The sequence below is a fragment of the Arachis ipaensis genome, chromosome B2 (genome assembly GCF_059453495.1).
Source record: "Arachis ipaensis isolate K30076 ecotype BB chromosome B2, ASM5945349v1, whole genome shotgun sequence".
Taxonomy (NCBI): domain Eukaryota; kingdom Viridiplantae; phylum Streptophyta; class Magnoliopsida; order Fabales; family Fabaceae; genus Arachis; species Arachis ipaensis.
The window spans coordinates 20,683,961-20,828,139 of record NC_142437.1 but is presented as its reverse complement, the minus strand read 5'-3'; the positions used below and the strand labels follow the sequence as shown (position 1 = coordinate 20,828,139).

The 144,179-nt window shown below is 33.7% G+C and overlaps 6 protein-coding genes, 2 non-coding genes and 1 pseudogene across 14 annotated transcripts; 5 read left to right on the top strand and 4 right to left on the bottom strand.

Moving 5' to 3' along the window:
- Positions 1-9,030: 9,030 nt before the first annotated feature.
- Positions 9,031-14,364, top strand: LOC107626923 (cellulose synthase A catalytic subunit 4 [UDP-forming]-like). The gene is made up of 10 exons (XM_088504983.1): positions 9,031-9,137; positions 9,768-9,834; positions 9,943-10,057; positions 10,336-10,948; positions 11,040-11,177; positions 11,507-11,632; positions 11,823-12,035; positions 12,300-12,704; positions 12,843-13,193; positions 13,457-14,364. The coding sequence occupies exons 1-10, from the start codon at positions 9,063-9,065 to the stop codon at positions 14,036-14,038; spliced, it is 2,685 nt and encodes an 894-aa protein (XP_088361109.1). The 5' UTR covers positions 9,031-9,062; the 3' UTR covers positions 14,039-14,364.
- Positions 14,365-14,994: 630 nt separating this feature from the next.
- LOC107625000 (uncharacterized) lies at positions 14,995-17,621 on the bottom strand. The gene is made up of 5 exons (XM_088503669.1): positions 17,319-17,621; positions 16,690-16,778; positions 15,470-16,592; positions 15,243-15,376; positions 14,995-15,114 (listed from the first exon to the last, which is right to left on the bottom strand). The coding sequence occupies exons 1-4, from the start codon at positions 17,385-17,387 to the stop codon at positions 15,290-15,292; spliced, it is 1,368 nt and encodes a 455-aa protein (XP_088359795.1). The 5' UTR covers positions 17,388-17,621; the 3' UTR covers positions 14,995-15,114; positions 15,243-15,289.
- A 162-nt stretch (positions 17,622-17,783) lies between these two features.
- Positions 17,784-17,868, bottom strand: TRNAM-CAU (transfer RNA methionine (anticodon CAU)). Its single transcript is given in 2 exon segments — positions 17,784-17,819; positions 17,831-17,868. It is a non-coding gene; the product is annotated as a tRNA-Met (tRNA).
- A 35,096-nt stretch (positions 17,869-52,964) lies between these two features.
- LOC148573222 (small nucleolar RNA R71) lies at positions 52,965-53,068 on the top strand. The gene has a single exon (XR_015906804.1). It is a non-coding gene; the product is annotated as a small nucleolar RNA R71 (small nucleolar RNA).
- Positions 53,069-60,840: 7,772 nt separating this feature from the next.
- Positions 60,841-82,760, top strand: LOC107625001 (U11/U12 small nuclear ribonucleoprotein 59 kDa protein-like). Of its 4 annotated transcripts, none has more exons than XM_016327509.3 (10): positions 71,659-71,873; positions 72,135-72,188; positions 79,364-79,571; positions 79,706-80,048; positions 80,169-80,252; positions 80,868-80,933; positions 81,366-81,438; positions 81,549-81,931; positions 82,182-82,222; positions 82,440-82,760. In XM_016327509.3, exons 3-10 carry the CDS (start codon positions 79,405-79,407, stop codon positions 82,516-82,518), a joined length of 1,236 nt encoding a protein of 411 aa, XP_016182995.1. In that variant the 5' UTR covers positions 71,659-71,873; positions 72,135-72,188; positions 79,364-79,404; the 3' UTR covers positions 82,519-82,760. The 4 variants fall into 4 exon arrangements, with proteins under 4 accessions (XP_088362538.1, XP_016182995.1, XP_020971290.1 ...); XM_021115631.2 differs by having other exon boundaries at positions 71,670-71,873; positions 79,426-79,571; XM_088506412.1 differs by lacking the exons at positions 71,659-71,873; positions 72,135-72,188 and adding an exon at positions 60,841-60,859 and having other exon boundaries at positions 79,389-79,571.
- An 11,697-nt stretch (positions 82,761-94,457) lies between these two features.
- Positions 94,458-101,785, top strand: LOC107625002 (uncharacterized). Of its 4 annotated transcripts, none has more exons than XM_088505115.1 (13): positions 94,458-94,713; positions 95,050-95,254; positions 95,816-95,911; positions 96,283-96,386; positions 97,084-97,262; positions 98,082-98,204; positions 98,293-98,381; positions 99,068-99,173; positions 99,545-99,642; positions 99,804-100,058; positions 100,149-100,232; positions 101,274-101,310; positions 101,435-101,785. In XM_088505115.1, the coding sequence occupies exons 2-12, from the start codon at positions 95,147-95,149 to the stop codon at positions 101,289-101,291; spliced, it is 1,260 nt and encodes a 419-aa protein (XP_088361241.1). In that variant the 5' UTR covers positions 94,458-94,713; positions 95,050-95,146; the 3' UTR covers positions 101,292-101,310; positions 101,435-101,785. The 4 variants fall into 4 exon arrangements, 2 of the variants coding, with proteins under 2 accessions (XP_088361241.1, XP_088361240.1); XR_015905227.1 differs by having other exon boundaries at positions 94,486-94,713; positions 101,274-101,362; positions 101,463-101,785; XR_015905228.1 differs by having other exon boundaries at positions 94,486-94,713; positions 101,274-101,362; positions 101,447-101,785.
- A 1,176-nt stretch (positions 101,786-102,961) lies between these two features.
- On the top strand, positions 102,962-103,499 carry LOC107626925 (uncharacterized; annotated as a pseudogene).
- A 2,391-nt stretch (positions 103,500-105,890) lies between these two features.
- LOC107626927 (CRIB domain-containing protein RIC6-like) lies at positions 105,891-109,071 on the bottom strand. The gene is made up of 4 exons (XM_016329815.3): positions 108,659-109,071; positions 108,110-108,216; positions 106,976-107,075; positions 105,891-106,314 (listed from the first exon to the last, which is right to left on the bottom strand). Exons 1-4 carry the CDS (start codon positions 108,726-108,728, stop codon positions 105,989-105,991), a joined length of 603 nt encoding a protein of 200 aa, XP_016185301.2. The 5' UTR covers positions 108,729-109,071; the 3' UTR covers positions 105,891-105,988.
- Positions 109,072-111,028: 1,957 nt separating this feature from the next.
- Positions 111,029-116,091, bottom strand: LOC107625004 (ATP citrate lyase (ACL) family protein). The gene is made up of 12 exons (XM_016327512.3): positions 115,742-116,091; positions 115,326-115,436; positions 114,513-114,624; positions 114,234-114,298; positions 113,588-113,665; positions 113,387-113,461; positions 113,137-113,289; positions 112,914-113,048; positions 112,502-112,666; positions 112,093-112,215; positions 111,574-111,645; positions 111,029-111,472 (listed from the first exon to the last, which is right to left on the bottom strand). The coding sequence occupies exons 1-12, from the start codon at positions 115,841-115,843 to the stop codon at positions 111,398-111,400; spliced, it is 1,266 nt and encodes a 421-aa protein (XP_016182998.1). The 5' UTR covers positions 115,844-116,091; the 3' UTR covers positions 111,029-111,397.
- Between the last annotated feature and the right edge of the window lie 28,088 nt (positions 116,092-144,179).

Below are 144,179 nucleotides of genomic sequence, written 5' to 3'. Positions count from 1 at the left end.
CTATTCACGTGGCCTTTGAGGAATGGTTTTGCTTTGACTAGTTTCAGTTGACAACTCTGCTCTGGATTCTCTGGCTTGTTCAGGAGACAAAACAGAAATGTCTCCTCCATTCTGAAGAGATGTTTCTGGACAGACAGATTTAGTAGTTGGGACGGATTTGGGATTTACTTGATTGGCTTGATGGTTCACATCAGTTTCACTACCTGCATCATCTTCTAAAAGAGCACTGGGAATGGAGTTAGAATCACAAAAAGACATATGTATGGATTCCTCAATAGTTCTATATTCTTTGAGGTAAATCCTAAATGCTTTGCTAGTGGTGGAGTATCCAACAAACATTCCTTTATAAGATTTTGGATCAAATTTTCCAAGATTTTCTTTATTATTAAGTACAAAATATTTGCATCCAAAAATATGAAAATACTTAAGATTATGTGGGGTTCCTTTCCAAAGCTCATATGGAGTTTTCTTTAAACGTTTTCTAATGATGGTTCTATTTAGAATATAACAAGCTGTGTTTACAGTTTCAACCCACAAAAACTTTGGAACATCATTTTCACAAAGCATTGCCCTAGTAATTTCTTGAAGACTTCTATTCCTTCTTTCAACAACCCCATTTTGTTGAGGTGTTCTTAGGCATGAAAAGTTATGTGCTATTCCAAATTCATCACAAAAATTTTCAAAATCTTGGTTTTCAAATTTCTTTCCATGATTACTTCTCAAGTGGGCAATTTTTAAATCTTTTTCATTTTGGATCTTTTTGCAAAGAGAGAAAAAATCATAGAACGCATCATTTTTGTGAGCTAAGAAAAGAACCCAACCAAATTTAGAGTAATCATCCACCACTACCAAACCATAATATTTTCTTCCCAAACTTTGTGTTCTAGTAGGACCAAAAAGATCAATATGTAACATTTTCAATGGCCTTTTAGTGGAAATTTCATCTTTGGGTTTAAAAGATGATCTTACTTGTTTGCCAAGTTAACAAGCATCACAAGTAATGTATTTATCAAATTTAATATTTGAAATTCCTCTAACTAAATTCTTTTTAACAAGCTTAGAAATTTGGTACATGCTTGCATGTCCCAATTTCTTATGCCAAAGCCATTTTTCAGATTCAAGAGAAGTAAAACAAGTTACTTTTTTATCCTTTAAATCCTCTAGAGTTAATCCATACACATTATTGCATCTTTTTGCTTCAAACAAAATATTACCGAATTTTTCATAAATAACCAAGCAATCCAATTTTCTAAAAATAACCAAATATGCAAGATCACACAATTGGCTAATGCTTAGTAGATTGTGCTTTAATCCGTCAACAAGCAAAACATCGTTAATGAAAGAAAAGAAGTTCTTACTCACTTTACCTATGGCCACTATATTTCCCTTTCCATTGTCACCGAAAGTAACAAAACCTCCATCATACTCATCAACCTTGATGAAGAATGTTGACTTTTTGGTTATATGTCTAGAGCACCCACTATCCATATACCACATGTTGTCTTTTCTTTTGGATGCTATGCAAACCTACAAAAATACTTAAGTGACCTTAGGTATCCAAATTTTTTTGGATCCTTTAATGTCAAACTATCTGCTCTGTCCCAAGCCATTATAATCATAAACAATATTGTAAACTTTATCTCCAATCATCCTTTCACTTATGAAGCACTGAATAGGAAAATGTCCATTCCAATTGCATAATCTACAAAATTTTTGTGTTGTTGTTTTTTAAAGCTTGTTGGGTTTTGAAATCTTATGTCATCCGAAGAGGATGCCATGTTGGTAAAAGAAGATTTTTCAATAAATTTTTTAGATTTGTGAAAATCCAAACCAGCTTTATCATAAAGAGGTTTTTGACTAGCCAAGAGTTGATTTAAATTTTCAGAACTTTGAGCAAAGCTGGCTAAGTATTCTTTAAGTCTTTTTACCTCTTTATGTAGTCACTCATTTTTCTCAAAATAATTTAGATTTGCAATCACAGAATGATGATATTCACAGCTCTTAAATTCAGCTTTTAACTGCTTATTTTCTTCAACAAGATCAACAGCAGTTTCGACTTCCTTTATTTTATCTTTAAGAAAACTATTTTCTACTTTTAGAATGGTAACTTGAGATTCAAGATCATAGTTTTCATCTAAGAAACATCTAATTTTTCCATTGAGATGATCTATCATAAGATGAAGGTCTTCAGCTGAGGGTTCAGGAAATATTACCTCATTTACTATGTCAGCCATGAGACAAGTTTGGGACTTGGTTTCAGTTTCCTCTTCTTCATCCGAATCATTCTCCAAGTCTTCCCATGATGCCATGAGTCCTTTCCTCTTTTCTTTTTTTGGTTTGTCCTCCTTCTTCAGTTTAGGATAATCAAACTTGAAGTGTCCAGTTTCTTTACAGTTGTAGCAAATCACCTTGCTTAGATCCCTCTTTGGTTTCCTTGAACTGCCTCCTTTGTTCCGTTCCTTCAGCTTCATCATCTTCCTGAATTTCTTAGCAAACAAAACAAAGTCATCGTCAGATAAATTATCACTGGATTCATCATCTAGAGATTCAGTGATTGATTGAGAGCAACTCCTTTCTTTTTTGTATCTCTCTTTAAATAAGTGTTTTCAAAAGAAAGTAAGTTTCCTCTCAGATTATCATAGGTCATTTCATCAATACCACTACTCTCAGCTATTATTATAGCTTTGGTTTTCCACTCTTTAGTGAGACATCTCAATATTCTCCTCACAAGCACAGATTCTGGATGTCTGATTCCCATAGCATCCAAGCCAGTGATGATAATGTTGAATCTTTCAAACATTTCATCGATTGTTTCTTATTCCTTCATTGAGAACATTTCGTAGTCTCTGTTCAGCAGGTCTATTCTGGATCTTTTGACAGCACAGTTGAGTAAGTTGACAGCTTTAGCATTGAGCTCTATTTTCCTTCTATCATCTTCATTCCAATCGGCCTCAGCCTTGGGAACAACCACTCCATCAGCTCCTGTGGTGGTTGGAAATTATGGACCTTCTAGGATTATCTTCCAAAGCATGTAATCCACAGACTGAACAAAAATCTTTATTCTTTCTTTCCAGTAGCTGTAGTTCTTCCCATTGAAGAATGGGGTCTATTGCTTGACGGCCCTTCTGTCAGAGTATAGGCCACCAGATTTGAGTCACTGTTGACTGTCATTAGGATCTTTTCTCCAAGTTACAAAGCTTGATCTCTTTGAGACCAAGCTCTGATACCAATTGACGGTAATCAGTGGCTAAGAGAAGAGGAGGTTGAATCTTAGCCTCCCTTTTTACTGAATATTACTTTTTGACTTTTAAAGGAACTTCAGGAGATATTTTCACTTTTTGTCTCATAACAAGTTAAGAGACATTTTTGTTTTGTCTCGTAACAAGTTGAGAGAAAATTTTCAATTTGTCTTCTGCGAACCAGAAACAGGGAAGAAGCAGAGAAGAGAGAATCACACCAAGAAGTATCCTGGTTCAGCTGCTAAGTGTAATGCAGCCTACATCCAGTCTCCATCACAATAATGATGGAATTTCACCATCTTTTACAAGATTACAAACACTAATTCTTTCCCTAGGATCTACCTAATCCAATCAGGGACAAACCCAAATTCTACACCCAATCTGAATTTGACTAGGACTCAAAACCTAGCTTTCAACCGCAAAGTGCTAACCCAACTTGCAAGGAATCCCAACAAGATCATGAAACACAACATACAGATGTACAAAGAAACTCTGAGACATCTATAACTTTTTCCCTAATATTGATCACTGCCTTTTTCCTCTCATTGTCTTTTTCTTACAAATCTCACCATGTTTGCCTTTTACCATGAGACTCAGACAGACAATACTAAGAAAAAGAAAACAAAATGAATATCTTTGAAGGAGAAGAACTCAGGAAGCTTGGATAGCTATGAGAACTCTGTGCTTTACACTTTCTCTCCTTAATCTCAACCCTTGGCCGTTCACCCTTATTATAGAAGGGGAAGCTTCCAAGGTTGAAACCGGTTCAACCAAGCAACTTCTTCTCCAACTAAAAACAGTTTCGGTTCGGACAAAGAGAAGAGAGATGGAAAACCAAAAACCAACATGCATGTACCTCTCTCAACCCTTTTCATCAAACTCCTTCAATCTGAACACTTGATCTTGTTTTTGGCTCCAAGAAAGGATTTGGACCATTGATGATCTTCTGACCCAGGGCAGCTCCTTGCTTTCCATTTTTGCTTCTTCCTACGTGTAGCTCGGCGGCTAGCTTCTTTCTTTGATTAAAAAAAATAGAAGTGAACTTTTGCAACTGAGATCTTCCTCTCTGACAGAGGCGGATCCTTTCTTTTCTTGATATGGAAAATCTTGAAGCTCTTCTTCAAATCTTGCCTTCAATGGCAAAAATATTGCCATGCCTTACTTCAGATCTTCCTTCCTCATAGCCTTTCTTCCATGGGCTTTTCTTGTAACTTTTTTTTCTTCTGATGACTTTTATCTTCTTCTCTATTTGATTGATATGACCGAAAGACAAGAGAGAGGAGAGAGAAATTTGGGCATGCTTTTCTTTGGTTATTTATGCATGCAATCAATTGAATTGAAATTTGTATTCCATTAACCAATGGAATGGGTAATGGAAGAGTGCATAAAGACTTGGATCACATGCTTCTTTCTTTGATTTATGGTGGGTCTGGATGAATTTGGACTTCTTAGCACTCAGCCACTTAATTTTTGCACAAGACTTATTTTAAATAACAAGTTAGGCTTGTGTTGCTTCTGACCCAATATGAAATCTGCACACTAATAAACACATTAAACAAATAATTGGAGACAAATAATAATTTAATAATTTTTTTAATCAATGTTTAATAATGTTTGATCATTAAATATGATCTAAGTTTTTCAAACTCAACCATATTAATTCAACTAAATAAATGTTTGGGTAAAATAAATATATCCATAAAAGTATAGATGAAAAAAGTGAAATAGTGTACTCAAGATTTAAATAGTTGAGAAACAAATCTAAAATATTTTAGTAATTAGATAAAAATAATAAAAAAAACTAAGATGGATATATTTAGATATCTAAAATTTAAATTATATCAATCAATTTTTTAATAATGTAATTAACACATAAAAAGCATATCAACTTAAAAAAAAAATATTATTTTAATGTTTTGGCAATATTCCTGAACAAAGGTCGAGCCTCATATAAAGTAAGGGAGACAATGGTCTCTCCATCTATTAAGTTTTTCTTATAAATTATATATGAAATTTAATTTAACCTCCTTAAATATTTTATTTTATTCTTTTTTAATTGTAAAATTATTTTTTTCCCTACCTCACATTAAGGCTAACTCCGTCCCTCCTGTGATCTACAATATATTTATTATTAATACTGGAATCTTGTCAAACATTTTATAACTGTCAAATCATATTTTTATTAATTATCATTATCATGTATATAATACAAAATATTATAGCTCAATAGTTAAAGAGAGAAAATAATTTAATATAGATAATTTTAGGATTAAAAAATTTAAAATTTTTAATATATTCACCAATCATTTAAATTTTAAGCACACGCACCACTTCACTTTTTTTTATCTATACTTTATTAATAAATTCTTTTTACCCAAATTATCATTTAATTTAATTAATATAAAAAACTAAAATTTAAAATATTGTTATTAGTTTTATAAAAAAAATTAAATTATTTTTTATGATTGATTCTCACAACATATTCAACAACAACAAAAAATATGAGTCATAAAAAACTAACTTGTTAGGTGACCCAATGATATAGTAAAGTAAAAATAATTGACTTCTTCAATAACGAAGATGTCATTATAAACGGTTAAATAATTTAATATATTTAACTAAATTATCTAATGATTTATAATATCTTTACATGAAGATATCATCGTTAAAATAACAAAATAAAATTCAGTTATTAACAATAAACTATAACAATTAATGCTATTGAGAGGAGCTAAATTATGCCACTTTTTATATTGACACTGCTTCACCTAAATTGTCCAGACGTCTGCTAGATTACTTAGTGTTATTAAGCTAAGTTAGACATATAGAATCTACACCTACAAATACATTTTTAGATCTACATAAGGGATCTTTAATTTATTAAATTTTAAGGTTAATAAAAATAATTATTTTTGAAAAATATTAGTTGAAGAGATATATTTTAAATATTTAATTTGGTTCTTTCTCAAATTAAATGAATATATTTATCATTTATTTTTTAAATAACAATACTGCATAATCAACAAATAATCGTTTTGGGTCAATATTTAATCAACAAACGTATTTTTATGCTTAGTACTTAATATTCAAAGAATACAGTGTTAGTTAAATTTTAAATTTTAAATTATAAATTATAAAATACTAAATTTTTAAACTATAAATCTTAATAGTATAAAAGTAAAATACTAGTTCAAAGTATTAGTTAATATTAATAAAAAAATATTAATCTCCTAATATTTTTATTTTTAAAAGGATAAATTAGTCTTTTGATATTCAAAAAATTTATTTCTAACAAATAATCCATAAAAAATAGAAAGATAGGCATAACTTTTTTTTAACAGGACAAATTTTACTAATTTTTCATGTGCATCGTCTTTCTCTATTTTAAGGATCATTTTATTTAAAATAATTTTTTCAAATGTCAAAATCATAATTTACCCTTTTAAAAAATAAATGAGATAAAGATACAAATATAATCCACTAATATTAATTTAATTTGAAAAGGATAAAAAAATAAATACTTAAAATATGTCTCTTGAACTAATATTTTTTAAAAATGAAAGATTTCACGTAAAAAAAAAAGAAAATTACAAATAAGTAAACGTCAATTTTATAGTATCTATAAATTCGTGTCTAAATTTTACCTAATTTATTTTTTATAATAAATTTTAATTTTTTTTAAAATTATTTATTTTTATATTTTTTAAATTAAATATTAATTTTTATTTTTTTTTAATAAGTCGGCGCCACTTTTCAAGTACTATATCATTTATCTAAAGTGAATGGATTCTCATCTGAAAAGTAAGGGAAGTTATGAAAAGAAGCACAAAAGTGACACATAGATTTGTTCATTTTTACTTAGTTGTCTTAACAAACCATAGAGAAAGATGTTAACAATAAAAAGATGCCAAAAATATAATGTACCAACAAAAAATTGACATTTATAAGGCAGCCATTTCACACAAAAAGGTCCAATACATAGAATTGTTAGAAAAACATTCTTTTCTTTTACATTTCAAATCTTTTGCATAAAATAGTGGACATGCAATAATGTTTCCATCAACAGAAATAACTCAAATAAGCCAATACTAAAATTTAGCAATAAATATATCAATATATGGCCATATATCGGTGTGTATGATTTACATTTATACTTTTTATTTTTAATTTTCAAAATTTTGTAAAAGGAAAATAGAAATAAAAGGTAAAAATAGGAAATTAAACAATATTTTATTTTTTTTCCATAAAATTCTAAAAATAAAAATTATTTAAAATTAAACCAGAAAATTACAACCAAAGATATACTAAACATTCTATATTTAATTTTATATAAAATCAAGTTAAAGTACTATCACATCAACATAAAGCGTACGTCACTGGCTGGTGGCTGCAATATAGAAAACCAATTTATGAGTAGCAACTAGCCTAAAGCCCTAAACTCAATCTATAATTGTATATCCCCAAAACCAAAATTTTATTAACAATAATTAAGATATTCGGTTTGTGGTTCTTTTTCATATTATAAACTAATAATTTTGTCGAACCATGTAACTCCAAACTTCTTGTGTGTTTTCATTCTGTTTATGTATTTATAACTAGATGAAAATTTTCACAAAATGGAGAATATCCTATTTTTGTAAGCGTTTATCGTCTGTTAATAATTTTTCTTAAGAGACCTACTAAGCTACTATAGTTAATAATAAGTAAAAAGAAAAATTAAATAATAGCTTATTTTTTTAATAAAGAGACCTACTAAAGAGACCTACTCTGTTAATAACAATTTATTTTATTTAATATTTATTAATTGTTGATAAAATTAATAAAATTAAATAAAATAAATTTAAACTGTTTTTTTTTTGTCTTTTTAATATTACTGATAATTAAAAAAATGTGTCTACTCAACTTACAGGTTTCAACTTTTTTGGGCAGTAATAATGTTTATTTCTTTTAAGCTGTATAAATTAAATCTATCAACAATCCAGCATGATTACATTATTACATATATTCTATAGCCAATTTTCCTTTTCTCGGAAAAAGAGTTCTATAGTTAAAAAAAGGTGGGCACAAGAAATCAATACAATCATTTAATATGAAATTATGATGTTATGATATATCAATCATTGATTTATTAAGATTTAATTACTCTTTTTGATCCTTATAATTTGACCAATTTATTCTTAATAATTAAATTCTTATATAGTTCAAAAATTTATTATTACACCTTTTTTATTAGATAAAAAAAATTTAACTAATTCCACATATATAATAGTTAATCTTTTAAAAAAATATAATAATCTTATAATATTTTCTTTTAGAATATTTTATTATATATATATATATGCTACAATCTACATTAAACAGAAAAACTATTAGTAAATATATTTAACTAAACTTTTTTAACTAATACAAAGATTCAATTAAAAAATTTTTAAACGTTAAAAATCTAATTGAAGATTTGGTGAATTTATAAATAGAGTAATTAAATCCATTAATTAATTTATCTAACAGCTTGTTTAGTCTGCATTAAAAATTTTAGTAGCTAGCAATTGGTGTACACAACATGCACATGAACATGAACATGAACATGCAGAGGAAACAAATGAAGTACTTCTCCCAACTCAAATCCATGACTTGCTAACTCTTAGTGTTGGATTTGATAGCTACTTTATCATCACATTCAAGTACTTATTGATAGATTACCCTTCCTTTTCTCATCATCACACTCTCAAACCCCATTAATTCTCATTTCTTATATATTAACACCTTCTTTCCTCTTTCTCTCTTCACAACTCTCATTTCTTATATCTGAACTCATCAACCTCCATGGCTGCAGGTTCCACTGCTGGTTCTCACTCCCGGAAAGGGCTCGGATTCATGCGCTATGATGACTCAGATGAGGTAGAGTCATCTTATAATTCTTATAGAGTTCAACTTCTATACACTATACACTGTAAAATACTTTTATACTGATTAATATATTTAAGCAAGGGCTGTCATATAAATAAAAAAAATATCATAGATTCTTGGTGTGTATCCGAGAATTTGAATTTAGAGTGAGATTGCATAGAATTTCAACTCTTTGTTATGAAATTATTTTTAAACTTTCGGGACAAATAGTATCATTATATACTATCAGAATTTTTATGACTAAAAAGTGTAAAGTTTGATCGATGTTGATCTGTGTTGATCCGAAAAAAGAAAAAATTCAAACATAAGACAAATAAAAAGAGAAAGAAGGTGTAAAATTCAGACAAACCATTTATGTGCCTACTTCTGTCAGTTTAAATGTTTAAAAAAATGAGTTTTTGGTATGATTTCGTGACGTACTAGTTATCAAATAGAATTAATTTTCAAGATTTTAGTCTAATATTGAATGAATATGAATGATTTAGAATTCACTATAAGTCTATAACCATGTCTTGAACCAAAGTTTGATTAAAAAAAAAATCAAAAGGTTAAGCAGCTTGATTATGAATAGTATTTATATTTAGCATTCAAAATGAGGCCAAGGCTTTTGTGTCTTTGTAGGAAAATACAGACTACAATCAGCAACAGTGGCAGCACAATGTTGAAGCTTTCTCTTTAGCTGGAAGTGGTAAGCAATAAGCATGTTTTTCTATTGATTTTACTCTTTTCCCTTCTGGGATGCTTTCTGATCTTCAATTTTTTGCAAACTTTTCTGAGTTATTTTATTGTTCTGCAGTTGCTAGTAAGGATTCTGAAGTAGAAATTGGTTTCTTAAGAAATACAGAGAAACACATAGAAAGAAAAGAAAAGAAAGGACTAATAAGCAATGATCAAGAAGATGAAGATTACATGTAAGTATTCTCTCAAATTCTCCATCAATGAATTGAATCACTCATAAACATATATGAGAATGCTTTTTCCTTCTTTAGATTCCAAACATAATAGCAAAAGAAACTAAAGAGCCATCTAATTGGTTTCAGCTTTTAGGATTTCGCGCTTTTTACTTCATAAAATCATATGACAATAGATAACAGGAATAACTAGAATAAGAACAAGAAATGAAAATAGAAATCAATTAAGACTTAAACATCTCATCACAATTGAAACTTGCCATTTTGGTACCCTGCAGTTTGGCTGAAGCCAGGCAACCATTGTGGCGAAAAGTGCCGGTACCTTCAAGCCTAATCAATCCATACCGGATAGTCATTGTCATGCGCCTCGTCGTGCTGGCATTCTTTTTTCGCTTCCGGATCCTAAATCCAGTCCATGATGCATTTCCACTCTGGTTGGTCTCAGTAATTTGTGAAATATGGCTAGCATTGTCCTGGCTAGTTGATCAGCTACCAAAATGGTTCCCCATCACACGCGAAACCAGCCTCGAGCGCTTGTCCTTGCGCTTCGAGCAAGAAGGCAGGCAAAACAAACTATCCCCTGTTGATGTTTTTGTGACAACTGCAGACCCTTTTAAAGAACCACCAATCATAACAGCAAACACTGTCTTATCAGTACTTTCTGTTGATTATCCAGTAGAAAAGGTTAACTGCTATGTCTCGGATGACAGTGCTTCAATGCTTCTCTATGATACTTTGTATGAAACTTCAGAGTTTGCAAGAATTTGGATCCCTTTTGTGAATAAGTACAGCATTGAGCCAAGAGCACCTGAATTCTATTTCTCTCAGAAGGTTGATTACTTGAAAGACAAGGTTCATCCTACATTTGTAAGGGACCGCAGGGCGATGAAGGTGAAAGAACAATATAGAAAGCCATGAATGTTTCTTTTTGTTCTAATTTGGTTTAGAACTCATGTTGGACTAATGGATTCTTTGATTGCAGAGAGAGTATGAAGAGTTTAAGGTGAGAATCAATGTGTTGATTTCAAAGGCTCAGAAGAAACCAGAAGAGGGTTGGGTGATGAAAGATGGAACACCTTGGCCTGGGAACAACACTGAAGATCATCCAGGGATGATTCAGGTTTGGAAGAAAATCTCATTCTCTTTGTTGTTTCTTGTTTGATATTTATTCATTTCCACTTTTCTTCATTGGTGATTGTAAAAATCTATCAATATTTAAGTGTGTTTGGTTCGGTTTTTTGTAAAATTAATTCTACATAGAACTAAACTTTAGAATTGTTTTTGAAGTAAAGTGGTTTGTGTTTGATGATTCCTCTAAAAGTGTTCCTCATAGAAAGTAAAAATGTTTCAATTCTCCTGCAATAAGTAGTCTTAAATTATAAACTTTATTCAAAACTCAATAATTTCAACGAATCAAGAACTAGAAGTTACATGGACTTGCCTTTGCAGGTGTGTTTGGGAAGTGCTGGTACACTGGACATGGATGGCAAACAACTGCCACGGCTTGTGTATGTTTCGAGGGAGAAGCGCCCCGGCTATCGACACCACGAGAAAGCTGGTGCTATGAATGCTTTGGTAATTAAGTAGCTACAACTTTATGAATACAGTGCGAGTAAACCACCAATTTTTGGCTTAATTGGCAGCATTTTAATCTTTTAAGGACTAAATTTATAGTTTACTCTATACTTTGCAATTCAGAGTTCCTGTTTATACTATCATATTGAAACTTGTTTGTAACTCTTGCATTGTTGTGTTTCCTCTAAAGGTTCGAGTTTCTGCTGTTCTTAGCAATGCTCCTTTTGTGTTGAACTTGGATTGTGACCAGTATATCAATAATAGCAAGACTATAAGGGAGGCTATGTGCTTCTTAATGGATCCTCAGCTTGGAAAGAGGATTTGTTTTGTCCAATTTCCAAGAAGGTTCGATGGCATCGATAACAATGATCGATATGCTAATCGCAATACCGTGTTCTATGATGTAAGGAAATTCTTCTAAAGTCCTCCCTCTTTCAGTTTCAAAGTAACAACCAAAAAAGAAAAAGAACACATTAATAATCTTTGCATGGTAAACTAAGGGTGTTATTAGGGGAAAAAAACTAATGGATTTTATCTTGATATTAGAAATAGTTATTAAAAAATTTCACTCTTTTTTATGCTTGACAGATATAATAGAGTACTATAACAGATTATAACAAATTGCAACTACAATAACATTTTTCCTTGAATATTGTATTGATCATAGATCGTGATGAAAGGACTTGATGGGATTCAAGGCCCAGTGTATGTTGGCACTGGTTGTGTTTTCAATAGGCAGGCAATATATGGCAATAAACCGCCATCTGATAAAAAGCCGAAGACAAGCCAGTCTTCATGCTGCTGCTGCTGCTGTTCTGGTGATGATTCTGGGTCCACGTTTGATCTTGAAGAGATTGATGAAGGACTTGAAGGGTTTGAAGAGAAAGAGGAAACATCTTTCATTTCAATGAAAAACTTTGAGAAGCAATATGGAATGTCACCAGTTTTGATTGCTTCTGTTTTGATGGAAGATGGTGGACTTCCAAAAGTGACCAATACACAGTTGCTGATTAAGGAAGCAATTCATGTTATTAGCTGTGGTTATGAAGAGAAAACTGAATGGGGCAAAGAGGTAATAATATAAGTTAATTAGAAAGACTTAGCATTTATTTCTTGCGTTGAGCAGATGAAAATACTTAAAATAGAAATTCTCCCTATGATTGATAAGAAATGAAGTAATCTTTTCACTTTTTCATTTATTGCATTGCAGATTGGGTGGCTTTATGGCTCAGTGACAGAAGATATCTTAACAGGATTTAACATGCATTGTAGAGGGTGGAAATCAGTGTACTGCATGCCAAAGAGAGATGCTTTTAAAGGATCTGCTCCTATAAATCTATCTGATAGATTACACCAAGTTCTGAAATGGGCTCTTGGTTCAACTGAGATTTTCTTTAGTGGCTATTGCCCATTGTGGTATGGTTATACTGGTAAACTAAAATTGCTACAGAGGTTGGCTTACACTAATACTATTGTTTATCCTTTCACTTCCATCCCTCTCTTGGTGTACTGCACGATTCCAGCCGTCTGTCTTCTGACTGGAAAATTCATTGTTCCAGCGGTTAGTTCATTGTTATTAGCTTACTACATTTAAATAACTTGCATAGTGTTCTTTGTTATATATATTAGAATGTGGCAACTCTTTTAGGCTCTAATTCTCTATTACTTTCAAAGGATGTAAAATAGAGAAACCAATGCTAGGTGAATGTTGATAAATGATAACTAATAGTGCAAAAGAGTTTTATTAATTACATACAAACAAATTAAATTCAGCTATATTGCTATAAGAATCCTGTCTTCTAACCTAAGCTTTGTTTAATGCAGTTAACAAATGTTGCTAGCATTTGGCTAATGGCTCTGTTCACCTCCATGATCTTAACGTGCGTGCTAGAGCTCCGGTGGAGTGGGGTAAACATTCAGGACTGGTGGCGCAACGAGCAATTCTGGGTGATCGGCAGCGTCTCCTCGCACCTCTTTGCCGTGTTCCAAGGTCTCCTCAAAGTTGGTGGAGTACACTCTAACTTCACAATCAGAGCAAAATCCACAGATAACAACAGTGTATCCAATCAACTCTATCTCTTCAAATGGACAACTCTTATGATACCACCAACAAGTCTTGTTATCTTGAACATGGTTGGGATTGTGGCCGGAATATCTGATGCCATTAACAATGGATATAACTCATGGGGACCTTTGTTTGGGAAGCTTTTCTTTTCTTTTTGGGTCATTATTCATCTATATCCTTTCCTTAAAGGTCTAATGGGAAGGCAGAACAGAACACCTACCATTGTTGTCCTCTGGTCAATACTTTTAGCATTGGTTTTCTCAATGATTTGGGTGAGAATTGATGTGTTCTTGCCCAAGAAAACAGGTCCAGTTCTAGTACAATGTGGGTTAGAATGCTAAGGTAATGGTGGAGATAAAATCAGGGCTATGTTCTATTTCTTCCCATTTCCTTGTTCTTTTTTTGCTGGAGAATACTGCTTTCGGGCGTCTTTGTGAGTCTGGTTTTGAAGGAAACGGAAGGGAATGGAAAGGCTTGAGAGTTTCACTTTACTAAACAATTCATTCACTTCCCATCCTTTCTCTTCAAAATCTCAACTCATAAACACACTTACACACCCTTCTTAAGAGAACACCTATAGTTATGTGGTCTCAAAAGATAAAAAGAATATTAGTTCTGTACTTGTGGTATCTGTGCAATATATTTTGCTGTATATGATTATCACTTATCTTCTATTATTATTTTATCTTTTTAATTTTATTTTGTTACCATCTATTTAATTTTACACATTGATTACATACTTGAACCTTAATGATATCTTGAGTTAAAAAACTTCACAATTATTGATAAGATTTCTTGTTATCACTGAAAATAACCACAGAAAATATCTTCAATATGACATCTATTTCAACAATATCAAGCTATCTTTCTATGCAACTTGATCCAATAAGCAAGATCATGCTGACGAGAAGATATCATCGATTGAAAATAGAAAGAAGATTTGCTATCACTTATCAGCTACACTTGTATTAATGGATGCATAATAGTTCTAAGGAACCATTGGCTCAAGAAATGTTGTGCCCCATGAGTCAATTATAAGTTTGTAATTAATTAAAATGTGTCATTTCCACGTAAATTTTTTTCTCTCATCTGGTTTTCTACACCACCTCTTTGTCTTGAATAATGTTAGGATATGTGAGGTGTAATGACAAAATAACTAAGTGTTACCATGGAGATTGGAGGAGAGAGAAACTTATATCTGATTTCTAATTCAGTAATAATTAGATTCTTTTTATAATAAAGTATTTAGCATTAAATAATTCCCATGAAAGGATGAAAAATAACTGAAGACACAATGTAGATATAAGATATATGATTGTATTAATTATTTACCCAAACTGCAAATTGAAGAAGTAAACATCACACACTGAATCATTTCATAAGAATAAAAAAATTGAATTCCTAGACAATTCACACCCTGTAACACCCTAACTTTTACCACCTCATGATCGTACTAAAAGTCTGAGTGCTACTTACCTCTAAACCTCTAAGTAGCACTCAGACTTTTAGTACGATCATGAGGTGCTAAAAGTTAGGGTGTTACACACCCCAAAAACCACACAAACCAGTGCATGCATTTCTCTTAGAACACCCTACGCTTCACCAGCAGCAGCACCTCTGTTCAAAGCTTTCTCTAACCTTGTCTCAAATGGAGTTGAGTGCCAATTCACTTTCTTATCCTGCACACCCAGCCAGTGAAATCCAACATCAGAATTCAAGCTCACAAAGTTCCTACTTTGTTGCGAAAAATTCACATTTCAATTCATCGTTACCTCTCTATACTTGCTTGTTGTGTTGGGAATCCCTTTGAAGGATGATGCTGTGCTGGCTTCTTCGGCAAAATTCCAGTAGGTCCCAACAGTGCCTATGATAGGCATCTCATCAGGACTCCTACTAGGTGACTTCCTTGGTGACGAAGTAGCTGAAAATTGCTTGATTTCTTCCAACGTCAATGCACCTAAAATAGGCCTATCATCATGGCTAATTACAGAATTTGAACCTTGTGAGACTGTGCTTCTTTCAGGAGTTGTAACTGAATTCAAGGACACTGAGCTACCCTTGTTCATAGGTGTGCTCGTTTCTGACGAAGTAGCCAACCAATTTGAGAGGCTAGCATCAACTGAAATTTCCTGGCTCAGCTTCTTTGGTGAGTCAGTTTTCGGATTCAACTGGAAAGAAACTTCCTTAACACTTTCATCAACTGAAATTTCCTGGCTCAGCTTCTTTGGTGAGTCAGTTTTCGAATTCAAGTGGAAAGAAACTTCCTTAACACTTTGTTCCGCAGCTGCAATAGCAATCCTTGGAGATTCATGATTGGGAGAAACATAATTCTCTTTCTGAGGCTTCAATGGTGATGATACTGTTCTCTTGGCCTTGACTGATTTCCACTGAGTGAGATTCTCGACAGGGTTTAACACAGGATGAACATAAGCATTTCTATCTCTAGCATTGGGATTAACCCCAAATGGCTTCAAATCACTTTCACAATTTTGGATTGTACTCTCCATAACCCCTTCAGTAACCACATGATCAACATCGATTTTCACCCTATCTTCTTCAAACTCTTCAACCATTTCATCACATTCTTCATCTTCATCACTGAGATCACTAACTCCATAATCCAATTCTTCTTCGTCTTCATCATCACTTTCCCTACAATTCTGGTACCTGTGATTTGGAGGGAAAGACCCTTTTGAGGTAACTGAACAGTCTCCAGAGGAAGAGAGCTTCGATTGGCTTGGTTTCTCCAATGCTTCCTCCTTTCCAGCATGCTCTTCTTCACCACTCTTGAAATCACTAACTTCATCAGGAGAAACAGGATCATAGGTTCTAATATTGGAATCAAAAGTTACTTTCTTTCTTGAACTAACACTTAGTTGCTCCTCATTTTTACCCCTACATGAACAGAAAGATTCATTCAGATAAGTAATAAAAAAGCAAATGATAGAAAACAATGAACTTGAAAAAGCTTTGAATGGAGACTATTGCTTACTGAAGTTCTGATTCAGTGTTAAGAGAGGTTTCGGAATGATCCTGAACCAGAGAGACTCTAGGTTGCTCAGGCTTGCTTGTAGCATTTCGCTGCAACGAGATCGGAAACTCAATAAAGTCACACAAAGAAAAGAAAAGAAAATTACTTAACAATGTTTCTGCCAGGAAAAAATAAAGATAAAGTTTTTATCAGAGAAAGAAAATTTAGAAAAGGGAAAGAAAAGAAGAAACACTGTTGCCGATTTTGGGGGTTTTTTTTCCGGATCCAATTTTGAATTTATGAACCAAATGGGTATAATCAATTATGGGGAAGAAGGATGCAGGGCTTAAGCTCTGTTTTGCTGAAAAATCAAACTTTCTATCTGAAAATAGAAAGAAAAGGAAACAAAAGAAACTGCGTTGTTTTTTGTAACGTGATTCAATTGTTCAAAAGGGTATCCTCAACAATGGAGAACAAAATATGATTACACTTTAGCTATTTTCGGCTGCTATATTAAAATAAAATATTTTACATTCAAAAAAGAAAGAAAAGAAACTGTCTTAGCAAGCAAAACAATAATGGAATTCAAAGTGTCATTTCGTCAAACACGTAGAAAACGAAAAGCTGAATGAGTTTAGGGCTAGGCTTACTTGAACACTGTGCGTGTGTTTTCTGCGTTTGGATTTGGAGGAACCAAAACAAGCAAGGAAGCAACCCATTAATTAATTAAGGGCGTGTTTGGCAGCACCAAGAATGGCTTAACTTGAGAGGAATAAGAAGGTTGTTTTGAAAAAGGGGTTCTTCATGGTGAAATATACGAAGCCAGAGAGAAAGAGAACGAAGAAGAAGAAGAAGAAGAAGAGCGTTTAAGGTTTGGTGTGTAGGGACAAAAACGGTCAACAAGCATCAAAGTTTCTTTTTTTCTTTTTTATTGTTTGTTTCTTTGAAATTGTTTATAGTAGTTTATTGATTATTGATAATTAATGGATTATTTTAATTGAGAAAGGAGGACAAGTGACCGTTATCTGAGCATGATTGTTGAGGATTATTTTACTTCTCCCGCTTCGAGAGAGGAACAAACGAAATAATGAATAAACACAATAAAATTAAAACAATGGGGTGAGAGAGGCTTGAACTCTCGACCTCAGGATAACTCAGGAGCTATGAGACCTACGCGCTAGCCAACTGCGCCACCACCCCATTTTGTGATACAATTTTCACCATTTTTTACTTACCTTTTACTCAAAGAAAACTATTACGCGCCCGTTTGAGTAGTCTTGTCCGGGACCTCATCTTCAATTATACTTGTATAAGTTATAAAAGAGAGCATGCTCAAGGGACCTGATGATATAAGTGCGCTTTTTAGCAATTCATATATGAAAGTTATGGTGGCAATATTATGTATTTTCACACCCTCATTATGGCCACTTTACATTCTATCTTTTTTTATAAATTGGTTTAGATGGCTTTACACTTCACTCAAATAATTTAACTACTCTTAATACTATTTACACTGTTCAAAATCTTTCTTATAACTGAACATCCATTTTCTATCGGTTATTCAATGGCTTCTTCTTATCGTTTGCTCAAAGATTTTGATATTGGAGTAGAACACCAATCATAGCACATCAAGCTCAGGATCATTAAATCTTGATCCATTCTCATTACTAAAGATAGATATAAAAAGTCAATGTTTGAGATGATTGTCATGGATCAACAGGTAACAACCAATAGTTTACATTTATATTTTAGATTTCTAATTTTTATTTTATTTTGAATCCAATGCTCTATTAAGAATCCTTATAGGAGAATTTTTGAACATGAAATCATTGACGGAAAGTTATACAGCATTTTGAACTTTTTCTAGCTAAAAATGTAAAAAAAAAAAAAAAAAAAAAATTATAAGCCTATTATACATGAACTTCGCATTTATTTTAAGCACTCAACTAAGATTAATCGATGATATTAATTTTTCTTCAAATGTTTTTCATTTTGTTTCGATCGAGTTGATTCTCACTCATGTCAATTCTCAGTCTCATTGATATTTTTTGAAATTTATTTGTTTCTTTATCTTAAAATATAATTTCTTGACAGTTTACTAACAACTTTTTACTAATTAGAGTAGATTTAATATGTTTTGATTTTGTATTTTTAAATTATAATTATTTGACATTATTGATATTAATTATTTAATTATTTGGAGTAAATTTTTGTCATTTACTAATTGGAGATAAAGAACAAGTTATTAGACCAGCAATTAAGTGGTGATTATTATGCAATATAAAATTTACCAAATACATGGAGCAGCTGAACTTATTGCATGTTGTATGATTGTCCTTATGTCATAATAGCACCGTATGACTTCTCTTTGGATCTTTTAAATAAATATTTTAAATATTTTATTTATTGGTATAGATAATATGAACACAATTTATATTTTTATATTTTATTATTTATTTTATTTACTATATAAACAAATTAATTATGAGTATATTTTGTTGACATTGTTAATGAAATAAAATACAAATTTTAAGTAAACAAAACAAATATACCTGTAATACGTAAAAATTAACGTATTCAACATATATAAGTATAAATGAGATACGTATATACTGTACTATAAATGATATATGAGTATTTGTAAGTATAAAAATATAATTTTTATAGATATAAAAATATGATTTTTTAAAATAATAAAAAATGTGTTGATAATTTAATTTGATCGATTTAAAAAGTAAAATTTGATATATTTTGTTACTATTTAGATTGAATTTGATTAATTTATACCTCATCTAAAATTTAAATTTTAAATTAATAACTTTTTCACTACTATTAACGTTTGTTTGTGTAAATTTCGAGTAATTAATAAGAGTAATTCTCCACATACAAGTGATTTTCCATACAAGTCATACAAGTCATTTATAAACACGCCGTTTTACGTTTTTTTTTTGTACCTCTTCTTCTTCTTCTTCTTCTTCTTCTTCTTCTTCTTCTTCTTCTTTCTCTGTGTCTCTTTTTCTTCTCTTCCTCCCTCTTTTTTTATTGAAATTTCTTCTCCTCTTTTCGTTTTCTCTTTCTCCTTCATCAAAATCACCAGAAAAAACGAAGAAACATTATTCAAGGTACGTTTCTTGCCTTCTCTTTCTCCTTCTTCTTCTTCTTGCTACACGTTCTTCTTCCTCTTCCTGTTCTTCTTCTTCATTTACGTGCTTTTCTCTTTGTTTTCTTTCTTCGTTATTCTCGGTTTCCATTGTTTTTTGACATCAAGCTCTGAAATCGTTTTTGAAGAAGAAGAAACAGCAGTAGAAGATGAGGAGGAAAAAGAGAAAGAGTTCTAAATTATGCATAAGGTGTACTTCAACGAATTTTGGGTGTATTTTTGTAATCCTTTGAGTGTATTTCTATAATTCGTTGGGTGTATTGATTTCAAGAAGAAATATAATGTCTCTCCCTATATTGGGTGTATTTCTTAAATCCTTTAGGTGTATTTCTTAAATCCTTTGAGTGTATTTCTGTAATCCTTTGGGTGTATTTCTATAATCGTTTGGTTTATTTCTGTAACTGTTTGGGTGTATTTCTGTAATCCTTTGGATGTATTTCTATAATCGTTTGGGTGTATTTTTGTAATCGTTCGGGTGTATTTTTGAAGTTTCATCATCTTCAAAACAATTTCAAAGCTTGATTTCAGAAACCATGAAAATCGAAAAAAACAGAAGGAGATCGAAGGCAAAGAGAGAACGCTTTTCCATACAAATCATACAAGTCATTTATCTTCTTCTGCTTCTTCTTCTGTAACGCGCGTGTTAGGCCCAACTTCTGTAACGCGCGTGTTAGGCCCAACTTGTAAGACTTGTAAACAAAAATGACTTGTATGTGTAGCACTCCTCAATTAATAAATAATTAACTAATAAATTAATTATTATTTAAAAAAATAAAAAAATTAAATTTTATAGTTTCATAAAGTAGAAATAATTAAAATATTAATTTCAACACAAATTTTAAAGATTTTAGTTCAAAATTGGATCAACGGATTGAACCGGTTGAATCAAACCCAATTATATAAAACCCTTCCCTATTGTTTACAATTCAGAATTTCATAGAGAGGAAGAGGGAGAACGTTGATTTGGGAAACGGAAATGCCATTTCTCGTTAAACTTCTGTCATCCATAGCTTTCAATTTGGAGCTCTGATTGACGAGCCATCAGCGACCACGCGTTCGTCTCAAAATTTTCTACAAAATTCACTAAACATTGTGGTAAGAAAAATCTCTGTACACACTCGGTATCTCCCCTCTTCAGTTTTGAATGTATATAGGGTTTGGAATTAAGGATTTTGTGATTTTGATGTTTTAGAATTAAATTAGCTAGCAGAAATTATTGGGTCTTGTTCATTTGAGCCGTGGGTAAGGTAAGAAACTCATAGTTTTTGGTGAATTTCTAATTTAGTGAACTCTATGTTGATTATAGTGATATTGTATGAATTCGATTGTGTTCTTGTTGATTTGGAGTTCAATTGGGCGGTTTAGAACGAAATTTGGGTGATTAAGCTTGAGAAATTGACGTTTGGAAGCTTGGAGCTTGTGAAAGGAGAGGTTTTTAAGGAGTTTCGAGCTTAGGGAGGAATTGACCACGATATAGTTTTGGTTTCTCGTAGATAAAATATAATGTAACGTGAAAACTTAGGCTAGAAAACCATAAGATAAGAATGAACTGAATGAATTATTGATAGATTAAGTATATGGTATACGATGTGTGTATAAAGGATAAATGAATTTGTATGTGTTGGATTGTGATTCTGATGAGTATAAAATAAACATGATTGTTGATGTGTTGAGAATTGATGATGAGTTTGTGAAATTGAATTGAATGGATTGATTGAGAGATGTATGATTCGATCTTATAAACGGTTTGCTATTGGAGTTGGTTGGTTTTTGGAAAAAGATTTAATATTAGAATTGGTTTGATTTTGAAATAATTTGATACTGATACTAGAAATGATTTGAATGATCGAGATGTATTTGATTTCGTGGTTAGGACCCTTGAAGGGTGGCAAAAGTCTGAGTTTTAGAGGAGATGCTGTCGAAATATTTATGAAAATTGAAATTTTAGTTTGAAGTGGTTATTTAGAAAGATTTGCATTTTTAAAGGTTTTATAATTTGATTTTGAGTTATTAAGAAAAGGATTACGTTTTGAGTTTGCTTTATTTGGAAAAGAATGAGTTGTGTTTTGAGTTTGAATTATTGATGAATCGAATGGGAGGAATAATGATGATTGAATGAGAATGAAGAATGATGAGATTATGATTTTAAAGTATGATTTTTGAATGAAATTGAATGATATTTAGAAATGAACTTGAAAATGAAATTGAATTTGATTAAGAGTTGAGACTCCGAGTAAGGGGCAGTGGCATTGTCCACTTGCTCCGGGAAAGAGATGAGGAAGAAGAATGATGAAAACGGATTTTGATTATGAAATTGAATGATTATGATAAATGAGACATGATTGAGGATGATTGATAACAAGTATGTCTGTGTTTTCTCTCTGGTTGTAAGGGTGACAGGGCTCTTATTCTCTCTAATGGTGATAGGGCACATATTCCTTCTAATGGTAACAGGGCACATAATCCCTCTAATGGTGACATAGCATGTATTCCCTCTAATGGTATTATTGCGCAACAGAGAGACAGTGTCCGGATTAACTACCGGACATGTCAGGTTTGGCTATATAACCGACAAATGAGCTCATTAGCCATAGGACAGACATGCATCATATGCATTTGTATGACTTGTTTATGTATGTATTTGTTTTGGATTGCCTAAGTGCTTGCCGTGACTAACCGCTATTACTTGCTGTAACTGCATTCCATCTGTGTTTTCCTTGTCTGTATTGTATATTTATGCAACTGAGAGATCCCTCATGCTGGCTGAGGTGACGCTGAGGGTTGTTCTACTGGTAATTCGGAGAACTGGAGGAGAGTGAGATTGAAGTGTTAAGTTATATTTGGATTAGAAACTGAGTACCTTAGATAGTTTACCTAATTTCTTATTTAAAGTATAACTCTAAGTTTTGAATATGGGCATCGAAGTTTTAGGATTGCCTTTAGCTCTCCCGAGACCTTATATATTATCTATGTGGGCACCTTTACCATATTGAGAACCTTCGGTTCTATTCCATACATATGTTGTTGTTTTCAGAGGCAGGACGCGAGGCACTGCACTGAGCATTCTGGTAACTCTTGGAAGCGAAGAACTATCTTGGAACTTGGTGTTTGTATTTGGTTTATGTTTATATATGTGTATAGATTCTACATCTTGTATATATTATTTTTTGTCCCTCTTAGAGGTTGACTTAGAGAAACAGGATTTATATTTATCTGTTGGTTTATTTCTGGGGTTGTATATATATATATTCTAGCCAACCTTTGCTTCGCAGGTCGAGTCTAGATCTTGATTATATAACTATCATTTGGAACTCTACTTTTATATATATGTCTTTTGATTTTCTGTATAAGCTTTTTATCTTTCCGTTTCTCGTGAGCGTTGTACCTTCGATTTTGTTTTTGTCGTACCTCTTTTCTTTCAAGGCTCCTAGGTACAACTTTCTTCAATTATATTACATTAGTATTTTTATTTTAAAAGTCGTAGCACCTCACCACCTTTGATTTACGTTCTAGGTGTAAAGCTCTGTGTAGTAGGGTGTTATAGTTTGTACTAAATTTATTATATTAGACTAATAACTTCTTCACTACTATTAATTTTCTCGTTAGTAGTGAATAGTTCTAAATCACTAGTTTCAAATGAGTGGGGGCGAGACAATTTACGTAAAAAAATAACTAATTTCCAGAAAAATGGTAGCAATTAAATTTTATTTGCCATAGGTATCAAATACATGATGACAAAGACATATATCTAATCAGGAGTTGGCACAATCATTTTTCAAATGTTCATCTGTTGGAGTTATTTGTATTTTTGGTTAATTTATATAGGGAGATTGTTTCAGAAGTTGGTGAAGAAACCTCCTCAATTGGCAGTTAGAACAAATATCAGATTGATTTGAACATGCCACATAAAGGGATTTAAGCAGGGTCAAATCCTCAGGATAATAATGATGGGATGTTGGAAGCGGATTTTGAAAGCCATAATAGTTCTACGATCAGAGACTCAATGATGGATCCTTACAAACTAAAATTATAATATCTTATAATTTAATTTAGACAAGTAATAAAAAAATTATAAATTTTTCAAAGATGTTAAAAAGATAAAAATTTCTTTCTCTTTGGAAATGTGCATATCAAAGATTACGCCACAGTCGACAAGACTGTCACCAAAGTTTCATTTCTTTATTTAATTTAGAGAAAGACATTTTTTTGTACTAATATTTATATTTCACTTTCATTAATCTTTAGATAAGCTTTTTATTTATATGAAATATATTTTTCTAGACTTTTATTTTATAACTTATTTGTTTATATGGATATAAGTAAAATTTAAAAGTTATCTATTTTTATTTTTGCCATTTACATATTATATTACCTGTGTTAGATAAAATATTGACGTAACAAAAGTAAATACTAACATGGCAAAACAAATTACATCAACAATTAACTTATTACTTTAATTTAGATGAGTAATAAAAAAATTATAAAATTTTTAAGGATGTTGTTCGAAAGGACACGAATCTCTTTCTCTATGGGAATGTGCACATCAAAGATTACACCACAGTTGGCAAGGTTATCACTAAAGCTTTATTTTTTTTCATTTTTTATTTAATTTACGGCTATGACCCTATCAACCGCAAAGACAGCATATTCGAGAACAACGCATTTTCAGCGAGTCCATTTCATTCAGGTAGCGGGTTGATTTGGGACGAACTTTTGACATTTGCCTCCGGGTAGGATTAGCGACCATCATCGGACCCGGGTAAGCATGCCATGCTGCTGGATTGCCTAATGTGAATCTCTAACATTTTATGCACGTCATTGATATACACCTGCTAATCGAGGCACGGGTTAGTGTAGCATAGCAAGATCAACTGCTAACACTTTTTCGCTAGGCATTTCGCGCACCTCAAATACTGTATTTCTTCTATCAAATCGATGCACAACTATAATTCCTACATGTTGCATATTTGCTTCTATCCGCTGAGTGGCAAATTCAGAGTAAGTAAATTCAACATGCTTGTGCTAGTCAGGCTCAACACTCCTTCGCGTAAAAAGGCTCGTTCAACCGAAAATTTTGGGCACCCTTCAACACTTAATTTATGCTGCACTCGAGTAGGTTCGTCGTCATGTGATCCATCGATGTCCCTCATCAAATGCCAATACCCACTGGGGACGTTTGATGTTGTCACACTACCGACCATATGTCTCACCTCACTCTTGCAACCTCTTGTAATTGATGATGTACTCATCCATTGTCCTTGAATAACCTATGTTGACAACAGGCTTATGCAAGTACGGGACCTTGAATGCCCTTAAAAAAGTGCTACCGATGTGCCTAATGCAGTACATCCACCATGCTCTTGGAGGGTACCAATCACTGTTGTACAATTTACTACTGCCCGGATTAACTCATGTCGATCAGAGATTATCCCCACACTGTCTCATCTAACAATTGCCTTCATAAATTACTGAGAAAAAAGTACCACGCATTAGCAGTCTCTCTCTCTACGATGGCAAAAGCAATCGGCATAATGTTTTAGTTCCTATCTTGTGCAACTGCAACCAAAAGACAACCTTTGTATTTTTTTATAAACGTGTGTACTATCAACCTGAACCAGTGGCTTGAAATGCTAGAAAGCTCTAATGCATGAATTGAAACTCCAGAATATCCGGTGAAGTATTTTGACACCGTCCACCTCTTCACTCCCGTTATACAAGGATTTATTTCTATTTGTATCATTGAACCAGGCATCTTCTGAACCATTACCGAGAACCACAATGGCAAAGCTTGGTAAGATTCTTCTCAACCACCAAAAATTTTGGCTATCGATTTCTGCTTTGCCAACTAACCTTTCAGTAACTAATAGTGTAGTTGAACTTTGACTGTACTTCCGCAATTATAGATTTCACTTTTATGGATGTGTCAAATTCAACTAATGGCCTCATAGCCTTAGCAACCGAGTCCGAGTCCAACTTGGAGTGATTCTGTGAAATCATTCCCATGGAGCACGTGTGCCTCCCATTGTATCTCTTTATCTCCCAACAACCTTTCTTCCGTATCAAGTTGGCTCGGATAAGCCAATCGCACCTATGGCCATACTTCTTGCATTTTGCATATAACGCCTGTGGCTCGGATTGATAAACAACACAATCGACTCCTTTTGAGATAGTATAACTTCAAATTGCTGCAACGATCGACTTTCTAGAACTGTATTCCAATTCGAACCTGAACTTCCTGTCCTCAAGATCAACATCCCCTATAGAAAAAACAAATTGTCACTCATCGATCCATCTAAAATATAATATTAAGGAAATTATATTACTCACTTCTCACGTACCTATGTTCGCATATTCGAATAATTTCGGTGCATTCATGGTGTCAAGATCCAAGCTACACATAAAATGTAGAACGTCCATAGGTTGACTGATTGCAAGTGAAACCACTACGTTTTTTATGACTGCCTCACCTCCTCCATCACCGTCGTTGTCCTCATCATCGGCATTGTAGGTAGCTTCAAAGTCCTCTTCGATATCATAGTTCATTCCTTCGTACACTTCAACTCTATCATCTTCCACATGTGGGTCATGTTGAATCCCATCCGTAGCTATATGTTCAAATTCAACATACAACTCAATCTTTAAGTGTTGCACCAGAGTTTGCTGGTGAATATAAAACATACGCTAAATACTTGTTTAGGCAAAAATAGACATAATATCTAACTATATAAGCTGCCAAATACGATAACCGAATTCCTATAGAGAATATTGTCAACTCTCTTTAAAACATCACTATGCTTTGATAGAGATTGTACTATAGTTTAGTGAACATCACAGTGCATAGAACCACAAACAAAAACATATTCCTACATGCGAAGCTTTCTTTCTCATGTGTATTTCGTATAATCTCACCATTGTGGTACACCAATATATTTGCAGTACCCTCCATCACACCAACAATACACTAAAACACTTCTCTCGTAATAAAGTAAAATAGTAACAAGTTTCGATTTTTATAGGCAGAGCACCCACTATGCATGTCACATGTTAGAATCACATCGAATCAATAGCTGACACGTGTCCAGCATGTGCTTTGCGTGCTAACTCAGCACATGCCCTGCGTGTTGGGTCTGCTCTACCTACAGCGTGCATCGACATGCAATTATACCAAAAAGGCCAATTTCCAACCAAAACACCCAAATTATCTCCATATAGAAAAAATAGCCGTTTTCTACACTAATATTTATGTTCACTTCCATTAATTTTTAAATAAGCTTTTTATTTTAATTTTATAATTTATTTCTTTATATTGATCTAAGTAAAATTTAAAAATTGTCTATTTTTATTTTTATCATTTATATATTATATTACCTAACATTGTGTTAAATTAAATATTGGCGTAACAAATGTAAATACTAGCAACGGAAACGACTTACATCAACATTTAACATATTACTTTAATTTAGATGACTAATCAATAATTATAGAATTCAAGAATGTTGTTAGAGAGGATAAGAATCTCTTTCTCTGTAGAAATGTGTCCATAAAAGATTACGCCACAGTCGGCAAGAGTGTCACCAAAACTTCATGTTTTCATTTAATTTAGAGAAATGCGCTTTTCTATACTAATGTTTATATTCACTTCCATCAATCTTTAAATAAGTTTTTTATTTATATGAAATATTTTTTTAGATTTTTATTTTTGTAATTTATTTCTTTATATTGGTCTAAGTAAAATTTAAAAATTATCTATTTTTATATTTGTCATTTATATATTATATTACCTAACGTTGTGTTAGATTAAATATTAACGTAACAAAAATAAATACTAACATGGCAAAACAAACTACGTCAACATTAATCTATTACTTTTATTTAGACAAGTAATAAACAAATTTTAGAATTTTCAAGGATGTTGCTAAAAAGGATACAAATTTCTTTCTCTATGAGAATGTGTACGAAAGATTATGCCAAAATCGACAAAGCCGTAAAAATCTTCATTTCTTCATTTAATTTATAGAAAATTGCTTTTTTATGCTAACATTTATATTCATTTCCGTCAATCTTTGAAGAAGTTTATTATTTATATGAAATATGTTCTTTTAAATTTTTATTTTATAATTTAATTTTTTATATTATTCTAGGTAAAATTTAAAAATGATCTATTTTTGTTTTTATCGTTTATATATTATCACTACTACATTTTACACATTTAGTAACATTTATCTTGTGACATTTATTAAAATGTTAGTAATTATAATAAAATTAAATATTAAGTAACATTTTTAATAAAATGTTAGTAAATGGGTTTAATTTTTATAAAAAGTTTACAAAAACTGTTACCTATTCCTAATTTCATAAATAAAAAAATTCTTACTGCTCTGAAATCGAATCCACCATCATTCTCAGTCTCACTTTCAGTGCTCTGAATTTTTCAATCTAGCTCTGCCTCCTCAATCTCTCAGTTCTCTGAATTTCTCGATCTTGTTCTGCCTCCTCAATTTTTGGTTTTGCCTCTTCTCGATCTCTCGCTCTGCCTCGTCGATCTCATGTATGATTCAATCGCAGACTCAATCTCATTCCAGTAAGGTAAGATTTGAAATCATAGGTGATTCTCTTCAAATTCCTAGGGTTTGATTTTCATAGTTGTTGCTGATTCTTCAAATCTTTTCAAATTGGAAGAGTCTGAGTTTAGTAAAAATGAACTAATTCTCTCTTTAAATCTATAGAAGTTTTAATCCAATTAGCTCCGTGAGAATTGAATAGCTAATTGATCTTAATGAATTTGTTGACTCGTGATCTAGCAGGTCAAATCAAAGGAGATGTTTAATTTGAGGAGGTAGGAACCCTAAAATTGATTGCGATGGGGCAAGGAAAGATTGCGATTCGAAGGATCGACAATTCAACGAGCCGGCAAGTAACAATTTCGAAGAGAAGGAATGGATTGCTGAAGAAAGCTAAAGAATTATCCGGCAAGGAAAGAAGCTCTCTCTTGTTGCCTCCGCCGCTGCCGGTGGCACTGTGGCAGCGTTCATTGCCACCTTTGACAACCCCGCAATAGCTCTCAGGCTCTGCGCCACCGTTCCCCACCGCCTCCTCCACGACGCCGTCACTGCGGCCAACATTGCGTTCGGTAAATAAACTGTAGATCTAACAGAAACTTCGTGGTTCCCGAAGTTTCTACAAATTCAAAAATTCTTATCAGTTTATCGATTATTTATTTATTTGTTCTTGGCTTCAAAGCTCAATCCTACTTCTTTTACCTTATTGAATTCTGTAAATTTGGATGCTAGTTTTGAGTTTGGGTTTCTATTACTAAAAGTTTGTTTGGGGTTAAAGTGATTGACAATGTTGCACATCAATTTGTATTGTCTTTACCTTATTTGAATTAATAGTTCAAATTTGAATTAAGGTTTTGAGTTGTGAATTATGAATTTATGATGTTTCTACGCGTGTTTTCACATTGGTTTATTCATAGACATTATTTTTTGAGTGAGAATGAAGCTTGGAATAATGAAATGTGGTTTGCTGTGTCGTTGTTTTGTTAGATTATGAATATTCACTGCGTGGATTGCGGGAGGGAAGCATTGAGAGGGAGATGGTCAAGCATGAAGTTCACCTCCGGTCAACAGAGAAACTTCGAGACTTGTGTTTTAAGAAATGTGGGGTTTATATAAAGCTTGGGCAGCATCTTGGGTAGTTGGTATACTTCCTTTGCCTCTCCTTTTTGTTTGAATAGAAAAAAATATATGGTGATAACTGACTTTACCAATTACAATCGTCCTCAGTGATGCAAAGGGAATACTTTGTTTGTTCTTTTATATGTTTATTTATGAACAGGAGTACTTGGTTCCTCAAGAGTATGTTATAACATTGAGGGAATCTATGCTAAATAGATGTCCAGTTTCTTCATATGAGCAAATATGTGAAGTATTCAAGAGGGATCTTGGAGACACACCGAAAAATGTATAAATATTTTTGTTTGATTCATTTGTCCTTTATGTGTGTTATTTTTCTCCAGTCATGGTTGCGACTTTTCTCTTGAAATATTACTATTGTGGTGGATGAGTTTTGCTTTTTTAATTGTGTAGATATTTGCTGAGTTTGACCCAATTCTAATAGCAAGTGCTTCCCTTGCACAAGTCCATGTAGCCCGCACACATGATGGCCAAAAAGTTGCTGTGAAGGTTAAAAATAATGCTAATATTTCTTGATCATCTATTATTGAATATTTTGAATCATCTTTCTTCTGCATGAACATGTGTGTTAGTGTTTTTGCTGGGAATATTTCTTCATTTAAAATTTATCTGTTGTTGTTCAGGTTCAGCATGCTCACATGCTAAATTTACTTTAAGATGATCAAGACAAAAACTGTTGATGGAGTTCATAAAATAGAGTATTAACTTTCTGTGCTTTTTTATTTGTCTATTGCTGGTTCAGTGATTGTAACTAATTGTAATTAATTGTTTCAGGAGAGGTTCTTTACAGAGAATGACAATCAATTAGGATGATTTCAGATGGCATTGACAATCAATTAGGGTGATTCCTTACAGAGAAGGACAATCATTGTAATTAATTCTTGCAACATTGAGGAATGTTTATAAAGTTTAAGTGCTATAAGTATTTTTTCTTTTTCCATTTTATTTGCATCACGAAGCAAATTTGTACAATGATTATTGATTAATGAAAGTGGCTATAAAAATTTCATTTTGTGAATTTGTGAATTTAATGAAATATTTCATGTTGTAGTAATTAATTTTAGTATATTTATATTATGTATAATATAAAATAAAAAATAAAAAAGTATAATATAACTAAAAAAATGTTACTAAAGATCTTTTGTAACATTTTTTAAGTGTTACAAAAAATATCTATGGTAATATTTTTTGAAGTGTTACAAAAAATATCTATTGTAACATTTTTTAAGTGTTACAAAAAATATCTATGGTAACATTTTTCTAAGTGTTACAAAATATATCTATTGTAACATTTCTCATGATATTACTATAGAAGATCTATTGTAACATTTTTATTAAATGTTATTAAATCTTTAGAAAAATGTTAGTAAAACTCTTTAGTAACATAGGGTATATTTAACATTTGTTAAAATGTTACTAATATATATAGCTAACATTTTAATATGATTTGGTAACATTTTTTAAATATTAGTAAAAGTCAATTATGTAGTAGTGTATATTACCTAAAGTTGTGTTAGATTAAATATTGACATAAAAAAAGTAAATACTTACTTGGCAAAACAAATTACATCAATATTTAACCTACTACTTTAGTTGCTGATAGAGTAAGATAGGCAAGTTTAAAAATTTATATAACCAAATTATTTTTGTAGAAATTATTAAAAAAGTATTTTATAATAAATTAAATTTTATTTAAACTTACTTTTGGTTATTAACTTAGACATTTTTATTTGTTTAGACTGTGATTAAAAGCCCAAAGCGTTCATCTTATTACAGTGCGTAGACCCAAATAGAAAAGTCGTTAAAATGAAAATAAGTCCAATTCGTCTAAAAATACCCCACTATTGCGCAAAAGGCGATCAGCAAACCAGAGAGCTGCCTTAGAACAGCGTCGAGGTTAGTTTCCTACTTTGTTCTGCCATTTTTCATTTACAAAAATAGTTCTTCAATATTTATTAGTGGTATCCATGCCACGTAGATTTACTCAGGTGATTTTAGAATGAACTGATTAGTGTTACACCTATGATTTCATTGTTTTACATGCTTGATGCTGAACCTCTTTGTGTGTAACCTGTGAGAAGGAATTTACACTGTTATGAATCTTTGTATTTTGGTAATTTTATGTTTCTATCACTTTGGAATGAACTTGTTTCAATATTTTCTAATTTGATTATGAATATCACAGTTTTTTTTTTTGTTTTATTTGTTGATTTTGTTTCTTCTTTTGGTTATTTATTTATTTAGAGTTAGTCTCTGAATTACGAAGTACTGTATACTTAAAAAAAATGAATCCATTTCATTTTCAGTTTGTACCATCACCTCATCCTCTTGGATCTCCTCAGTTTCCGATGTTACCTCCTAAACCACCAAATTCAATTCATTTTGTCAAAATTGAAATGTTTGTAAACACCTCAGAGAATTGCAGGATACTCTTAATCTTGCAAGGGCAATATATCTTTTTTTTGCTTTATATATTATTTCACTTTTTTAAACTTAATGTTTCTACAAAATTAATAGCTTTTATGTTGTAAGCTAGTCAATTACATTCTTATCAAAATAATAAACTTGTTGTTTTTCTTAGGCAGAAGGAGCTAGAGATGTTAATGATGATCAAAGATGGTAAAGTGTCGTTAGAAGATGTGAAACATGGATCTAACGAAACTTATCTGCCTAGTTTCTAGAATATTTACAAGACATAAGGGTTAATATAGAATCCCAAGAATCGTTGGCAGTTGAAGCAGAAATTATTTGATGTCAAAGTTAAGATTTGCGTTGGAGCCATTCAGATATGTTGCGCATGAAGCAAGTCCATAGGAGGAGAAATCTGTGACTACAAGGTTTGCGAATAAAGTGTACAAGTCCAAAATAAATAAGCACTGGCGGAAGAAGAAAAGGAAGCGTATTGCAGAAATTCTAGCAAAGGTTACTTTCCCTTTGTTTTTGTGAGATGTTTTCATTGCCCTTTATTATAGCCGTTTCTTGAAACTCGTTCTATGTTTGGTTCCATAATCCTTTTTCTGTCAAAAAATAAAACATATAGGAGCGAGAGGAATTTCATTGTATTGACCGAGAAGCTGATGAATGGAGAGCAATGGAGATTTCTAAGGATGCTGCAAACTACAAGGTATTGATGTTTTTGCTTGCTTACTGTTTACTTTGACTGAATTTGCTAGTAAGCTTTTGTTGTTGACAGGTTAAAGAGGAAAAGCATGTTTGTTGTCTACATGATTAATTTATATCCAAAATATGAAGTACATGATTCTCAAAATCAGATATACGATTGCAGTCTTTGGTAAAATTCAAGGATTAATCGGTGGCTTGGTGGCTATATATGAATGACTAAAAATTTAACTTCTCAATTTTTTACTTTTTTATTTTTTTTCATGTTTTTTTCAAATCTCATTACACATAATTATAGTCAACATGTTGCCACAATATTGTTTATATGCTATATGTTTCTGGATTAAGAGAGCAGCTAAGTTGTAAAGCTTTCAGTTCATAATATTTCCAATAACGTTTCTGTGTATTGCTTAAAATTGTTTACATGCTATATGTTATTGCTACTATTTTTTCTTTAATAGTTTCTTAGTGAGATGTGAGAACTGGTGAAATTGAGTAATTGTGTAATCTATTTACACATTTGATTAGTATAGATATATTATCAGTTGCTTCAGTTTGAGCTACAATTTATATATGTCTTAGGGATGTCTAAAATATATCTTTTGCAGGTGAAAAAGATGAAGGAAAATGCTAAGCTTAAAGCCAAAGAAGAGAAGAAGAAATTAGAGGCCGAGGTAAAATTTCGTTCTATACAAATGACTAGTAAATAATTGTTAAATTGTGGTTTATGTCAACTTTCGAAAAGTAGTCAAATGTTATATAGAATTTACCAATGTTATGTAATGACTTTTATATCTCGTGTCTACTAATTATCTAAGTTATGTGAATCCTTTCCATCATGCTATGCTCCTAAGCAATTTACCATAATGTTTTGTTCTTCTGTTCTGTAGTTCCTTTTCATGTTGTCTTTCTTTACCACAAGCCCATTTTTTTACGATCAAAAATCATTTGCAGAATTTTCTTCATCTAGCTGTATGTTTATTCTATCAACATAAATAATTTTATTTTTATCCCACACTATTTAATCCATATTTTTGGGTGTTGATTTTGTTACATTACATCCTTTCACATCATAGCTTGAAATGCTCTTGGTTGTGGAGAAGCTTCAAGAATTATGCTCCATAAGGATTCAAAAGTTGAAAAAACAAAGTATGCTCTTAGTTATTTATTTATTTAGAGTTAGTCTTTGAATAACGAAGTAATGTATGCTGGAAAGAAATGAATCTATTTCATTTTCAGTTTGTACCACTACCTAATCCTCTTGGACCTCCTAAGAACCTGCAACATTGGAACCCTGATTGTCTCTTTTTTTTATTTAGATCATTCATAAAAGTCTTGACCCAAAAGGGAGAATTACAAAAGAGTTCTTTATGAACCTAACAATCCTGGACAATACCATCAAGAAAAATTAGATTACACAGACACTAAATCCAACTCAACACATTCAACATATCTCCCATTCTATCAGTAACACCTATCCACCTAATTTTACAAAACAACACAATTTCATGACTCACCAACCATATACATGCATATATTACAAAGCACCTTTATCCTTTAATTGTGAATGAACATATCATTTGATTCATGAATGGTGCACGAAATTGTGATCTCTAAAACGGCGCCAAAAACTTAGTACGCACGAATGTAATCTCAATTCTACTTCACAACTCCGCACAACTAACCAGCAAGTGCACTGGGTCGTCCAAGTAATAAACCTTATGTGAGTAAGGGTCGATCCCACGGAGATTGTCGGCTTGAAGCAAGCTATGGTCATCTTGTAAATCTCAGTCAGGCAGATTCAAATGGTTATGAGGTTTTGATAATTAAAATATAAATAAAATATAAAATAAGATAGAAATACTTATGTAATCCATTGGTGAGAAATTCAGATAAGAGTATGGAGATGCTTTGCTCCTTCTGAATCTCTGCTTTCCTACTGCCTTCATTCAATCATTCATACTCCTTTCCATGGCAAGCTGTATGTTGGGGGATCACCGTTGTCAATGGCTACCGTCCGTCCTCTCAGTGAAAATGGTCCAAGTGCGCTATCACCGCACGGCTAATCATCTGTCGGTTCTCGATCATGTTGGAATAGGATCCATTGATCCTTTTGCGTCTGTCACTACGCCCAACACTCGCGAGTTTGAAGCTCGTCACAGTCATCCCATCCCAGATCCTACTCGGAATACCACAGACAAGGTTTAGACTTTCCGGATCTCAAGAATGCTACCAATTGATTCTAGCTTATACCACGAAGACTCTGATATTTCGGAATGGAGGCTAAGAGATACACGCTCAAGCTATTGCAGATAGAACGGAAGTGGTTGTCAGGCACGCGTTCATAGGTGAGAATGATGATGAGTGTCACGGATCATCACATTCATCATGTTGAAGTGCGAGTGAATATCTTGGAATAAGAATAAGCTCGAATTGAATAAAAAAACAATAGTACTTTACATTAATTCATGAGGAACAGCAGATCTCCACACCTTAATCTATGGGGTGTATAAACTCCACCGTTAAAAATACATAAGAACAAGGTCCAGGCATGGCCGAATGGCCAGCCCCCTAAACGTGATCAATGATCAAAAGTGATACAAAAATAGTCTCAAAAATGATCAAAAGATGTGAAATAAATCACTAAAAGTAGTTTTTATACTAAACTAGTAGCTAGGGTTACAGAAATAAGTAAATGATGCAGAAATCCACTTCCGGGGTCCACTTGGTGTGTGCTTGGACTGAGCATTGAGCTTTGCACGTGTAGAGGCTTCTCTTGGAGTTAAACACCAGGTTGCAGCCTGTTTGTGGCGTTTAACTCTAGTTTGTAACCTGTTTCTGGCGTTTGACTTCATAATAGGGTAGGAAGTTGATGTTTGAACGCCAATTTGCGTCGTCAAAACTCGAGCAAAGTATGGACTATTATATATTGCTGGAAATCCCTAGATGTCTACTTTCCAACGCAATTGAGATCGTGCCATTTAGGTTTCTGTAGCTCCAGAAAATCCATTTCGAGTGCAGGGAAGTCAGAATCCAACAGCATCTACAGTCTTTTTTCAGCCTCTGAATCAGATTTTTGCTCAGGTCCCTCAATTTCAGCCAGAAAATACCTAAAATCACAGAAAAATACACAAACTCATCGTAAAGTCCAGAAATGTGAATTTTTCTTGAAAACTAATAAAAACATAGTAAAAACTAACTAAATTATACTAAAAACTACCTAAAAATAATGCCAAAAAGCGTATAAATTATCCGTTCATCACAACACCAAACTTAAATTGTTGCTTATCCCGAAGCAACTGAAAATCAAATAGGATAAAAAGAAGAGAATATACTATAAATTCCAAAATATCAATGAAACTTAGCTCCAATTAGATGAGCGAGACTAGTAGCTTTTTGCCTCTAAATAGTTTTGACATCTCACTTTATCCTTTGAAGTTCAGAATGATTGGCATCTATAGGAACTCAAAATTTAGATAGTGTTATTGATTCTCCTAGTTCAGTATGTTGATTCTTGAACACAGCTACTTTATGAGTCTTGGCCGTGGCCCTAAGCACTTTGTTTTCCAGTATTATCACCGGATACATAAATGCCACAGACATATAAATGGGTGAACCTTTTCAGATTGTGACTCGTCTTTGCTAGAGTCCCCAATTAGAGGTGTCCAGGGTTCTTAAGCACACTCTTTTTTTGCTTTGGATCACGACTTTAACCACTCAGTCTCAAGCTTTTCACTTGACACCTTCACGCCACAAGCACATAGTTAGGGACAGCTTGGTTTAGCCGCTTAGGCCAGGGTTTTATTCCTTTGGGCCCTCCTATCCATTAATGCTCAAAGCCTTAGATCCTTTTTACCCTTGCCTTTTAGTTTAAAGGGTTACTGGATTTTTGCTCTTGCCTTTCGGTTTAAAGAGCTCTTGGCTTTTTCTGCTTGCTTTTTTTTCTTTCTTTTTTTCTTTTATTTTTGCCATTTTTTTCGTAAGCCTTGTTATTCACTGCTTTTTCTTTCTTCAAGAATCATTTTTTTGATTTTTCAGATTATCAAATAACATTTCTCCTTTTTCATCATTCTTTCAAGAGTCAACAATTTTAACATTCATAAACAATAAATTCAAAAGACATATGCACTGTTCAAGCATTCATTCAGAAAACAAAAAGTATTGTCACCACATCAAAATAATTAAACTAATTTCAAAGATGAATTCGAAATCATGTACTTCTTGTTCTTTTGTGATTAAAAACATTTTTCATTTAAGAAAGATGATGGATTCATAGGACATTCATAGATTTAAGACATAGACACTTAGACACGAGTGATCATGTAATAAAGACACAAACATAAATAAACATAAAGCATAGTAAACGAAAAACAGAAAAATAAAGAACAAGGAAATTAAAGAAAGGGTCCACCTTAGTGATGGCGGCTAGTTCTTCCTCTTGAAGATCTTATGGAGTGCTTTAGCTCCTCAATGTCTCTTCCTTGCCTTTGTTGCTCCTCCCTCATAGCTCTTTGATCTTCTCTAATTTCATGGAGGAGGATAGAATGCTCTTGGTGCTTGATGAGCGGATATTTTATACGCTTTTTGGGATTAATTTCATGTAGTTTTTAGTATGTTTTAGTTAGTTTTTAATATATTTTTATTAATTTCTAAGCAAAATTCATATTTCTGGACTTTACTATGAGTTTGTGTATTTTTCTATAATTTTAGATATTTTCTGGCTGAAATTGAGGGAGCTAAGCAAAAATCTGATTTAGGCTGAAAAAGGACTGCTGATACTGTTGGATTCTGACCTCCCTGCACTCGGAATGGATTTTTTGGAGCTACAGAAGTCCAATTGGTGCGCTCTCAATTGCGTTAGAAAGTAGACATCTAGGGATTTCCAGAAATATATAATAGTCCATACTTTGTTCAAGAATAGATGACGTAAACTGGTGTTCAACGCCAGTTCCATGTTGCATTCTGGCGTTAAATGCCAGAAATAGGTTACAAGTTGGAGTTAAACGCCAAAAATAGGTTACAACCTGGCGTTTGACTCTAGAAACAGCCTAGGCATGTATAAAGCTCAAGTCTCAGCCCCAGCACACACCAAGTGGGCCCCAGAAGTGGATTTCTGCACTATCTATCTTAGTTTACTCATTTTCTGTAAACCTAGGTTACTAGTTTAGTATTTAAACAACTTTTAGAGAATTATTTTGTATCTCATAACATTTTAGATCTGAACTTTGTATCTTTGACGGCATGAGTCTCTAAACTCCATTGTTGGGGGTGAGGAGCTCTGCTGTGTCTCGATGAATTAATGCAATTACTTCTGTTTTCCATTCAAACACGCTTGTTTCTATCTAAGATATTTATTCGCACTTCAATATGATGAATGTGATGATCCGTGACACTCATCACCATTCTCAACCTATGAACGCGTGCCTGACAACCACCTCCGTTCTACATTAGATTGAATGAGTATCTCTTGGATTCCTTAATCAGAGTCTTCGTGGTATAAGCTAGAATCCATTGGCAGCATCCTTGAGAATTCGGAAAGTCTAAACCTTGTCTGTGGTATTCTGAGTATGATTCTATGATTGGATGACTGTGACGAGCTTCAAACTCACAAGGATTGGGCGTAGTGATAGACGAAAAAGGATCAATAGATCCTATTCCAGCATGAGTAAGAACTGACAGATGATTAGCTGTGCGGTGACAGCACACCTGGACCATTTTCACTGAGAGGACAGATGGTAGCCATTGACAACGGTGATCCACCAACACACAGCTTGCCATAGGAGAAAATTTGCGTGCGTGAAGAAGACGACAGTAGGAAAGCAGAGATTCAGAAGACAAAGCATCTCCAAAACTCCAACATATTCTCCATTACTGCATCACAAGTATTTATTTCATGCTCTTTTATTCTTCGCAATTCAAACTGATAATTATAATTGACATCCATACTAAGAGTTACAAGATAACCATAGATTGCTTCAATCCAACAATCTCTGTGGGATTCGACCCTTACTCACGTAAGGTATTACTTGGACGACCCAGTGCACTTGCTGGTTAGTGGTACAAGTTGTGAAAAGTGTGATTTATAATTCGTGCACCAAGTTTTTGGCGCCGTTGCCGGGGATTGTTTGAGTTTGGACAACTGACGGTGAATCTTGTTGCTTAGATTAGGAAATTTTTGTCTTTTGGGTCAGAGTCTTTTATTTTCTTTTCAAAAATTTTTCAAAAATATTATTTTTCTTTATTGATTTTTAGTTTTTCTGTGAGTTTAGTGTCATGTTTTAAGTTTGGTGTCAATTGCATGCTTTTCTTTGTCTTTCAATTTTCGAATTGCATGTTCTTGTTCTTCCTTGATCTTCAAGTTGTTCTTGTCAATTTTTATTGTTTGATCTTTGGTTTTCTTGTTCTGTGTCTTTTCTTATTTTTCTTGTGCTTTTTTTTTTTCAAAATATCAGTTTTCAAAAAAAAATTTATTTATTAAATACCTTATTAAAACACGTTAAATTTATAGCTCAATTGGCTAGAGCGTTGTGCTTATGTTCTTGGTAATTGGCTATCTCCCTTTTAAAATCTCTTTTTCAAAAATAATTTTTCTTTGATTAAATCCTGTGCCAAACTTTAAGTTTGGTGTTTTCTTATTAATTTTTCTTTAGTTTTCGAAAATTTTATTTTGGTTTTCTAAAAATTTTAAGTTTGGTGTTCTATCTTCATGTTCTTGTTGTTCTTGTGAGTCTTCAAAGTGTTCTTGAGTCTTCCTTGTGTTTTGATCTTAAAATTTTTAAGTTTGGTGTTCCTTGGTGTTTTCCCTCCAAAAGTTTCGAAAATAAGGAACATTAGATCTAAAAATTTTAAGTTGTGTGTCTTTTGTGTGTTTTTCTCTTTCATCATAAAATTCAAAAATAAAAAAAATATCTTTTCTAACTATTTTTAAGCAAATATTTCAAAATTTTTTTTTTAAAATTCAGATCTCAATTTCAAAATTCTATCTTATCATATCTTTTTCAAAACCTCCTAATCATTTTCTCTCTCCTCACTTTTCAAAAATCCTCATAAAATATTTTCAATCCTTTTTTTTATTTATTGCAGTCTTTATTTTATTTTATTTTATTATTTCAAAATTTTTTTATAATAAAATAAATAAAATAAATCCTCATCATCTCCCTTCCTCCATCATGGATCTAAGTGGAAATGAACAGTCCAGAAGGACTCTGGGGTCATATGCTAACCCCACTACTGCTACATATGGGAGTAGTATCTGTATACCCTCCATCAAAGCAGGCAGTTTTGAGCTGAATCCTCAGCTCATTGTCATGGTGCAGCAAAATTGCCAGTATTCCGATCTTTCACAGGAAGAACCTACTGAGTTTCTAGCACAATTCTTGCAAATTGCTGATACAGTACGTGACAAGGAGGTAGATCAGGAAGTATACAGGCTGTTACTGTTTCCGTTTGCTGTAAAAGATCAAGCTAAAAGGTGGTTAAATAACCAACCCACAGCAAGCATAAGAACATGGAAATAGTTATCAGACAAATTTCTGAATCAATATTTCCCTCCAAAAAGGATGACACAGCTAAGGCTGAACATCCAAGGCTTTAAACAAGAGGATGATGAATCCCTTTATAATGCCTGGGAGAGATACAGAGGGATGCTAAGGAAATGCCCTTCTGAAATGTTTTCAGAGTTGGTGCAATTAGACATCTTCTACTATGGGCTTACAGAAAGAGCTCAGGTATCTCTAGACCACTCAGCTGGTGGATCTATACACATGAGAAAAACTATTCAAGAGGCTCAAGAGCTTATTGATATAGTTGCTAGAAATCAGCATCTGTACATAAGTAGTAGGTCCTCCATGAAAGAAGAAGCCAAAACAGTATCTACTAAGCTTGGTCCTCCAGAACAAGTTGCTGAACTCAATCAACAATTGTGTTTTCTAATAAAACAGCTAGCAGAATTCAAGGAGATGCTACAAGACACTAAAAATGCTAATAAAAATATGGAAGCACAATTGAATCAGATAAGACAGCAGTTATCAAAGCAGATAACAGAAGAGTGCCAGGCAGTTCAATTAAGAAGTGGAAAAACATTAAATACCTCACTTCAGAGCAGCAAAAAGCCAAGAAAAGAACAACTGACAGAGGATGAACAAAATATTATCCAAAATCCCTCTGAGGACAGTAAGAGCCCAGAGAGGAACAACTCTGGCTTTCAAACGCCAGAAAAGGATGCAAAGCTGGCGTCAAACGCCCAACCCATGCTCAGTTCTGGTGTCCAAACGCCAGAAACAGGCAAGGAGTTGGCATCAAACGCCCAATGGAGGCTCAGTTCTGGCGTTCAAATGCCAGAAACAGGTAAGAAGCTGGTGTCCAACGCTAATCGAGCTTCTAACCCTGGTATTCAAATGCCAGTGAGGGATCAGACACACATAAGTGCTGATGACAACCCCTCTAAAAAGGCTTCTCCAACCACCTCTGTAGGACATAAACCTGCAGCAACCAAGGTTGAAGAATACAAAGCCAAAATGCCTTATCCTCAAAAACTCCGCCAAGAGGAGCAGGATAAGCAATTTGCTCGCTTTGCAGACTATCTCAGGACTCTTGAAATAAAGATTCCGTTTGCAGAGGCACTTGAGCAAATACCTTCTTATGCCAAGTTCATGAAAGAGATCTTGAGTCATAGGAAGGATTGGAGAGAAACTGAAAGAGTTCTCCTCACTGAGGAATGCAGTGCAGTCATTCTGAAAAGCTTCCCAGAAAAGCTTAAGGATCCCGGGAGCTTTATGATACCATGCATATTAGAGGGTGATTGCACCAAGATAGCTTTATGTGATCTTGGAGCAAGCATCAACCTAATACCTGCATCCACTATCAGAAAGCTTGGTTTAACTAAAGAAGTCAAACCAACCAGGATATGTCTCCAACTTGCTGATGGCTCCATTAAATACCCATCAGGCGTGATTGAAGACATGATTGTCAGGGTTGGGCCATTCGCCTTTCCCACTGACTTTGTAGTGCTGGAAATGGAGGAGCACAAGAGTGCTACTCTCATTCTAGGAAGACCTTTCCTAGCAACTGGATGAACTCTCATTGATGTCCAAAAGGGGGAAGTAACCCTGAGGGTCAATGAGGATGAGTTCAAGTTGAATGCTATCAAAGCCATGCAGCATCCAGACACACCAAAAGACTGCATGAAAGTTGATCTTATTGACTCTTTGGTAGAGGAGATCAACATGGCTGAGAGTCTCAAATCAGAGCTAGAAGACATCTTTAAAGATGCTCAGCCTGATTTGGAGGATTTAGAGGAAATAAAAGAGCCTCTGGAAATTCCTCAGGAAGAGGAAAAATCTCCAAAACTCGAGCTCAAACCATTACCACCATCCCTGAAATATGCATTTCTAAGAGAAGGTGACACCTTTCCGGTGATCATAAGCTCTGTTTAAATCCACAGGAACAGGTAGCACTAATTCAAGTGCTAAGGACACACAAGACAGCTCTTGGGTGGTCCATAACTGATCTTAAGGGCATCAGCCCAGCAAGATGCATGCACAAGATCTTATTGGAGAATGATGCTAAGCCAGTGGTTCAACCACAGAGGCGGCTAAATCCAACCATGAAGGAAGTGGTGCAGAAAGAGGTCACCAAGTTACTGGAGGCTGGGATTATTTATCCTATTTCTGATAGCCCCTGGGTGAGCCCTGTCCAAGTTGTCCCCAAAAAGGGAGGCATGACAGTGGTTCATAATGAAAAAAATGAACTGGTTCCTACAAGAACAGTTACAGGGTGGCGCATGTGTATTGACTACAGAAGGCTCAATACAGCCACCAGAAAGGATCATTTTCCTTTACCATTCATAGACCAGATGCTAGAAAGACTAGCAGGTCATGATTATTACTACTTTTTGGATGGATATTCAGGCTACAACCAAATTTCAGTAAATCTCCAGGATCAAGAGAAAACAGCATTCACATGTCCATCTGGAGTATTTGCCTACAGAAGGATGCCATTTGGGCTGTGTAATGCACCTGCAACCTTTCAGAGATGCATGCTCTCTATTTTCTTTGATATGGTGAAAAAATTTCTGGAAGTCTTCATGGATGACTTCTCAGTATATGGAGACTCATTCAGCTCCTGTCTTGATCACCTGACACTGGTTCTGAAAAGATGCCAATAGACTAACCTGGTTTTAAACTGGGAAAAATGTCACTTTATGGTGACTGAAGGGATTTTCCTTGGGCACAAGATTTCAAACAAAGAAATAGAGGTGGATCAAGCTAAGGTAGAGGTAATTGAAAAATTACCACCACCTGCCAATGTTAAGGCAATCAGAAGCTTTCTGGGGCATGTAGGATTCTATAGGAGGTTTATAAAGGATTTTTCAAAAATTGCAAAACCTCTAAGCAACCTGCTAGCTGCTGACACGCCATTTGTGTTTGACACAGAGTGTCTGCAGGCGTTTGAAACTCTGAAAACTAAGCTGGTCACAGCACCAGTCATTTATGCACCAGACTGGACATTACCATTCGAACTAATGTGTGATGCCAGTGACCATGCCATTGGTGCAGTATTGGGGCAGAGGCACGATAAGCTTCTGCATGTCATTTATTATGCTAGTCGTGTTTTAAATGATGCCCTGAAAAATTACACAACCACAGAAAAAGAATTGCTTGCAGTGGTTTATGCCATTGACAAGTTTAGATCATACTTAGTAGGATCAAAAGTGATTGTGTACACTGACCATGCTGCTCTTAAATATCTACTTACAAATCAGGATTCAAAACCCAGGCTCATAAGATGGGTGTTGCTTCTGCAAGAGTTTGATATAGAAATAAGAGACAGGAAAGGGATAGAAAACTAAGTGGCTGATCATCTTCCCGGATAGAGCTAGTAGAAGGGGCATCCTCTCCCTCTATTGAGATCTCTGAAACCTTTCCTAATGAGCACTTGTTCGCCATTCAGGAAACACCATGGTTTGCAGACATTACAAACTATAAAGCTGCAAGGTTCATACCCAAGGAGTACAGCAGGCAACAAAAGAAAAAATTAATTACGGATGTAAAGTACTACTTGTGGGATGAACCTTATCTCTTTAAGAGATGTGCAGACGGAATAATCCGTAGGTGTGTGCCTAGAGAAGAAGCACAAAAGATCTTATGGCATTGCCATGGGTCACAATATGGAGGCCATTTCGGAGGTGAGCTAACAGCCACCAAGGTCCTCCAATGTGGCTTCTACTGGCCTACACTCTATAGAGATTCCCGAGAGTTTGTACGTAACTGTGACAGTTGCTAAAGAGCTAGTAATCTGCCTCATGGTTACGCCATGCCTCAACAAGAAATCTTGGAGATTGAGTTGTTTGATGTATGGGGTATTGACTTTATGGGGCCTTTCCCACCATCATACTCAAACACTTATATTCTGGTGGCAATCGACTATGTATCCAAATGGGTAGAGGCCATTGCCACACCCACTAATGATACTAAGATAGTGCTGAAGTTCCTCTAGAAACATATCTTCAGCAGGTTTGGTGTCCCTAGAGCACTAATTAGTGATGGGGGCACTCACTTCTGCAACAAACAGCTTTACTCTGCTATGGTCCGGTATGGAATTAGCCACAAGGTGGCAACCCCATATCATCCACAGACAAATGGGCAAGCTGAAATCTCTAATAGAGAACTAAAAAGAATCCTGGAATGGACTGTAAGTACCCGTAGAAAGGATTGGGCGAGAAGCTTGGATGATGCTCTATGGGCTTACAGAACAGCATTCAAAACTCCTATAGGGACCTCTCCATACCAGCTTGTGTTTGGTAAGGCCTGTCATCTGCCCATGGAGCTGGAGCATAAGGTCTACTGGGCAACCAGATTCCTAAACTTCGATGCCAATTTAGCCGGAGAAAAAAGATTGCTCCAGCTAAATGAGCTAGAGGAATTCAGACTCACTGCTTTTGAAAATGCCAAGCTTTACAAAGAGAAAGCAAAAAGGTGGCATGACAGAAAGCTATCATCTAGAGTCTTTGAACCAGGACAGAAGGTTCTGCTGTTTAACTCTAGGCTCAGGCTATTCCCCGGGAAACTAAAATCCCGGTGGAGGGGACCATATGTGATTACAAGTGTGTCACCATATGGTTATGTGGAGCTTCAAGACATTGATTCTAATAAGAAGTTCATTGTTAATGGATAGAGAATCAAGCATTATCTTGAAGGCAATGTTGAGCAAGAGTGCTCAAGGCTGAGGCTAGATTAAAAGCTCAACAAGGTCCAGCTAAAGACAATAAAGAAGCGCTTGCTGGAAGGCAACCCAACCATTAGCAAAACTTTTTCTTATTTATTTCTTTTTATCATACAGGTTTAAAATAAATAATCTTCAAGGTAAAGAATCAATTGCATAAGTTCATAGGGTTGCAGAAGGATTCAGAATACAAAACAGCAAAAAGAAGCTCACTGGTGCGAAAATTCCAGTAGAGATAGCCATCTGGGCGTTAAACGCCAGATTTACAGCATCCTGGGCGTTCAGAAAAACGCCCAGTGACAAAGGAGTTTCTGGCGTTTAACGCCAGCTAGAAGCAACAGCTGGGCGTTAAACGCCCAGACCAAGCATCAACTGGGCGTTAAGCGCCCAAAACATGCAGCAGTTGGGCATTTAACGCCAGGATTGTGGGGAGTAGGTAATTTCGTTTTCACTTCAATTTTTTTTCGCTTTTCATGTTTCAATTCATGATTTCTTGCATAAACATATTACAAATCCTAATTTTTCAAATCCTTTTTCAAAGATATCAAATGTATCTTAATTCTAAACATAAACCTTTTTCTTAAAAATCCTCTTCAACTTCTTTTCAAATCTTTTTCAAAACAAATCTATCTCCTTTCCTATCTTTTTCAACTCATCAATATCTTTTTCAAATCTTCACAATATCTTTTTCAAATATCCTTTCCAAAATTTTTTTCATATCTTTAAAATTTTAAAGTGCATCCTTTTCCTATCAGACTTATCTTTTACAAATCATATCTTCTATCATATCTTCTTCAAAAATTTTGAAACCCACCCCCCCTCTTCCTTTTAAATCCTAGTTCGGCCTCCCCTCCACCTTCACAATTCGGACTTGGCTCTCCTCATCTCCCTCTTCTTTCCTTTCTTTTGCTTGAGGACATGCAAACCTCTAAGTTTGGTTTGTCTATCCGTGATCACTAAGCCAATACCCACTAAGATCATGGCTCATAAGGGAAAACAAACCAACTCAAGAGGCAAGAAAGAGAATATTCCAAAACCACTTTGGAATCAAGAGAAGTTCTTAACCAAAGAACATTCAGACCATTACTACAAAATAATGGGTCTAAGGTCAGTGATCCCGGAAGTTAAATTCGATCTAAAAGAAGACGAATATCCGGAGATCCAAGAGCAAATTCGAAACAGGAGCTGGGAAGTCCTAGCTAATCCTGAAATAAAGGTGGGAAGAAACATGGTTCAGGAGTTCTACGCTAATCTGTGGCAAACAGACAGGTAGAGAATAGCTGGAACCGCATTCTATGACTATAGAACTCTGGTCAGAAGGAAGATTGTTCACACCCACCTTGACAAAATAAGGGAGATCTTCAAGCTGCCTCAACTGCAAGATGACCCAGACTCCTTTAATAGGAGAATGATGAGATCAAACCTGAGCTTGGATAAAATCCTAAAGCAGTGATGATTCATTGCATTATGCTGGAAAAAGAAGTGGAAGTTCATCAGCTGATTGCTTGTGAGCTTTACAAAATTGCAAACAAGAACTCCAAAGATGCCAGATTGGCTTACCCAAGCTTGGTCTCTCTGTTATGTAAAGATGCTGGAGTAAAAATGGGAGTGGATGAGTATATCTCAGTTGAGCAACCAATCACTAAAAAGTCTATGGAAGGACAACAAGTGCAGGACGACCCCATCAAGAGGAAAGCACAGGAGTTTCTCCCGGAAATCCCTCAAATTGAATACTGGGAGCGCCTAGAAGCATCTGTCACCAAGTTGCAAGAAGCTGTGGATCAACTGAAGGAAGAACAGCAAAATCAAAACAGCATGCTCTGCAAACTGCTTAGAGAACAAGAAGAGCAAGGGCGTGAACTGAAGGAACTGAAGCGCCAGAATCTATCTCTTGAAGGACCAAGCACCCCACAGACTAAAGAGGCATCTACCTCCCAAAGCAAAGGTTGTTGAGTCCTAATCTTAGCCTTAACTCTGTGATAACTGTTCTTATTAGAAATTTACCTTAGAAGTTATATATGAGTAGTAGTAATTAGTATCTCTATTTTAATTTTATCTCCAATTAAGCTATAATTTATTTTTTTCATCATCATTAAATATGAATAAAATAGCAGATTTTTTTAAAAAATAAGGAAGCAATATTTTTTCGAGTTTTTAATAAGGAAAATTCTAATTATTCACATGTGGTGGCAATGCTTTTTGTCTTCTGAATGAATGCCTGAACAGTGCATTTTTTTATATTGAATTTTATGAATGTTAAAATTGTTGGCTCCTGAAAGAATGATGAACAAGAGAAATGTTATTGCTAATCTGAAAAATCATAAAATTGATTCTTAAAGCAAGAAAAAGCAGTGAATACAAAAGCTTGCGAAAAAAAAAAGAGAGAGAGAAAAAGCAAGCAGAAAAAGTCAATAGCCCTTAAAACCAAAAGGCAAGGGTAATAAAAAGGATCTAAGGCTTTGAGCATCAGTGGATAGGAGGGCCTAAAGGAATAAAATCCTGGCCTAAGCGGCTAAACCAAGCTGTCCCTAACCATGTGCTTGTGGCGTGAAGGTGTCAAGTGAAAACTTGAGACTGAGCTGTTAAAGTCAAGATCCAAAGTAAAAATAGAGTGTGCTTAAGAACCCTGGACACCTCTAATTGGGGACTTTAGCAAAGCTGAGTCACAATTTGAAAAGGTTCACCCAACTATGTGTCTGTGGCATTTATGTATCCTGTGGTAATATTGGAAAACAAAGTGCTTAGGGCCACGGCCAAGACTCATAAAATAGCTGTGTTCAAGAATCAACATACTAAACTAGGAGAATCAATAATACTATCTGAATTCTGAGTTCCTATGGATGCCAATCATTCTGAATTTCAAAGGATAAAGTGAGATGCCAAAACTGTTCGGAAGCAAAAAGCTACTAGTCCCGCTCATCTAATTAGAATCTGAGCTTCACTCAAAACTCTGAGATATTATTGCTTCTCAATTTCTTTTTATCCTATTTTATTTGTCTGGTTGCTTGGGGACAAGCAACAGTTTAAGTTTAGTGTTGTGATGAGAGGATATTTTATACGCTTTTTGGGGTTAATTTCATGTAGTTTTTAGTATGTTTTAGTTAGTTTTTAATATATTTTTATTAATTTCTAAGCAAAATTCATATTTCTGGACTTTACTATGAGTTTGTGTGTTTTTCTATAATTTCAGGTATTTTCTGGCTGAAATTGAGGGAGCTAAGCAAAAATATGATTTATGCTGAAAAAGGACTGCTGATGCTGTTGGATTCTGACCACCCTGCACTCGAAATAGATTTTTTGGAGCTACAAGAGTCCAATTGGCGCGCTCTTAATTGCGTTGGAAAGTAGACATCCAGGGATTTCCAGCAATATATAATAGTCCATACTTTGTCCAAGAATAAACGACGTAAATTGGCGTTCAACGCCAGTTCCATGTTGCATTCTGGAGTTTAACGCCAAAAATAGGTTACAAGTTGGAGTTAAATGCCAGAAACAGGTTACAACCTGGCGTTTAACTCTAGAAACAGCTTAGGCATGTATAAAGCTCAAGTCTCAGCCCCAGCACACACCAAGCGGGCCCCAGAAGTAGATTTCTGCACTATCTATCTTAGTTTACTCATTTTCTGTAAACCTAGGTTACTAGTTTAGTATTTAAACAACTTTTAGAGAATTATTTTGTATCTCATGACATTTAAAATCTGAACTTTGTATCTTTGACGGCATGAGTCTCTAAACTCCATTGTTGGGGGTGAGGAGCTCTGCTGTGTCTCGATGAATTAATGCAATTACTTCTGTTTTCCATTCAAACACGCTTGTTTCTATCTAAGATATTTATTCACACTTCAATATGATGAATGTGATGATCCGTGACACTCATAACCATTTTCAACCTATGAACGCGTGCCTGACAACCACCTTTGTTCTACATTAGATTGAATGAGTATCTCTTGGATTCCTTAATCAGAGTCTTCGTGGTATAAGCTAGAATCCATTGGTAGCATCCTTGAGAATCCGGAAAGTCTAAACCTTGTTTGTGGTATTCTGAGTAGGATTCTATGATTGGATGACTGTGACGAGCTTCAAACTCACAAGGGTTGGGTGTAGTGACAGACGAAAAAGGATCAATGGATCCTATTCCAGCATGAGTGAGAACCGACAGATGATTAGCCGTGCGGTGACAACGCACTTGCACCATTTTCACTGAGAGAACGGATGGTAGCCATTGACAACGGTGATCCACCAACACACAGCTTGCCATAGGAGGAAATTTGCGTGCGTGAAGAAGACGACAGTAGGAAAGCAGAGATTCAGAAGACAAAGCATCTCCAAAATTCCAACATATTCTCCATTACTGCATCACAAGTATTTATTTCATGCTCTTTTATTCTTCGCAATTCAAACTGATAATTATAATTGACATCCTGACTAAGAGTTACAAGATAACCATACATTGCTTCAATCCAACAATCTCTGTGGGATTCGACTCTTACTCACGTAAGGTATTACTTGGACGACCCAGTGCACTTGCTGGTTAGTGGTACGAGTTGTGAAAAGTGTGATTTACAATTTGTGCACCAGTGCTCCACCCTTAGTTATCCCATGTTGGAACTTAATTCTCCTAGGGAGGTGTTAATTCGTTCCCAATAGTTTTGTGGAGGAAAGTGCATCCCTTGAGGCATCTCAGGGATTTCATGATGAGGAATTTCTTCATGCTCTTGTTGAGGTCCATGAGTGGACTCTCTTGTTTGCTCCATCCTCTTTTTAGTGATGGGCTTGTCCTCTTCAATGAGGATGTCTCCCTCTATGACAATCCCAGCCGAATTGCAGAGGTGACAAATGAGGTGAGGAAAGGCTAACCTTGCCAAAGTGGAGGACTTGTCAGCCACCTTGTAGAGTTCTTGAGGTTTAATCTCATGAACTTCCACTTCCTCCCCAATCATGATACTGTGGATCATGATGGCCCGGTCTATAGTAACTTCAGACCGGTTGCTAGTGGGAATGATTGAGCGTTGGATGAACTCCAACCATCTCCTAGCCACAGGCTTAAGGTCATGCCTTCTCAATTGAACCGGCTTGCCTCTTGAGTCAATTTTTCATTGAGCTCCTTCCTCACATATGTCCATGAGGACTTGGTCCAACCTTTGATCAAAGTTGACCCTTCTAGTGTAGGGGCACGTGTTTTCTTGCATCATTGGCAAGTTGAATGCCAACCTTACATTTTCCGGACTGAAATCTAAGTATTTCCCCCGAACCATTGTAAGCCAATACTTTGGATTCGGGTTCATACTTTGATCATGGTTCTTAGTGATCCATGCGTTTGCATAGAACTCTTGAACCATTAAGATTCCGACTTGTTGAATAGGATTGGAGAGAACTTCCCATCCTCTTCTTCTAATCTCATGTCGGATCTCCGGATACTCACTCCTTTTGAGTTTGAAAGGGACCTCAGGGATCACCTTCTTCTTGGCCACAACTTCATAGAAGTGGTCTTGATGGACCTTTGAGATGAATCTCTCCATCTCCTATGACTCAGAGGTGGAAGCAATTGCCTTCCCTTTCCTCTTTCTTGAGGTTTCTCTGGCCTTAGGTGCCATAAATGGTTATGGAAAAATAAAAAGTAATGCTTTTACCACACCAAACTTAAAAAGTTTGCTCGTCCTCGAGCAAAAGAAGAAAGAAAGTAGTAGAAGAAGAAAATGGAGGAGATGGAGGGAGATATGTGGTTCGGCCAAGGGGTAGAAGTAGTGGTTGTAATGTGTGAAAATGAAGGAGTGGTGATAGGTTTATATAGGGGTGGGGGGAGGGTTAGGTTTCGTGTATTAGGGTTGGGTGTGGGAGGGAAAGGATTTTGAATTTGGAGGTAGGTGGGGATCCTGTGGGGTCCACAGATCCTGAGGGGTCAAGGACTTATCATCCCTGCTCCATTTAGGCGTGTAAATGCCCTTAGAGTGCAATCCTGGTATTTAACGCCAGACTGCTGCTTGTTTCTGGCGTTAAACACCAGCTTTTCTCCCTTTATTGGCGTTTAACGCCAAGTTGGTGCTTGTTTCTGGCGTTAAACGCCAGACTGTAGCTTGTTTCTGGCGTTTAACACCAAGCTGTAGCCTGTTTCTGGCATTAAACACCAGACTGTAGCCTGTTTCTAGCGTTTAACGCCAGCTTAATTGATACTTCTTTCTGGTGTTAAATGCCAGTCTGATGCTTCTTACTGGCATTTAAACGCCAGTAAGCTCTTCCTCCAGGGTGAGCTGCTTTTAATGCTGTTTTTCATTCTGTTTTTTTTTTCAGTTATTTTTGTGACTTCACATGATCATCAACCTAAAGAAAACATAAAATAACAATGGAAAATAAATAGATATAATTAAATAACATTGGGTTGCCTCCCAATAAGCGCTTCTTTAATGTCAATAGCTTGACAGTGAGCTCTCATGGAGCCTCACAGATAATCAGAGCAGGGTTGGGGCCTCTCAACACCAAACTTAGAGTTTGGTTGTGGCCTCCCAACACCAAACTTAGAGTTTGAATGTGTGGGTTTTGTTTGACTCTGTATTGAGAGAAGCTCTTCATGCTTCCTCTCCATGGTTGCAGAAGGAGAACCTTGAGTCTTGAATACAAGGTAGTCCTCATTCAACTGAAGGATCAACTCTCCTCTGTCAACATCAATCACAGCTTTTGCTGTGGCTAGGAAGGGTCTGCCAAGGATGATGGATTCATCCTCATCCTTCCTAGTGTCTAGGATTATAAAATCAGCAGGGATGTAAAGGCCTTCAACCTTTACTAGCACGTCCTCTACTAGTCCATAAGCCTGTTTCATTGATTTGTCTGCCATCTCTAGTGAGATTCTTGCAGCTTGTACCTCAAAGATTCCCAGTTTCTCCATTACAGAGAGTGGCATGAGGTTTATCCCTTACCCCAGGTCACAGAGAGCCTTCTCAAAGGTTATGGTGCCTATGGTACAAGGTATGAAGAATTTTCCGAAATCCAGTTTCTTCTGAGGTAATGTCTGCCTCATTAATGCATTCAGTTCATTGGTGAACAAGGGGGGTTCATCCTCCCAAGTCTCATTACCAAACAACTTGGCATTCAACTTCATGATTACTCCTAGATATTTAGCAACTTGCTCTTCAGTGATGTCTTCATCCTCTTCAGAGGAAGAATATTCATCAGAGCTCATGAATGGCAGAACGAAGTTCAATGGAATCTCTATGGTCTCTGTCTGAGCCTCAGATTCCTTTGGTTCCTCAAAGAGAAACTCCTTTCTGTCCAGAGGACGTCCCATGAGGCTTTTCTCACTGGAACTCACATCCTCTTCACTCTCTCCAGGTTCGGCCATGTTGGTCATGGTTATGGCCTTGCACTCTCTCTTGGGATTTTCTTCTGTATTACTTGGGAGAGTACTGGGAGGAGTTTCAGTAATATTCTTACTCAGCTGACCTACCTGTGCCTCCAAATTTTTAATAGAGGACCTTGTTTTATTCATGAAACTTAGTGTGGTCTTGGATAGATCAGAGACAATGATTGCCAGGCCAGAATGGCTCTGTTCAGAATTCTCTGTCTGTTGCTAAGAAGATGATGGAAAAGGCTTGCTATTGCTAAACCTATTTCTTCCACCATTATTATTGAAGCCTTGTTGAGGCTTCTGTCGGTCCTTCCATGAGAAATTTGGATGATTTCTCCATGAAGGATTATAGGTATTTCCATAGGGTTCTCCCATGTAATTCACCTCTGCCATTGTAGGGTTCTCAGGATCATAAGCTTCTTCTCCAGAAGATGCTTCTTTAGTACTGTTGGATGCAGCTTGCAATCCATTCAGACTCTGAGAAATCATATTGACTTGCTGAGTCAATATTTTATTCTGAGCCAATATGGCATTCAGAGTATCAATTTCAAGAGCTCCCTTCTTCTGAGGCGTCCCATTGTTCACAGGATTCCTCTCAGAGGTGTACATGAACTGATTATTTGCAACAATTTCAATGAGTTCCTGAGCTTCTGCAGGGGTTTTTAGATAAAGAGATCCTCCTACATAATGGTCCAATGACATTTTTGACAACTCAGACAGACCATCATAGAATATACATATGATGCTCCATTCTGGAAGCATGTCAGTATGACACCTTTTGATCAATTGCTTATATCTTTCCCAAGCTTCATAGAGGGACTCACCTTCCTTCTGTATGAAGGTTTAGATTTCCACTCTAAGCTTGCTCATCTTTTAAGGTGGAAAGAATTTGACCAGGAAAGCATTGACCAGCTTTTTCCAAGAGTTCAGGCTTTCCTTAGGTTGTGAATCCAACCATGTTCTAGCTCTGTCTCTTACAGCAAAAGAGAAAAGCATAAGCCTGTAGACCTCGAGATCAACTCCATTGGTCTTGATAGTGTCACATATTTGCAAGAATTCAGCTAAGAACTGATGAGGATCTTCCAATGGAAGTCCATGAAACTTGCAATTCTGTTGCATTAGAGAAACTAATTGAGGCTTAAGCTCAAAGTTGTTTGCTCCAATGGCAGGAATTGAGATGCTTCTTCCATAGAAATTGGAAGTTGGTGTAGTGAAATCACCAAGCACCTTCCTTGCATTGTTGTTGTTGGGTTCAGCCATCTCTTCTTTTTCGAAAAATTCTGTCAGGTCCTCTCCAGAGTGTTGTGTCTTAGCTTCCTCTTTAGAGTCCTTTCAGGTTCCGGATCAGCTTCAACAAGAATGTTCTTATTCTTGCTCCTGCTCATGTGAAAAAGAAGAGAATAGAAAAGAATAGGAATCCTCTATGTCACAGTATAGAGATTCCTTTATGTGAGTGGAAGAATAGAAGAGTAGAGTGAAGAAGAGAGAAGATGAAGAATTCGAACACAGAGAGGGGGAGAGGGTTCGAATTATAAGAAGAAGAGAAGTGTTAGTAAATAAATAAATAAATAGAAAGAGATGAGAGGGGGAAGAATTCAAAAATTAAATAAAATAAAATAAAAATATTTTTGTTTTTATTTTAAATATTAGTTATAATTTGAAAATTAAAAAGAGAAATAAAATTAAATTAAAATTTAAAACAATAAGTTAATTAAAAGGAATTTTGAAAAAGTGGGGAGGAGTTTTCGAAAATTAGAGAGAGAAAATTAGTTAGGTGGTTTTAAAAAAGATATGATAGAAAACTTTTAAAATCAAACAAAAAGTCAGGTAGTTAATTGAAAAAGATTTGAAAATCAATTTTGAAAAGATAAGAAGTTAGAAAAGATTTTGAAATTGATTTTTGAAAAGAATATGATTGAAATTTATTTTGAAAAATATTTGAAAAAGAAATTTAAAAAGATTTGATTTTTGAAATTAAAGTTGATTACTTGCCTAACAAGAAACTGAAAGATATGATTTTAGAATTTAAAGATTGAACATTTTTTAATAGGCAAGTAACAATTTGAGATTTTTGAATCAATCATATCAAATGTTAGCATTAATTTCAAAAATATGAAATAAAAATGAGAAAAGATTTTGAAAATCAATTTTTAAAATTTTCGAAAAAAATTGAAAGAAAAATAAAAAAAAGATTTGATTTTTGGAGAGGTTTTGAAAAGATATGATTTTTAAATTGAAAATTTGATTTGACTCATAAGGAACAACTAGATTTTTAAAAACTTTTGACTAAGTCAATCCAAATTTTCGAAATTTATGAGAAGAATAAGGGAAAGATATTTTTTTATTTTTGAATTTTTAATGATGAGAGAGAAAAATATAAAAATGATGCAAAACATGAAAATTCAAGATCAAAACACATGATGCATGCAAGAACACTTTGAATGTCAAGATGAACACCAAGAATACTTTGAATGTCAAGATGAACACCAAGAACTTATTTTTTTGAAAATTTTTAAGAAAAGACACACATGCAAGACACCAAACTTAGAAATTTTCAATGTTTAGACACTAACAAATTGAAAATGCATATGAAAAATAAGAAAAGACACAAAACATGAGAATGCAAAGATCAAACAAAGAAGATCATCAAGAACAACTTGAAGATCGTGAAGAACAATTTGAAGATCAAGAAAGAACAATTCCATGCATGTGTTCTTCGAAAATTTAAAGAAAAATTAAAAAGATGCAATTGACACCAAACTTACAATTTGACACTAGATTCAAACAAGAAACACAAAATATTTTTAGTTTTTATGATTTTGTAAAAATTTTTTTTGGTATTTTTCGAAAATTAATTGGAAAAAGAGAAAATAAGGATTTCAAAATTTTTAATAAGAATTCCAGGAATCATGCAATGTTAGTCTAGAGCTTCGGTCCAAAATTTTAGACATGGCTTAATAGCCAGCCAAGCTTTAGCAGAACATTACATACAACAGCAAGATTGATAGAAATCAACAAGCTTTTGTGATGATGAGTTGAAACCTCGGTCCAAAAGATTAGACATGGCTTCATAGCCAGCCAGACTTCAACAAATCATCATGAAACTCTAGAATTTATTCTTAAAAACTCTGAAGTCATAGAATAATTTATTTTTTTTGAAAATTTTTCGAAAATAAAAATAATAAAAACAAAAAGCTTAAAATTAAAATAAAATTACCTAATTTGAGCAACAAGATGAACCGTCAGTTGTCCAAACTCGAACAATCCCCGGCAACGGCGCCAAAAACTTGGTGCACGAAATTGTGATCTCTAAAACGGCGCCAAAAACTTGGTACGCACGAATGTAATCTCAATTCTTCTTCACAACTCCGCACAACTAACCAGCAAGTGCACTGGGTCGTCCAAGTAATAAACCTTACGTGAGTAAGGGTCGATCCCACGGAGATTGTCGGCTTGAAGCACGCTATAGTCATCTTGTAAATCTCAGTCAGGCAGATTCAAATGGTTATAAGGTTTTGATAATTAAAATATAAATAAAATATAAAATAAGATAGAAATACTTATGTAATCCATTGGTGAGAATTTCAGATAAGCGTATGGAGATGCTTTGCTCCTTCTGAATCTCTGCTTTCCTACTGCCTTCATTCAATCATTCATACTCCTTTCCATGGCAAGCTGTATGTTGGGGGATCACCGTTGTCAATGGCTACCGTCCGTCCTCTCAGTGAAAATGGTCCAAGTGCGCTGTCACCGCACGGCTAATTATCTGTCGGTTCTCGATCATGTTGGAATAGGATCCATTGATCCTTTTGCGTCTGTCACTACGCCCAACACTCGCGAGTTTGAAGCTCGTCACAGTCATCCCATCCCAGATCCTACTCGAAATACCACAAACAAGGTTTAGACTTTCGGATCTCAAGAATGCTGCCAATTGATTCTAGCTTATATCACGAAGACTCCGATCTTTCAGAATGGAGGCTAAGAGATACACGCTCAAGCTATTGCAGATAGAACGGAAGTGGTTGTCAGGCACGCGTTCATAGGTGAGAATGATGATGAGTGTCACGGATCATCACATTCATCATGTTGAAGTGCGAGTGAATATCTTGGAATAAGAATAAGCTCGAATTGAATAGAAAAATAATAGTACTTTGCATTAATTCATGAGGAACAGCAGAGCTCCACACCTTAATCTATGGGGTGTAGAAACTCCACCGTTGAAAATACATAAGAACAAGGTCCAGGCATGGCCGAATGGCCAGCCTCCTAAACGTGATCAATGATCAAAAGTGATACAAAGATAGTCTCAAAAATGATCAAAAGATGTGAAATAAATCACTAAAAGTAGTTTTTATACTAAACTAGTAGCTAGGGTTACAGAAATAAGTAAATGATGCAGAAATCCAATTCCGGGGCCTACTTGGTGTGTGCTTGGGCTGAGCATTGAGCTTTTCACGTGTAGAGGCTTCTCTTGGAGTTAAACGCCAGGTTGCAGCCTATTTGTGGCATTTAACTCTAGTTTGTAACATGTTTTTGGCGTTTAACTTCAGAATAGGGTAGGAAGTTGATGTTTGAATGCCAGTTTGCGTCGTCAAAACTCGGACAAAGTATGGACTATTATATATTACTGGAAAGCCCTGGATGTCTACTTTCCAACGCAATTAAGATCGTGCCATTTGGGTTTCTGTAGCTCCAGAAAATCTATTTTGAGTGCAGGGAGGTCAGAATCCAACAGCATCTGCAGTCCTTTTTCAGCCTCTGAATCAGATTTTTGCTCAGGTCCCTCAATTTTAGCCAGAAAATACCTGAAATCACAGAAAAATACACAAACTCATAGTAAAGTCTAAAAATGTGAATTTTGCTTGAAAACTAATAAAAACATAGTAAAAACTAACTAAATTATACTAACAACTACCTAAAAACAATGCCAAAAGGCGTATAAATTATCCGCTCATCAATGAACTCCATAGTTGGATCCATTCTGTCCACCTACTAGCTATGTTGAAAGCAATTTGCTTCCATTGATCATTGGCCTGAAACTATTTGTCGTCCTTATATACCACTTTCATATGTTGAAATATGTGAATTTTATTCTTTGTTTTGTTTCTCAAGAACCATAACTCCCAACTAATGTCCTCCATTCCTTCAATCTAGTCAACAATATCTTTGTAATTAACTATCATAGTAACCTCTTTAGCTATGACACCAACTTTTTCTAACAAGAACTTAGTTGCATCTTTCAATCCTTAGAGTATAACATCTATAGCCATGCTTGCGAAGGCCTAGATAGTAAAGTCGTCAAAAAGAAAAGAAGCCCAATTAGCCCAAACATAGTGCACAAACGATTTTACACCATCAGTGACAGTGACTGTGAGCTACCCCAATCAGAACGTACTACCGCGCAGAACGCAGTCGGCGAGCTAGAGAGCCACCTCAGATCGGCGTCGAGGTTAGTATCCTACTTCGTTCTACCATTTTTCATTTACAAAAATAGTTCTTCAATATTTATTAGTAGTATCCATGCAATATAGATTTACGGAGGTGATTTTGGAAACCAACTGATTAGCGTTACTCTTATGGTTTCGTTGTTTTACATGCTTAACGCTGAATCACTTTATAGGTAACGTGAGAAAAGGAATTTACAATGTTATAAATCTCAGTTTTTGGTAATTTTATGATTCTATTTGTTTAGAATGAAGTTATTTCAATATTTCCTAGTTTGATTATAAATATCATGGTTTGTTTTGGTTTTATTTGTTGATTTTGTTTCTTCTTTTGGTTAGTTATTTATTTAGAGTTAGTGTCTGAATCACAGAGTAGTGTAGTCTTGAAAGAAATGAATCCAATTCATTTTCAATCTGTTCTACCAATTTATCCTCGTGGACCTCCTAAGAAGCTGCAACATTAGAGCCCTGGTTGTCTCTTTTTTTTAGATCATTCCTAAAAGTCTTGACGCAAGAGGGAGAATTACAAATGTGTTTTTTTATGAATTTAATAATCCTGGACAATATTATCAAGAAAAATCAGATTACACAGACATTGAATCCAATTCAGCACATTCAACATATTGATAAACCCCAATTTTGTGGTTTATCTTGTGCTTAATTTAGGGGATTTTATCACCTTTTCTCACATTTATTCAATGAAATAGCATGGTTTTGTTATTCTCCCTTAATTTGTGCTTAAGTGTAAAAATATACTTTTTAGGCCCTTAAATTGGTGATTTTAATTTACTTTAATTCCATGCGATGCCTTGATGTGTGTGTTAAGTGATTTCAGGTTCATAAGGTAAGTATTGGATGGAAGGAGTGAAGAGAAAAGCATGCAAAGTGGAGAATTCATGGAGAAACAAGGATTTGGAGTGCATACATCGACGCACACGCGTGACAGACGTGCACGCGTGAAAATGAGGTCGTCCAGGTGACGCGTACGCGTGACATGACGCGTATGCATGAGAAGGAAAATGTCAAACGACGCGTACGCGTGACCCATGCGTACGCGTCACAACTCGCATGTGACCTCATTAAAGTGAAAACGTTGGGGGCAATTTCTGAGCTGCTCAGGCCCAAATCCAACTCATTCCTAATGCTATTTCATGCAGAATTCAAGCTTGGGCAAAGGGGGGGAGCAATTAGTTATAGCTTAGCATCATGTAGTTTAGTTTCTAGAGAAAAAAGCTCCCTCTTCTCTCTAGAATTAGGTTAGGATTAGGTCAATTTCTCCTAGATCTAGGTTTAATTCCTTGTTTTCATCTTGTCTTCTTTACAATTCCTTGTTGTTACATCTATGTTCTCTTAGTTTTCTTGTCAATTTTCCCTTTGATGTATCTTTTATGTTGATGTACTATTGTTGGACCTTTATTTTCCTTTAATGCAATTTATGTTTTATATTCCCTTGTTGTTTAATTGAGTTGTTGTTAATTCTTTGCAATTGGGTAGTTGTAGATTTTACACTTGTTGTCATTTTAGCTTGCTTTCCTTTTATGCCTTCCAAGTGTTTGACAAAATGCTTGGTAGGATTCAAGAGTAGATTTTGAGCATTCTTGACTTGAAAAGAGTAATTAGGCAATCTTAAGTCATTAAGACCCAACCTATGTTGGTGATCTAGAGTTGTTAGCTAGTATTGTTTCCATTGACTCTAATCTCTTGCTAATTCAATTAGTGAGTTGATTAGGACTTTTGAATTGAGATTAGCTAGTCTTATTTGACTTTCTCCCTATGTGAAGATAACATTATACCTTCTTCCATAGTTGGAGATAACGAAATAAGATAAATTCTTGTTAATTATTGTTATTAGTGACTAGGATGGAAAGCTTATATTCTCAATCCTTACCATGAATGTCTCCCTTATTACTTGTTTTCTTTAGTTGTTTTCTTTATTTTCTTGCCATTTATTTTCTTGCCCTTTTTCCAAATCAAACCACCCCCCATATTCCTTCATAGCCAATAATCATTCACTTCATTGCAATTCCTTGTGAGACGACCCGAGGTTTAAATACTTCAGTTAATTCTTATTGGAGTTTGTACTTGTGACAACCAACATATTTAAATTTGATTTGAGGATTGACTATCGATTCGGGCTATGCTCACAATGAAATTATTTTGCTAATTTCCGAACCGATACAAATTCTTCCTATCACATATCTCTCATTATATTAGTAACACCTACCCACCTAACATTACAAACCAACACAATTTCATGACTCACCAACCACACACAAATGCATATATTACATGAAGACACCTTATATTACTAAGCACCTTTATCCTTTAATTGTGAATGCACATATAATTTGATTTATGAACTCCACGGTTGGATCCATTGTGTTTACCTACTAGCTATGTTCAAAGCAATCTGCTCCCATTGATCCTTGGCCTGAAACCATTGGTTGTCCTTGTATACCACTTTCATATATTGAAATATATGGATTTTATTCTTTGTTACATTTCTCAAGAATCGTAACTCCCACCTAGTATCTTCCATTACTTTAATCTAGTCAACAATATCTTTGTAATTAACTATCATAGTAACCACTTTGGCTATGACACCAACTTCTTCTAACAAGAACTGAGTTGCATCTTCCAAACCTTAGAGTATAACCTCTCTAGCCATGCTTGCGTAGGCTCAAATAGAAAAGTTGTCAAAATGAAAAGAAGCCTAATTGGATCAAATACAGATCACAAACGAGTTTATAACATCAGTGACCGTGATTGTGAGCTGCCCAATCGGAATGCACTACCGCACAGAATGCGATCGTCGAACTAGAGAGCCGCCTTAGAACAGTGCAATGTTAGTTTCCTACTTCATTTTGCCATTTTTCATTTACAAAAATAGTTCTTCATTATTTATTAGTAATATCCATGCAACATAGATTTAAGGAGGTGATTTTGGAACGAATTAATTAGCGTTACTCTTATGGTTTCATTGTTTTACATGTTTGATGTGAACCTCTTTATAGGTAACTTGAGAGAAGGAATTTAAAATGTTATAAATCTCAGTGTTTTGGTAATTTTATGATTCTATTTGTTTGGAATGAAGTTATTTCAATATTTCCTAGTTTGATTACGAATATCATGGTTTGTTTTGGTTTGTTGATTTTGTTTCTTCTTTTGGTTATTTATTTATTTAGAGTTAGTCTCTGAATCACAAAGTAGTGTATGTTTGAAAGAAATGAATCCAATTCATTTTCAATTTATTCCTCCACCTCATCCTCTTGGACCTCCTAAGAAGTTGCAACATTGGAACCTGGTTGTCTCTTTTTTTTTAGATCGTTCGTAAAAGTCTTGACCCAAGATGGAGAATTACAAAAGAGTTCTTTTTTAATATAATAATCCTGGACAATATTATCAAGAAAAATTATATTACATGAACATTGAATCTAACTCAGCACATTCAATATATCTCTCAGTCTACAAGTAACACCTCCCAACCTAACAATACAAACTAGCACAATTTCATGACTCACCAACCCAAACATGCATATATTACACGAAGACACCTTATATTACTAAGCATCTTTATCCTTTAATTGTGAATGTGCATATCATTTGATTCATGAACTTCACAGTTGGATCCATTGTGTCCACCTACTGGCTATGTTCAAAGCAATATGCTCCCATTGATCCTTGGCCTGAAACCATTTGTCGTCCTTGTATACCATTTTCACATGTTGAAAATGTGGATTTTATTTTTTGTTTTGTTTCCCAAGAATGGTAACTCCCAGCTAGTGTACTCTATTCCTTCAATCTAGTCAATAATATCTTTATAATTAATTATCATAGTAACCTCTTTGGCTATGACACTAACTTCTTCTAACAAAAACTGAGTTGCATCTTCCAATCCTTAGAGTATAATCTCTCTAGCCATGCTTGCGTAGGTCCAAATAAAAATTTTGTCAAAAAGAAAAGAAGCCCAATCGGCCCAAACACAGCCCAAAAATGAGTATACAACATCAGTGATAATGACTTTGAGCTACCCAATCGGAACGCACTACCGCACCGAACGCGGTCGTCGAACTAGAAAGCCACCTTAGAACGGCGTTGAGGTTAGTTTCCTACTTCGTTCTACCATTTTTCATTTACAAAAAGAGTTCTTCAATATTTATCAGTAGTATCTATGCGACATAGATTTATAGAGGTGATTTTGGAACTAAATCCTTAGCATTACTCTTATGGTTTCATTGTTTGACATGCTTGACGTTGAACTTCTTTTTGGGTAACTTGAGAGAAGGAATTTATAGTGTTATGAAACTCTCAGCGTTTTGGTAATTTTAAGATTCTATTTGTGTTTGGAATGAAGTTATTTCAATTTTTTCTAGTTTGATTATGAAAATCATGGTTTGTTTTAGTTTTATTTGTTGATTTTGATTCTTCTTTTTTTATATATTTATTTAGAGTTAGTCTTTGAATCACAGAGTCGTGTATGCCTAAAGGAAATGAATCCATTTTATTTTCAATCTATTCCACCACCTCATCCTCATGGACCTCCTAAGAAGCTGCAACATTGGAGTCCTGGTTGTCTCTTTTTTTTTTAGATCATTCGTAAAAGTCTTGACCCAAGAGGAAGAATTACAAAAGAATTCTTCATGAATATAATGATCCCAGACAATACTATCAAGGAAAATTAAATTACACGGACATTGAATCCAACTTAGCACATTCAACATATCTCAGCACATTCAACATATCTCCAATTCTATTAGTAAGACCTACCCACCTAACATTACAAACTAGCCACAATTTCATGACTCACCAACCACATACATGCATATATTACATGAAGACACTTTATATAACTAATCACCTTTATCCTTTAATTGTGAATGCACATATCATTTGATTTATGAACTCCACGGTTGGATCCATTGTGTTTACCTACTAGCTATGTTCAAAGCAATCTGCTCCCATTGATCATTGGTCTGAAACCATTGGTCGTCCTTGTATACCACTTTCATATGTTGAAATATGTGGATTTTATTCTTTGTTTCGTTTCTCAAGAACCGTAACTCCCAGCTAGTATCCTCCATTACTTTAATCTAGTCAACAATATCTTTGTAATTAACTATCACAGTAACATCCTTGGCTATGACACCAACTTCTTCTAACAAGAACTGAGTTGCATCTTCCAATCCTTAGAGTATAACCTCTCTAGCCATGCTTGCGTAGGCCCAAATAGAAAAGTTGTCAAAAAGAAAAGAAGCTCAATCGGATCAAATACATCCCCCAAACGAGTTTACAACATCAATGATAGTGACTGTGAGCTGCCCAATTAGAATGCACTACCGCACAGAACGCGATCGTCGAACTAGAGAGCCGCCTTAGAACGGTGTCAAGGTTAGTTTCCTACTTCGTTCTGCCATTTTTCATTAACAAAAATAGTTCTTGAGTATTTATTAGTAGTATCCATGCAACATAGATTTACGGAGGTGATTTTGGAACTAAATCGTTAGTGTTACTCTTATGGTTTCATTGTTTTACATGCTTGACATTGAACCTCTTTATAGGTTACTTGAGAGATGCAATTTACAGTGTTATGAATCTCAAAATTTTGGTAATTTTATGATTCTATTTGTTTGGAATGAAGTTATTTCAATATTTCCTAGTTTGATTATGAATATCATGGTTTGTTTTGGTTTTATTTGTTGATTTTGTTTCTTCTTTTGGTTGTTTATTTATTTAGAGTTAGTGTCCGAATAACGAAGTAGTGTATGCTTGAAAAAAATGAATCTGATTCATTTTTAGTATGTATCACCACCTTATCCTCTTGGACCTCGTAAGAAGCTACAACGTTAGAACCATAGTTGTCTCTTTTTTCTTTTATATCAATAGTAAAAGTCTTGACCCAAGAGAGAGAATTACAAAAGAGTTTTTTATGAATCTAATAATTTTGAACAATACCATCAAGAAGAATTAGATTACACAGGCATTGAATCTAACTTAACACATTCAACATATCTCATATTCTATTAGTAACACTTACCCACCTAACATTACAAACCAGCACAATTTCATGACTCACTAACCACATACATGCATATATTAAATGAAGACACCTTATATTACTAAGCACCTTGCTTTATCCTTTATTTGTGAATGCACATATCACCTGACTTATGAACAACAAGTTGGATCCATTGTGTCTACCTACTAGCTATGTTCAAAGCAATCTGCTCCCATTGATCCTTGGCATGAGACCATTTGTCCTCCCTGTATACCACTTTCATATGTTGAAAAATGTGCATTTTATTCTTTGTTTTCTTTCTCAAGAACCGCTAGTGTTCTCTTTTTTTTTTTAATCTAATCAACAATATCTTTGTAATTAACTATCACAATAACCTTTTTAGCTATGACACCAACTTCTTCTAATAACAACAGACTTGCATCTTCCAAGCTTTAGAGTATAATCTCTCTAGCTATGGTTGCCTTTTTAACATCACCATTAAAGCACTTTATCTCTCCATGGTTACTAGTCAAGTAACCTCCAACTACAAAACAATTTAAGCCTTAGTTATCTTTTTTTGTAGTCTTAGTTGCTTTAAGCTTATTGAGACTTATGAAATTCATAGGGTTGTCCTATAGTTTTTGTGGGGTCAAAGGAGAATGGAAAGGCTTTTTCCCTGTTCAAATCCGGGTGTCGTCTGATCGACAAGAGAATTGAACTTTGACCTTTTAATTAAAAAAATAAGAGAAAAAAAGAATTTATCTATAATGTTTTTCGACTCAACTAGAAATCTGATCAAAACTTGTTTGATGTTCTAATAAAATTTACAATGGGTTAGTTGAGAGATAGTCAGCAGATCGAAAGCTCAAGACGGATTGAACTTTAAGAATTTAAAAGTGTCTAATTTAACACTTTTGGAAAAACAGGACTGGAGATTGCGAACTAAATAGCACTCTCTATCCTTTGAAGTATACCAAAGTAAGTATTTTAGGTATTCTACCTTTCTAAAAGGTGACATTGGAATAAATCCCTTACGAGATTGGAGGAGTTTGCTAGAAGATAAGAAAGTACTTGACAAAAGTATTTTGTGGAGAATAGGGAGAGATAATCAAGTTAGAATATATGAAGGCTTTTGGCTCAAACAATTTAGCCCCATTAAAAATCCTTTTTTTCAAGCCCAAATCAACAACTTATCTAGGTTTCAGACTTAATTATATCAGACAGACAGTGAAAATACCAAACAATTCAGCAAGTTTTAGTTCACAATTTGACACAACATATTCTTCAGACTCCTATCTCAGATGAAGAAGACATACTTACCTGGTCAAGAGAGAAGAACTCGCAATACTCAGTCTTTTCGGCATATCCATTGGCTTATCAGCTCTTCCATCCCTTATTAGAGCAATTACTAGAGCAATGTAGACAAAAGTCTCGGTAGTCTTCAATTTGGTAACTAAGATACTAACTAAAGAACAAAACTTTTCTATGGAAAATCATGTACAATAGGATTCCACAAAAGCTCAATCAAAGGATTCACAGTGTTAACCTGATGTGCATCCAAATATAATCAATTGGAAGAATCAGTTAGGGGCAAACAAAACTGATCAATCGAACAAAAAAAATACAAAAATTGAACACATTAAAAATTGAAAAAACTGTAAAAAAATTTTTTTGCAGTTTTTTGTTCGGTTCGGTTCGATTTTCGGTTGTCACAAAAAAATCTGAACTAAACTAAACCTAACCAGCATATATAACTGCATATAATATAACTTGACAAAATATCCCCATTTAACCTAAATCCTAATACACTCCCTCCCTCTTACTCATGTCGCAGCGCACACTAGGGGTGTTCAAAACCGATCCAAACCGAACAAAACTAACCAACCATACCAAAAAATAATTAAAAAAAGTCACATTTTGTTGTTTTTTATGGTTTGGTTCGATTTTCAATTTTGTTGTTTTTTATGGCCTTAGAGGCTTGATTTGATAGATAAGTTGTATAAGCTGTGTTAAACTTCAAAATTCTGTTGTATTCAGTTTGACTAGACGGCTTAAACTTTGCAGGCTGTGACTAGTCTTCTTTTTGGTATATATATATATATATATATATATATATATATATATATATATATATATATATATAATGTCTTGTTCTGTCCGTACCTATACGTTTAGTTATCATGTGTGAACGTTTCGCGTTTCGTAATTCCGCTTTACGCGACTTTGAGCTTTATTCCTTCATCGGGCTTCTAGTTATATATATATATTAAGCTTTAGAACTGTCGTGGCACTTTGTTATTCTTTGCTTTACGGCTAGAGGTAAGGCTTAGGGTAACGGGGTGTTACATTAAGTGGTAATAGAGTGGTTCGTCCTCGTGAGCTTAAGGGATGGACCGATTGTGCTTCGTTGCATACTCTGGGTCATTTTTCTTTCGTGCTATTTAGGATATCTGTTTGATATGCATAGCATGCTTGTTTGTGAGTGCCTTTGGGGATAATTGAAGCACTGAGCTTGAGATATTGAGACTGATCACCTTGATATAGATTGTTTGGTGTGGAAAGGAAACCTGAATGGCAACTCACGGACGAGGTCGATCACGTTAACGGAGAGGTAGTGAAGATGACTAACCTAGCCTATGCGTTACGAGCTCAGCATGTTCCAAAAAATCTGTTCGTGGAGTTTGCGGCATATCGGTTGATGGGTGCAGTCCAGCACTAGTGGCAAGGGAAGTACCGACTGATGCTTTTGCGATTTTTAATTATGATTTTCAATTTCTAACCGGTATGGCTTGAATCTTGTTGAAAAAGTTTTAAAGTTTAGAATGATTTTCAAATTTGGTTTTAAACTTTTGGTTTAAAAGATTTGGTTTTGAAACTAGGTGGGAACTCTTGGTTTAAATGATATGGTTTGAAAGAAAAGTGAGTTCTATGATTTCATTAATTTGTGGATTTGGTTTGAAACTTAACTTATCAAAAGGGATTCAAATTGAAAGGTTCTGATTTAAGGATTTTAATGAATTTAAGAAAACTCATGATTTAAAGTAATTGATTTAAGAATAAATTATTTTTGAGTCTTTTGTAAAAACTTTAGTATTGAACTGGTTTAGATTGAACTTGTTTTGGAGGTTTTGAAAAATGTTACAAAATCAGTATTTGGTTTAAGGAAAAATTTTGGATTCTTAATGACGATAATCAGAGTGACGCAGCGGAAGGCGAGAGGGAGCATCGACATGGTAGGACGACGGTGGATGAGGTGCTTTGACGACTTGTTTGGGTCGACAACGTTGATAGTAGAACGCTTTGCGAAGGATATATCACGCGATTCGAATTTTGGGGACAAAATTCTTAATTAGGAGGGGAGGATGTAAGAACCAGAGTTTTCACGTAAAATTACTTTAATAAAATAATAATTTAACTTCTCGGAATAGGTTCAAAAATATAGAAATGTTATTTTGAAAATAAAAAGGTGAAATTTGAATTCAATGAATTTTTCTGAGTTGGAAAATGTATCTTTTACGAAAAATCTTTGTAAAAATGTGTACCGGTGCTTAAGCCGATAGTACCGGCTCTAGTCTGTCTGGTACCGCGTATTTTGGAAAAAAAATAAGATTTTAAAAATTAATTTATTGTTTTGAAAGGACAAGAATAATTTAGAATTGAAAATCGGATGCTAATTTTAAAGGTTTTGACCCAAAGTGGGTCAAACAGACCAAAAACGCTAACGGGTTGGACCGGGTCCAAGGCGCAACATATGTATGCTCATTAAATGAGCTTTCAGCTCATTTTCACCACCAAAGAGAGAGAGAAACGTGGATTGAGAGAGAAAGGAGAAGAAAAGGGGTGTCACTATTCATTGTCACCTTCTGGGAGCCATAACTTGAGCTACAGTACTCCGATTGACGAGCTGTTTGCGGTCACACAAAGCTCTTGTCGATCTCTTCATTTCTAGCTAAGCTTTGTTGGTAGAAATTGAAACTCAAGTTCCAGTTTTCCAGCCCTAATAATTCTGCATTTTTGGGTGTGGTTTTTGAGTAAATTTTGTGATTTTGTTTGTTTAGGGGTGATCTAGCATTGGAATATTGTTGGGTGTTGCCCCTAATATCTTTGGGTAAGGTAAGTCACTTCAAACTCTTATGGTTTGATGTTTTGGATACCTATAGTGTTGATTCTTGGTATGTTATATGTATATAGCTTGATAGTTGGTGAGTTTTGGAATTGGTGTTGGTACTTGAAGCTTGTTGATCTTGTTGGAATCCATGTTTTGGTGTGTTGTGCATATTGGGGATCGACCAATGTATGGTTTCAGTTTTCTTTATGTAATATGTAATGTTTTTGGACACTTAGACTAGTAGACCATAAGATATGATTGAATGATGTTGGTGTATGCTTAATTATATATGAAATTATGTCGTATGATGAAGAGGAGTATATGGAATATTAGAATGTGCAATATATGATTATGATGATAATGAGTGTTGATGATTATTATATGTGATGATGGATGTTGATGAGCATAATGATGTAATGTTGTGAAGATAGTGTTTGTGATGTTAGAAATGGAGTGGTGAGAATTGTGAATAATGATTATGAGTGTTGATTAATGATTGAATTGGAAATTATGGATTTGTAGTGATTTATGGTGTAATGGTTGAGTGGATTAGGTGTGGAATTGATGGAAATGATATGAAGTGGTAAGTTGTTGTGTGTGGTGGTGTTTTATGATGATTAAGTAGGCTTTGATTTGGTTTTAAATTGAGAGTTTGGTAAAATTGAGTTTTTAGAATTTTTGGTAAAAATGGGTTTTAAGGCCAACTTTGGCGGATCATATCTTGAGCTACAGTTTTTGAAATTGATTAAATTTTCAATCAAATTAAAGATGATTTAAAGAACTTTAAAACGGTATAGATTTTGTGGAAATTGAAATTTTGTAGAAAAAGATATGATTGTTGAAAGTTGGTGTCAAAAATCTAATTTCGTTGATGTTGCAGAAATTGAGTTCTAGTTTGTATGCGCACACACATTGCTGTGCGCGTGCTCTAAACAGGGGCCATGTTTTGGCTTGTGCGCACGCACACCCTGTGATTTTTAGAAAATGTGCGTACGTACACTCTGATGCGCACGCACACACAGGGATATGCCTACTATTAAGAGTGTTCGCACACTCTGGTGCGCACACACTCTGTGAAATTTGCAAGTTGTGCATACGCACAACATCATGCATACGTACAAGCTGGGCAAACTCTTCTGGGCGTGTGTACGCACAACCCTATGCGTACGTACACTACCCTATTTTTCGATGAAAACCTTGTTTTTAACCGTTTTACCTTCCCAGCAAGCTTGCAAACTTCCGTAATACTTGTTTAAAATCTTCTTGCCAGTTTAGGGTCTTGAATCAAGGAGAAAACAATAAAGGATTAAAAAAGGTATTTTTAGTTATGAGTTTAAAGCCGGTGACATAGGTTTTTGGAAGGTCCATGTAAATCCTAGCTTGAATGGGTGAAGGTTGAGTTGTGAAATATAGGGTTGAAGAGATTTTTGAGAAATAGGAGTGCTTATGATGAATTTGAGAAGTTGGAAACCAATGATGGTTATGATGAGTTGAGAACTTGGAAGGGAATGATGAATTTATTGGATTATATGAGTGTGCGGAGCCTATATCTCTGGCGTGGCAGTTTTTCTGCTGTAAGAGTGTGCCCAACACTATATCTTTGGAATGATTTATGATAAGACAGTTGTTGTTGTTTCCTTCCTTGTTGCATGAGTGTGCAGAGCCTATATCTCTGGCGTAGCAGACTCCCTGCTGCATGAGTGTGCGGAGCTTATATCTCCGTCGTGGCATATTTCTCTACTGCATGAGTGTGCCGAGCCTATATCTCTGGGCGTGGCAGGAAGGCTACATCCAGGATGATGTGTTGGGTTGACATTTATGGACCGACAAGTGATATCATGAGCCAATAGGAAAGGCATTCATCATTTGTATCTTCTACCTGTTTGTGTGCTTTGCTTAAATTCTGTTATACCTAAATGAATCACATGTTTACTTGCTAATTGTTATATTTACTGTACATGTACTTTACTTGTGCTTTCCTTGTCTGCATTACTTGTGTTTTCTTCTGGGATTGAGGAGGCTCGGTAGGCGGTGGCGATGTGATCGCATGGAGGTTAGGCTGGCGAAGGCCGTGGGACAGCGGTGCTATGTTAGTAAGAAATCCCTTAAGATAGAATACCCTGTTTATGGTTTAAGTTATTTATTTATTCTAAGCTTGAATATCTGTATCGGTGTGATGTTCTAGGATTGCCTTTGGCGTCCCGGAACCTTACATCTTATATATCGGGCACTGTTACCATACTGAGAACTTCCGGTTCTCATACCATATGTTGTTATTGTTTTTCAGATGCAGGTCGTAACCCACCTCAGTGAGTTGCGAGATGGTGACGGAGCGGAGGATCTTATGATCTATTATGGTATTTTGATTATTTTGTTGTAGTACTTTGTCTCACCTTTTTATCTTAGACTTTATGGCCTTAGAGGCTTGATTTGAGAGATAAGTTGTATAAGCTGTGTTAAACTTCAACACTTTGTTGTATTCAATTTGACTAGCCAGCTTAAACTCCGCAGGCTGTGACTAGTCCTCTTTTTGGTATTTCACACTTATATATATATATATATATATATATATATATATATATTGTCTTGTTCTATCCGTACCTACGCGTTTAGTTATCGTGTGTGAACGCTTTGCGTTTCGTAATTCCGCTTTATGTGACTTTGAGCTTTATTCCTTCATCGGGCTTCTAGTTATATATATATTATAAGCTTTAGAACTGTCGTGGCACTTTGTTATTCTTTACTTTACGGCTAGAGGTAAGACTAAGGTTAACGGGGTGTTACAAAACCGAACCGCAATTTAATTAAACGATTGGATCGGATGACTTTTTCCTAAAAAACTGAACCAAACCGAACTGTGAACACCCCCTAGTGCACACGACCTCTCTCACTTCTCCCTCATGCCCAAATGACAAAAACTGCTCTGTGCTCTCTCACTCACAGTCACAGTCTCACAGCTGCACCCTCCTATTTCAGTCACAGACTTGTAGTCCTCTACTTTTTTCTATCATCGCCGTCTAGCCGTCCAGTAACCCTGTTTTCGTCTGCGTCTGTCGATGCATCTTTTCGAAGCGTTATCGTCTTCCGAGTTTTATTTGTTGTCATCTTCTCAGTTTGTATCACTGCCACAGCGTTGTTGTCTTCCGAGTTTAATTTGTCATCGTCTTCTCAGTTTGTATCACTGTCGCCTTCTCAAATTGCAACGCCTTCTTCTTCTCACTTTGCAGTTCACAGTGTCGTTGTCTTCATAGTTCGCAGTGCCTCGTCTTCATATCTCTGTGATTTGAAGTTCTAAATTATTTTTTGGATTTGATTCTTCTTTGTTCACTCTTCTCACTTTGCAGTTCACAATGTCGTTGTCTTGATAGTTTGCAGCGCCTCGGCTTCATATTTCTGTGATATGAAGTTCTAAATTATTTTTTGGATTTGGTTATTTGTTGTTAGTTTTGTTTTTTGGTTCTAATATGATATTTGTTTATGTTCTGATTTGTTGTTTTGATTTTTGGTTATGATTATTTGTTTTTGGTCACGATTTTTGTTTAGCATTTTGGATCTTATTATTTCTTCTTGATTCTAATTGTATCTTCTATTCTGATTTTTTATTATAATTATTTTTATGATTATTTGTTTTGTGTTTTTATTTTTTATTTAGGGTTTTTATTTTGTTTTTATTTTTTTTGTTCTAATTTGTGATTTTAGCATGGTTCTAAAAATTGAACCGAATTGACTGGTTCAATCGAAAATTGGTCACTTGACCGATTCAGTTCAAATAAAAAATTATTGACAAAAAATCGGTGAAAGAATCGGTTAAATTGACGGTTAATTAGTGAACCAATTGAACCGTTCGATTTTTTTAAAGATTTCCGATTTTTAAAATTGTATATAAAAGAAAAAATAAAACCCCCCTTCTCTGACTTCCCAAACTGCACTGTACCCCTTGCTAAACCCTATCAGAGACAACGACTCCAGCCACCACCACCAGTAGCTGCCACTCGCCCTCTTCTCGCTGTGGAATTTCTGTTCAGACACATCGCACGTCGCTCGCGTCGCCCACCTCACCTTCGCACGTCGCTCATCTTGTCGCTCGCCTCTTTGGTCACCTCGCCGTTGCTCACCTCATCGGTAAGCACTCCTCGGCTCCTCCCTCACTAGCGACTGCTTGCTGCTTGCTTTCTTCAGTGCTTCGTCAGTTTTATTTTTAAAAATTTTATTGATTTATTCTTCAATCTTCAATGCTTCTTCAGTGCTTCTTCTCTCGGTTGTTTGTCACGCAACCAGCGTAGGTCACCTCACCCGCGTCCCTCTCCTTGATACTTCACGGTTCGTCTACTTTGTCTCTGTCACTGGTTCGCCGCCCAAATCGCCTCTCTGCTCGCCTCTCAGTTCTCCGCCACGAGTGATAATGTGTTGCCGTTTGCTTCTTCGAGGTCGTCGACGGTAAGCTCCTCGCCTCCAACCTTTCGTTCTTCCCTGACTCCCTATATCATCGCCGTGGGTTCTTCAGTTACTGTTAAATTAATTTTGGGTTCATCTTTTTTTTCCATTAATTTTAAGATTGTGAGCTGAGTTTGTGTTCTGAGCTTGGAATTGGATTATTTATTTAATTTGTTGAATGCTGGTGTGATTTTGAATTCAATTTAATTTGAATGGAATTGGATTCAATTTAGTTTTTGTTGCTGATATGTTTTCAGTTTAATTTGGAGTCAAAAGTCAGAAAATGTTGTTGATTAATGGATTAGAATCCCCAAAACTAAATATGGATATATGCTTTGGCTCTCTTATATTCAGCAGATTTAGAAATTTGTAATTGAATTAAACTTTGTTTTGTGTTACAATTGTATGATGTTTGGTTTGAGGATTTTTACTATTCAGTAAATAGAAATGATGCTCTTATTAAAAGTTGGAAAAATAGACAAAAGTATACTCGGATTTTCACACGATAGATGTACCCTCAAATTTTTTAATGAGTCATTTGTACACACCAATATAAAATTCCGTTGTCAATTCTACCCTTATGTGGCCCGAGTAATTTTTTCGGCGGTGGTGGAGGCCAAGTGGTACGGTATTGTGTGATGTGGCCATTTTAAGTGACATAGTGGAAAATAAAATTATTACATTGTTAAATTTGGTAGAAATAAATATAAGAGAAGGACATAATGGAACCATTGTTCATTCTCTTTCTTCTCCAATTCCTTCGAACCCTAAGAACCCTAAACAGAGAGTGGAAAAAATTGGGGCTTCATTCTCTTTATTTTCCTCTATAGATCTTATCCCTAAGCAAACATACTTATTAACCCTTGATTAATCCTATCAATTGTCTGCAACATCTTCATTTCTTCTACCTTTCAGTTGCTTTCTTCTGCAGACCTCCATTTTCTTTCTTCACTTTGCTCTTGAATCCCACAATCTTTTTCAGTATCAACAACTTCATCAGCCCAAATAAAATAATCACACCTCAATTCAACCTTCTTGCATCAAGAATCCGACGACAATTTCAACCATTTCACATAAGATTCACAGCATTTGTCATCATAAACAAAATCAGAATTTACATACCTCCCATAACGGACAACGAAGAAACAATCTTCTAGGGTTCCACTCTGTAGCAGACTCAAGCACCATTGCGTCAAATCCATGTAGACACTTGCTATTGTTGTAGTCGAACTTTTTTTTCTTCCTATTCTTTGGCGCAGAAGACGAGCCACCACAACCACTGGCACAAGCATGAGGTATATTCTTCCTTCGATGAGAGTGTGACATTTTGATACATTAGAGTTTACAAACCCCTAATACTAGACAGGAAAATGATCTACAGAGGAACATGAAGAAAATGAAGCCCCAATTTTTTCACCCTCTGTTAGGGTTCTTAGGGTTTGAAGGAATTGGAGAAGGAAGAGGATGAATAGTGGTTCCATTATGCCCTTTTCATATATTTATTTTAACAAAATTTAATAATGTAAAAATTCTATTTTTCATTGTGTCACCTAAAATGGCCACATCACACAATACCGTGCCACCTGGCCTCCACCATCGCCTGAAAAATTACTCAGGTCACGAAAGAGTAGAATTGACAACAGAGTTTTATATAGGTGTGTACAAATGACTCATTAAAAAATTGGGGATACATCTGTCCACCGTGTGAAGATCCGGGTGTACTTTTGTCTATTTTTCCTTAAAAGTTTTTGAATACTTGATTATTAGAAGTTATTGTTAAACTTTTTGTTCCGAATTTTTGTCGCTGATGTGGTGACTATTATTGCTAACTACTTGATTTGAACTTAGAAATCAATTAAAAAAATTTTTATTTTGTAAATTTTTAGTGATAAATTATGAACATTATGAAATTTTGAAATAAAAGATTATTGAATTTGAATATCTGAAATTATATATTGAATTTTTAATAATTTTATTGTATATTTAATTAAACCGGATCAATCATTATTCGACCCCGGTTAGATCATTGAACCATTGAACTTGTCACTTGACGGTTCAATGATCGGTTCGGTTCTTGTAACCTTGGATTTTAGCACACTTAGATACGATTAGATGATTAAAACAAGATAATTTTTTGAATTAATTGAAAAACTGAAAAAACCGAATTGGTTTGGTTTGGTTTGGTTTGACTCGGTAAAAAAATTGAACCAAACTGAACCGAAGAATTAATATGAAATTGTATCGGATGAAAATCGGACCGGACCGGCCAGTCAAACCGGTTCAACTGAGAACCGGCAAAGAAAACGGTCCGGTCCAGTGTGTAAACCTACAAAATCAAAAACCGCTTAAAAATCGTTGAACCGGCCAGTTACCGGCAGGTCGGACCGGACCGGAACCCGGCCAGTTTACAGAAAACGACGTCGTTTCCTTCCTTGAAAGGCAGAAAGCACGCGTTATCCCCAATGTTCTGAAAACCGGACCGGACCGGCCGGTCGGACCGATTTAACCGTGAACCGACTGTATTAACGGTCCGGTCAGGCATATAAAACCGACAATAAAAAAACCAACTAAAAACCGTTGAACCGGATGAGAACCGGCCGGTCAGACTGAACCGGAACCCGGCCGGTTTACACAAAAAGGGAAGCTCCTTCGTTTCTTTTCTCCCGTTCTCCCTTTCTTTCTTTCAATCAGAGAAATCACAAACCTAACCACAAAACCCTAGCACTGTAAGCCTACACCACCGCCACAAGGAGGGGCATACTGCTGCCGTCCGTCGCACTCAAAGCTCGCCATCCGTCATCTAGCTTCCCTCGTGCTCGAAGTCTTCAACCCCTGTTCGCTGTCACCGATCGCGGTTGCTTCCTCGAGCTCGGCGTCCGTCGTCTTTGTCTGCTCAGCCACGCTTCTGTCGCCGTTTGTTTGCCGTTCACGTTCGCGTCTTCGTTCGCGTTCTTCGCCGTTCGCGTTCGCTCGTCGTTCACCGTTCGCGTTCGTCTGGAAGCCACGTTGCTCTGCTTCAAACTCTGCAACCAACCCGCGTGCTCCACTCGTCGAACTGCTCTCTGTTGTCCCCGCCGTGAGTTCCCTAAACCAGCCACCAGACAATACACTCACACAACAGACAACACCAATACTCTTCTTCAAACTCTGCAACTTCTGATTTCTACTACAATAAGTAATTATTTGATTTGGTAGTGGTTTGGATTTTTTCATAGATTAAATTAAAGTTACAATAGTTTTGTTCTCTTCTCTATCACATTGAAATTAAGCTTTGGATTCTCTTATTTCATTTTAATTTTACCGCACTCAACATGTTTGATGAAATGCTTTAACCATATTTCTGATTGGTTTTATAATTTCTAGCTTTTATAATTTCTCAGTCAAGGTTAGTGGTCTGAACTCTGAAATTTCAAATTACTCAAATATGCAATTTCTGAAATTAGGGATTTGTGAATCTGAACTCTGAAGTTAGTGATTGATTTCTGATATGTTACTGATTCTGTTCTAATATGTGCTTTTGTTACTGATTTGTTACTGATTCTGAAATTGAGTAATGGATTTGTTTCTGAAATTGAGTAATGGATTTGTTACTGATTCTGTTCTATGGTCTTATGGATGATTATTGGATTTCTAGCCGTTCTGTTGCTGTTTTTAATTTGGATTATGGTTTATTGAATTTAGTTATGGATGAAAGTATTAATCAAGAAGCAGTTGCTTATAATGCCTGTTTGAGTAATAATTCGTTTGCCAATCCTCCTAATTCAAATGATTCTGCTAATCCTAATCCACCTAGTTCGAATAATAGTCAGTCACAAGGTTCTAATTTATGGATTTTGATGATTGATAAATCTTCATGTTGGTTTTTAATATTTATGTATTTCTTTTTACTATTTAACTTTTGAGATTGTATTTTGATAAGATCACACTTTGTTGTTGAATGCTAATTTTTGTTGTTGAATGCCCTGTTTGTTGCTGAATGATAATTTTTGTTGCTGAATGCTGAATGCTGTTGGTACTGGTGTTTTTGCTGCTGAATGTCCTGCTGTTTTTATTTCTTTGTTTGTTGCTGAATGTTGGTGGCAGAATTTAGATATGCTCATCTTGATAATTTTTTGATTTTTCAATGTGCTATGGCTAGTCTTTAATTTTGTATCTGGTTATGGATACTTCTTTGTTTTGTAGTTACTGGTTTTGCTTTGATTTGTAGTTGCTGGCTCCTAATTATTGCTGGTTTTGCTGGCTTTGTTTGTTGCTGAATGTTGGTGGCAGAATTTAGATATGGTCATGTTGATAATTTTTTGATTTTTCATTGTGCTGTGGCTGGTCTTTAATTTTGTTTTAACTAATAAAACTTTTTATTAATTTCAGTTTTGGATAATAGTATTAATCAAATAGAGATTAATAAAACTTTTATTAATTTCGAATGATGCTGCTAATCCTAATCCTAATCCACCGAAGCAAATTTGCAACAAGTTCTTGTGGATTTTGATGATTGATAAATCATGATGTTGGAATTTAATATTTAGATATGTTTTTTTACTATTTAATTTTTGAGTTTGTATTTTGATAAGATCATGTAGATTAGGTTGATGATATTTTATGTAGTGTTTTAAATTTCGAAGATATTTTAAGATTTATATTATACTGTAATTATATTTTAGGATGTTTATTTATAATTTATTTATTATTTTATTCTAGAACGGTTTTTCCGGTTGAACCACTGGTTGGACCGGTTAGACCAATAAACCAGTGAACCAGTGACTAGAACGGTTCGATGACCGGTCCGGTTTTCAAAACCTTGGTTATCCCCCATTCCCCCTTCTCCAACTCCTTCCTTCAGCAAAGAGCAAATTGCGCTAGCCTCCACCAAAGAAAGCAAACCCTAGCCTCCACCAATAGTTGTCGCCGTCTGTCGGAGTGAGAGACTGCTGCCGCCGTCCATCGCATTCAAGAACTTCTGTCTTCGTGCTCTCGGGCCTCTCGCCGGATCCTCCACGTTGGGTGCTCGCATCTCGCCGTTCTCCTCTGTGCTCGGCTGCTCGCGCCTCCCTCCGCCAGTGAGTGCTCGAGCTGTGCGTGTTGGTTGCTGCTCGTCGTCCGTGGTTGTCTCTGCTCGATTCTGCCTCCCAGTCTCACTCGAGTCTTGTCTCAGTCACTGGCATCTCGTGGTTCGTCTGTCTCGTTGCCGGCGGCAGAAGCAACTCGTGGGGTTGTCTCTTGCTTCGTCGCCTTCCGTGGGGTGGTCGCCGACTCGCCGTCGACCGTTGGTGAGTCCCTGCACCATCCTTCCCTGTTCTCTCTTTTTCAGATTTCCCTTCTCCCTGTATTTTTGCATGTTGCTGAATTGCTAATCAAATTTGCCTTGTTGCTAATCTAAATGTTACTGTAAATTGGGACTTTACTTGGATTTGTTAAATTTGTTGCTGTAACTTTTGTGGCTGAATTTGTTGCTTCTTAGTCACAGAATCAGAACAGAATACTTAGTTAGTGCTTGGTTGATTGGCTTTGCTCACTGATTGTATTTGATGATAAATTTTAAATTGATAACTTTTAAATTTTAAATTTGCACTGCCTGTTACTGATTCACTGTTCCTTCATTACTTTTTGTTGTTGTTAATCATTGTGATGAGCTTTATTAAAATTGGGTTGAAAACTGTTGAATCTTTTTTCATTTTTCATTGTTCTTAACTTCTGTTCTTATTAAAAAACTTGCTATTGGTGATCTTTTGATTTATTATATGCTTCATGTTTTTAATTTCACTCTGCTTCTAGGCTTTGAAATCAATTTATGATAACTGTGATGCAATTATTTAGTTGGATATCGGATGTAATTATTGAGTTCAAGAGATTGAGTTTTTGATTTGCAAGGTGATTTTTGGTTAATTTTTTATTTAATTTGGTAATGGTGTTTATGATTGGGGTTATTTCAATGCATATTTGTATCTGTGTTATTAGTCAAAGTCATGTCAAGGCCATGCAAATTTATTCAATGTAGTTAAGCATTACTTGCCTAGTCCAGTATCTATGCTCTCTGGTTCCCTAGAGTAAACATTTTGTGAATTCATGAATATTATAATGTTTCTTGGAGACAAATTCACAGGGGGAGCATTGTATAATCTCATGTTAACAAAGAGACAAAAATTCACCTCACTACACTACATAATCATGCATCTAAGCTCATATCTATTTCCAGTTAGTTTGTAGTTTTGTACATATCATCGTAAAAGAAAAAATAACATTGGTTACAATTGTTTGCTGAAAATGTGAACTTAAGTCGTGAAAGTTGTTTGTATAATGTGAGATCTCAATGAATAAGTAGCTTTGCATTGTATTCAATGATTATGTTGTTTGAATGATAGTGTTGTCATGAGACAAAAAATAGGTTGAGTTATATTTTAGGATGTTTATTTATAATTTATTTATTATTTTATTTTAAAACGGTTTTTTCGGTTAAACTACGGTTAGACCGGTTGGACCAATAAACCAATGAACCAGTAACTAAAACGGTTCGATGACCGGTCCGGTTCTCAGAACCTTGCTTAGAATATTAGCTGAACTTCCAGTACCAGACTCTGACGTGGAAACTTGGAAATGGTTGGATAATCTCTTTGAAGAATTTCAAAGAGCCAGAGAGACAAAAAAGAGGAATAGGGCCGCACACCTAGTTTGGAGCTATAGAAAGCTCGAAACTTGCTAGTCAGCCGCTGTCACCCATCGAAGAAGCTCGTTTCGCCATGAATGCATCTGAAGAAGCTTGATTAGTTCTAGTGTTTTGATGATGGATAAGCTCATCTGTTTTGTGATTGTTAGAAACTATCATATCGTGAAAATTCCCATTTTTAACGTTGCTGTTGTTCTCTTTAGCTTATATTTAATTGCTAATTAAATAAAATAACCTATCTTTAGAAAAAAATTATGAACATTAAATTATTTATTTAGAATTTAAGAACAAAAAATTTCTATGGGAAATCATGCATAATGGGATCCCAGTTTGGCAGGAGCGCTCAATTGAAAAATCTACAGTGTTATGAATCTGTTTTTTTGGTAATTTTATGATTCTATCAGTTTGGAATGAAACAAGTTATTTCAATATTTCTTAGTTTGATTATGAATATCATGGCTTGTTTTGGTTTTATCTGGTGATTTTTTTTTCTTCTTTTGGTTATTTATTTATTTAGGGTTAGTCTCTTAATCAAGGAGTAGTGCATACTTGAAAGAAATGAATCCATTTCATTTTCAGTATGTGCCACCACCTCATCCTCTTGGACCTCCTCAGTTTCCAATGTTACCTCCTGATCCACCAAATTCAAGTTCATTTTGGCAAAACCGAAATGTTTGTGAACGCCTCAGAGAATTGCAGGACACTCTTAATCTTGCAAAGGCAATGTATGTTTTTATTTTGGCTTCATATATTACTTTCACTTTTTTAAACTTAATGTTTCTCCAAAATTAATAGCTTTTATGCTGTAAGCTAGTTAATTATATTCTTATCAAAATTATAAACTTGCTGTTTTTCTTAGGCAAAAGGAGCTAGAGATGTTGATGATGATCAAAGATGGTAAAGTGTCTTTAGAAGATGTGAAACATGGATCTAATGAACCTTACCTGCCTGGTTTTCTAGAATGTTTGCAAGACAGAAGGGTTAATATAGAATCCCAAGAATCGTTGGCAGTTGAAGCAGCTAATTATTTGATGTCAAAGCTAAGATCTCAGCTGGAGCCATTCAGATATGTTGCGGATGAAGCAAGTCCATGGGAGGAGAAATCTGCGGCTGCAAGGTTTGCGAATAAAGTGTACAAATCCAAAAGAAATAAGCGCTGGCGGAAGAAGAAAAGGAAGCGTATTGCAGAAATGCTGGCAAAGGTTACTTTTTCTTTGTTTTTGTGAGATATTTTCATTGCCCTTTTATTGTAGCCGTTTCTTGAAACCTGTTTCTATGTTTGGCTCTTTGGTCCTTTCTTTATCAAAAAATAAAAAATATAGGAGCAGGAGGAATTTTATTGCATTGACCGAGAAGCTGATGAATGGAGAGCAAGGGAGATTTCTAAGGATGTTGCAAACTGCAAGGTATTGATGTTTTTGCCTGCATACTTTTTACTTTGAATTTGCTAGTGAGCTTTTGCTGTTGCAAGGCTAAAGAGGAAAAGCATGTCTGCTGTCTGCATGAATTAATTTATGCCAAAATATGAATCACATGATTCTCAAAAACAGATATATGATTGCGGTCTTTGGCAAAATTCAAGGATTAATCGGTGGCTTGGTGGCTATATATGAATGGCTAGAAATTTAACTTCTCAATTTTTTACTTTTATATATATATATATTTTTTATGTTTTTCAAATCCTCATTACACATAATTATAGTCAACATGTTGCTACAATATTATTTATATGCTATTTTTCAGGATTAAGAGAGCAGCTAAGTTGTAAAACTTTCAGTTCATAATATTTCCAATAACATATTTCTGTGTATTGCTTCAAATTGTTTACATGCTATATGCTATTGCTTCTTTTGCTGCTATTTTTTCTTTATTAGTTTCTTAGTGAGATGTGAGAAATGGTGAAATTGAGTAATTGTGTAATCTGTTTGCACATTTGATTAGTATAGATATATTATCAGTTGCTTCAGTTTGAACTGCAATTTATACATGTCTTAGGGATGTCTAAAACATGTCTTTTGCAGGTGGAAAAGATGAAGGAAATTGCTAAGATTAAAGCCAAAGAAGAGAAGAGGAAATTAGAGGCTGAGGTAAACTTCCTTTTCGTACAAATGACTGGTAAATCATTGTTAAATTGTGGTTTATGTTAACTTTGAATAACTTGTCAAATGTTCTATAGAATTCACCAATGTTATGTGATGACTTTTATATCTCGTGTCTACTGACTACCTAAGTTATGTGAATCCTTTCCATCATGCTAGGCTCCTTAGCAGTTTACCATCATGTTCTGTTCTTTTGTCCTGTAGTTCCTTTTCATGTTGTTGTCTTTGTCAAAGGCATCCATTGCCTCTTTCTTTGCCACAAGTCCAATTTTTTACTTTCGAATCTTTTGTAGAAATTTCCCCATCTAGCTGTATGTTTATTCTATCAACATGAATCATTTTATTTTTTATCCCACACTACTTACTCCATACTTTTGGGTGTTGATTGATTTTGTTACATTACATTATTTCACATCACAGCTTGAAATGCTCTTGGTTGTGGAGAAGCTTCAAGAATTACGCTCCATAAGGATTCAAAAGTTGAAAAAACAAGGTGACTGAAGTGTAATATAAATGTGTGTGTGTATATATATATATATATATAATGTAACATTCAGTTTCTTTCATACTTGACGCGACCTTGGTTCTTTACAAATTATGCAGGCCATTTTCTTCCTGAGGAGGATGACAAGTTTCTTGAGAGAGTTCAGGCTGCAGTGGAAGAAGAGGAGCGTGAAGCTTTGGCTGCAGCGGAAACAGTTGCTGCTAAAGATGCGATAGCAACTGCTGAAGAATCCAGGAAAGCTAGCAAAAATCAAGGGATGCTCTCAAAAGAAAGTAGCACTGACACTAAAGTTGAGGAGAACAAAGAGAAAACGGTTGATAAGGTGCCTGAAGAGGGATCTGATGCTGTTGAGTATAAATCCAGTAAAATTGCTTCAGAAGGACAGAGTAGTGGAGGAACATATGATCCTTTGGCAAATTTACCTATTGAGTTCTATCATTATTATCATGGCAGCAACAATGACATGGGAACGCTTATTGAGGTATTTTCAACTACTTTATCATCAAATTTTTAATTCTTAATGCATATTACCTTTTCTTCTTTATCTCTTCAGAATTTGTATGTTATCAGTTGAATTCTTTAGTAGTGAAGACTGCTACTTTTACTTCATTGATACACTAATAGCCTAATAATACTATTTCCCCCCTTTTTACGTGCTTAAATTTAATCCATTCATACATTCATTTTGATTTATTGATTATTAAGAATTTTTTCTGAATGATCTCATGCAGGTTAGAAGAGGGTGGGATGCCTATATCAGACCAGGAGGAAGGTAAGAAATAAGAAAAAAAATGAAGCTTTTCTGCTAATTCTTCATTATTTGGGTTAATTTGGTTGGTATACCCTTAAAATTAAGGGATGATATCAATTTAATTCCACGCATAAATCTCATCCAAAAAAAGAATTTACACTTATGTTTAACATGTTAACTCTGTATTTCACTAATCTGTTTTTAACCCCTTTTTGTTTTGGTGCCCCACTTCGAACAGCCGCATACCAGGGCACTGGGTTCAACCTCCTCCTCCAGCCAACGAGATATGGGCTTCTTACTTGGTCAAACCCAAATGATTGCTAATTCATTGCCAATTTTGTGTAAAAATTTCAGATGATTAGTGTTGTTTTGCTACCTATGAAGTATGAACTGTGTTCATGACCAGCCAGGTATTAATGTGTGGGTGAAATGTATATTGTAGTAATCTTTTGTATGCAACCAATCATTTGTAAGTATTTTATTCAAATCAAAGACCATAGCATAATATTGTTGAATATACAGTAAATAAATGAAAAAATAATTTCAGAATCATTTTTCAAAATTGCAGAGGTGATGCAATCTGATGAAAAGTTGTATTATTCCTTCTTCACTGCCATTTATATCAAATGTTTTTTTGGGACGTGGAATGGTGTACCAAAATTAAATACAAACTATCGGCTAAATTAGTTGCACACACTCGAGGAATGGTTTAATCTCTGAATTTTTTTTTCACTTGAAGCGGTAAAGTGGAAAGGAGAAAAAGGTATAAGGATCGTGAAAGAAGAACGAGAGATTTGTATTAGGTTAAGTGCAAAAAGGATAAGGATGAAGAGGTGCTGGCTCAAGAGGAGAAGATTAATAAAAGGTGGAAGATCTACTTCTACGAGTTATTTAATGAAGGACAGAAGACTCTTCCAAGTCTTGGTCGGTTATGTACAAGGAAAGAATATCAAAATTTTGACTACTATCGAAGGATTTGAGACTTCGAAGTAAAAAAGGTTCTAAAGCAGATGAAAAATGGCAGGGTAGTAGGACTTGATAATATTCCGATTGAGGTTTGGAAGGGTTTTGGAGGGAAAAGCATCAACTGGTTAACCAAGTTTTTTAATGAGATTTTAAAGTCAAAGAAGATGCCTGATGAGTGGAGAAAAAACACCTTGGTACCTATCTACAAGAATAAGGGGATATACAAAGTTGCAAAAACTATAGAGGGATCAAGCTCATGAGTCATACCATGAAGTTATGGGAAATGGTGATAGAACGGAAGTTGAGAAAAGAGACACAAGTAAAAGAAAATCAATTTGGATTTATGACAGGCAGATCCACCACCGAAGCGATATACCTGTTAAGAAGGATGATGGAGAGGTATCGTAGTAATAAAAGGGATCTACATATGGTGTTTATTGATTTGGAAAAAGCATACGATAGGATGTCAAAGGAAGTCTTATGGAAGGTTTTAGAAAAGAGGAAAGTAAAGATAACATATATTCGTACAATTAAAGACATGTATGATGGGGTCACAACTAGTGTGAAGACCTAAGGTGGTGTGACAAAGGAATTTTCTATTAGTATAGGATTATGCCAGGGATCATCCTTAAGTCCATATCTTTTCACATTAGTCTTGGAAGTACTCACAGAGCACATCCAAGAGCCCGTGTCATCGTGCATGCTTTTTGCCGATGATATCGTCCTTATGGGAGAGTCAAGGGAAGACCTAAATAAAAAGTTGGACTTAAGAAGAGAAGCTTTAGAAGTATATGGTCTGCGCATAAGCCGTAGCAAGACGGAATATATGGAATGTAAGTTCAGTCTGAGAAGGGAAAACCCTAATATAGAGGTGAAGATTAGAGAAAATATCCTACCAAAAGTTAAAAGTTTTAAGTATCTTAGATGCATCATACAGGATAATGGAGAGATTGAACATGATGTAAATCATAGGATCCAAGCAGGTTGGTCAAAATGGCGGAGTGCATCTGGTTTTATATGCGACAAAAAAGTGCCTTTAAAATTTAAAGGTAAATTCTATCGCACTACTATAAGACCGGCTATACTTTATGGTACAGAGTGTTGGGCGGCCAAAGGAGAGCACGAACATAAGTTGAATGTGACAGAGATGAAGATGTTGAGATGGATGAGTGGTCATATGCAATTGGATAAAATAAGGAACGAAGATATAAGGGAGAGAGTTGGAGTAGCACCCATTGTGGAAAAGATGGTTGAATCGCATCTCAGGTGGTTTGGACATGTGAGAAGAAAACCGACAGAACACCCAGTCGGGAGGGTGGATGAGATGGAAGATGGACAAGGGATGAAAAACAGAGGAAGACCTAAGAAGACTATCCATGAGGTGGTCAAACGAGATTTACATTTAAACGGTCTCTTTGTAGACATGATACATGACAGAACACAATGACTGTCGTTTGATTCATGTAGCCGACCCCACCTAGTGAGACAAGGCTTTGTTGTTGTTGTTGAAGCGGTAAAGTGGAATTTTTCATTATATATTTCATAAGTGGTACGTGGGTTGCAAATAAAAAACATATCTATTTATCTATTTTTAATATGATAAAAATTTATATACATTAATTTTTATGTGAAATTGATATTTAAGAATCGTTAGATGGTTTGATAAGTTTAATTAAATTATCATCTACGGTTCTTAATTATAAATTTTATATGAAGATAAATTGCAGATAAGTTTTTATGATTAGATAAAATTTTGACAATGTAAAATTTTTAAACTTTATAGCCAAAATTTTGGTGTAACTGTCGTCTCCTCTTTGATTTTTACTGTTGGTCTCTTCATTTTTAATTTCATTCTCATTCTCGTTAATTCATTCTTTGATTCCTCCTTAATATCATTATCTATATCAATAAGGATATTCATAAAATCTATCTGAAAAAAAAGGCAAAAACGGTAGAACAAGTAATAATTTATAAGAGGTTTTTTTAACGATTTAAGATGTATGTTAGTGAATATATTAAGTGATTGTATAAAAATATCATTTGTAGAGCGTAATATCATAAAAAATACGGTAACAATATTTAATTTTCTATTATACAATCTCAACAAAAATCATTCTAAAAACAAACATAATTAAGATAGATCAGGCATTAATATCTAATGTATTATTTCCACACATTAATATAATTATTTTTTTATTTTCTAAAAATATGTATTGTTAGAGGTAATAATTAGTCCTTAATCATTTAAAGATAAATAATTGATATGCGAAATAAAATTCAAATCTTTCATACATAATCAGAATTTCAATTAAATTTTTAAAATCTTTTGATATATATTGATTTAAAAAAAAATTAAATCAACTTACATTACACCGCTACATTAGAATTATCATGAATGATGACTAATTAAGCAAGTAGTTAGAGATATATGGGTACAAAGATCAAGAAATAACTAGAACACGAGACAAGAGTAACTTGGCTAATAGTTTAATTTTAATTGGTTAATATATGTGCCGAAAAGTTTGAAAAGTCAAATAAGGTAAAAAAAAAAAAAAAAATCATGCAAAAGGTACATCCACAAGTTTCTTACGGCCAATACTTACGAATAGTTTATTATCTACAAGGTTTTAGAAAGTGTTTTAACTGTAAGTTGGGACCTGATTTGGTACTCTCAAATTATTTGGAGTTTTAGTGTTCTTTAATTAAAAATAAGAGAAAAAATTTGTTTGGAGTTTTAGTGCTTCTTAATTAAAAAGAAAGAGAAGAATCATCGTTTAATTATTAAGGAAAGAGAAAAGAATCAGCATTAAATTTTATTTGGGTTAAATTTTTTGTTTTAATTTAAATTTATTTTATTTTTAGATTGATATTAAATTATTATAAAATTATGATAAAAATAAAAATTTAAAAGAATTAAAAGGATATTTTTTTTTGGTGACTAATTAAAAGGATATAATACTCTTATTATTCTAAAATTTTTTTATTTAAACAAACATATTCGTATTATTTTAAATTAATATGAATAAATTTATTTAAAATTTTTAAATTTTAAATAAATATATTCATCTTATTTTAAATAAACGTTCTCGTATTATTTTTTAAAGCGGTTAAACATGTTTTTTAAATATCTTAACAAAAGAGATAAATATATGAAATCTTTTAAATTAATAATATTAAAGTGTATATATAAGTACATAATATCTGAAAAGATTAATAAATCTTACCTAAAAAATATAGTTAGAGATATTTTTTGCTTAAGATAATAAAAGTAATACGAATAGAAAATCACGAAGGAGATGTAACGTTGAACAAGACACCGGTAACGGTGGTGAACAACGGTAATAGATTTGGTTAGAAGTGAGATTTAAGAAAGAGAGTTATGAGGTAAAATAAATATAAAAAATTTTTTAATTTAAAGTAGAAGAGGTAAAATAAATATAAAAAAAATAAAAATTTTAACTGCAAAAAACTAATTTAAAAATAAAAATATATAAAGTATTAATTTATTAAATAATTAAAAACTTTGTACACGGTTGATTCACCAAACTATTAGGAAGTATTGTAAACGTAATATTAAAAATAATGAGTATATTAATTTTTTAATTTATAATTAACAAATTTATATAATTTTTTTTTAAATCGAATAAATATAATTAATCATATGAATATAATAATATGAATACATTTATTTTTATTAAATTAAATTAAGTTATTAATGAAATTATATTTATTTAACTTTTAATTTAAAAATTTTATAATTTAAAATTTTAAATTATGTAAATAAAATTAGATTAAATAAAAATTAAAATATATCGATTTAGATCGTACTGGAATGAGTTTATGAAATTCTAAAATAAAATAAATCTTAAAAGATAAAAATAAAAAAATTGTTATGGAAAACAATAATTTTTTTATTTTATTTCAATAAAAAAATTAACACTAATAAAACACTAATTAAAAAAATGTTGCTTAATAAATAAAGATGGGAGATTAATATTTTATTATTTTTATTTAAAAATATAATTTTATGTTAGTGTTAATTTTTTAAATATTAACTTTTTAAAAAAATATAATTTGTTGGCATTAATTGTTTGATGATGTTATCAATATATAATAAAGGCTCTATTAATAAAATACCTATTAAAAAATTGTGTCAACATATATTACAATATTAATAATGTAAAGGAGTTTCAAAACTCCAAACATAAAGGGAATATTGTAACATCCACCCTGTAAATTGTATTGCAAATCACCGCCTACGACATTTATAAATAAGCCAGGTGATAGTTATATGCTTGTAATGTGTGTTCCATATAATGAGAAAGGTCATGAATTAAACCTCTTTTATTATTTTTTTAAAGTGTTAGTGAGTTTGAGAGATAAAAGATATGGTGGTGTTATTTATGTGAGTTAGAGATTTTGGGACTAATAAATTATTTGGTCATAGAGTTAGTATGACAAATATTTTTAATGTTGTGTGGTTTGGTCCTAAATTAAATGGAAAAGTTGATTATAATTATTGGGAGACTTTGATGTCTACCTATTTGAAGGTTTAAGACCTGTGAAATTTTATTGAACTAGTTTGCAAGAAGGAGCAGATGCTGCCCAATAGAAGAGAGATCAATTAGCGCTGTCTCAAATTCACCAAGGTGTAAATTATACGGTGTTTGACAAAATAACAAATGCCAAAAGTGCAAAAGAAGTATGGAACATGTTGGAACTGTCATACAAAGACGTAGATAAAGTCCAAAAAGTAAAGCTACAGTCTTTACGAAGAGAATATGAAAGTTATGAGATGTCTAGTTTAGAAACTGTTAAGCAATATTTTACTCATGTTACAGATCTTATCAATAACATGAGAGTTTATGAAGAAGACATGCTCGATAGTAAAGTGGTGGAAAAAATTCTTCGCACCATGCCGATAAAGTATGATCATGTGGTGACTACAATACTAGAGTCCCACGATATGGATACCATGATGATTGTAGAGTTGCAAAGAACCATAAAAAGCCACATCAGCAGAATATTGGAGAAGTAAAAAGAATCAATCAAAGAAGTCATGAAAAGTCGGGTGAATTTAAACAATGTTGCATAATCAAGCCGTACATAAGAAGAATGAGGTCAAGGTTTTAATTTTCAAAGTAGAAGTAGAGGAAGTTTTAGAGGAAGAGTTCGCAAAAATTATAACCATGGAAGTTATAATAATTTTACATTGCCTAATCAAGGAAAGGTGGAACAAATTTCAGACATGCCAACCGAAAAGAGGTCGAGGCAATTTTTATCAAGAACGAACCAATTTCAACTGCTTTTATTATGAAGATATAGACACAAAGCAGCAGATTGCATATTTAAAATGATGAATAATAATCAAGCACACATTGTAGAAAATCAGCATCAAAATATTGATGATAATCCGGTACTCAAACTTTATTTTTTACAAGTAATTCATGTTTTAAAAATGGAAATATATGGTACTTGGATAATGCTTGCAGTAATCATATGTCTGGTAGAAAAGAATTATTTTTTTCACTAGATGATTTAGTTAAACTATTATTGAAGTTTGGTAATAGTACAAAGATCACTATTGAAGAAAAAGAACAAATGCCAATTAGATTGAAGGAAGGTTCTCTGAGTTATATTTTTGATATTTTGTATGCTCTTGAACTTTATTACAATTTACTGAGTATGGAACATTTATCTGAGAAGGGATGTAAGATGATAACATATCGTGGATATTGCACTGTATTTGACAACAATGGAAGGTTTATAGATAAAGTAAATATGACTTCAAATAGAATGTTTTCATTAAAAATTCAACATGTTAATCCCTCTTGCATGAGTTTTGTGATATTTGATGATAACTGGCTGTGGCATATGAGGTTTGAACATTTTCATTTTTCTGGCCTGAACTATCTGTTAAGAAAAGAACTTGGTCTACCACGAATTCATATTCCTAATTGTGTTTGTGAGCTTTGTCAATTAGAAAAGAAGCACAGAGATTCATTCCCTACAGGAAAGTCATGTAGAGCTAGAAGATTACTTAAAATTATGCATTCAGATCTTTGTTCTGTTAAAGTTTCAAGCAATAGTGGTAGCAGATACTTTATCACTTTTATTGATGATTTTAGTATATATACATAGGTATACTTTTTGAAGCAGAAATCAGAAGCATGTAATATCTTCAAGACATTCAAGGTATTTGTCGAAAAATAAAGTAGTTGTAAAATTAAAATTTTTAGAACAGACAGAGGGACAGAATATCTTGCATGTTCAGATTACTTTAAGCAACATGGAATTCAACACCAACTAACAATCATATATACTCCTTAATGGAGTTGCTAAAAGAAAGAACAGAACCATCATGAATATGGTCAGATGCATGCTCAAGTCAAAATGAATGCCTAAAGAGTGTTGGGCAGAAGCAGCCGCAATAGCAGTTCATATTTTGAACAGGTGTCCAACAAAGAGTGTTCGTGTTAAGACTCCAGAAGAAGTTTGGAGTGGAAAGCGGCCTTCCCTTCATCATTTCAAAGTATTTGAGTGTATTGCTTATGCCCATGTTCTAGGTCAATTAAGAAAAAAGTTAGATAATAAAGGCAAGAAGTGTATCTTTATCAGCTATAGCACAGACTCAAAGATACACAAGTTGTACAATCCAAAAACAAAGAAGGTGATCATCAACAGAGACGTGACATTTGATGAGAAAGACATGTGGGACTGGAGAACAAAGACAGAAAAGCAACCGATTGTAATTTCAAATACGTGTGATGAAGTAGAAAAACGCAACCTAACACAATTGAACAACCAAAATTATCTAGAAGACCTCAAAGAGAGTGGAGATTACCTACTAGATTAGCATATTATAAAGTTGGCAATGACAACGATCCGTCCGATGAAAAAATCATAAATTTTGCTCTATTTTCATATTTTGAGCCATTGAACTTTGAAGAAACCTTAGAGACAATTAGAAGAAAGCAATGGATGAGGAGATTCATGCCATTAAAAAGAATGACACATGGTAGCTGGCAGATTTACCAGCAAATAAGAAGCCGATTGGAGTAAAGTGGGTTTACAAAACTAAATATAAATCCAATGGTGAAGTTGATCATTTCAAAGCAAGATTAGTTGCTAAGGAATACAAACAAAAGCCAGGTATCGATTACTTTGAAGTATTTGCTCCTGTTGCTAGATTAGACAATATCCGTATGATTATTTCACTCTCGGTTCAAAATAAGTAGAAGATACATCAAATAGATGTAAAGTCTGTATTTCTAAATGAAACTTTAGAAGAAGAAGTGTATGTTAAGCAACTTATAGGATATGAAATTCCAGGAGAAGAAGATAAAGTTTACAGGTTGAAAAAAACTTTGTACGGATTAAATCACGTACTAAGAGCGTGATACAAGAAGATTGATTCTTATTTTGCTAAGAATGGTTTCAGAAGATGTCCATTTGAGCATACTCTTTACATCAAGTTTACCGAATATGAAGATATCTTGATCGTGTGTCTTTATGTTGATGATTTAATTTTTATTGGTAACAATTTGATAATTGTAGAATTCAGGGAGGCTATACTAAAATACTTTGAAATGACAGATATGTGTTTGATGTCTTACTTTTAGATGAAGCATTCAAAACCAGTTCCTACTCCAGTCGAAGAAAAGTTTAAGTTGTTAAGAGAAGATAAAGAAAGAACAGTAAATCTCACTTATTACAAAAGTTTGATTGAAAGTCTAAGGTACTTGACTGCGATTAGACCAGATATCGTGTTTGGAGTTGATTTTCTTAGTAGTTTTATAGAGGAGCCTTGTACCCACCATTTGTAAGCGACAAAAAGAATTCTTCGATATATCAAATGTACTTTAAATGATGGTATTTTTTATGAAAATACTAATGAAGTAAATCTTGTCGGCTACACTGATAGTGATTGGGTTGGAGAAATTGAAACAAGAAAAGGTACGTCGAAATTTCATTTCATCTTGATTTTGATACAATTTTATGGTCACAAAAAAACAACCAGTAATAGCACTCTCTATAGCAGAAACAAAATACATAGCAGCAGCAAGTTGTGCAACGCAAACAGTTTGGCTAAGAAGAATTCTTGAGTAATTAAATGAGAAATAAAATACTCTAACAACGATATTTTGTGATAACAAGTCGGTTATTACACTTTGTAAAAATTTAATGTTTTATAAAATCAGAGAGTTGGCAAATAAAAAAGAAATTATGATCAAGTACTGATTTACCGAAGAATAAGTTGCATATTTATTTATAAAGTTATTAAAAATCGAAATATTTTATAAGTTAAAAAAGATGTTAGAAATAATCAATTATGCAAGTTTGATTTAAGGAAGATAATGTTGATTAAAAAAAATTTAAATCAACTTGTATTACATAGCCACATTAGAATTATCATGAATGATTACTAATTAAGCAAGTAGTCAGAGGTGTATAGATACAAAGATAAAAAAAATAACTAGAACACATGAGACAAGAGCAACTTGTTAATAGTTCAATTTTAATTGGTTGATATATGTGCTGAAAAGTTTGAAAAGTCAAAGAAGGTAAAAGAAATCATGCAAGAGGAACACCCACAAACTTCTTATTGCCAATACTTAGGAATAGTTTATTATTTACAAGGTTTTAAAAAGTGTTTTAGCTCCAAGTTGTATTGTAAATAACCGCCTATGATATCTATAAATAGGTGGTAGTTATATGCTTCTAATGTGTGTTCCATATAATAAAATGGGATACTACACAACCATGTAATCATATAATCAAGTTGGTCCAACATTAAAAAAATCCAATACCATTAAATAAAACGTGAAATACACGCGCCCAATACACATGAAATCGCTCAACGCTTCTTCTCCCCCACGCTTCTTCTTCTTCTTCTTCTTCTTCTTCTTCTTCTTCTTCTTCTTCTTCTTCTTCTCACGCTCGTTTACGCACGGAGCGTCTTCTTCTTCTTCGCCTTCTTCTTCGCGTTCCTCTTTCTCCTCCTGCTCCTCCTTTTTTGCGTTCCTTCTTCTTCACGTGTTTTCTCCTTATCATCATTCTTTTGTTGTTGTTGTTGTGCTGTATTTTTTTGTCTTTTCTTCCTTCTCTCTCTGGTGAAGAAGCAGTAGAAGGTGAGGAAGAAGAGTTTTGAATAGTGCAGAATGAACCGAACACAACACTCATAGTGAACCGAACATAGTACTCATGGTGAACCAAAAATAATACAATTGTATAGTACTGAGTGAACGAAACATATCCATTATATAAAATCAAATTCAAACAGCTTTCTGCAGAATGAACCGAACACAGTACTCATGGTGAACCGAAAACAATACAATTGTATAGTACTGAGTGAACGAAACATAATCCATTATATAAAATCAAATTCAAATAATTCTGCCTACAATTTACATATTATCAATTTAATTCAATTCAATTCAGTACACCTCCGTCCATTTAATTCAATTCAAAATAGCAATTGCATTCCATTCAATTCGATTCAAAATTGAATAATTCAAACTTTGTCAGTTTGATTCATTTCAGAAGAGTAATCCAAATCGCTCTCCTGTTTACCAAAAAATTATGAACCCCTAAACACGAAAACCAGAACCCTGAACACTGAACCCTGAACCTATAAACCCTAAATCCCTAAAACCCTAAAACCTAAACCCTAAATCCTACACCCTAAAACCTAAACCCTAAACCCTGAACCCAAACCCTGAACTCTGAACTCTGAACCCTAAATGCTAAACCCTAAACCCTAAATCCTGAACCCTACCGTAAACCCTAAATCCCTAAAACCATAAACCCTGAACCCTAAACCCTAGACCCCTAAACCCTAAACCCTCAACCATGAACACGGTGAACCGAAATTAATACACAGGGTGAACTGAAAGTTTGAAACACACTGAATCCCTGTACACTGAACCCTGAACTCATAAACCCTAAACCCTGAAACCCTATCGTCATTCTTTTGTTATTGTTGCTGTTGTATTTTTTTATCTTTTCCTCCTTCTCTCTCTGGTGAAGAAGCAGTAGAAGGTGAGGAAGAAGAATTTTGAATAGTGCAGAATGAACCGAATACAGTACTCATGGTAAACCGAAATCTTAGTTATGGTGAACCGAAATCTTAATTACGGTGAAACAATTATATTGTGCTTAGGGAAGAAAACAGAACATATTGGTCTAATTTTTGTTAGACTCCTTTCTGCGGACCGAACTGAAAACATGAAAGTGATGAACCACCTCTTTAGTACTTATCGAACCGAAAAGTTACTCACATTTACTTAGAGAGGAAGAAGAGTTTTGAATAGTGCAGAATGAACCGAACACAGTACTCATGGTGAACCGAAATCTTAGTTATGGTGAACCGAAATCTTAATTACGGTGAAACATTTATATAGTGCTTAGAGAAGAAAACAGAACATATTGGTCTAATTTTTGTTAGACTCCTTTCTACGGACCGAACCGAAAATATGAAAGTGATGAACCACCTCTTTAGTACTTACCGAACCGAAAAGTTACTCACATCTACTCTACTACTCACAATTACTGACACTCACAATTACTCACAGTTACATATTATCAATTCAATTGAATTCAATTTAGATGTAGATCACCTCAGTCCATTCAATTCACTTCAAATAAAATTAAAAATTTCATTCCATTAAATTTGATTCAGAATCAATAATCCAAACCTCATCAAATTGATGCGTTTGAGAAGAATCATCAAAATCGCACTCATTCAACTGATTTGAAGTTGATTCATTCATTGTTTCAATTCAAAAGTGCAGATCGAAGAAAAAAACGAAGAAGATGATGAACGACAAAGATAATTGCGTTGAATCAATCCAGATCTATAATGCAGAGAAGAAAAACGCGAAAGAGGAGAACAACGAATTTAATTAGGTTGAAGAAGAAGAAGAAGAAGAAAAAGAAGAAGAAGAAGAAGAAGAAGAAGAAAGAGGTTTATGTTGTATGAAAAAGTTTACGTTGAGAAACGTTGATAACGCAAAATAAAGATTCGTTATATAGGTTATAAGAGGCGCGTGTAAAATAAATGGGAATATGGGGCGTGGAATAAAAATTACTTGGATATCATCCATGTAATTTTTACATGAATGTAGAACTTCTCCTATTTGAAATGTACCTCGAATCTAAGCATGCATATTAATAAATAAAAAATTCTTCAAAATAAATCAAGATATCTTAAATTTCTTTTTTAAAATAAAAAAAAGCAACGCAACAAAATATGCAAAGAACCGTTGAAGCAAAAAATGTCCCATTCATAAAAGTCCTGTCTGTCCATCATAATTCATAAACAAAAATAAAAAAAAAATATTCATTTATTGCGAATCACTGAATAATTGTCCATTCAATTCAAATTAACACAACACAGCACTATATTCTCCTTCTCTTCCCTTCATTCACTCTCTCTCACACATTCATTCTTTCGTTCATTCCCTGTTCCAATCTTTCACACATTCGTTCGTTCGTTCGTTCATTTGTTCGTTCTGTGGAAATCATTTCTTCAGAATTCGAAAAAGGTTCCTCCTTTTCTCACTTGTGATTTCATAATTGCTTCAAACATATATCCCCATCTGGATTTTTCTTTCAAGAGCTGTTCTAAGATGCATAATCTGATTAACGTGATAATTATTTCCACACAACAGCGATTTTGATTTTAAAATTCTCATCTAATCTGATTTTTTTTATTTATCTATTGGGAGAATTTGACAACTTCTTCGAAACAAAGTCTGCATCTTATTAAGGGAATGATGCCATGCCTAGTGAAATTGAACATTTTGTACCTTTGTGTTGGGTTTGATAATGTTCTTTTATAAAATGTTAATAATTTTGAAATATGTTGTTGGATTAAGCAGGTAGGGTATTGACAATGATGGTTGTTATGGCTCTCTAACAAGAGAGTAGGGGTTTGATTAAGGTTTTGGTGTTGAAGTAGATGATTAGTTGTGGGGGATGTGGAAGGTTCTTGCGAGGAGTTCTGGAGCTACTGAGTTGAATGACTTCTATCCCATTAGACCGGAATGCCAAGCCGACGCTCCAGCTCCTCGTTTTAAGCCAAGGGTGAGAGTTCTTTTTGTGCTTTAGCTCATGCTGCTGAATTTTGTTTGATAAGATTTGCACATCAATTGAATGAGTTGTGTCAAAAGAAAGAGTTATGTTGTTTGTATACCTAATTCCAAGCCTGGAAAATAAGAGTTTGATTGTTAGAGTTGGGATCATAGCAAAAGTCTTTTGCTGGTAGAATGGATCTCAGTATGGTGTATGAAGAGATATGTGTCCAGAAAACATATCGTCAACTAAATTTAGTTATTTTGAGTAGTGATTATACTAGTATTGCCACACTCGATTAGATGATATGCAACTCATTGAAACTTGTACAAGGTAGAAAGATCAAAGTTTGCTTTTTGTGACATCTGTAGCTTACCCCACGTAGGCAATTTTTAGATTTTTACGTAGGTTGATATGTCTAACTGATCCCAACTAGTCGAATAAGGCTTAGCTGTCATTGTCATTGTATATAATATAGATGCTTTTCAGTATTATTGTTGCAATTTTCATATATTTGAAAGTTTACATAAAAGGCTTTTGTGATTTATACGCTGCACTTTTGTTTTGGCACAGGCTGGCAAAACTCTAAGTCAAAGAAGATGGAATTCATCATTCGATGCAGAAGGTCACTTGAACATTGCCAAAGTGCTTAGACGAATCCAGCGCGGGGTAATCTATATTTTCTATCTCGATACTGGTCACATGATCGAATCTGTTAATAATGACATTTTTTTCTTTTGGTTTCTACCTGTGTGGTTGCCTCTGAATTTGCGGATTTGTCATTGATTACTTGCATTTAACAACATTGTGACCTAATAGATTGTAGACGGTAGCTATATTAATGAGAAGGGCTAGTTTATAAATTACTCACTTCAAAGTGCCTTAGACATTGTTCTCTGTGAAACAAATACCTTTTGATGATGATCTATGATAACAGTCTGATCTGCACTTATCATTGTCACTATTCAGGATTCTCTCTCTCGCTCTCCTTTTTCATTTGTGCTTATTGCTACCCATATCTACTTCTATGAATCATGTAGGGTGTCCATCCTTCAATCAAAGGGGAAGTATGGGAGTTCTTGCTAGGTTGCTATGATCCTAACAGTACATTTGAAGAACGGACGGAGCTCAAGAACCGTCGAAGGTATATTATAGTTGAAGCATATCTCTGTAGAATTAATAAATCAGATTAAATGGGTTATTCTAACAGTAAAGCTCAAATTTGTTCTCTGAAGATAAGCATGACGTCCAATTTTTCCTTTAAATATACATTCTGTAATCTTTTAGAGGACTGTTTTGAGTGTTTTCTCATAAAATACTGCTCATTGCCATACGTCATCGGCCAATGCAACCGTCCTCTAGTTGTCATTGCGAGCATGACTTCCCTTTTATTGCTGTTACTAGTGTTTCCTGTCTGTCACTCCCTGTTTCCTATCACCATTATAGTGCTCATATACAATTATTGGCCAATGTTCATATCATGCCATTCTAATCAAAATTGTGAAATGAAAATTGTTACCACTTGGGTGACCCTTTTGTCTGTTATTTTTATTCTTCGTGCCACATAATCTATGAACAAAAGGGTTATTGTTTTGTAACTTTGACACCTATAATTTCTAGAATGTATCAACATGAGATTGGGTAGCTACTGATGTTTCCTCTCTACTCCATGTTGGTCTTTCTAAATGCAAAATGGTGCTTGTTTAAATGTTTTAGGGTGTAAACCCTACATCTTCTCACCATTTGTTCTCTCTCTCTCTCTCTCTCTCTCTCTCTCTCTCTCTATTTACTGAAATTAAACAAAATGAGTAAATAAAATCATTTATAAATTGATTATGCAGGGGACAGTATGATATGTGGAAAGCAGAATGTCAAAGGATGGTTCCAATGATTGGTAGCGGAAAATTTATTACAACACCCCTCATCGATGAGGATGGCTACCCAATAGATAAATCTTTGATAGGTGTCCAACCTTCAAATAAGAAAGTTTTGCAGTGGATGCAAGTGTTACATCAGATTGGTATGTATACACTGCTGCATAAATAGTGGATACATATTTCCATTCTGCTTTATTTAGTTTAGATCTACAAATTTCAAATTTTGAGCTTCACTAAAGATTAAAGCTCGTGTCTATTAACTCTTCTTTTGCAATCATAAAATCAGTGGCATGTAAATTTTCTTCATAAATGTAAATATCATTAATGTAACACCTGAAGAAATTATTTACAAAATAATGAATTAAATATGTAGTGATGGAAATGGTACAACCTGGCTTACATAGCATATAACTTATACTGACAATGATAAGTCATTAACACAGGGTGGTAAGCAACCTTGATCCTTGGACAAGAATGCAACTTCTAATCCAAGGAAGATACTTCATACTTCATAACCTTATGCTTCCTTCTATCGTGAACTATTCCTATGGGCCAAACATGTGGGTTACCTGGTGATCTCACGAAAAGGGGGAAAACTTTGAGATGTTACTTTAAAGCAAATATGCAACCTGCTCGTCTATCAAAATTTTCATGAAAAAGCAATGGCTGCATATAATTTTCACTACCCTAAATGATAACCTGTTAATAAAAGTCTGAGAATTCATCAAAATTGACTAGGAACCTGCAGGTTTATGTCTTAGATAAGGAGTTTTAAATCAGAATGTCTTGTGCATGAGTTCTGACTTCTGAGGGTGATTGCATATGTTCCATGATGTTCTCATGAAAAGGGCATCATATAATAGTTTCATAATTTAACGCTGTTTTTTTCTTCTTAAGAAAGCTTGTTTTATAAATAATTTATTTGTCATAATAGCATCTGTGATGACAAATTTGTATTGTAGGCCTGGATGTTAATCGAACTGATCGAGCACTTGTCTTTTATGAGAGTGAAGCTAATCAAGCAAAACTTTGGGATGTTCTATCAGTTTATGCGTGGTTGGATGATGATATTGGTTATGTGCAAGGTGAGACTCTCTCTTCTAAATTTTCAAATGATGAGTTGAAAGAGCTCCAAAAATGGGACATTCTAAAGGGACCACATTTACTTTTCAGGAATGAATGATATATGCTCACCTTTGATTATTCTCATCGAGAACGAAGCAGATAGCTATTGGTGCTTTGATCGTGCAATGCGAAGGATGGTATGCTAGATGTACTGAACAATAAAATTTCCTTAACATGCTAGTTCTAGATGTTTCTGGTATCAGTAATTGATATGTAGCAATACAACCTTGTGTTCCTGAGGAATTATTTAACTAAAAAGATTTGTCGAAAGCTTTGTTTGTGTTTGAATCCTCTCAGGAAAGTGACTGTCATGTTCACAGTTCCACCGTTTCTTTCATTATTCTAAAAAAAATGTTCAAAAGATAAAAATCAGTGGTAGAGATGTGAATATGACAAGGTCATGTACTCATGTTCATGTTGACCATGAGAGGATAATTACCGTTTTTTAATGGAGCTAGAATTGTGCTTGATAGGCATGCCAATTTGGTGATATTATTCACAAAACTTGTATATTGTCACACATCTAGTAGTTTTAGATAACTAGAGATAACAAGAGACATGCATGAGAATGAAAGTGATTCCTCAAGGAGTAGTTACCTATTTCTTTCTTGTTGTAATGATGTTGTCCTTTTTGTAGAAATTCAACTGATACAGTTGATCATTGTATTACTACATTTGGTTCTAATGAAGAATTACTTATTTCTCACTAAGTTATCATTTAGTAGTTTGCTGTAGTTTATTGTTTTCTTTTCGAAGATTGAAAATGTTTAATCCCAATCAATTCATATTTTGGTGTTTTCTCCTGCTGTTGTTTTCCCAACAGAGAGAGAACTTCAGGACCAGTGCAAGTTCAATGGGGGTGCAATCTCAGTTGGCTACGCTCTCACAGATAATGAAAACAGTTGATCCTAAACTTCACGAACACCTTGGTCAGTAAAACTTCTTTGGCCAGCTTCTAATACGATACGAGATAGTTCCATAGTTTAGATTCTTCTATCTTTTTAATTTATACTAGAAGCAGTCTCAAATGGCTCCAAGTGGTGTGAATAATTTTCAATTAAATAGTGAATCTTTTTGGTAAAGAATTCTTTCTTCTTTGTTAATCGTGTTTAAAGGTTGCTTGATGATAGATACTTGTACATATACCTGCACTTGTGTCCTATGAAACTTCATACTGTAGCAGTTTGTGGCCCCTCCCAGTGGGAGAAGTATCCTGAAAGCTTGCAATCATGAAGGAAAAAAGCGTCTGTATAAATATGCAAGAAAAAATCCTTAAGCTTCATCTCTTTTTATTTCACAGAGGATTTAGATGGTGGAGAGTATCTATTTGCATTTCGCATGCTGATGGTTCTTTTTCGAAGAGAATTTTCTTTCGCAGATACTTTGTATCTTTGGGAGGTAAGGATAAAATGCTATTAACAATATTAATTTCATTGATAAATAAACTCGTTTATACGTAGATGAGCCATCTTTCTACTATCTTGATGAGATTGAGTTTGGAGCTTATTTTGGCTTCAAATTGATAGCTCAACTTATGACATAACATAGATTGTTTCCAGTTGATATGGGGAATGGAATACAATCCAAACATCTTTGCAAAATACGAAGAGCCAGAACGAGCTAAAGCAAATGCCTCTCCACAAACACTAAGTGACAAGATTTTGAAGCAATATGGAAAATTTGAGAGAAAAAATGTGAAGACGGGCAATGCAGAAGAAAGTAGTGCACTAGCTGTTTTCGTTGTTGCAAGTGTGCTAGAAATCAAGCATAGGCGGATTTTGAACGAGGCCAAGGGCGTCGATGACGTTGTCCAGGTTTGTCTTCTTTCAAATGCATGTGTCAATATACATATATATATACTTGAATATGTTTCTTGCATGTATCTCACTTAACTATCTCTTCAGATCTTGGGTGATATTACTTCGAATCTTGATGCTAAAAAAGCATGTGAGGAGGCATTGAAAATTCAGAAGAAGTACCTGAACAAGGTAATTTACATTCTCTATCTCCTCTAGTTATTTCAGGAACATCAGAGAATGCTTTTACTCTAGCAGCAAATATGTGGATCTTGATTTTTGCCATTGCCACTTTGTTTCTACTCTATTCACTTACAAAAATGCTCAATTTTATTTGTTTATATTTTTCTGTGTTTACGCAAATGAACTAAGAAAAACAAGATTTTGTTGTTTTAATTATTTTCTTTGCAAAAAGCTTGGAAACAAAATATAGAATGAAAGCAATGTGTTTATGTTATTATACGAGAATTTAATTTTGATGCACTATCAACGTAAAACAGTTTTACATGTACATCCAATTACATAACTCTACATTAGCAAAAATAACTATCTTTTACATTAACTGCGTGAATGGTCATCCAAAAGAAAGAATGTGATTGGATGACTATATAAAACGTTTTACACTGTCAGTGTATCAAAATTAAACTCATAATACAAATAAACTTAAAAATAATAGACAATGAAACAAGCCCTTAATAACTCTTTTTCCACTTTGTCCCCCCCCCCCCCCCCCCAAACATGAGATTGTTATGTTTGTAGAATCTTAACCGTTCAAAAATCTCCAATGACATGCATGACTTAATAATTTTGAATGGTTGATATTTAATGAACATGTTAGCCCTCAACACAAAAGGGATCCATATCCTATCTTTGGCATAAGATTCTTCTTACATACATTATTGGATACTATCGCTTTGCTAAAACCATGATTTTTGGCTCAAAACAAGAAACCAAACATGCTATGACCTTGCTACTGAAACAATCCCCAAATTTTGTGTGTCACATACAGAAAATGCGTACAAAATTTTTTGTCTCGGGAGATAAATTTTCTGTCCTCCCTGGGGAGGACAGTATGACTAAACAGAGTCAGAAATTTCAGTCTCTTTCTCTGTCTCCAGTATCTCGCCGTCTTTGGTATTTGTGTCTCCGAAACAGAACATCTTTCTAGTTTCCGACACACTACTTTGATTGTATTCATACAAAATCTGAGTTTTTCATTGGTTGTTCATGCAGGCCCAGGGCAAGAAGTGACAGAGCCATAGAGGCAGTAGTACATTTTCTCTAACTATTTGATTGGCAGCTGTGGTTAACATGATCTTGAGGTTTCAGCTTAGCCCCTATCCTTTTTGCTTTTTCTTTTTTCTCTTTTCTCCCATTTTTCTTTTACCCTCTAGTGATGGCTGTAGTTCCATGCTTCTCCAGTGTTGATCCTTGGAAATGAAGTACTAAGTACTTTGAATTATTCTTCAATACAAACGCCACAAGATCTAGAGACCCAGAAAACATCACCGTCTTCAGATTTTGTGCATGGGCCTCGCAAAAATACTTTTATTATTATTTATTTTTCTTCAACAACTAAATTAGTATCTATTGTATTAGTAATCTTAAAATAAGTTCATTCTGTTAGGAACAAAAATTAAATTTAAATAAAAAAAATGTTAGGTATGCTTTTGGTTTTAGCCAGGAACCAAAAAGTGTACTTCAAATGTACCTTTTTATTCGATAAATATTTTTCATAATAAAAAGATTTGAGAGTAAAATAGCCCAAATTCATTTGGATTCAAAGTCACCGATGAGAAAGAGTCGTTTTCTTTATTTATTTTTGTGAAATTTTGATATTGTTTTTAATTTTAAAAGATAAGATTAAACTAATATGTGTTTTGAAAACACATGTTAAAGTTACTATTTAAAATAGCTTTTATAAAAAAAGATGCATTCAAATTTTCAGTATATTGTTGGAATAGGAGTGGAGTAAGATTAGAATTGGAATTATATTAGGTTAGGTAAGAGGATAATTTGGATATTTTTAATGATTTGTAAAGTTTGATTAGTTTTGTTAAGAGAAATTTATTTTTTATGGGTATAAAGTTAATTTTAATTTTTTATAAATAAATTTATCAGCGTTTTAAACAAAATAGAAATAATAATTTATCCTAAAAAGTTAAAAACTTACCATAATAATCTTAACAAGCTTTCTTGTTGTAGAGCTCCATTTTCATTGTAGTATTATATATTTGCTCCACAATAAAGTGAAATTAACATTATTATTTATTTTAATAAAAGGTATAATATTAAGTTTAACCTAGCACTATGTTTAAGAAGATTAAATTTAAAAAAAAAAAAATAGTTGAAACAAAAAAGCATACTATTATCATTGTTGGGATAAACTTTAATTTTTATTTAGAGATAGTTTTAAATTTGTCTCTAATATTTTTTTTAATTTATTTTTGCCTTAAGTAATTTAAAAATAGAAATAAATACCAAATCAGTATTCGAAAGTTTCTGATGCTGACAAAATAGTACCTGATTTTTGTTATTAACAAAATGATCCCCAAAAATCAATTGAGTTACTTGGAGTTAAGGTTTAGGGGTGATGTGTCGATTAACAATTATCATATACAAAATTTACCCACTTTTAATTTTTATAATTAAAAAAAAACTCCAATTTCAATTTTTTTAAAACCCTAATCCTCTTTTTTTTCCTAAAACTCTCATCTTTTTTTTTTAAATCATCATCATTTTCTAAAACCCTAATCTCCTTTTTTTTTTCTTCTTCTTTTTTCTTTCAACGATGCTATTTTTGGGAATCAGGTAGTGATTAACGAGGCTCTGGTTGTAGTTGTGGTGGTGGTGGTGATAGCGGTAAAAGGGTGAGATTTTCTGCAGAGGTATCGCATGAAAGACTCTGTGTTCTTGAAACAATGGTTCAGTTTGCGATTGGAAAGGCGTGTGAAGAGAGAAAATGGGCGGTGGAGATTCGCGATCCAAGAAAAGGTGTTCGCGTTTGTCTTGGAACCTTCAACACCACCAGAGAAGCCACCAGGGCCTATGACAGAGAAGCTCGTAAGATTTGCGGAAAGAAAGCAAAAGTGAATTTCCCCAACGAGGATGACGAACCTTCCTCCTCCTCCAATTTGAAGATCGAGTAATCATCCTCCTCTGTATTAATATAGTGATGCCAACAACAACAACAACAATAACAACAACAACATGAACAACCAGGTAAGGATTCTGAACCTCTACGATCTGAATTATGGAGGAGCTATTGGTGTTGGTGGTGCCATCAACGCAGACCCATTTGTGAGTTGTGTTGATGATAATTCTGAGTATGGATTTGGTTCTGGTTTGGTATCGGAGGTGGCAGGTGGGTCAAGTGGTGATCAACAACATCAAGAGGAGAAGAAGAGCTACGAGGTGGAGAAGCTTTTGGAGGAGTTAATGACATATGAAAAAAAATGAGAAATGAAAAAAGGGTTGAGTCTTGAGAAGAAGGGGTTGAGTATCAGAGAAGCATCTTTGGTTAGAAGAATAAAAAGAATGAGGAATGTAGATGAAAATGAAAAGGATTTAATTGGGAAAGAAAATTAATGGATGATGATGAGAAAGGGGAAGAGATGAGAGTTTTAGAAAAAAGAGGGTTATGGTTTTTAAAAAATTAAAATTGGGGATATTTTTTAAATTATAAAAATTAAAAGTGATTAAATTTTGTAATTATTGTAATTGTTAACTAACGCGTCACCTTTAAACCTTAACTCTAGGTAACTCAATTGACGGTTGGTCGTTTTTGTCAAATTTTAAAATCTTTCGAAAATCATTTTATCAATAACAAAAGTCAAGTACTATTTTCTCAGCGTTGAATCTTTCGAATACCGATTTAGTATTTACCTCATATATTTTAATGTTATCCATTCAATAATCAAAATTCAAATTACCAAAAAAGGGCTTAATATCAAGGTTAAAGTGTGACTTTAATGATGTATAGGCACCACAAATAGAGATTGTCTCTTTCTTTCAAAATAAAAACCTAATGATTGGATTTATATTTTCTTGACATCAATAATCTGTAATATAACAATCATATGTTCATGAATAGGGGTGGCAAACGGGCCTAAACATGTTGGGCCGTCCCACGTAACCCGCCAAAAAAGGCGGGTAGGGTTGAAAAATTGGGACCGCTAAATAGCAAAAGCCCGCCTAACCCGCACCGCTTAAACCGCAGGCTTTGGCGGGTGGGCGAGTTTCTCCGCCGGGCTAAGGTTTTTTTTAGTGATGGGGTATTTTTGAAATTTTTTTGCCAAAACCTAACTTTACCGAACCTAACTTACAAGAGTATAAAGATAAAAATTAAGTGTTTTGGATTATGTTTATATTACTTTGGAGACAATATTTATAATTATGTTTTGGATTATATTTATTTTGCTTTGGAGTGAATATTTATACTTATGTTTTGAATGAAAACTTGATTTATAATTATATTTATTAGATATTTATAATTACAAAGACTTTAATGTTTGTGAATATAAAAAATATAATTTTTTATGCCATTAGAAATTATAAATTTATTAATATGATTGTGAAATTATATATATTATTTAGTAGTTAATAGTAAAAAACAAAAAGAGGAGTTTTGACGGGCTTAGCCCGCCAGTCCGCCAGTCCACAATTAGACGAGGTGGGGTGGGATTTTAGGACCGCCTCACTAGGTGGGGCAGAGTGGGCCAGCCCGCCAAACGACGGGTTTTTAGCGGAACGGACTTCCCTACTTGTCATCCCTATTCATGAGTCATAACATTCACATCCTACACCCATTAATGTTGTTAGGTTTTGGACTTCTTTTTTACATGGAATAAAAACTTAAATATTAGTATTTTAGTCTATAAACACGTGAGAAAAAAGAAAAGAAAGTTTTTCAGTTTTCACACATATACAAAACTGTAACGGTAATTTTTTCTTGGAGATTTGTTAACTATTAGCTCAAGCTTAAATTTGTACACTGCATTCTAGACATCTGATTCTTCACTTTGACCATTTAAATTTTCGAAATGACGTCTGTGGTTGGAGTTATAAGCCATGCGGCAGCAACTTTGTTTTGTCATATTTTATTTTCTTGGTTATTGTTTGTAAACTTTATTACTTGGGTTGATTGGTTTGTTATATTATATGTATGTTTTGTTGAATAATTTGTGACTCTCTTATATTCTATTTTAATTAAAATGAAATAAGAGAAAGAATTTTTACGATAAGATCTTGGTTTGTTCTTGTTTTTATTTGTGCAATTTTTTTACTATAATTGGTGTGTATTTTATTTTAGTGAGTATTGTATCTCTTATTCTTATAAGTAGAAAATTATATGTTTTATCCTTAATTCCTTATTAAATGTATGATTGTCATATTAGTATCTTCACTAAAGATGTTAACTTTCAAAGGTATAACAAAAATATATTTAAAATATTAAGAATAAAATTAAAAAAAAATAAGAATTAAGGAATTTTTTTAAAATTTTTATACTTTATTCTCTTTGTTGCATTATATTCTTATGTTGCTGCATCAGGATGAAATGACATTTCTTCTTCCATTTCACTTAATAATATATTTTCTCGTAATTGATTTCAAACAAACTATGCCAACTAAGATGAACAATTTTCACTAGTTAGTGTAATCACATACCATTAATGTGTAAAAAAATACACGATTCTATGGAATTAGAAGGGAAAAAAAAGGAGATTGGGGGGAGGAGGGAGGGGTTAACCAAATTAAGAAACTCACATAATGATATACATATATATAAAAAATGTAAGGATTATCAAGAGGAATGTGCTCTAATTCTCCTATGCAACACACTAACTAATACCAAGTAAATCAAATTTTCTCAAAGATATCACACTAACTAGTTCCTCCTTCAGTTTTTTTTTTTTTTTTTCCCTCTCTCCCAATAACTAGTTTCTCTTTCATATTTGCTCATTTTCTTCAATGTGCCTCTGCTTGCTCCTAGACTTGGGTGTTGAGTCAAAATTCAAGTTACTTGATTCTGAAGATTGGTCCTTGGTCCTGGGCCTAGTGGACCCACTAGCATCTTTTGACTTCCTTGTTCTACCTTTCTTGGGAATGTCTTGTGGGCCACTTCTTGGTGACTCTACATCTGCTTGTTGGGCCAGAATAAGCCCATTAGAAGGAGATTCCTTGGACTTAGAAGACCTCCTTGATTGTCTAGGCCTGTCTGATGATTTCTCCTTTGTAGGAGATTCTTTTGATTCCTTTTTCTTTGTCACTTTATCTAAATGCATGGGTTAATATACACACACATTAGACGTGTAAAAAACTAAAAAATAAATTAAGGGTAAAGTTTTTTTTAATGTTTATAATTTTTTCAAAAATATTCTTAATGTTTAATTTTATTGAATGTTGTCTCTAAGATTTTTTATTCATTTAATTTTATTTTTAATATTTTTAATTTTTGTTAAAATTATTTGAACGTTTTCAATTTTATTAAAGCTTTAGATAAAGTTAGCGTGCATAGATAATTTTGACACAAATTAAAATTGTTAAGGACAAATTAAATAAAATTAAACGTTAAAAATTTTTTTGAAAAAAAGTTTAAGGATAAAAAATATAATGTGTCCATAAATAAATTAAGACCTTTAATATAATAATTAAAATTATACTTATAATTCAACATAAATTATAAATTTTGAGTAAAAAATTAAAAGTGAAAAATATTTTATTCTCTCCCTTAAAAGAAATATTAATGAGAAAAGAATAAATTTTTTTATACGTAAAATGAAATGTTAATTAACAGAAAGAGAATTTTTGCTCACTTATATATTTGTTTTATTTAATGAGAATAAATTTTTTTCAATCATTAACATTTTTCTTTGTTGGGATTGTTTAATCAAATAACAAATTCAGAAGAAGAAGAAGAAGAAGAAGAATGTTACCTTCGAAGTTGGTTGAATTATCCTGTTCTCTATTTTGAAGATCGCTGGGAACAAGAGGTGATGACGCCGACCTTGGAGAAGAATGTTTGAACTCATTCATCTGAAAATTTAAAAAAATTAACATTTAATTTACAAATTTTTTTAATCAAATTTGTAATATTCTTAACAAGTGTTTTTAGTAAGACATAACAAAAATTCAGAAAAGTATGATTAATTATAAATAAACACTCAAATAAAGAATTTTAGATGGACATTTTGGTTCTTAATAAAATTTTTATTTTTTTAGAAGTATTCGCAAATTAATTATATCAAACAGATTGGTTAACCCATTGTTAGAAATTTATTTGTTTAACATGCATATTAAAATTAATTGAAAGTGATGGAGAGAAACAATTTGTCTGACAAAAATATATATCAAAAACATCTAAACAATAAATATTTATTAAGACTAAAATATTTATCTAAAATTTTTTAAAAATTAATTTAAATATATATTCATTAATTAAATCATTCATATATATTTTTTAAACAAATACAATTATTTTAGCTACATGCTAATGGGACGACCCATTTAGGCATGAGAGCCCTCCATACTAAGATTTGGTAAGAAAGTGTAATTTTTCCGAGGCAAATATTGCACTATTTAAAAGAGCTTTTCGTTTTTTTTTTTTTTCAAGTTCTTATTATAAGCATTCTTCTAACTATATAATTCTAAACAATTATTCTAGTTTAGTAAAATTTAAAAGTTATTTATTTATGAAAATGTTTAATAATAATAAAAAATAATCTAAAAAGTCAGAATTTATCTTATTTAATATTTATTATAATAATTAATAAATATTAAATAAGATAAATTCTACCTGTTTTTTTTTTTTTCTCCATAGCATTATCGTTAATGTTTATTTCATGAAATACTATATGCTATATTGCTATTTACATTTAACATGTAGCATATGTTAGTACTTAATAGAAAAAACTAAGAATGACAACCAAAACAAACCACTTGTAAGTTTTAGTGGATGAAAAAATTATAAAAAAAATGACAAATAAAGAAAAATATATTTTATATAGTTTAAATCCTATTTAAGCAGAATATTAATTAATATACTATAAAATTAGCAAGTAGATAATTACCCAGCTAGGAGAATTCACAGAGGGACCATCATATCCTATATGGGCCACATGCTTTACATCTGTGGGATATCCAATTTGTATTTCTTTCTCTTTAGTAGCATCCGTTTCTATTGACCCAAAAAATACAAAAAAGTTGCATCAGGTTCTGCCAAGAGAATTTATTTAATTAATTTTATAAAAGGGTGGATGCAAACAATTATAGCAACAAATATTCATCTTTTTCCCGGGATATGATTTTAGGGTTTAGTCTATGCACTCTACATGGTCACTCATTAATCATACAACTTATGCAAAATATTATACAAAGAAGCCATATAATGAGTTGTTTGAAGAAATTGTTTGAATAACAGAATGTAAGGGCAAAAATATCATCAAGCTAATTTTCTTAATATGTAGTAAATGATAATGTAAGTCAAGGACACTTGTTAAGGAAGTCAAGAAAAATATTTTCATGTAAATTCTTAAAGGTTTAACCGAATTGAATGCACTCATTTTTCTTTTTTCTTTTGGGGTTTGCAATGATTTCATTACATGATGAGATTTACTTACCAAACATTTGAGAAATGTATCTAAGGCCTTTAAGAAGTCCTTTGACCTTGTTGCTTGAAGACATGCTCATCAAATATCTATCTAATAGCTTGAAATTTCTCCTCACAATTTATAAAGCCTATACTTTGATTATACCCTTTAGCATGAAAGATAAGAACCCAACATTAAATTTGAGACCCATGGTAAGAGCAAATATAAGGAAAGAACTTTTCTGTATTATTGAATTTCCACCCTATCATTAAAGTTCTTCCCTTTTAATCAAAAGGGCCACCACCTCAAGATTTTATGTGTCTTTGAATTGGAGAAAAAACCCAGAGAGTAGCCATCAATTAATTAATGTGGAACTAGGGTTGTGTGTTTGGGTTAATTTTGTTTCTTTGTCACTTGAAGAAAGAGAAAAAATAATGGCTCAAAAACCTAAAGTAGTTTTTGACAAATGTGTTTTAGGAATCTAACTAACAAAAGATCTGTTTAAGGAATGTATAACCATGTTTAACTTTGGTTTGATTCGGTGGCAATTGTTTGCTTTGTTGATTTTCCTAGTCAATCAAAACCAGAAGCTGGTCGAAATTTTAGGTGTGACAATGAGAATTAATTAAAAGGAAATCAATTTTGAAAGGTTTCTAAATTTAACAAATCATTTCGTACAATGAATATTGTCCACATGATTAGGCTCTTGAGGATGTTCATCATTCCTATTTTCTTGGAGACAAAATAACTGGAATGCTAGTATTTTAACTAAGCTTTTCAATTTATTTAAGTTAACATAAGTATATGATATAGTTGGTTCTTAGGGGTTCATATATTTGATTTAGTTTTTACTTTTATATTTTAACATAATATCAGTTGATATCACATTGTATATTGATACTACAACCCAAAGGCCAATGGGTTTCAATTGATATATACCGTGAATCAAATGAGTTTTATTATATGGGATTAAAATCACATTTATTTTTTCTAGTGAAAGTAGTTTTATTTGAGTTTCTAAAATTCTATAAGAGGTAAAGTACTTTTAACATTAATTTTTTCAATCTAGAACTTGAATGTGAAAAATCCTTGTTAAGAAAAATGAATGCTTGTCCCTCCAACTAATCATATGTTGATTTTGTCCATATTTATAAAATTTAAATTAGAGACATTATCAAAAATGAAGTATGAAATCATATTATCTAATCAAATATTCAAAAATAATTATCACCCCAAATGTTCAGTGAGTGTCTGTTATAATGTTAAAAGATGTGTTTTGGAAAATTATAAAAATTTAATTACCAATCAGTTACTCGTATAAAAATACCTATTGAAACTTGGAATGATCACATATTTACAATAATCAAATTATAAATAATATAATCAAACTTGAATTACACTTATAATCAAACTATGGTTACATCTATAATAGTGGCTGATTTTTTTACATTCATAAAAAGTTTGATTATATTGTTCTAAAATAATTTGCGTATTCACTTATGAAAATTTTGATTATTATACTCTAAAAAAATTGACTATTAAAATAATTAATCACTTTTCTAAGAATAGTGTAATAATGTGACTAAGGTGACTTTAGGTACTATTTTAACATTAATTATTAAAATTCTCCAGAGCCTTTTAGTGTAATTCTTCTCTCCTGACACTTTTAGGGTGCATGTAGTTTGCATTTTTAATTTTTATTATTTTTAGTAATTTTTTATTTTCAAATTTCAGAAAACGGAAATTGTCTTGATAATTTTGTTAATATCCTCTCTTTGGTATGTTGGTTCTACATCACTATCCCTTTTTTCTAAAATTTTTAATTATTTATACAATTATAAAACTGCTATCAAAATGATATGTAATGAATTCTATTGAATATTGATAAATGTTAAATATTAGATAACAATAAATAATAAATGATAAGTTAATATTATAAAAAAATTCATTTCATAATAAATATTAAATGCTAACACGTTTTATTTAAAATATTAATAATAAAGAAAAAATTATTTTATGGACTTTACTAGATAGACAATGATTTTTGTGAACAATGTGAACAATGGACTTTAAAATTGGCTCAATAAAGTAAAAACACACTACACCCCCAAATTACCCACCTAAATCTTAATATTAGAAAAATCATCCGCACACCTAGTGAATTGAACATCTGATATATTCATTGTTTACATTGTTTATTATTTTCATTGTCTACCTATACTTTTTCTTATTTTATAATATTATTACGAACATAAACATTAATAAAATTAACCTTTAAAAAAAACCCTAAATCAAATCAATCAACCGCATGTTAAACATGAGTTTGTAATAACGACATCTCACATAGAAGTCGAGTACCCACAGGCCAGAGGTATGAATTTACTGGCTTGCAAATTCAGATGGCTAATAAAATTAGTCTTCTCAAATCTGATAAAAATGTCAAGGGTTTAGGGGTCCTTCACGAGTCACCAATTTCGCAATGCCTAACATGAAAGACATGTGTCTAAGTGTTATTGGCATAGAAGACACAAGAAAGATATCTTTTAGAATTTGAAAGAGGGGAGCCAAATGGCAACCACTTGAATCAACAATGTGGGTATCACTAACTCTTATTGGAATCACTTTGATAACCACAAACGGGTTCAATAAGTTCCTTGCATCAATTCCCTTATCAAAACAGGCTTGCATCGATTCCCTTAACATAAAAATAAGGGCTTAACAAAAAAATAGTGATTGAACTGAATGCTAAATTTGGACAAAAGTAACCCTTCATTTGTAAGCTTTCACTGCTTTCTGTGCAGCATCATCCAAATCTTCGGCTGTTATTAGTTTCATGCCACTTTCCTGTTAAATCATCAAAAGATTATCAACATAATATGCATTTGGAACATTCTTGCTTTCGTTTCTAATGGACTAGTTATCTATGTACATGAATTAGGATTTACCTTCAAAATTCTTTTTCCTTGATCAACATTGGTGCCTTCAAGACGAACCACAACTGGTACTTTTAGTTGAACCTTGAAAATAATAGCATGATAGTGTTATAAGACGACGAGGATTTAGTCCTACTTCTGTTTAATTTAAAAAATCATGTTGCCGTTTTTCCCCCTTAGAAAAAAAGGTGGAGACGATGCAAAATCTATCCGTAGCTATATAATTTTCGCTTTATTCAACATATTTCAAAAACTGCACTATCAAGAAATTAATTCCAATAGAAAAGACTGATTTTCTGGAGTTCATTTTGAGTTTTTCAATATCTCATAAATAATAACCATTATCTAAAGCAGCAAATAAGCATAAAAAAATAAAAGATGGAGAAGAATAAGAAGCAGCAAATTGGCATGGAGAAACAACGTTTTTCTTCTCAAACTTATGAATTATGATAGGTCAAAGGATAAAACTGTTTTCCAAAAGCATAGTTTTGTCTCCTCTTTGTGACTGTTTGATGACAGGATATTACATACCTGTTTGGCAGCATTTACTATTCCACTTGCAATAACATCGCACTTCATGATGCCACCAAAAATGTTAACCAAAATAGCCTTTACTTTGTCATCAGCAGTCAATATCTTAAATGCCTCAACCACCTGGTTTATAAAATTGGAGCGAACATAAATATTACAATGTGGAGATCTTTCAAGGGAATACCTAGGCTTTCTTAAGGTTCATATTCATGCACCAGCAGATTACATACTGATTACATAAAAGATGTTGAAGTACCTATGAAGCCAAAATGTTTTTCAGATTTCATCAATTGGAATAAAAATCAGGTTAAGGCACCAGCAGATTACCGGCAGAAATGACAAAAGAGAAAATCAATTATCTCGATCATAAAGTGGAGCTAAGGGATCAATCTAAAATTTTCAACATTACCTGGCCTTCAGAGGCATTGCCACCTACATCCAGAAAATTGGCAGGAGTACCCCCATGCAATTTAATTATATCCATTGTGGCCATTGCTAACCCTGCACCATTCACCATGCAACCAATTTCTCCATCTAACCCAATATAATTTAAATCTGCCTTTGCAGCAGCCACCTGTTGAAAGAAGAAAGACACACCATACATATCAAGTGATGAGAAATAAACTACATAGAAAGGACTTGACAAAAAAGCACCAACAGATATTGAGAAGACTGGCATTGCCAATACAATCAAATACAAACAAAATCGTCAATATCAGAATAACAGAAATGTATAGACAACTTGAGCTGCACAAGTGATAAGGGCAAGGTGGTTTATGTGTAAGGACTAATGTAAGACACAAAAAAACACAGAAGTAAACCTCTCGAGGATCCTCTTGCGTCGTATCACGGAGAGCAAATATCTCTTTCTGACGATATGCAGCATTATCATCAAAATTCATCTTAGCATCAGCAGCAACCAACTGGTTATCAGCAGTTTCAGCTAGAGGATTGATCTGTTCAAGATATTTGACTGTCATTAATGTACATATTCTTTTTATAATAATATATTGAAAACAAATATAGGATATTCCATGTGCTTACTTCTAAAAGAGTGCAGTCAGTTTTGCGGAAAAGATTATACAAATTCTTCACTTGTTCAATAGATTTATTTTTATCAGCTCCTTTGGGAGCCAAGCCATCAACCACCTTTGCAGCATCTTCATCAGTAATTCCTTTAAAAACATCAATCGGTACCTACTAGAAAGAAGGATCCCATCGGGTTATCATGCAAAGAAAATATACTAGCAGGACACAAAATTTTAGTAATCATGAGAAATGCCAAGAATAAGACCTTTATAATCATGTCTGGGAATTTCTCTGCAAGGTCTTCAATGCTGGTTCCTCCCTTACTACATGCAATGACAAGCTGCAAAACCAATAAAAGGAAAAAGAATTGAAATTCAGTTACATAAATACCATAAAGAAGTTGCAAGGGTTTAACACTTTGCAAATAACGCAAATTAAATTTAAACAAACAGTACAGAATACTTACAGGACCAGCAGACTTACGATCCAGGATTATAGAAAAGTACATCTCATTCACAAGTGCCAGTTTTTGACACAAATAAACCTGTAGAAAACAGACAATTAGAAATATCAAAAAATAATCCATCCAGCAGGACCGTGTATCCAGTGCATAAAAAAAAATTTGAACATCATTTCAAAACAAAACAACAGCTCTCATTGGGTATATTGTGCTCATCAAATTGTGTAATTGTGTGTGTGTGTGTGTGTGTGTGTGAATAGATAGCACATATGAATAGAATCAACCAGAAGTATATAGATAGATGATAAGAACAAATAGCACATATGAATACAAGCAAGTCCAGGTGACCAATCCAACCACTAAAAACACTACCAGATCATATGCTAAAAAGGCAACATGAACATTTTGTTCATCCTACAAACATACAGTATAAGAAACTATGTGCTCTAACCATGCAACTTTAGCTAAAAAAAATATTAAAAAAAAAAACAGACACCACAAGTATTAATTATCTGAGAAAGCTGGTGCCACTGTATTACATCTATAAATATCATGTCAAGAGATGAAAATTCCTGGCATATACATGCATACTGAAAATGAAGACATTTCCAGAAATAAAAAATTATAGATAATGATCAAATATATTTCAAACCTTGTTAACTGGTTTTCCCTGAGCACCAGTTTGTTTGGTAACAAGTATCTGCCCAAGCATCTTCCCTGAAATAATAACAATGCCAATAACTACAACAACTGCAAAACAATAATACCACTATGCACATCCATCCTAAATGAACTCAACTCTAAATCAAGACCATAATATTGAAATGAATCAACTGAGATTGTCATATCAAATGCCATACGCATATAAATTCAAATGAGAACCAAAAAAATGTTCATTTTGTGTAGTGACATCAGAGGGAACATGTATTACCAGCAATATCTGCAACCTGGTCAGCCTTAACAATGTGTACACCACCCTTAAGACCATTTTTAAAAGTTCCCAAGCCTCGTCCACCAGCCAAAACTTGACTCTTAACCACGATCTGCACAAACAATCCTAGTCACATCACTTGTCATCACATATTATTTTTCCATAATAAGAGAAATTGTTAGATAATTTTTGAGTAAAAAAATCCGTCCCTCTACACCATTCACAATTCCACAGCTCAGCTATTAAATATTTGAAAGTGGAAACCCATCAATTTGAGCTGTTGAACCGTAAAGGGTACATGTCAACACTTTATATCAATTATTAAAACAACGCAGAGAACTGGTTGTTCTCAATGTTCTCCACAAAAAATCCTAACAAAGAAAAGGGACATCCAAAAGCAAACAAGATGATACATTTTTTTCAAGAAGATCAATTTTGATGCAATGTTAAAGTATTAGTGTCGATTTACACTGACAAGTAATCATATGCTATCACGACAGGTTAGACTTCTGAGACAGTTATATAACAATGTAAATAAATAAATCCTTTTCGTTTAATATTGAAAGGAAAAAATGCAGACAATTTATGAAACTAAACATTGTTGACATTTAGTTTCCCAATTTATGTGAAAGCATCAAGGTTATCACAACTCATATCCTTCCTATCTTTCCTCCTTTTTATTTGTTGGATAAAACAAGAATATCTATAAGCAACCACAAGAAGTAATTATAAAGCATCGCTATCGAAAATCTCAACATGTCAGAGAGTGAAATTCCTCTACAGAAAAAATATATGCTAACTATATCAAATTACCTCGCTTTCATTAGGAAAGACATCCTTGATAACCTTCCTTGCCTCTTCAACAGAGGAAACAGCTACGCCTCTCGGAACATTCACTCCGTACTTGCTCATCAACTCCGCTCCCTATTTTCAATCAACAACAAATAAATAAATAAATAAACATTAAATTAAATTCCGTAGTCATTTCCATCAGTCACACCGCTCGATCCATCACGAAATCGCAGATTCATCATTCTCAACAACGATTCACCAATACCACGAATAATATTACTACAATTATCATTCCATTGTTATTTTTCAACAAGTCAAGCATCAAAATAGATATCTAAACCTAAAAGTGTAAATAATAATCAACGAAATTCAAATCATATTTGAAATTGTCGAAAACAATGAGAGAGAGAGAGAGAGAGAGAGGATAGGAGAGTGACCTGGTACTCGTGGATGTTAAGACGGCGGAGCTGGTTGTGCTGCCATCTTCCGGCGACGGAGAGGGAGCGAGAGACGAGCTTGTTCAATAGTCCCCGAACCATTTTCTTCTCTCTTTACTTTTCTTTTCTTCTTTCTTTTTTTCCTTCTCTGTATTGTGATATAATAATGTTGAGGGATTTTTGATTTAGTTATATTTGAGATCCGACATTGAAATAACGAAACGGCGAGGGAAAAGAGTGAATGGAAAAAGCGAAAATGTGTAATGTGACACTTTTGAACGCGCACTCTTTGTGCTGCACTGCTGCTGCTGCTGCTGAACGCCAATGATAGCGGACCCTAGGATTTCTTTCCCATTTTTATTTTTATTTTATTTTATTAATTTATTTTTAATTATTATTTCTCCTTAAAAAATGCGGTTGAAAAGTATTTAAGAAATGGAAATAATAAATCAATAATAATGTATATTATTAATTTATTATCATTGACCATTATTATTGGAGAGAATAACATCATAACATCGTCAATTTCTCTTGACAAGTATAACATTATTTGTTATTAGGGTGGCTGGATATATGTTTAGCAATCTAGTTAATAGTTAAATTCGTTTTTAAAACATTATTTGTTTATTAAATTAATTTTAAAAAAATTTATCAATTAAATTCGTTTTTTAAAATTTAAGTTAATTATTTTAATTTTTTATTATTTTTAAAATTAATATTATTAACCAGGTAAATTTTATGGTATTTATAATTTGGTGTCTAACTTTTATTTAATTTATTTTTTAGGATAAATTTTGACTATTTAATAATTATTTATTTTTATATTTTTTAAATTAAATATTAATTTTTAATCTTTTTTAATAAATTAAGCAAATACTTTTAGACACCGTAACAATCATCTATTAACAATTAATCGAGTTTTATTTCGAATTAACTTTAAAAATTAAAATTAATTTCGACTCATTAAAATAAATTTGATAAAATATTATAATCTAAGAATGAATCTAACGAATCTAACCGATAAATCCAATTTATTCGAGTTAATACTCAAAATGGTCCTGAAATTTATCTTTCGACTCAATTTAGCCCTCCTATTTCTAATTAACTCAAATTGTACCCTAAAATTTTAAAAACCCAATTTTCTGTTCCTTCACACTAAAAGGGGGTTTCCAAATTTCCATACTGCAAAATACAAACAAACTAACAAAAAGCTCCTGTAACATCCTTCCACCACGGCCGTATTTGTAGTCGTCGCCACCTCTTCCTTGGTCGTGCAACCTTGGCCATTGGCACCGACGTGCACCGTTTGTCGCCCCCCTCCTCCTCCTCATACTGTATCTTCCTGTTCATTCTCTTATCTAGCTTGTATTGGCTGGAATAATCAGCCTTTGAATCAACAGCTTCAATCACATAAAAAGCTTTCTTATTTTCTATTTGTGAATGCAATGCAGAGAAAGTGAAGAAAAGTAGAGCAGCACTCACGACGATAGCGGCATAATCGTGTGTGACGGGGTTCGCGGGTGGGTGTAACACCCTACCACTCAGTTTTATGCTTATGTCATAAAATTGAGGTGGCAAGGTATTACGACCTCTAAAAGTAAAATTATATATAATATAGTAAAAAAAATTATAACTAGGAGCCTTTTGAAAGAAGGTTTAAAACAAAGCGTTAGGCAGAATAGCGCGTCACTCTCGTAAGCGTTAACGTAACGAAGTAGGATAAGAGAGTTTCAAGATACAGATAACAAGGCTCCTGACCCAGCTCGCAAAGTTAAACCGAACAGAGTATATAGACATATATACATATATATACATGAGAATCCCAAAACAACCCAAAGCATAAAAATGACAACTTGTTTCTCCGAGTCAACCTCTAAGAGGGACAAACATAAAATACAAGGTGGAGAATCTATATACATATATAAATATAAACAAAATACGCCCCTGAGTTCCAAGAGTTCTTCGCTTCATCAGAGTCTCCAGAATACAGAGTGGTGCTTCTCAACCTGTATCTGAAAAATAACAATATTGTATCTAATGAGAACCGAGGGTTCTCAGTATGGTTAAGGTGCCTACATATATAATAAATAAGGTCTCGAGAAAGCCAGAGGCAATTCTAGAACGCCGACACTCAGATTATAAAATTTAAAGAACTAAAGTAGAAACCATAAGTCAAGGTGGTTTTCTAGGGATTCCTAACTTAACCAAGTCTTAACATAGACAAACAAACAGACAAAGAAAACACAGGTAGTTTACAGATATAGCAGTCTAAACACATAGCAGTTAATCATAAATATCAATTAGGCAAACCCAAGAATGCAAACCAAAGCAAAACAGACAAATGCACATGATGTATGCTTGTCCTATGACTGTTGATATCAACTGTCGGTTACTTAGCTATCCTGACATGTCCTGGTAGCTAACCGTGGACAGAACACCAAATACGGAGCAAGTGAGACAACGCCGCAACCCTTATATCTTACCCGCGTACCCGGAGCAAGGAACAACTTCACCCTGCCTCTTACCCAAGCAGTGTTACAGTTCTCGACCCGGAGCAAGCAGCAACAGAACACAGCCCTTGCGTCTTACCCGAAGCCTTGAACTTTCCCGGAGCAAGTGGATAACACCACAGCATCTTACCCGGCATTCTCGCCTCTTACCCGTAGCAAGTGGATAGCACCACTATGTCTTATCCGGAGGCATATTACAATCAATTTCAATCTCATCATCATTATAATTCATTCAAATTCAATCACCATTACACCTTAAGGTCATTATTATCATCAATTCATCTCTCACTCAATTGAAATTCATTATTATCATCTTCATAATTATATTAGTTCAGTTAACACTTCTCAAGCTCAAAATCACCACTTTACACTCATAGTTCATTACTCCACAACTTGATTCACTCCCAAGTTACTACCTCTTTCTAATTACGTCTCATCACTAAGTATCAAACTAAGGTTTAGGAGCTAAAAAAGTAAAAATAAAGGTTTAGAGGTTCGAAATTGGGTTTTAAAACACAAAAATTAACTTTGCTGAAATAGGGGCCACGCGTATGCGTGGGAGTGCAATTTGCCCATCTCGCGTACGCATTGCCTCGTCCGCGTACGCATGCATGCCAGACAGAAACGCCAATCCGCGTATGGAGGGGTTTGCGCACGCATGCATTGCAGATCAATTAAAAATGGTTAAGTCTACAGAATTTTAGCTTTACATACCAAACTTCCGACGCGCATAACTTTCTCGTTTTAAAACATTTTTCATCCGTTCTTCAAACAGCGTAAACTTCATGAACCCAATTTTCATATAAAATAAGTTTGAAAGAATTTAGGAGTCCGGAAGCTGAGTTATGGCTCGTCGAAATTCGGCTAAAAATCAATTTTTTCATAAAGTTCCTCAAACCTCTATTTCCACTAAATTTATAACTCACTAACCACATTTACAAGCCATACCCTAAAATAAAACACACCCTATCACAACCAACACAACCCCACATCCTTTCATAACCAATCTCACCTCAATATAAACTACTTTATACCAAGATTCTCAATTATACCAACACATTTATCAATACATCAACATTCATATATCCTCAACCCTCGTTCTCATTTATCATTATTAAAATCATCATTTTTCACCAACCACAACTGCATTCACATCATGAATCATTAACCACATCAAACATCATCAATAATTCATCACATATACATACTCATTCTCATCACCTTATCAACTATCATTTAAGTCATCATTTAACATTCCATTTCATCTCCAACATCAACCACCAAAAGAATTACACAATCTATATCAACAATTACTAAGCATTCAACATACTCATGCATTCATTCCTATCCTATGGTCATCTAGTCTAAGGTTTCGCAAGACTTTCTCACCTTACAGCGTACTGGACTTTGTAGAGCTCAACGCACTGGTCGTGTGGCCACAAATGGTGTGTTGATCGGAGCTCAGAGCGAGAAGTTATGGAAGATGGAATCAAGACCAAGGGTTTACAACTTCTCCTCCCCCTTGGCTGTGTTCTTCAACGTGTGTGGTGTGTGTATGAACAAGGAAGGGAAATGGCTGATGCCATTTAACTTAGTGGATTGGGTTGGGCTGGGCCTTGAGCCCAATACAGGCCTAGTTCGGTCCGTTCGGCCAAATCTTTGGCCAAATTCTTTAAAATTGGTGTAAAAATTCTTATTTTAATTAATTGGGTTAAGTACTCTTTTCATCCCTAACGTCTTGGGTCAAAATCAAAATCGTCCCCGATCTTTTTTCCTTACTAAAATCATCCTCAACGTTACAAAACGTTATAAAATCGTCCTTTTCTACACCAATTTTAATTTTTTTGACCAAATTACCCTTAACAAATAATAAAGATAATATTAAAAAATAATAACAAAAAACAAAAACACCCCCACCCCCTACCTATTCGAACTCCCCCTGTTCCCTGTTCCTTCCCCATCCTTTCCTCCTACTCCTCTTCGAACTCCCCCTTTCCCAAACCCCAATTCTTCTTCTCAAGCTTAAACAAAACACCCTCTCCCTTCAGCCAATTCAGCAACAAGAACAACAACCACAAAAACAAAAACAAACCCCCACCCCCCGCCCCTGCCCCTGCCCCCGCCCCCGATATCTCTTCCATATTTTTTTCCATCCCGTTTCTCCTACTCTCTTCGAATTCCCCCTTCCCCAAGCCCCAATTCTTCTTCTCAGTTTAAACAAAAAAGCTTTCCTCTTCAGCCAATTCAGCAACAACAACCTTAAAATAAATTTCAAGGGTTAAGTACTTTAGATTTAGCAACAACAAATTCAGCATTTTCAGCCAATTCAACAACAACAACTATAAAATAAATCAACAGAAACTTTAGATTTAACAATTCAACAATCATCATCAGCTACAACTTCAGATCAAAATCAGCAATAATAGAAATTTTTTATGTTCTTCAAAAATAAAAAAAAATAAAAAAAGGAAGCACGAAAAGAGGAAGGAAGTGACAAAAATAAAAAAAAATTCCTCCTACTGCTGCTGGCGCTGGTGCTGTCGCAGTTGTGGGTGATGGAGCTCGACGCTAACAAGAAGAGCTTTCTCTGCAGACCCGAACTTGATCCGGCCAACGACCCGTGTGATTTTGCGCATGGTTGAAGAGGATGTGGTTGCATGTGAAGATCCCGTAGACCTCGTGGTGGCGGAGATGTGGGAGCGCACGGCCTCTAGAAGGCAGAGGACCAGGGCTCAAAGTTTCAATCTTGGTGACCTAGCTGTTGTTGCTGATTCTGCAGTGGTTGTGGCTGTGGTTGCTCTCCTTGGGAGAGAATTCAGTCGCCGTTAACCCACTCATGATGAACCCTAGAAGGATAAGCGATCTCTTCGTTGGTTGTACGGAAATAAACATAGTAATAGTGAGGCCCAAGCCTGCCGGTGATCTCACCGGACCACCAACCATCATTGTCGAAGGCATCAACTGCCTGGTAGAGAGAGAACTCGCTGCGGGAGGGAAGGCCGGATGTCCCTCGGGAAGAGCGTTTCGGTTAACGGCTCAGAAACGGCGTAGTCACGGAGGAGTGTCTTGTAACGATGGTGGGTATGAGGAATATGGGTTGGGTCAGGGAGGTGAATGTAAGGAATTAGGGGTGAGTTATGGTTGAGGCAGTATGGTAAGTCCATTGGTGGCATGCATAGAGAATGGAAAGAAAGGGAAGAGATACGGGAGTGGGGTGGGATGGGGTGGGGAGAGAAGAAAGGGAAGAGACACGGAGTGGGGGTGCAGGTGTGGGGGAAGGGTTTTATTTTTATTTTTTAATATTATTTTTATTATTTATATTAATTATTAAGGGTAATTTGGTAAAAAAATAAAATTAAAGTAGAAAATGACGATTTTATAACGTTTTGTAACGTTGAGGATGATTTTAATAACAAAAAAAAGTCGGAGACGATTTAGATTTTCGCCTCATACCTTAGGGACGAAAAAATACTTAACCCTAATTAATTCTACCACATTAAACTCTAAAATTTTATTTTCTAATTTGTTAGGATAATAATTAATTTATTTGCTAATTATTTACTAATTTCACATGTTTTACAGTGGGGGCAGCGATGTGATCAATGGGGGAGGGGCAGCGGTTCTAGCATCGACAGCGTTGAGAATGTGGAGGGAACTCTCTATAAAGGAAGAGGGTGAACTAAGGTTGTAGTGCTGCACCGAAAACCTAGCCCCCATTCTGTATTTTATTTTTCAATAATAATAATAATGATGATAATTAAGAATCAGTTTGAAGTGAAATAGAGAAAATGGAAGAAGTTGTGGTTGTGGTTGTTGTTGTTGTTGTAAATGAAGCAATTGCTCATGTGTGTGCAGATGAAGGTGGTAAGGATTAGTTGATCACTGAAAATGGGTTGGAGAGAAGCCATGGAGAAAAGGAGAGAGTGTGAGTGACGGATTTAACGGCTATACGAAGGAAGATTGAAAAAAGTAGAGATGAGTCTAAAGCTGAAGTTGAGACCATACATGAGGTTTCTCAAGCTCGAAGCAATATCTAAGCCATGGCTGCTTAAGGAGGAGGAAAAAGAAGAGAAAAAGTAATACAACGTCGTTTAGGCGCAAACAACAAAATAATTGCGTTAAATGGTGCCACATCATTTTTCAGTGACGGAAATGAATAGAGGGGTCAACTTGAATCATGCTTTAAAATTTTGGGGTACAATTTAGTTCAATTAAAAATTAGAGAGCTAAATTAAGTCAGAAGTCAAATTTTAACGGTCATTTTGAATATTAACTCTAATTGATTGACATCTGTAGCTAAGACAAAGGGACAACACATGAATTTTTGAAAAAGATTTAGGGACAAAACCGAAAATAACTTGTGTTTGATATCTGTATTTATAGAATTTCTTCTAATATCATGTGATTTATTTAACAAAGTATTTAATTAGATTCATAATAATCAAATGGTTGAGGATGTATTCTCATATTCACGCAAACTTTTTATTCTCATTTCAAATGTCCTCTTTATATATATACATTGGAATGGATATAGAGGGGAGTGAGTAATAATCTCGACCTTTCAAAACTTTAAAAAACTATATCTATATATAAAATATGTATTTGAAAAAATAAAAAATATTATATAATTTAATAATTTTATATATACTATATTTTATTATGTGATAAGTTTTTATCTTAATTATTTAATTTATTAATATTTTTTATTTAACTAATTTAATATCATACACTCAAATTTGTATATTTTTTAAATTAGTTTTTATATATTCATTTTTTGTGTTTATTTTTAAAAAAATTCGTTTGTTCTTATAATATTAACATATTTAACATTTATATTATTTTATAGAATATTAATCATGACTTATATAGTTATATTTTGATAATTACATTGTGTACTTTAGATATTTTTTTGTAAAAAATATTCTTTTTTTTCTAAATTGATATTCTTAAAAAAAATATGTTACTTTTTCATCTTAACTTATTTAATTTCAGCTATCATTTTATTTTGATATTTTTGTATTGTATTCTATAAAGATCTTTTTTCTTGAGGTACTTAAACTGAGACTAGAATTAAAATTTTAATCTTGGGACACAATATTCCAGTTACTTCAGTACCTCCAAAAAACAGGATACAGAAAACTGAAATTTTTTGGGATGGAGACTGAAATTTAACTAATAATTTCTTTCAAAAAATATCTATAATTTATTTTTAAGTTTTTTTTTTTGAAGGAACTGATTTTAATTAATAAGATATATGATAACTTCTTAACTAAACATATTATAAATTACTTGTATTTTGTAATTTTATAATATATTATTGATATTATTGTTTCAGTCATGTCAAAAATGAAACTACGAAAAAAATGAGAAAATTATTATAAAGGATTGTTAGGGAGATTTAATTATTAAAAAAGACCGCTAAGGCATTAATACAAAAATTATAAAAAAAAGATTAATTTTTATAATATTTAGAGAAATGACCAAATCTTTTTTTAGAGAGACAAATATTGGAAAAATCTAGGGGGCAGCAACTTTGTTAAATTCTGGCCAGCATGTAACCAGCAAAGAAAAGTGAGTCATTGGATGAAATCTCACACCAATCTCACACCATTAAAACCATCATTGATGACTATTTGATAGCTACAAATCACAAAAGTTGCTGGCCCCCTAGCATTCTTTCTTAGGTAATTTTTTTATTTATTTCTTTTTTACAAACATATTTTCTTTGATTCTCTATTATATTCAAATCCTTATTTACACACATTCATCTATCATAATAATTTGTTGTTAGTGAATCTCCTAATCTCTAATTCTCTATTAGTAAGTCTTCTTACTCGTATTTTTTTACTTGATTATCTTCCGCAAAATATTACTTCTCTTGATTCTTGTATGTAACAATAATTATTGGTTTATCATAAACATTTGTTCAACATCTTTCCCATTTTAAACTAAAATTGTGTAATTCTGAACTAAAATTAATAAAACAAAACAAAAGAATCTCACAAAAAAAACACCTTTTATAAAATTTTCAATTGATAAAATTTCATTAGGAGTCAAAGATCCTATAAATAATTGTGCATTAGCTAAAGTTAGACAACTCTAATGCTTCTATACTAATATTCCTTATACTTCTATATGATTAGATTTTATAATACTATTCTTTATATTTCTATACAAGTAGATGATGTTAGTATACCAAGTTCATTCGAGTGAAATCGATGCTGAAGTTGAGCAAGCTAAGTCTTAGTTCAGATTTTTCTTGTTCAGTGTCAACTTTTTTTGTCTTGGCATCATCTTGCTCAGACTCAGCTACCTGAAAAGCTTCGAAGTTCACTAGAGAAGCATATCTTGACAATACATACAGATCTACATAATTTGAAAAAAAAATTAAACATAACATTATTAATAACTTGCAACAATTAAAGTTTCACTACAAGAAAAATATTGAACACAATCGAATTTTTTGTAGGATTAAATCTGACGGTATAAACTTCGCCGGTAATTGTTTATCGTCGAATTTTGCTGTCCGCCGATAACTTGCGGCGGATTTAGCGCCAAAATTTGATTTTTAGCGTCGAAATTTGTCTCAATGTGGGTGTGTGGAGGCTGTCAGAGAAGAACGATCCCAGCTCATACACGCGATTCTTGTTACGGTTTAGATGCGGCCTCGCGCCAAACCCTATCAGGATCGATGACTGATGCAGCAGAGTTGTTGCTGTTGTCTCCGGTACAATGAGATTGTTGGGTTGCGGCCTCCAATCTCTACGTGTAGGATTCCTGTGTAACACATTTTATGGTTAGGATTGTAGTTAATTTAAAAATGATATATCACATGATGTTTACTCACATAATGATCTGCAGCATGTTAATTAGCAAATTTCTCTTTGTTCTCCTTCATCGTGTGAGTATACTTGAAGGTCTCCGCCATTGTCGCCTCATGATCCAACGACTTAGACTACACATTTAGAAACCACATGTTAAGTCAAGTAATAATGACATTATATTAAGACTAAACGAACTTAGTAACAAAATGAAACAAGTTACTTACTAGCCTGGCCTTTGTCTTTATGAAAGTCATTGACCCACTGGTATACTTTGACGACCTGGCCAATGTTCTGTTAGCTCTGTTCTTGAGACGGCGACGCTTGAACCCCTCATCAGTCTCCCAATGGATATACAATGTCTTCTTAATGTCCGGGTGGAGCCAAATGGTGAGGTGGTCGCGACGCTCACGTACGTCCTCCAACATCTGCTGAAGCCGCCTAGCCATCCAATGGTCGAAGATCTTCCTGATCATGAGATTGTAAGTCTTGTCCCATATAAATTTCTCCTGTAGAATGAACATTTAGCACGAGTGAATTGAAATTAAATACATAATTAAATAAAATAGAAGATATAAACTAAGGTTTGAATATGTTAAGTTTTTACCTCCCGCTTCTAAAATTATCACTCTCTGGTCTCAGTTGGGATCTTCTTGTAGCTCGGCCATGGGTGGTCGTACATCAATTTGATTACATTAGTACACTCCTGTGTACATGCATTTTTATTTGGCGTAAACCTATAAATAGAAAACTTAAGATTAGTAGTTTACTAAAAAATTATTTGAAGTAATCTATAAACTTCAATTATATTTAGATTTTTTTTTTTAGAAATTTTGGCAAAGTTTCATCTATAACTAGAATGCGCCAAAATCTCTATCCATCAACAATTCACTTAAATAACAATATCTATCAACAATCAACAAACAAGAATCAAGAATCAAGGAGCAACATCCATCAATCATCAATAAGCAGTTCAGTTAATTAAGATTAATAGTTTCATCTATATCGCATTATATACCTTAAGCAGCAATATCCATCAACAATCAAGAATTAGCAAACACTTTCAGTAGTTCAAACCTACTATTCTAAGTTAAACCTATCTTAACAATCTAAATCCACTAAAACTAGAAAATTGAGTGTAATTAAATTAAAGGTTAAATTGCACAGTTGGTCCCTACACTTTTAGTGAAATTATAAATTGGTTCCTATACTTTAAAATTTTGTAATTGGGTCCCTAAAGATAATTAAAATTTGTAATTTAGTCCCTGTCGTTCAAAAAGTGTTTGATTTAACAGAATATTCTCAGTATATACTCTATTTTAACAGAATATTCTCAGCATATTCTGAGAATATCCTATTAAATCAATACTTTTTGACCGGCGGGGACTAAATTGCAAATTTTAATTCTCTTTAGGGATCCAATTACAAACTTTTAAAGTGTAGGAACCAATTTGCAATTTCACTGAAAGTGTAGGGACCAACTGTGTAATTTAACCTAAATTAAACTGACTAGCTAAAATGGTTTGCATATAAAAGACTTAAAATAGTACTCACGTCGTCGTCCCATCAGGACAAATCGCCATCCATACGATGGGAGGTGGTAGAGGAGAATCTGGCTGGGATCTGTGAGAGGATTCCGGCACCATAGTGTCTGTCGCTGGAGGCGGCGGTGTCAATATAGTGGACTGCTGAGCAGATGAAGGTGGCATCGTCCCATCAATGGGCTGCTGAACGGATGGAGACAGCGTCGTCAAGGTAGAAGGAGCCTTGTAATTGGGGTTAAGGACCATGATGAACAGCTGGTCCAGTACACCCATTGCCTGTGACATCACCGGAATAGTCGGAGTAGAAGGGGACGATTGAGAAGTCCTAGAGGTACCAGTAGAAATCTTCTCTCTACCACGACCACAACCACGACCGATCCATCACCTTTACCTGTCGTCATGTCTACAAAGAGCATACCAATTAACACAAACCCTCCCACAATTATATTATTTTCAAGAAATTTTGACATAACCTTCCCTAAAAATGTGCTAACCTTCATGTTGATAAACCACACAACAATCAAAACATATTCAAACACGAAACTTTACAAAGTTAGAACCCTTGAATCTAAACCTAACTAACCATTCGAGAAACTATTCTCAAACTTTAACACTACTAAAACATACATATCATTAAGCATTGTTAAATATTAATGATGTTCTCTTTCTAACTCGACTCTTAGATTGATGAGATTAAATATTATCTAAAACCTATTACTTGACATACTTTTGTAAATTCAAATCAAAACTTTAAATTCTAGTTTGTATAAATTACTAGACCTTATTCAAGCTAATATTGTAAAATGTATTTGTCTCTAAATTTAAATTATATTAGACATTATATGATTTACATTGTTAACTAATTAGTTGAGTACCTAATTAGTTAAAATTTAGAACAATACAATAAACAACAATACAACAAAAACACAATTTAGAATTAATTCTTAACTTTCAATTTGGAATCAATTTAGAATCTATTCTCATCAATGGTGATCCAATATCAAGCCAGAACCAAATTTAAGAAGAGAAGAAGGTGCTACCTGGAGGGAGCAACAGCGAGCAGCGACAGAGGCAGCGACAACAGTAGCGACAAAAGCGGCACCAACAGTAGCGATTCGATTCAGCTGACAAGAGGGGACCGTCGAAAGAGGCTATTGGAGGAACGTTGAGGGAATGGGGAGAGGGTTAGAGAGAGAGTGAGAAGAGAGAAGGTTAAAGAGAGAGAAAGTATTTCAAAATGAGAGAAAAGAGGGTTTGTGGTTCGAATTTAGAACACACTTACCGTCGAATTTACTGGCAGATAAAGCTTCGCAGTTGATCAAAATGTAACGTTTCACTAATCAAGATTATCGTCATATTTATTCGCCTGTAAATCCGAGGGTAATCGTGGCGCCAATTATTTCGCTTTTCCCTCCAACTATTGCCGTCGGATTCTGGTTTTCGACGGTAAATCTTTTGCCCAACGAATTCATTGCAAAATCCGCCGGTAAAGCTGCCACTAAACCCGACGCTAACCTCTGATGCTAAATCTGACGGTAAATCTAACAGTATTCAATATTTTTCTTGTAGTGTTTAGAGTTTCACTAAAGTTAAAGAAAAAACTACCTACTACCAAAGTTTACCAGCATTTCTCACTAAAAGTTTTTTTTTTTTTTTTAAGAAAAGAGCTCAACACAACAAGGTGGAGAAACTAAACAAAACAAATAAACAAAAAATAAATGCTAATCAAACAAACAGACATCCCTCCATAGTCATATCTAGCAATGCCGTCAACAACTAAAAGATCAAACTCAGTCCACTCTTGTAGCTCCTAATTGATTTGTTGAAAAAATCCAAAACACCTGAGAAATCTCCTAGCCCCACCAATCCTCTTTTACCATTTTGAGAAATCCTCATGAATGATCCAAGAATTTAAACTCCGAAACAGTCTCGGACTCCCTAGCAATCTACTATTATCCACAATCAAAGGACAATGATCAGATAAACCTCTTTGCCCGCCTTTCAGCATCGTCTCAGAAAACTCTTCAATCCATCCCACGCTAACTAATACCCGATCAAAGCAACTGCACGATTGACCCCAGAACCACGTAAACTTCCGATCAATCAACTCTAAAACCACCAGCTCCATATCTTGTATCCATGTTTTAAAAACTACTGCTGATACTGTAAACATACTAGCTCATTTCTTTTCTTCCACTTGCACAACCTCATTAAAGTCACCCATGTAGCAAATAGGGACTTGACACAAACCATAGATAAAACTCAACCAGCACAACGCAAAATTAAAATTCTTGTTCGTCAACACCCCTTCCACACATAACCATCTCTCCCCTTTATAGCAATTACGCAAGTCAAATATTAGTACATCCCACAACAACAAAAAACCTTTAAAAGCACCGTTCGGAACTCACAAGAACCCAATCCACTGCATCATTTTTCCAAAATTACACCGCATCAACTTTGTATCCACCTGCTTTTTCGTCTCTATTAATCCTAACATGTTCAAACTATATTTTGTTTTATATTTTTCACCATACCCAAGCTTCCAACAACCCCCTAAACCCCTCACATTTAAAAACTAATATCATTTAAAAATTGTATTACACACCTTATTCCGATTTTTAGGACGACTCCTTCTTGCTTTCTCTTTTTGTTTTGCTTGCTTCCTTTTCTGTGCAATAAGTTCATTCTGAATTTGAAGAGCAGTCATAATATCATATTCTTCATCATAAGGAACAACTCCTGATTCCATCGCCAAATCCCAAGCTACTCTATTTTTCTCCAAGTCTGCAACCCAATTACCACCTTGCTCTACTTGGTACGACTCACTGTCAACGTCATTATCTGAACATCCCGACTTCTCCAAGTCCCTTATAGCCCCTTCCTCTTGGACACAAATTTCCTCCAACAAAATAGTTTCATCCCCTGAATCTAATTCTTCCGCTTCACCATCCCTCATCGAGCTAGCTCAAGTGTTCCTTTTGTCAATCACATTCACCCTATTTGCTCTGGCACAGGATCCATTCAACCCCCCCAGCTCATTCCTAGCTACTGTTTTTCCTACCTCTCCTGCGCTTACAGCGTCACCCTCTGCAGCAGCCTCATATCTCTTCTTTGTCAATTCCTCATCGGAATATGCCATCAACCTAACACCATTTACTTTGTTGGTTAAGCAGTTCTCCGCCAGACTCGCCTTTTGCCCTGCACCACCGATCAACTCATTCCCGGCGCCGGTCAGCTCAGTAGTGGCTCGACAAGCTCCTCGCGGCTTACTACTATCCACGTCATCTTCCTCTACCCGATGGTCATCACAGCCGCCGCCACCAACAACCAGCCGTCCTGCTTCCTGCCCTCCCGTTCCCCCACCATTCTCCTCGTCGCTGTTGGGCCTCACAAACTCCACAGCCGTTGCGTGAAGGGCAGAACCTTCCACCCTCTTCTCTCCCAAGATCGCGCAGTAGAGTTAACTTCAAATCATGGCAACCAATTCATTCACATTTAAGACCAAAAGCTTTGCTTTAAATCTCTATGCTAGTTGTGTAGTTAGCATGTTTTGCTCATAGTTAGCAGTTTTTACAAATGGCTGAGCTTAAATTTTGGTTTAGAATATTATCTAGAACTACATATTATGCCTAAATTGCTTATAAAAAAATTAAAAAATTTGTCTAAAATTTGAGCACTCCATATTACAATTTTTGGATCCGTTAACGAGACATACATTTAATAAATAAATTATACATTAACGTGTCTATTAATACAATAATATATATATAGAGTTAGGAGTAACTGACATTGTGTGTATCTCTCTCATTCTTTTACACACTCTATTTTTCTTATATATTATTATCAATAACTAATTACAAATTTGACAATCAAAATGTGCAACATGACATTCTCTAATTGAAATATTGAAATTAAAATATAGCTATATTATATTACTAAGTTAATAACCAAAATGTATCACATGTCACTCCCTCATCGCAATTGAAATAAAATATTTTCCTCCAAACTTAATAAATTCCCTTCCTCTATCCTCTTATCTACATATCTCCACTTCTCTATTTCTCTTTATCCTTCATACTCTATATATAACTTATAATTTATATCACTAATTTGACAAACTAAAATATGTCACAAAATATTCTTTCATTGCAATTAAAATAAAATCTTTTTCTCCAAAATTAACAAATTTCCTCTCTCCTTTTTCTTCTTTTCTTTCTCTTACTTTTCTCTCTCATTCTCTATCTCTCTCTATCTTTATGTTATACAAATAATAAAATTAACAAAATAATATAATTTAAATAAATTCGTAAAATTATAATACATTAAATTTATAATTAAATATAATTAAAAAATAATTTTGTAATATTATTCACATAAAAAATATAATTATTATTATTATTATATGCATTTTTTAAGTTTTTTTTATTTAGTTTCAAAATTTTTACCGTTTATCTTTCTAATCTATATTTTCACTTCTCTTCCTTTAAATATTTATTATATATAATTTGGAGGGAATAATAATGTTATGATTAATAATTCAAATCAAGATTTAATTGTTTTTAAAAAATTTAATTTTGAGTTAATTTTATAACTATCAATATAAATTTTTTTATATTAATATCTAATTATATATATATATATATATATATATAGAGAGAGAGAGAGAGAGAGAGATAGAGAATATTATAAGCATGGAAATTAATTATTTTTATTTGTGCAACAGACTTAACACCTAATCAAATATAAAAGTATACACATTAAATTCTTTCAAGTTTTAGATAATAAACGTTAAAATTAATTATTAGTAAAAAAATTAAACTTGTTCACATGAAGATAATAACTAAAAAGTTTATTATTTATTTTTTTTATCTACAGAAATCTCGGTCTTCTTAGTTGACGAAGACTTTTGTCTCCTACGACTTTTTTATAAAAGTAATTTGATTCTATAATTTTTTTGGTTATAATATATAATGTCAGGATAAAATCGATATAATTTTAAAAAAATTATATTCATGTAATGTTATTAAAATTAGTGAGCTACCAGACCACTTCTCTGCATAAACTCATGTGTCTTATTGTTGGAGGGGTTGTTTCAGGTTTTGGACTTTAAAAATTGGATGATTCTTAATTTATTATTGTTGTTTATTTTTATTTAAATTTGATCAAAATATCTTTTTTTTTTAGTTGTCTATAGTATTTTCTAATCTGACATATTAAGGAGTAATTTGTGACAATCTAAATTTTATTTAAGAATTTATTATTGATTAATAAATTACTACTTGCATAAGGTAGGATTTAAATCTGTAACTGATCACTCAACCAATCCTGGTAACTCTTTTTTATTTTTTGGTATTGATGAGATTACTTAGAATAGTATTTTAAGAAAGGTCATAGATGCTTTATAATATCATAATTCATAAATCGATTTTGTAGTTGCTAGAATGAGGACGTGATTTGATTTACATTGCTAGGATTAGGAGAATTTAAATCAAAATAAGCTTAAAACAAAATGCTTAACCGACTATTCATTTGAAAACATCCTTTTTTTATATCAAAAATAGGAAGGCTCGAATTCACGACCTCTTAATTGAGTATAAAAAAATTATACCATTTGAACTATAATTTATTAACAAAAAACATCCTCTTTTATAAAAGAAAAAAAAGTTGAATAAAATCAATATTTTTATCACCTAAAATTGTAAAAGATATTGTTCTTCTAAGTCAATAAAATCAAATATTTGAAATTTGAATATTTGTCATCGTCTTACGCGGAACCAAATAGAAGAGAAGTTTAGACACCAAAAAAAACATAGAAGAGAAGTTTTAGAATACCAGTTGAGTTGTTTTAAATATCAAGAGTTCAAGCTCAGGAGGAGCTGTGTGACAAAATTGGTTAGAAAAGTTTTTTTTTTTTTGAAACGAAGGAAGCTCAACATATGACAGCGGAGCATATAAAAAAATAGAAACATAATGAGCTACCAACAGAAAACATTCAACCCCTGGCCTCTCCATCACTGCCATCAGCTTCCCACAGGATCACAACCATACCATGTTGTGTAGCTCAACTCCATCCGTGTGTGAATTATCTCAATACTCGTTTTTTTCATTCTTAAAAATCCGTGCATTGCGTTCCAATCAGATGTTCCAAATCACTGCAAAGAACACTATCATCCACACCCTCTGCCCTTGTTGTCTATCGTGCATGCCACGCCAACTCCCAAAGAGTTCTTTAATGTTTCCAGGAATTACCCACTCTCGACGAAGTGCCCTCAACCACTTGCACAACACCTGCCATGTAACCTCACACCGAAGAAATAAATGCTCAGCAGATTCGATTTCTTTGGCACATAGTACACACATACTATCACTCAGAATGTTAACTCCTAGCTTAGTCAACCTCTCCTTGGTGTTCACTCTATCAACTAGCACAAACCACCCAAAAAGCTCAATTCTCAGAGGTACAAAAACTTTCTAGAGGGAGCTCGTGAAGCTATAGCTCGTAATCTCAGCCGGCAGTATCTCCGATTGTATGGCCTGGATCACAGAGCTAGTTGAAAAGATACCTTTATTTTCAAACTTTCACACCATATTGTCCTCCCGACCAGCTGATAGCTTAACTGACCTTAATCTCTCATGGAGCTGATGGACAAGTTCCAGCTCCCATTGGAATAACTCCCTCCTCCATTGAAAATTTCATATCCATTCTAGTCCATCCCAAAATCCACAATCCCCAATGACAACCCCTTGCTGGCTTGAAATGGAGTAGAGCCTTGGAAAACTCCATTTGAGAGCACCACCTTGAACCCAGTTATCTTTCCAAAACCGGGTTTGCAGACCATTGCCTACATCCATTGCTAGGCCATTAACCACTTTATCTCGAATCCGTTGTTCTTTTATATTTAGCTGACATATGTCTTTTCAAGGCCCTCCTTTTACTGGTAGAAGTTGAGTTGCTAGCATTACATCCGGGTTCAACTTGTTGCATGAACAAACTATCTTCTTCCACAGTGGGCAATCCTCCTTTGAAAACCGCCACCACCACTTAAACAGGAGCGTTGTGTTTCTCAGCACTGCATCACCTACCCCTAAGCCCCCAGCCTTTTTTGGAGCCTGGACTAGCTCCCATTTGACCAAAGCTATACCAGAGTTACCATTTTCCTTGCACCACATAAAGTTCCTTTGCAGAGCAATCAGTTTGTTCGCCACCGCTTTCGGCATCTTGTACAGACTTAGGTAATATATGGGGAGGCTATTCAGGACCGATTTAATAAGTACAAGCTTACCTGATTTATTCAACACCTTCGCTTTCCATAAGCTAAGCTTCTGTTCCACTTTATCGATGATTGGTTTCCAAGTCTTCACCAGGCGCGGATTCGCTCCTAGAGAGATTCCCAGATATCTAACCAGTAGAGCGGCTTGCTGGCGTCCCAGTAGCCCACACGCATGATCAATCCATCCTTGATCACAATTCACTGATATTAAATTCGACTTATCAAAATTGATACTCAGTCCAGACATCAACTCAAAACACCGCAGCAGTCTCTTATAGTTTAGGATTGTTTCAGTCACCGGCGGGCAAAACAAAATGGTGTCATCTGCAAATTGTAAGTGCGACAGTTCAACATAAGCGCTCCCTACCAGTAACGGAGCAATGCGCCCGTTTCTGACAGCTTCTCCCACCATCCTATGCAAGACATCGACCACTAGCACGAATAGTAGTGGAGAAAGTGGGTCTCCTTGTCTTAGTCCCCTTTCCATCTTGAATTGCTTGGATAGTGACCCGTTTACCAAGACTGACATGGTGGCCGTAGTAACACACTCCTTCACCCAATTCCTCCATCGTTGGCCGAAGCCCTTCTTCTGGAGTACAATATCAACAAAACTCCATCTTACTCTGTCATAGGCTTTTTGGAAATCCAGTTTGATAATAGCCGCTGTCCTTTTCCGCGTCTTCAGCCAATGAACCATCTTGCAGGCTATAAGTGCGCCATCATGAATTTTCCTACCCTTTACAAAAGCAGTCTGAGTCTCACCGACTAACCCCGGCATCATAGATCGCATTCTTCGTACCAACACCTTCGAAATTACTTTATACACACACCCCACCATACTAATCGGCCTAAAATCCTTCACCTCCTTTGCACTTTCAAACTTTGGGGCTAAAGTCACCCACGTTACATTACCATCCAGCGGCAACTTAGTACTGTGAAAGAACCCCAGTACCGCTGCAATGAATTCCGGCCCAATGTCCTCCCAGCATCTCTTTATGAAGTTCGTGTTATACCCATTACTCCCTGGTGCCTTTGAAGATTCGCAGTCCCACACGGCCTCCTTGATTTCCTCCTCCAATGGCATCACTTCCAGTTCTTCAGCCTCATCCCTATGGATCTGCTTCACTAAGCCATCTCTGATTCCAATCCTCGGAGCATAATCCTGTCTATATAAGTCCCTGTAGACTAATTGCACCTTTTATTCTCGCCTGATTCCGTACAAGTCTTCCATGTATCATCAGGGCGTTGATCCTATTATTCCGTCTTCTGGCCGAGGCAATGTTATGAAAGTATCTGGTATTCTTATCCATGTTTTCAGCATGCTTGGACCGAGACATCTGCTTCCAGTGGATTTCCTTCCTAATGTACCATTTTTCACAAAAGCTCACCAGCGCCTTCCGTCTAGCCTCCGTTGTACCATCATACACCCCATCACTAACTAACTTGTCCAGCCTGGTGATCTCCTCCTCAAACCTCATAAGTCTCTTATCCAGGTCCCGAAAGTTATCCTTGTGCCATCACCTCAGTGGTACTGTTAAAGCCCTCAGTTTGCACGTGAACTGCACTTCTCCGAGGCTTCTCCATTCATCCTTCACCATTCTCAGAAACCCCTCATGCGTAAACCAGGAATCCAGACTTCTGAATGGCCTAGGTCCCTCTCCTAGTCTTGTACCTTCTAAGATCAACGGGCAGTGATCGGACAACTCCCTTGGGCCCCCTTTTAGCCAAATATCCGGAAACTTCTCAGTCCATTCAATATTGACCAGAACCCTGTCAATCCGACTACAAGAGCGACCCCTAAACCATGTGTACTTCCTATCAATAAGAGGTAAATCTATCAACTGCATGTCATGCACCCACCTCTTAAACTCTTCCGATGATGCCGGTAAGGTAGTAGCTCCTTTGCGATCCTCAATGTGTAAAATTTCATTAAAGTCTCCTAGAAAGCAGAAAGGAATCTGACACACTCCTGCCACATAAGGCACAACGAAAGTTGGTCCTTGTTAATACTCCTTCAACACACAACCACCTCTCACCTTTATAGCTGTGATATACTTGAAACATTCCATCATCCCACATCAATAACAGACCCCCGCTGCCCCTACAGAGTCTACATAATCCCATCCAGCAGTACTAATTCCCCAAAGCCTTACATCATATTTAGTAATCACTTCTTTTTTTGTTTCAAGCAGTCCTAACATGTTCAGGTTATATTTATGCTTCAAAGATTTCACCATGCTCAATTTTCCGTCCCCCCTCAACCCCTTAATGTTCCAACAGCTCACAATCATTTAAACAAATTTTTACTCACCTTATTTTGATTTTTTGGCCGACTCCTTCTCGCCTTCTCCTTCTGCTTCGCCATTCTTCTCTTTGCCGCTATTTCCTCATTTTGTGCTTGCAAAATTTTCATAATGTCTTCCTCCTCATCATATAAGACAGCACCCGATTCCACAGTCAGTGTCCAAGTTGCTTGATTTTCCTGGACCTGCTCTTTTTGCGTCCCCTGGAATTCTGCGCCCTCTGAATGACCCCCTGTTCCCGGTTCAGACCTTGCTCCTGCCCCCAGGGGATCACCACCGTCAGCCACATCCGCCATGGCCCCTTCTACATTGCCAGTTGCTACCGAGATACTAACCTTTCTAGTTAGCCGTCTCAGGCTCGCTTGCAACCTAGCCTTGTGAAGTCTGTCCGCACTTCCCCCGTCCTGCTCCACTTGTTCCTGCCAACTAAATTCTAAAAGTGCATTTAGTTTGTGTTATTATTTTATGTTTTTATTTTTACTTCTTATTTTTATTTTTTCATAAAATCTAAAAAATAAAAATATTAAAAATAAAAATAAAAATAAAAAATAAAAATACAAACTAAACGCATTTTAAAACGTTTAAAAGTAGACAAAATAAAAGTTGGTAGAAAACCACTACATTAAAAAGCATATAATTGGAGATTATTGCAGGAGAAAAACTTGTTGATCATAGGCTAAAATTCAACTAAAGCCAACCATTAATTCCAACTACTCAATTCCATCTATTCGATCTCGAAAAATAATCGATTAATAAAAGGTCCCTCAAAAGCACATGCTTTTCCTAATAAATGGGAAACAACACAAAAAGTTTGTATATATTGTTATACCTCTTAAATTAATCATAGTTTAGTCACCAAAAAAAAATTAATCATAGTTTAGTGAAATAAATGTAAGTGTATTTATCATAATTTTGATAATCGGACTAAAAAGGTCAATTCCATCATATTAATTGAGAATCAGTTATTAGACTAATTTAATTTAAAATAAAAAACGTTTGATAATGAAATGGTTAAAAAATTGATTGACTAATTAAATCGGTATAATCTTTTAGTTATTAACTAATTTAAAATAATAAATATTATTTTATTATATTTGATTCAATTTCAATTGAATTTTGGTTGTTGAACTTTTAAATTTTTAAACACTCCATCAGTTCGATATTTAAAACTTTAGTATTTATACTCCTTCTATGGTGGTAATGTGAAATTAAATCACTGTAATGAAGACATGAATCTGAAGTTTCACAATGAGTTTCCTTCTACTAATATCTTCTCTATCAACTCTCTTCTTTCCGTTACAACTCCAACCACCATTAGTTTGTAAGATATCATCATTGTCATTGTGTTCTTCATGATTCATCAAATGTAATATCACTTATGGCAAAATCTCATAAGCTTCCCTATTCATATTCTAACACTGTTTACTCTAATCTTCTTAAAAGACTATGCATTTTTATTGGATATTGTATGCAACAAAAATGTTATAAATGTTAAACTAAAGAAGGAAAAATAATAGTGTCAAGAGAACATACCTTTCCTGCATCATCATTGTTTACCTCATTACAAACTTCACAACAAAATGTTGTTCCTCCTTCTTCTATGAATCCAATTTTTATTTCGTCTAGCAAATCAAATTCCTCTAGTACTTATCCAATGCTCACAAGATCAAAAGTTCATCAGGTCAGATTCTTGTTTGCCAAAATCCATCAAATATGCTCTTTTATCACTAGTTTATATGGAAGCAATGCTCACTGAGTATAAAGCCCTTCTTGGTCCTTGGTTGAACTGCAAGAAAATGAAATAGTAGTAACATAATCAGAATCATTATTACCATAGCCTTATCTAAAGGATGGAGAATCAAGCAATATGATTTTCATAATACTTTTCTCAATGAGACTGTTTATATGTCCCAACCTCAAGGCTTTGAACACTCTAATCCTCACTTGGTTTGTAAATTAAATAAATTCATCTATGGTCTTAAACAGACTCCTCCAGCCTGCTATTTAACTATTACTGCTTCTCTTAAAACTATAGGATTTCAAAACACTAAGATTTACTTCTCACTCTGTCACATACATACTAATATATGTTGATGACATGTTAGTAACTGGAGGTGATGAAAATAAAATTCAACAAATTGCATTCTAGTTTTTTATTAAAAGACCTTGGTGATTTCAATTTTTTTTTTAGACATTCTCATAACATTATTACTTTGAATCAGACTAAAAATATACATGATCTTCTTCAACTTCTAGACTTACTGTTGCAACAGAGGATTTATTTGAGGATCCTACTTTGTTTAGAAGCATTGTAGGTGGTTGACAATATGTCACCATTGCTTATTCTGTGAACAAAATAAGTCAATCATTGGTGTGCAGCAAAGAGAATCTTGAGATATCTAACTGGCACCTCTGATCAAGCATTACATTTTCACAAATCAACTAATCTCATGGAAATGCACCAAACAAAGCATAACACTTTGAATTTGATCTGTTTTTTTATAAGAGTCATTCATCATCTAATTTTAGTAATTCATGTTCCTTCCAATGAGCAAGTAGCTGATATTATGACAAAATCATCTACCTTCTAATTTTAGTAATTGGATACTGCTATCTTTTATATAAGTCTGTTATCAAAAGTTAGTTAGCTTTTGTTTAATAGGTACTGTGCCTGTTATATGTTATATATATAAGCAGCACTTACTCAATGTAATAGATAATTTTTCAATTCAATACAATCACAACTCAAGTTTACTCTTTCTCTTCTCTGTTTCAAGTTCTCTCTATTTTTCAACTCTCAAGCATAACACTCATACTATGATATATGCCTCTCTTAATTTTGTATAGTTAGTTGTTAAGTAAAATTATTTACAGAGTATTATTGTTTAAATAATCATTAAAATAAAATTTTTATATTATTTTATACTGTCAACAATGAAAACAAATTAAATCAAACTCATAATTAGTTGTTTGAAATTTTATACTTCTTACAGAAAAATATTTGACATGTATAAAGTTGGTTTGAAAAAAAATCCAAAACTAAATTAGTAAATTACTACTAGTTATTCGTTTTTTTAAATAACAAAAATCATAGTGGGATTCATGGAAGGAAGAAAAGCTTCTATCATTATTTTTTTGAACAAATGTCAGAAATTTTTGTTGAGGTATTTTATAACTACGTTTGTCTGTTCTAAGTTTATAATGTTATAGTTACCTCAACTAAAGTTTTAAAGTTCTTTTTGCGATTTAAATTACACTAAAAACATCTTTGAGATTAGCAAATATGACCCACCTTAGTTCTTAACATGTTTTCTATTTATGACGTATTGATGTGGCTTGATAACATTGATCGTTAATAACACGTGTCACATCATGATTTGGTCACATATAATGATATGATGATGAGTTAGTAAATAAAATGTAACATATTGACGTAGATAATTGTATCATATATTATAATATTATTTGCTCACGTGTTAATTTATGTTATGTATTGCAACATTAATTATACATGTGTGTTATCTTTTATGTCATCATTACAGTTGTACTAAATTATCTCTCATTTTAATCATTAAAATTGAAACTAAATAAATTACTTGCAAAATCAGAACTATTTTATTCAAAAAATAAAAATAAGGGGTAATGTATGTAACTGAAAGTCAATGTGGTAGTTCCAATCATACCCCAATAAGTATAAAGTTAGTTGCCATTGAAAAGCGATGAAATCCAGCTCTCCATCACATGGGATATTTAAGCCAATGTTGAGATTAAATTTTGAAAATCAGGTCAATAATGCTCATATACTGATCACATAGTTTATTTGAGAAAAGAATGAGTAGGTAAGCCAACAGCTTAAGCAGCCACAAGACTAAAATATAGGGGAGAATGAATAAATCCTTCTGATTTTAAAAATTTCTAATTCCCTGCACTTGATGAAAAAATTTTAAAATGTGTGTGTTTTTTTTCTGTTAAATCTTAAAAATGTGTTTTTATTGGTTTACAAGAGCTGTGATTTAGCATGTGTTATTTTGGAAATTTTCAAATTGGTAGAGCCAGGATTCAAAGAACCTCCCAGCGCGCCACTCTGCGATCACTTCTCAATATTATATAGGACAAAAATTAATTATATAATAAATTTTTGAATTAAATAATTTTATAGCTATTTAATTTAATTTTAATTTTTAATTTTTAATTTTTTGAATTAATTATATTTTTAATTATGTACCATTATTAATAAAAATATAAATTTCATTAAAAATTTATTTAATCTACTTCATCTATTTTAATATTAGTGTTGTGATTAAAGTTATCTATTTTGATACTAATATTGAAATCTATTGATATTATAAATTATTATTCTTAGTATGTTAAATTAAGATACTATTATAGTAATATTAACTAATTTTATATCTATTTTTGTATTAATTATCTTTAAAATTTAAGATTTGATTATTCTTAAAATATTAGTTAAAATATGTATTTTAATTTTTTTAATTATTTTATATTTTTTATTTATATAACATCGATTTTGACAGTTCAATCATTAATTTATCAATTAAACCAATAAATTAATAAATTAATAATTTAATGAATTTAATTACGAGTTCAATTCTTACAAATATTTTCTTCACTCGGTCAGAGATTTACACCTAGCTCTCACTCTTTTTATAAATAGTCACTCTCATATGACATATAATGCATTCCTCTTCCGTGTGCTTTTCTGGATTTTATTTATTTATTGAGATAATTTTCAATTTACACACGAGCTTTAATTTAATTTTTAAAATTTCAATAATCTTTATTTAATATCCAAATTTTATAAATATGACTTATGTTAGTCTTTAAAATAATTTTCGATACATAAACGTTAATAGAATATTAATGTAGATAGTCAGATGTCACGTTAAATTCTATAAAACGATGTTATTTTTATTTTGGCACTCAAATAGTAAAAAAAAACATCGTAAATGATATTTATTAAAAATTTTTCTCCCAAAGCAAGTGATCTTGTGTCATTTTTAGACTATCTAAGCGCTAAAATCAAAACAAAATCATTTTATAATATTTGGTTGTTCATATCAATGTTTCATTAACATTTTTATATAAAAAATTGTCTTAAAAATTAATATAAATCACATTTACAAAATTTGAAAACTAAAAAAAAAAACAATTAAAACTTTATAAACTAAATTAAGACTTGCATACGAGTTCAACGATTAAATTAAATATTAATTCTTTTTCCAATCAATATCATAAATAAAGATTGGTTGCCTATGTAATAATTATTTATTTACAAATAATGGTGTCTCAAATATTGGATGTTTGAATTCTTTTATGTTTAAATTTAGAAAGTCATAAAATATGTATGAAAGTAGGATTGTGGTATGCCCTACAATAAAATCTCTTCTTACCATTTTTCATATTGAAATTTAACAAAAAAAAAAGTTTAATTAATCTATTGCTCCTATAATTTTATTAAATTTATAATTAAATTTTTATATTTTTAATTAAATTTTTATATTATTTTTAATTTTATAATTAGATCTTTATTATTATAAAAAATATTAAAATTAACAGAATATTTTTTTTATAAATTAAAAATACACATAATTTAAATCTAATTAGATTTTTTATCATATTTTTTTAAAAAAAATTATTTTTAATATTTTTGACACAAAAAAAATTTAACTATAAAATTAAAAATAATATAAAATTTAATTAAAAATATAAAAATTTAATTATGAATATAATAATTATAAAAAATAATAAAATAATTAAACCTAAAAAAGATATGAAATTATAGACACCCCCCTCTTCATTATTTTCCTGCCAAGTTCCATGCATCAAATTATATCTCATTCTGGGCGTTCTTGCAATAATAACCAAGTATTATTTTTAGGATAATGTACGTTAAGATAAACTTTGAAAGCGACAGAATGACTGAATGAGGGGGCGAGGAACACGTTGAATGCACTAAATCAACAAATTAATTATAAATAAATTTTAAAAAATAAATAAATTAATCTCTTAAACAATTTTAGTGTGAGGAAACGATATTTTAGAAAGGAGTTAAAATATTGCCTAATAGATCTTAGGCACGCATCCACTTTTTTATCTTTAAAAATTATAATTTTTTAGTAAACATTTTTTTAGAAAATAATATTTTCTAAATTTAGGCAACCGTCGCTTTATGCTAAGAGGAATGGTATAGGGATCAGCAACTTTTGTGATTTGTAGCCATTAAATAGTCATTAAGATAGTTTTAATGGTGTGAGATTAGTGTAAGATTTCATCCAATGGCTCATTTTTTTTTACTGATTACATGCTGGCCAGAATTTAATAAAATTGCTGGCCCTAGACTTTTCCTTATGCAAAATAACGTTGTATATAGAATCTGATACGGCAAATTAGGCAACGAAATCAATAATTGACCTTAATTGGCTAAAATTGAAAAACATTTAATTTTAGTCTCTTAGAATTGAACCGATAACTTTAATATATGACAACGATTTTAGTCCATCACAAAAAAAAAAAAAGTAAATAAATAAAATTGTTAGGTGAGTTCTCTTTTTTCCTACCTTCAATTTTATTGCCTTAATTTGCCTATCTATTTGGATCTTCATAGTTCGTTAGCATCGTAGACTCATGCCTTTGAATCTTTGATGACATGGGACATGGGTATTGAAATTTTGAATTGAGAACTAGTAGGTATATATAACACTCCATACACGCATTAATGTCGCCACCATTATTTAATTTTCATGGTGAATTACAGCTTTTGGTTTCTTATGATATTTTAGACTAAAAATTAATTCATTGTAGATTAAAATTTTATTTAAAAATTTGTGATTGGTTAATAAATTATTGTGACATGTATAAGGCGGGATTTAAATTTTTGATATTTGCTTAAATAAACTAGTAAATTAACTACTAGACCAACTTAATTTAATTATAAATTACAGCTTTTGTGATTAAAATATAAGCAAATACTCAAATTATTTTCTAATAAATTTTAGATCAGACACTTTAATTTTTAATAATTTTTTATTATGATAAAATTTTTTAAAATTATATATCTTTGTTAGATAGATTGATTCTTCCGCTAATTTTAATTAAATTTTTAATATGTATGTTGAATAACTATACTTTTAATAAATTTTATTATAAGATACTTGAGATAAAAAAAATTATTATAAAATAAATTAGATTATTTATCAAAAGAGCCTTACTGTATAGAATGGGCATTGGGCCCTCAGAAGTACTATTTAAATTGTACTATTTCATAAGAAATATGTGGTAAACAACAATTTAGTGGAAATTGAAAAATATATTTATTTTAATCATTAGAACTTGAATTTTATAGAGGATTGAATTTATCATCATTAAAGAATATCGCAAGGAATAAAAAACAAAACAAAAAATAAAGAAAATAAAAATAGTATAGCAATACATTAGTAGTGAATTGACCCATTGATGATCACGTCCGTCCAAACTAATTAAAATCACTCGTCTAATTGAATTTAAACCAAAAATTGATCAAACTTGCAAATTATTATTTCTTTATAATTTGATCAACAGTAAGGACTATTTATGTAATTTTACTTTTATTATTTAATGATTCTATTGACTTTTTCGTCTATAAATTATAGTTCAAATGACATAGTCTCTTTATATTTATCTAAGAATGTGTGAGTTCGAGTCTCTCTATATTTAATAAAAAAAATAATTTTATTAACTTTTTCTAATTTTATTTTATTGTATATTACAATTATTACTAATTTTCATTATTAATAATTAATAAATATAATATTCAGCTTTATAACGTATTTTATTACAAATAAATTCATCAGGTTAAAATTACCAAAAAAACCTAAATCACTCTTACTAGCTCTTACACCAATAATGATTGTTTGTAACTGCAAGATAAAAGTAACTATTGGTTTTGTTTACCAATAATGTTATGAATCCAAGTGATTTTACTAACCA

Bases quoted from the DNA above. Each gene is read 5' to 3' on its own strand.
- LOC107626923 (XM_088504983.1), top strand. From the start codon at position 9,063: ATGGCTGCAGGTTCCACTGCTGGTTCTCACTCCCGGAAAGGGCTCGGA. The intron at 9,835-9,942 runs GTAAGCAATAAG...ATTGTTCTGCAG, and splicing joins TTTCTCTTTAGCTGGAAGTG to TTGCTAGTAAGGATTCTGAA. The intron at 11,178-11,506 runs GTTTGGAAGAAA...TTGCCTTTGCAG, and splicing joins ATCATCCAGGGATGATTCAG to GTGTGTTTGGGAAGTGCTGG.
- LOC107625000 (XM_088503669.1), bottom strand. From the start codon at position 17,387: ATGGGTTGCTTCCTTGCTTGTTTTGGTTCCTCCAAATCCAAACGCAGA. The intron at 16,593-16,689 runs GTAAGCAATAGT...CTGTTCATGTAG, and splicing joins AACACTGAATCAGAACTTCA to GGGTAAAAATGAGGAGCAAC. The intron at 15,377-15,469 runs GTAACGATGAAT...CTGGGTGTGCAG, and splicing joins CAACAAGCAAGTATAGAGAG to GATAAGAAAGTGAATTGGCA.
- LOC107625001 (XM_088506412.1), top strand. From the start codon at position 79,405: ATGAATCCATTTCATTTTCAGTATGTGCCACCACCTCATCCTCTTGGA. The intron at 80,253-80,867 runs GTATTGATGTTT...TGTCTTTTGCAG, and splicing joins AGGATGTTGCAAACTGCAAG to GTGGAAAAGATGAAGGAAAT. The intron at 80,934-81,365 runs GTAAACTTCCTT...TTCACATCACAG, and splicing joins AGAGGAAATTAGAGGCTGAG to CTTGAAATGCTCTTGGTTGT.
- LOC107625002 (XM_088505115.1), top strand. From the start codon at position 95,147: ATGTGGAAGGTTCTTGCGAGGAGTTCTGGAGCTACTGAGTTGAATGAC. The intron at 96,387-97,083 runs GTATATTATAGT...TTGATTATGCAG, and splicing joins GAGCTCAAGAACCGTCGAAG to GGGACAGTATGATATGTGGA. The intron at 99,174-99,544 runs GTCAGTAAAACT...TTTATTTCACAG, and splicing joins TAAACTTCACGAACACCTTG to AGGATTTAGATGGTGGAGAG.
- LOC107626927 (XM_016329815.3), bottom strand. From the start codon at position 108,728: ATGAGCATGTCTTCAAGCAACAAGGTCAAAGGACTTCTTAAAGGCCTT. The intron at 107,076-108,109 runs GTAATTATCTAC...TTAAATTTTCAG, and splicing joins CTGTGAATTCTCCTAGCTGG to ATGAATGAGTTCAAACATTC. The intron at 106,315-106,975 runs GTAACATTCTTC...CCATGCATTTAG, and splicing joins TAATTCAACCAACTTCGAAG to ATAAAGTGACAAAGAAAAAG.
- LOC107625004 (XM_016327512.3), bottom strand. From the start codon at position 115,843: ATGGTTCGGGGACTATTGAACAAGCTCGTCTCTCGCTCCCTCTCCGTC. The intron at 113,290-113,386 runs GTCTTATTCTTG...TCTTTCTAGTAG, and splicing joins TCCCAGACATGATTATAAAG to GTACCGATTGATGTTTTTAA. The intron at 112,216-112,501 runs GTAATGTTGAAA...TTTATAAACCAG, and splicing joins GCAATGCCTCTGAAGGCCAG to GTGGTTGAGGCATTTAAGAT.